The sequence below is a fragment of the Prionailurus viverrinus genome, chromosome B1 (genome assembly GCF_022837055.1).
Source record: "Prionailurus viverrinus isolate Anna chromosome B1, UM_Priviv_1.0, whole genome shotgun sequence".
NCBI lineage: Eukaryota > Metazoa > Chordata > Mammalia > Carnivora > Felidae > Prionailurus > Prionailurus viverrinus.
This window is the reverse complement of record NC_062564.1, coordinates 144795973-144940151: the sequence shown is the minus strand read 5'-3', so window position 1 is coordinate 144940151 and position 144179 is coordinate 144795973. Positions and strand designations below refer to the sequence as shown.

General features: G+C 38.7%; 1 protein-coding gene across 2 annotated transcripts; it reads left to right on the top strand.

Annotated features, from left to right (window-relative positions):
- The first annotated feature begins 32071 nt into the window (after positions 1 to 32071).
- On the top strand, positions 32072 to 127503 carry USO1 (USO1 vesicle transport factor). Of its 2 annotated transcripts, XM_047855857.1 has the most exons (25): positions 32072 to 32316; positions 58954 to 59040; positions 59118 to 59182; positions 68436 to 68512; positions 81635 to 81735; positions 82142 to 82244; positions 82401 to 82456; positions 85379 to 85499; positions 98000 to 98178; positions 101833 to 101973; positions 104087 to 104175; positions 104574 to 104728; positions 105132 to 105343; positions 106866 to 106886; positions 113090 to 113200; positions 113525 to 113643; positions 114001 to 114182; positions 114462 to 114583; positions 117181 to 117319; positions 118295 to 118458; positions 119146 to 119235; positions 122986 to 123084; positions 125110 to 125217; positions 126189 to 126404; positions 127134 to 127503. In XM_047855857.1, the coding sequence occupies exons 1-25, from the start codon at positions 32251 to 32253 to the stop codon at positions 127221 to 127223; spliced, it is 2913 nt and encodes a 970-aa protein (XP_047711813.1). In that variant the 5' UTR covers positions 32072 to 32250; the 3' UTR covers positions 127224 to 127503. The 2 variants fall into 2 exon arrangements, with proteins under 2 accessions (XP_047711813.1, XP_047711814.1); XM_047855858.1 differs by lacking the exon at positions 106866 to 106886.
- Positions 127504 to 144179: the final 16676 nt, after the last annotated feature.

The following is a 144179-nucleotide window of genomic DNA, read 5'->3' as shown; positions in this document are numbered from 1 at the left end:
ATAAAAAGATCCCAGAAAAAAAATCCCAGAAAGACAGACCTAGATAAGGAAGTCAATCTCTCATGCTTGTTCAATGTTACTAAATATTTAAATTTATTCAGTTCAGGGGCACCTGGCTGGCTCAGTCAGTAGAGCATGCTACTCTTGATCTCAGGATTGTGAGTTCAAGTCCCAAGTTGGATACAGAGATGACTTAAAAATAAAACCTTAAGGGGCACCTGGGTGGCTCGGTCGGTTAGGCGTCCGACTTCGGCTCAGGTCATGATCTCGTGGTCCATGAGTTCGAGCCCTGCATCGGGCTCTGGGCTGACAGCTCAGAGCCTGGAAGCCTGCTTCGGATTCTGTGTCTCCCTCTCTCTGTGCCCCTCCCCTACTCGTGCTCGCTCTCTCTCTCACTCTCTCAAAAATAAATAAAAATATTTAAAATAAGTAAATAAATAAAATAAAACCTTAAAAAATTTTTTCTTTTTTTTATTCAGTTCAAATTTAATGACTTGGCCAACTAGCTCTGCAATACCGAGATGCTATCATTTGCCATCAACAATGTCAGTCTTCTGAATGAAAATTCCCAAACAAATCCTTCAGATACAGATTATTTTCATACTGACCTAAGGGAGGTGGCTTGTTCAATAAACCATGTGAAGAATATTTTGAAGTCTCAATAAATCTTTCCAGGTCATTTGTTCTGAAGGAAATTAGGTGAATTTAACATCAAAAGATTGTCATGGCTACATGCAATAATATGGGTGACTCTCACATACATAATGTTGAGTAGAAGAAGGCAGACACAAAAAGGGATGGACATATTCTGTAAATCCACTGGTACAAATTTTAAGAAAGGTGAAACTAATCTGTGGTTGTAGAAGGCAGAAGAAGAGTGGTTACCCCCCTGAAGGAGGGAGGCATACAGGAAGGTTCCAATCTTTTTTTTTTTTAATTAAAAAATTTTTTTTAATGTTTATTCATTTTTGAGACAGAGAGAAAGAGAGCAAGACAGAGCATAGGCAGGGGATGGGTCAGAGAGAGGGAGACACAGAATCGGAAGTAGGCTCCAGGCTCCGAGCTGTCAGCACAGAGCCCAACTGGGGCTTGAACTCACAAGCTGTGAAACTCTGAAAAATTTTATTGAGCTGTATACTACGGTTTATGCTTTTTGTCCTATACGTAAGTAAAAAAATAAATAAAAATAACAAACATCATCATGGGTCCTGCATCAATGAAGCACCTGGGTTAAAAACCAACACTTGAGGGGCATCTGGGCGGCTCAGTCAGTAAAGCATTCGACTCTTGATTTCAACTCAAGTCATGATCTCACAGTTGTGAGACTGAGTCCCACATCTCTCTCTCTCTCCTCCTCTCCCAGGCTCATGTGCACTTCCGCTCTCTCTCTCCGAAAAAAAAAAAAAAAAAAAAAAAAAGAAAGAAAAGAAAAAAGGAATAACAACCCCAAAACCTCAACATTTGAATCCAGAACAGAAAAATCTTTAGAAAAGGAAAGTAGATTAGTGGTTGCTTAGGGCTGGCAGTTAATGGCTAAAGGGGACAGAGTTTCTTTTTGAGGTGATGAAAACATTCTAAAAATGACTCTGGTGATGGTAGCACAACTCTGTGAATATAGTAAAAAGCACTGAATTGTACACTTTTAAAAAACAATAACAAAACCAATATTTGGAGAACTCTTACTAGTTTTTTAAAGATTTTAAGTAGCCTCTATACCCAACGTGGGGCTTGAACTCACACCCCCGAGCTCAAGGGTCCATGCTCCACCAACTGAGTCAGCCAGGCACCCTGAAGAACTGTATTTTATACTCTTCATTGCTTAGTTCCACTGACAACTCCCTATGTATTCCTAGACTTCCAGACTGGGCTATCTGGTTGTGGAATGAGTACAAATATATATTTCCACTTTAAGAAACAGCTAATTAAAATAACACTACTTGAGGGGCGCCTGGGTGGCGCAGTCGGTTAAGCGTCCGACTTCAGCCAGGTCACGATCTCGCGGTCCGTGAGTTCGAGCCCCGCGTCAGGCTCTGGGCTGATGGCTCAGAGCCTGGAGCCTGTTTCAGATTCTGTGTCTGCCTCTCTCTCTGCCCCTCCCCCGTTCATGCTCTGTCTCTCTCTGTCCCAAAAATAAATAAACGTTGAAAAAAAAAATTAAAAAAAAATAATAATAAAATAACACTACTTGAGTTCCACTGGCCTCCCTGACATCTACCTGTTTATTATTCACTGCTTCCCTTCCCTCTGTGAGCAATGCTCAACAGGGGTCAATATTGTAGGAAAGACTCAGTGGTTCTCAACCTTGGCTGCACATCACTATCACCTGAGTCCCATCCCAAGAGATTCTATATAAGTGGGTGGGGTGCCACCAGGCATCTGAATTTTGTTGAATGTTTTATTTATTTTTGAGAGAGAGAGAGAGAGAGAGAGAGAGAGAGAGAGAGAATGAGCGGGGGAGGAGCAGAGAAAGAGGGAAACAGAGGACCCGAAGCAGGCTCTGCACTGATAGCAGTGGGCCCGATGTGGGGCTCAAACTCACAAACCTTGAGATCATGAAATGAGCTGAAGTCAATGCTCACCAGACTGAGCCACCCAAGTGCCCCAGCATCTGAATTCTTTTAAAGCTCTCCAGGGATCAAAATCTGGACACACTGATACATTGCCCACTAAACATCCACCCATGTGTGAGCATGCGCACCCACGCGCGCGTGCACACACACACACACACACACACACACACACACACACACACACATGCACAAACACTTCCTCCCCAGGGGATTCTAATATACAGCCAATATTGAATTGAAAACCACCGGTTTAGTGGTTTCCACAAAGAATGGGAAATCCAAATTCTCACTGTGCCGTTTATTAACTATATGGCACGAATGAACTATCTGATCTCTCCAAACTTCAGGTACGACTTCGGGACATACCCACCTAGCACACAGTAGGTTTTCAAAAAATGGTAGTTGCAGGGGGCCTGGCTGTTTCAGTGTGTGGAGGACGTCTCTTGATCTCAGGGTCAGTGAGTTCAAGCCCCATGTTGGGCGCAGAGCTTACTTTAAAAATGTTAGTTGCCTTTACCTTTTTTTTTTTTAGTAAACTCTATGCCCAACATGGGGCTTGAACTCACTGACCCCGAGAGCAAGAGTTGTGTGCTCCACCAACTGAACCAGCCAGGTGCCTCTGTCCTTCCTTTTTTTTTCTCTTTCCCTTCAAAAGCTAGAGAATTCTAGTAAAAAACAGAATTTTTAAAAAAGAAATGGAGAAAAAAAAAGCAAAAAAAACCTAAAGAAGTCTATTGAAAAAAAAATGTTGTGACTATTATCAACTTCTATGCGATGTTCTGTGTCCTATGCCTAGTACTTGCTCAGGGTCCTTAACCCAAGTTACTGAACCTCTTGTCCTCTGGCTCCCTGTTAGATGGACTTGTGGATTGGGAACCTGATCCTTGCCTTGGCTGGCCTGGCAGGATTTGGTATCTAGACCACCTGTCAACCCATTTCTGATTTTGGCTTCCCCTGTTTGCTCTGTCTTTATTGCCGCTGAAAAGCCAAGCATGCCACATAGTAATCTTTGAGTTTGATCTTAAGGATCAGGCAAGAGTTAGGATTTGGATCAATGGAGAATGGGGTTGGGCAGTCCAGATAATGCAATGTGAAGAACAAAAAGAAGAGCCATGAAGGCGCAAAGTATCAGGGAACACGGAAGGGCTTTGAGGGGTTTCTGGAGAGCAGAGATTGCAAACAGGGAGACTGCAGGCCAAATCGGGCTCGCAGTTGTTCTGCTTAGCCCTCACAGTGTTTAAAAGTTTTTTTAATTGATTGCTCACATTTAAAGTCGGAAGATTTCACATCAAAATTCAGATGTCCAGCGTCTCTTGAAAAAGACGATGATTCGTGGCTCAGTCGGTTGAGCGTCCGACTTCGGCTCAGGTCATGATCTCACGGTTCTGGGTTCAAGCCCCGCGTCGGGCTCTGTGCTGACAGCTCAGAGCCTGGAGCATGCTTCGGATCCTGTGTCTCCCTCTCTCTCTGCCCCTCCCCCACTCACACACACTCTCTCTCTCTCTCTCTCTCTCTCTCTCCCTCCTCTTCAAAAATAAATAAACATTTAAAAAAATTTTTTTAAAAGAAAAAGATGATGATTGGACACCACTGGACACACGATCCACATGTGGACAGCGGGAAGATCAGTAGCTGCCACTCCCTCGGTGTGGGGCCTCCTCTCTCCAGTTTTCTGCAGCCTTCACCACAACCTGCTTCACCCTTCACTTAGGGCTTGCCTCTCTTAAGTGTTCAATAATTAATTAATCAATTCGAATGGGAGAGAGAAAGAGGAAGAAGAGAAAGAAAGAGAGTCCCCCTATTCGTACTGAAGAGTTACATCAAATTCTCACACTGTACACCTGAAGCTTACACAACGTTATGTGTCTATTATATCTCAATAAATCTGGGGTGGGGGGAGAAAAAATAATAATAATAAAGACAGTAACTGGGGAAGACTCAAAGAGCACACCAATTTAAGGGTGGACTATGGCCTGGGGTGAAAGTTACCTGAAGGCATTTTCCCACGCAGCAACGTGATCAAGGTGAGGGCTTGAAAATATTTTACATACAACTTTAGCTAGCACATATGTCAAAGGAGTGCCTGCCTGAATTTATGGGACACTAGTAAAATCAGGCCCTCCAACCTTACACATGATACACAGTTGAAATTAAATAATGAAAAGAATGCTAATAATTATTGATTTAAAAAATCTACTTCCGGGGCACCTGCTAGTCGGTTCAGCGCCTGACTTCAGCTCGGGTCATGATATGTGGTTCATGAGTTCGAGCCCCCACGTCAGGCTCTGCGCTGACAGCTCAAAGCCTGGAGCCTGCTTAGGATTCTGTGTCTCCCTCTCTCTCTGCCCCTCCCCCACTCATGCTCTGTCTCTCTTTCTCTCAAAAATAAACATTAAGAAATTTTTTTTTAATCTACTTCCAAGTATGTATGTATATATGTATATATACACACACGTACGTATATATATATATACAGATATATACACATATATATACATATCTGTATATATACATACGTGTATATATACACATAGGTGTATATACATACAGATATACACATATATACACACATATATATACACATACATACACATGTACACATATATGTGTATATATATATAAATGTTTTATTTATTTTTATGAGAGAGCACAAGCAGGGGAGGGGCAGACAGCAAGGGAGACTGAATCCTAAGTAGGCTCCAGGCTCTGAGCTGTTAGCACAGAGCTCGACGCAGGGCTCAAATTCATAAACTATGAGATCATGACCTGAGCCAAAGTCAGACACTCAACCAACTGAGCCACCCAGGTGCCCTCCGAGGTAAGTATATTTTTATATTTCACCAAGTTCCAGGAAGGATTTAAGACAGCACTAGAAGGCAGGAGGCTCCACCTCCAGAAACAACAGTTGGGGGGATTTTCAGTAATTTTGAGCATGAAGTAATTAAGGCATGAAGGAAATGGGGGCAGGAGGACACAGAAGGGGTAATGGTCAAGACCTAGTGAATGTCCAGGAAAATGGCCCTGTGACTCAAGGCCCAACAGTTCACAGAAGAGTCTGACAGTGAAGGTGGGAAACACAGCACTACTGGGACTGGGGAAAAATAAAACAAAACAGGATATGATTATTTGGGAAGGGACTGGTGAAACTAATAAACACTTCAGGGCCTCCGCAAAACAGGTCTCACACTACAGGGAGTACAAAGTTCTTGGTTGGGCAAGACAAGCATCATTCAGGTCTCCAAGAGGGAAGGTTGTATGACCACAGACCCTCGCAGGGGGCCACCGGCTCCATTCAGGCTCACCTGATATATAAAGCAATCAGACTCAATTCCAAGTTCGCCAGATTGTGATCCTTTAGTTCCTGCCATGGTGTCTCCTGAACTGGGTGGGTCTGAGCCTAGGGGAATGGGTACCGGTGTGCACCCCTATAGTTCAAGGCAGGACTGAGATGTCTCGGACATCCCTAGAAATTAGCCAGAAATGTGTGTCAGGAGTTCAGGAAAGAAGGCTGGAAATAGAGATTTGGGGGCAAGAGAAGTCAGTGCTAAGAGAGAAGCACATCAGCCTAAAAAGCATCCACATCTAAGGGATGAAGGGATAGGAAGCAACCACCATAGGAGTCAAAGATTCACACAGAAATACCTGCATAGAACAGAATCATTTAGCATCACAAGCTAAGAGAGCAAGGAGTTTAAAAACAGGGGGGCTCTTAACAGTCACTTCCTAAAGAAAGGACACACAAGACAGAGACTGAAATAATGTCCAGGCTCTCACTGGCCAACCTTCGAAAGAAGAGTTTCCACAGAAATGGGTGGAAACTGGGTTGCAAGGGGTTAAGAGTAGGAAATTAGTGGGTGCCAACCAATCCGTTGGTATTTATGGCAGTAAGGTCTGAGCTGTGTTTGTTTTGGCTGTGGAGTTGCTAGGCTATGACAAGTGCACACTGCACTCCAGCCAGGCCACCCCCTTTTCTGTCTGGAAAGTAAGAAGAAATCACGTAGATCATCTATGCTTACTGAGTCCTGTACTTGTTATATTTCTTCTTTTTCAAAATGGAAGCCAACAGCTCTCCAGTTACATCTGTGGTTGCCAACAGTCCATTACAGTCTGGGCTGTGTTAAACGAAAGACCATGGAGCTCATCTCTCTGGGAACATGGAGGGGTCACGCAGCAAACGGACTATGACGGAGGAAATATGTTCTTCCCTTCGTTTTGCATATTTGTCTTTACTTCCACATAGTGCCCCGTGGCCTTGGCAAAACAAAAACAAAAACATTTAAACGTGTAAATGATGCAGGCACAACAGACAATTGCCAACAGTTGTTCCCAATCATCAGTGTCGTCACGGAAAGAAGACTAAATCAGGAGTGCAGACATCAATGGGCAGCCTGCTAATTTTATAATTGTAATCCTTTTTATACAGTTCCCTGTTCACATGCACGCAAGGGTAACAAAATTAAATTCACAGCATTTTCCACATGGTAGGTGCTCAAATATACTTGTTTAAACAGCCAGAAAATGGTCATTGCTAATAAGAACAATTTAAAGGAAATAAATTGTTTAAGTTTAAGGAAACTTCCTTAAAAGGCACAAAAACTTGGGGCGCCTGGGTGGCTCAGTTGGTTGAGCGTCTGACTTTGGCTCAGGTCATGATCTCACAGTCTATGAGTTCGAGCCCCAGGTCGGGTTCTGTGCTGATAGCTCGGAGCCTAGAGCCTGCTTCGGATTCTGTGTCTCCCTTTCTCTCTGCCCCTCCCCTGCTCATGCTCTGTCTCTCTCTCTGTTAAAAGTAAACATTAAAAAAAAAAATTTTTTTTAACTTTTTAAAAAAAGGCACCAAAACTTATATTCAGAGTTTATTTTCCACCCCCTTTAAAAAGACAAGTGAATTGGGCTTTCTTCTACATGGCACCAAAACCAGAAACCTTAGAGAAAATAATTTAGGAAAATTTAAATCATGAAATTAATGGATTTTGCTGACATATTTATGGATGAGATATATGATGTCTGGGATTTGTCTCAAAATGATAAATAATTTAGGGGATGTGGGTAAGGGTACATATAGATAAAATAAGAATAGCCTTAAATCAATATTTAAACTTGGCGATGAATATATAGAGATTTAATACAGTATTCCCTCCATTTTGTTTGACATTTTCCACTATATAAAGTTTTAAAATGGTACTGTATTTTTGTAAATTGGATAGTATCTTGTAAACAAAATTGAAAGGCAAGCAATAAACAAGGGGGGGAAATATGCAAAATGTTGTATTATTAGGATTTATATCCTTAAGTGATAAAGAGTTCTTACAAATGGATTAGAAGACTAATAGCTAATAGAAAAAAAAAATGTCAAGAATGAAAAATTCACAAAAGAAATACAAAAAGCTAATAATCATATGAAAACATATTCAACTTTACTAATTATGGGAGACAGAATAATGGTCCCCCCAAGGATGCCCATGTCCTAATCTGCAGACCTGTGAATGTTACTTTACATAGCAAAAAGGGACTTTGCAGATGTTGATTAAGGATCTGGGGATGGGGAGATTATCCTGGATTATCCCAATAGACCCAAAGTAACCACATAGGTCCTTCCCAGGAGGCAAGAGGCTCAAAGTTGGAGAGAAGGTGACCTGAGGAAAGAAGCAGAATGTGTGAAGGAGACTGACAGACGCCAAGTTGCTGGCTTTGAAGATGTAGGAGGGACCATGAGCCAGGAAGTGCAGGTGGCCTCTAGAAACTGGCAAAGGCAAGGAAACCGATTCTCCCCTGGAGCTGCCAGAAGGAAACAGCCCTGCTGACACCTTGTCTTTAGCCCAGTCACTGTGCCTGGAGGAAAACACACAAGGTTGCCTTCTGGTCTCACTTCAAATTCTTGCCTACAGACTTCCAGTAGCCCTACGTCTGCCACCACTGCAATGGCGCAATACTTCTTATCAATTTACTCTCCTAGGTAACTGTGTCACAGCTTTTCTGCTCTCCTCAAGTTTCCAGACAACTTCTCCCCATTTACCCTCTCAATGTGTCTCCTTTGTCCGTGCATTTTGCTGCAGTGAGGGGCTTAATCACGTGCCCACAACACAGCGCGGCAATCAGGGCACCTTCACGTGTTCTCTGCGTCTGCACCCATCACTCTTCCGTCCTACTTGTTGCTTTCCCTATGCTGTGCTCCTATAGGTCAAGCCTCCCCTGCCGCCTACTCAGGAACATCCCTCCTGCACTTATCCATCATCACCAGTTTTTCCCTCTCCACTGGATCATTCCCATCAGCATATAAACATGCTTTAAAACAGCCCAGCTGAAAAACAGTAACAAACTTCCCCGCTAGCTACACCCCACTTCTCTGCTTTTCCAGAGTAAAACTCAGGAGTTGTCTATACTTGCTGTCTCTAATTTTTCTTCTATCCTTTTTGAACCCACTCCAATTGGCTGTTAATCCATCCTCAGCAAAGATCAGCACAGTGGGAATCATTATTTTCCATTTACAGAAGAGGAAATGGAGTCTCAGACAAGTGGGGCAAATTGTTCAAAACACCAGTAGGCAGCTGACTCTAACTAGTCACTGCTTCAGCCTGGCTTGCCAACTTTCTTATTTTCTCCTGTAAATTGGACCACCCGGCAGCCTCCTGTAACACTGGCTGTGTTTACGTCTTATAGAGCATTTATAAGATGTGATTCTAATTAGTTTATGTACTACAACCTAATATGTAATATTTCAGATTTTATGTGTGTGTCATGGCTTCTAGTGAGATGTTTTCTCTTGCAGTTATTGCTTTTAGGAAAGATCTCATGAATATTTCCGTAAGCCATGAGGCTACATTAGTATAATCTATACTGTATCATTTTATTCATGTTTATCATTTTAACTAATATATGCTCAGTATGGAAATGTAGAAAACGGGAAGAAAAATAGATGTGCCACAATTACATGACCAAATACAAACGCTGTGAGCACTTTTATTTCCTTCTAAATTTCCATGTGTTTTTTTTCTAGTTATAATCATGGCAAATGTGGAAGAACAATCTTGTGTTATCTATTAAAATATGCAAAGAATTCAACATAAATAACAACACATATACTTAAGAATATGAAATGAATGTTTAATTTAGCATAGAATAAAACAGGAAATAAATGTTCAATAAATAGCAGTTATACAATTTGTTTCCTCCTCTGTAAAGTTGACATTATACTAGTTACTTTGTTGCAGTGTTAGAAGAATTAAATTAGATAATATATGGAAAGCATATAGTGTATAAATAAGAGATAACTGCTCAGAGAACATGTTTTTTTTACCCCAGCTTATCTCCTCAACCCTGTATTCTCTACATTTAGCTGTTTCTAGCTCAGGTCAAAGTTTTCCAACCTGGCCCCACAATTCCAGAAAGTCTCATTACTCTTTCAGTGTTTTGGCTCCAACAAGATGAGGTTATTCTGCCAAACCCAACAGATACTGAGGAAACTGCCTCCTCTGTTCCATTTCTCACAAAGATAGGTTCTGCTGCACTGTTTTGTAGGGATTCAGTAGGTCTCTTTGCTGGACCTAAATCCAACTTCTGCCACAAATGACCAACTCTAAGGAATTAGGGTTGCTTGGCCTACACACCTAGTTTTGCCCTGACTCTTTTGATGGCTACTTGGCAAGAGTTTTCATTCACTTATTCTCCCTTGGGACAGTAAGCACTCTGTCTTTTTAATCCTGTTTTTATCTTTCTTACCCATTTTTGGTATATCACAAAATCAGGCCTAAAATAAAACTCCTAGGGGCGCCTGGGTGGCGCAGTCGGTTAAGCGTCCAACTTCAGCCAGGTCACGATCTCGCGGTCCGGGAGTTCGAGCCCCGTGTCGGGCTCTGGGCTGATGGCTCAGAGCCTGGAGCCTGTTTCCGATTCTGTGTCTGCCTCTCTCTCTGCCCCTCCCCCGTTCATGCTCTGTCTCTCTCTGTCCCAAAAATAAATAAACGTTGAAAAAAAAAAAAATTTAAAATAAAACTCCTAGCAAATAAAATGGTGCTGGTACAGTAAGGATTTTTTGAATGAATGAATGACTTTTTCTAAGTAATCTCTATACCTAACGTGGGCCTCGAGCTCATGACTCCGAGATAAGGAGTTGGATACTCTCAGCCAGGTGCCCCAAGATTATTTCTTTTTATTGTAAAAAAAAAAAAAAAAAAAAGCATGCTGACAATATGCTATTAGAGTTTATCAAATACCACCCTTAAAAAAGGGGGAAAAGATTAAATAAAATTGGACTAATAATTTTAAACCATTTGGTTTGAATAAAATATTTTTCTTCAACGTTTATTTATTTTTGGGACAGAGAGAGACAGAGCATGAACAGGGGAGGGGCAGAGAGAGAGGGAGACACAGAATCGGAAACAGGCTCCAGGCTCCGAGCCATCAGCCCAGAGCCTGACGCGGGGCTCGAACTCCCGGACCGCGAGATCGTGACCTGGCTGAAGTCGGACGCTTAACCGACTGCGCCACCCAGGCGCCCCTAAAATATTTTTCTTATGCCTCACCCCTTTTAAAAAATATTTATTTTGAGAGAGAGAGAGATCAAACATGAGCCAAAGCTGGGGAGGGACACAGAGAGAGAGACAGGGAGAGAGAATCCGAAGCAGGCTCTGTGCTGACAGCACAGAGCCGGACTCGGGGCTGGATCTCATGAACTGCGAGATCATGACCTGAGCCGAAAAACAAGATTTGGACACTTAACCGACTTAGCCACTCAGGTTTTCCTTATGCCTCTTAATTTGCTAAATCTTGTTGAGTAAGCAATATTTTAAACTTGAACAACAGTATCATCTGGATCCAGTAAATAATAGCTAGTCATTGTATTTGTTTATATTTCTTTTTTTTAAATTTTTTTTTTAACGTTTATTTATTTTTGAGACAGAGAGAGACAGAGCATGAACGGGGGAGGGTCAGAGAGAGGGAGACACAGAATCCGAAACAGGCTCCAGGCTCTGAGCTGTCAGCACAGAGCCCGACGCGGGGCTTGAACTCACGGTCCTCGAGATCATGACCTGAGCCGAAGTCGGCAGCTTAACCGACTGAGCCACCCAGGCGCCCCTGTTTATATTTCTTTTATATTCTAGCCAGTTAGACAGTTTTTTGGGGGCTCAAATTCAAAGTCTGATATAATTTTGGAAAACAATTTTATCCAATTATCTTCTACCCACTAAAATACTCCAGAGGAAAAAAAAATTGACCATGAAGGGGTCCAGAATATGCCACTGTGGCATAAAAATTATTTGAGCAGAAGCTATTTGAGTTCCTGAAATCCTTTATATGCCTAAAAGCAGAGCTTCCCAAAAGAACTCAAAAGAACCCAAATTGTCATAGATCAACCAGGTTAGACTGATTCTTATCATCAGAGACTTTGAGAAATCTCCAAACCACACCTAAAACTACCCTTTCTCCCATCTGCACTCCTAGGAGCCCATTAACTTTCCAAAAATTTCATGCATTTTCCCATAATGTCTTTTCTCCCCATCTCCTTCCCTCATTAAGAAGTATTTTGTTCTAGGGGCGCCTGAGTGGCTCAGTTGGTTAAGCGTCAGACTTCGGCTGAGGTCATGATCTAGAGGTTCATTAGTTGGTAAGTTTGAGCCACAAGCTCTGTGCTGACAGCTGGAGCCTGGAGCCTGCTTCAGATTCTGTGTCTCCCTCTCTCTAAGCCCCTCCCCTGCTTGAGGCTCTGTCTCTGTCTCTCTCTCTGAAAAATAAACATTAAAAAAAAAAAGAAGTCTTGTTTTCCAGTAAGTGCCCTTCCCCCTATACTCTTTCCCCATTAAGATGGTATAGTACAACCCCCAAATTCTAATTGCCCCTCTGAGACACATTAATAAAAACATGTGATTAAATTTTGTCTTTTTCTTGACAATTTCTCTTGTTAGTTTTTTTTTAAAGATTTCTTTAAGTGTACTTAAGCAATCTCATACCCAACATGAGGCTCGAACGAACAACCCCAAGAATAAGAGCCACATGCTCCACTGACTGAGTCAGCCAAACACCCGTCTTTTGTTAGTTTAACTCAAAGGCTCCCAACAACCGAACCTTAGTAGAAAATTTTTTTCTCCCTGACAACCTTATGATTTATCATTTCCAGTATTTCTTTGCAAATGCTGAATTTTATTTTATGTATTCTTTTAAATTTATTCATTTACTTTTGAGAGAGACAGAGAGAGTAATCCCAAGCAGGCTTGGAGCCCGATGTGGGGTTTGAACTCATGAACTGTGAGACCATGACCTGAGTCGAAATCAAGAGTCAGCTGCTTAACTGACTGAGTCACCGAGACACCCTCTGACAAATGCTGAATTTTAAATCTTCCTATGTGCTATATCATAAGAGAAAGCATTATGTATGGACTCATTAGCAGGACTATGTATAGAAGCTGCAGCAGGGTAATTATTGCCCTGGATGTCCCTGCACACCCGCCCACCCTGGAATTTGGAAATGAGATTCACATCAGACAGAGCAGAGATAAAGCAAATGATCTGGAAGAGACTTCCAAATTATTCCACGGGATCAACCTGGACCATAACCAGAATGAATATACAAAACTGATCTACAGATGAAGGAGTCGGTGAAAAGGGTGGTTGGTCATCTCTAAAATCACTCACATTCTTTTGTTCCAATAGAAGTGGAAGGAAGTAAGGAAGAGAGGAAGGGAGTAGGGAGGAAGGTCCCACGTGCAACCTGCTGATTTTAATATGGATTCCCTGTAGCTTCCTATAGGGTGAGAAATTGTTGGCAGGGAGTCTCTTCCTCCTGACAGTATTTCTTCTTACACATTAACAAATGAGCAAACCTGAGGGCGGTGCAAGGTTCGGCTGGCAGAAGCCGGTTTCCCAGCGTTTCAAGCAATTTGCGGATCAGTTATGAGGGCCAGGCTCTGACAGCAGTTAGGTGTGAGGAAACAGCCAGCAGCCCACCAGACTCCATCTCTCAGCCCTCCATCTACAGCACTTCCCAGTTAGGCAACTGCCACCAGTTTCCTCTGCCCCCAATCCTTTCATTCAACATCTACTTACTAAATGTCCAGAAGGGCCAAACACTGAACTGTGTGTAGACCCGTGAAACAGACAAAACAGGGTTCTTGGCCTCATGAAGACTGAGTCCTCTTGAAGTCTGCTTAACTGCGTGTAGCAAACAGGTGTCACGCCCTGGGGGTAAGATCTAGGGAAGCACCAGATTCAGTGGGTGGGGGAGGTGTCTTCTAAATTGAAAACTGAAGGACAAGTAGGAGCCAATTTTGTGGATGGGAAGTGGTCCCGAGGGAGGGTAAGCACAGGGAGACTTCTGGAGGTAAGAACATTTAGGAAGTGAAAGCACTTTAGTCTAGAAACCAGAGTTTACAAGGGGCATTGGAGAGGAGCAGAGGACTGGGGGTGGGGAGGGACAAGGCAACTTTTGAAGGCTGAGGGGCCATAATAAATCAAACATTCTGGATTTTATCCTGAGCACAATGCAGGGGGGCAGGGGGAGTGGGAACTGAGGTGTGTTAGCCCAGAGAGAAACCAGATGAAGAGTCTTCTTAAATATATCACAGGCCAGGGGCGCCTGAATGGCTCAAATTGGTTAAGCATCTGGACTTAAGCTCAGATCATGATCTCACAGCTCCTGAGTTCGAGCCCCTCCTCGGGCTCACTGATGTCAATGCAGAGCCCGCTTTGGATCCTCTGTCCCCCTCTCTTTCTGCCCCTTCCCCACTCATGCTTTCTCTCAAAAATGAATAAACATTTTAAAAAATATATCACAGGCCACAGCAAGAAGAAAGGAGGCGTCAGGAGGAAGACAGAAGGCAGGGAGACCCTTTAACGACTAGCTGGCATAGTATCTTACCTTTAATTCAAAATTTCTTCCCCTCTTCTGCTATTCATTGGATTCATAAGATGTTCTCAAGGTCATTTCATTTTCTTCTGAGTTTTAAAGATAATTTTCACCTAAATATAACTTCATTTGTTGGCAACATCTCTCATCCATCTCAGAGTAAATGTTTCTCTTAATAAATTGTGGATCTTGGGCAAAATGCATACACCTCTATAACTTAACAACTATTTTGCTTATTTATTTTAATCTCTAGCCCTACATTGAGATCTCCTAAACTCTGCAAAACTGGAAGAGGAAGTGCCCAGAGGGGTTAATCCTCAGGGAGGGCCGGGTTTTGAGTAGTACATTTAAATGCCTGATGACCCCACTTGGAGTTCTTCTGAGATGCAAATTGCCCACTTGGGAAACAACACCCCCGAAATCCTGTGCTGCACCTTCAGGCTACCTGGGAGGTAGAGGCCCACCCAGAGAAAGCCAGAAGCCAAAGCCTGATACAAATCTTTCCATTCTCCCAGGGAAAACAGAAAGACTGAGCTCCACAGGTATTCTATGGCCTGGGGGAGAGGGGTCCCGAGAAGAGTGGAGGGCACGAAAGGCTGGCTGGGAAGAAGGGAGTGTGAGCACGGGGGAGGTCCCCAGACTAAGGACCCGAAAGCCCCTAGAAAGTTTCTTCTACCACCACTTAGGGGAGCTCCTAAATGAGCACTGGCAGGGTCCTTAAAAGGGAAGTGGATGAGCCCAGTGGAAGAGGGCTATGAAGAGGGGATGAGCATAAAGGCTTCTCCACATCTACAGATCATTAGATGTCAGGAAGTTCTGCTGTCCTTAAAACTCATGGATAATAGCAGTAATAGCTATCATTTATCAAGCACAGGAATGGTGCTTAAAATAATGAACAGGCACTGTGTAGGGTGCACATGTGTGTACACATGTAAGAAAACACAGAAATTTATCACACACACATATACACTTACATACACATAATAGAAACACATCTCACCCCTTGAATCTTCACAGCAGTCCTATCAGGCCAGTTCTGTTATTTCCATTTTACGGATGAGGAAATGGTCTCCAAGAGGTTATATATGCAGCAAAATATAATTCACAGGTGAGTACTTTGGAAATTCTATGAAGATCCTACTTACTCTTAAGCTATTCTAATAAACCTGGATATTAGGCAGTATTGTATATTCTATAGTGTTATAAGCTCTGGAGCTGGGCTGGTTTGAATCCCAAGCTCTGCCTCTTGGTAGTTGTAGGACTTTGGACAAATGGTCAGAGAATAGGAATAATAATAGTGCCTTCTCTATAGAGTGCTTATGAGGATTATATTGGCTAATATGCACAAAGTTCTGGGAACAATGCCTGGAACACAGTAAGTGCTCAATAAAAGTTGTCCATGGCTAACAAGTCTATATTAGATCACAAGTAGCAAATTAAGAGTGGAAGGACTATTACACATAGTAGTGGAAACCGAAAGCTAATAAATAACCTTAACAGCCACAGGGAAATGTGAAAACAAATACCCAAGTACATAAGTGGAATTGTTTGATGGGAGAAGAGTATAATAAAAGACAGGTGTGTATACAACAAATGACCCTCTGGTTCCCAGATAAAATTACACATTCATAATCAGGTTAGGGTGAAGGAATGGACCTCAGACAATAATATTTGAAAATATATCCAGAACATTTAAGACAATTACCAGATTGATGAATGAGGATGCATTATTTCTTCAATAAAGCATCATTATTGGTTAGCTTAATTCCTTTTTTTTTTTAATGTTTATTTACTTTTGAGAGAGAGAGACAAGAGTGGGAGCAGGAGAGGAGCAGAGAAAGAGATGGAGACAGAATCTGAAGCAGGCAGGCTCCAGGCTCCGAGCTGTCAGCACAGATCCAACATGGGACTCGAACCACAAGATCGTGACCTGAGCTGAAGTCGACACTCAATGCACTGAGCCACCCAAAAACCCCGGTTAGCTTAATTCTAATCCTATGGTTTAACAAATCAATATAGAAAAAAACATTGATTGGACCTTAGTCTTGTCAAATATAAATTTTATAAAATTAAAATCAACTTCTATTTTTCAAGCTTTATGGCATTTGTTTAGAGTGGAATTGGATTTTATGAAGGTAGACTCTATTATTTAATACTAAATATTGAAATCTTGAGAACAAAAATGTAGACATAATCCTAAATGAATGAATTTGCTAATTGGTTTTCTTAGCTACGGTTACTATTAATAGCTGCTTTCTGGCCAAGGTGTACCTAAAATAGAAATTATTTCATAGTGAAGGCAAAGTATATGTAACAAACGGGACCCTCTATTATTGAGAAAGGGTAGCGACAATTAAGTTAGGTCTATGCCACATGCTAGGTGTTGTCTGAAGAGAAGTATACTTAATTCCAAACCAAAAAATTAGGCACTGTGAGGGTGAGTCTAAGGAAGGCCGTCAGGACTTCTCCCATGCTCAGGCCTGGTCTTGAGGACTTTAGGGGACTGTCCCTCTTTCCCACTAAGCTTGGCTCTGAGAAGAGACCTTGCAATTTTGTCCTAGCACCAAGCCCAATAAAGGATTCCTGGATATTGGGAGTAAGGAACACCAATAGTCCAAAAGCCAGGAATTCAGGACCCCCAGTGAGCTGTGAGCTGAGGATCAATAAACTCTCCTAATAACCAGTTTACCTGATTGGCATTACTCTACTCCATCTGTTTCCCTGTGGCAGCTTCTAGCAGACAGAACCCAGCTGTAGTTAGGTTCTGCTGTATACTTGATTCACGGCTGCTGGCCCCCGGCCTTGGAGGGGAAACAGTGCCTCCTAGAGGCCAACATGTTGGTGGCAGCAGTAATGTGAAAGGGACCTAAGATACATCTTGGGGAACCGAATGATTATGGTCCAGCTGATCCCCTCCATTGTGATCTTTAAAGTTTTTTATTTAAAAAGTGTCTTAAAAAACATTTTGCGGGGGGGGGGGGGGGCGCCGCCTGGTGGCTCAGTCAGTTAAGTGTCCCAACTTCAGCTGAGGTCATGATCTCAGCTGAGTTGGAGCCCAGGTGAGTTCCTGAGTTTGAGCCCAGCCTGTTTCAGATCATCTGTCTCCCTCCCTCTCTATCCCTCCCCCCTCTGTCTCAAAAATAAACATTTATTTATTTTTTTAACAGAATCATCTATTCCAAAGGTTGCTAGCCTATAATCATGATTCCCTTCACTAACTAACTTGGTGCTAAAGTCTCAGTATTTGTGTCACAAATATTCATATATTGAAATCCTAACCTCCAATGTGATTCTATAGATGAGGCCTTTGGGAGGTTATCAGGCCATGAGGGCTCCAAGTGGGATTAGTATCCTTACCAAGGAGTCCCAAGAAAGCTCCTTTGTTCCTTCTGCCATGTGAGGACACAGTAAGAAGCCAGCCATCAATGAACCAGGAAGTGAGTGGGTCCTTACCAGTCATGAATCTGCCAGCACTTTGATCTTGGACTTCCAAGTCTCCAGGACTGTAAGAAATAAATTTCTGTTGGTTTTAAACCACCCCATCTATGGTATTCTGTTATAGCCACTCAAATGGAAAAAGACACCAACTCTGATGACCCTTGGCTTCGATTTTATGAGAAGACATAATCTAAAGTTGGCTGGTTCGGTTTACTGGCAGGGAGAACACTTATTGGTTATCCATCCCACCATATACCAGGTACTGTGCCAGGGCTAAGCCCTGAAGTATTATTGAACATTAGCAACAGCTTATATAAATGACAAAGTGTAGTGTCCATTTGGAGGGCTGCTAGAGTTGGTGGATGGCTCCACATGAGAAACAGAGCAGTCTCACCTGGTCTCCATATTTCCGGCAAGAGCAGTGCTTTGTCACAGACTGGAAACAACTAGGAAACAATGTTACTGGATGGACTTCTGTAACCCACTGATTAGTGTACCCCTTATCACAAATTATCTACTTCCCCAGAGTGAGACAGAGTAGTCTGGGGAAATAAGTACCAGGGTTAAGCTATGGCAATTGCCAAGAACAACCAATGAAGTGATTAGAGACTGATGTGGGAGAGCAGGAGAGGACTCAGCCTCCGCAGTAGGAAATCTCAGATCAAATCCCAGTCACTGGGCTACTTTAGCTCCCTCCTTCAAGTGTCCTCTTGCATAAAGGGGATAAAAGTAGTGATATTAAGACAGTTAATGGAGACAGTATACACAGTGGTTACCGCAAGGACTTGTTGGTACTAACTGTTGTTGTCAGGAAATAATACCAACTACCACACTTGGGTAACCGAAGATCAATGGTTCTTAACAGGATACACTAAATCTTCCATCCTCCCACCCCACCTATACTCTGTAAGCCAAGATAAAGGGAAACACAGGTAATAATAATGAAACATTTCTTAAACACGGGTCCTACTTGGGCCAGGAAAAAGCCAGGGTTGGGGCCATGGCATTCGTGCAAGCCTAACATAATGGCAGCAGATGGGTCATGAATCAGCAGAGAAAGCAAGTCTTAGAAAGGAGGGAGTAGAACAGATTCACGGAAAGAAAGCACAGAAAGGAGACTATCAAGCTTGACTGACATGCACCAAACACACACACACACACACACACACACACACACACACTCCACGCATAGTACCTGTATGTTGACTCTAGTTCTCATGGGGGCTGGGCTGTACTTCCTGAATATTTCCTTTCAGATTCCCCTATATCCTTACATCTTCTTTGACCTGAATTATTTTACAAGACTTTCTGTTTCTTTAAACAGGAGGGGCCCTAGGCTTGACAGAACTCAGAACCTCTTTACAACTTTACAATGTATAATTTCAGAATAATAGGAACAGAGGCAACACTGTGGAAGAGATGAAGGGTGAACCGGAGGGAGGATATAGAGATGCAAGTATAAATGACAGCAGAATGTTGGCATCTACATACTTTAAATTTTATTAGTGAACTTTCATTTAAAAATGTGAGCAAGAGACAAGCTACTAATAAGCACAAGGCTGGTATTTGTACCTCAGTGGGACTGTTATTCTATTTTTTTTTTAACTTTACTTATTTTGAGAGAGAGAGCAAACAGGGGAGGGGCAGAGAGAGAGGGAGAGAGAGACCCACAAGCAGGCTCTGCACTAACAACACAGCCTGAGGCAGGGCTCAAACTCACAAACCTGTGAGATGACCTGAGCCAAGACCAATAGTCAGAAGCTTAACCAACTGAGCTACCCAGGGGCCACTTTTTATTATTTTTTTGAGTTCATTTATTTTGAGAAAGGGAGAGAGAGTATGGGGAAGGAGTAGAGAGAAGGAGAGAGAGAATCCCAAGTAAGCTCTGCACTGTCATCGCAGAGCCCAATGCAGGGCTCAATCTTATGAACCATAGGATCATGACCTGAGCCTAAATCAAGTGTCAGAGGCTTAACCTACTAAGCCACCCAAGTGCCCCACTTTTTATTTATTTAGACTTTATACATTTTGTGGGGGAGATGGTACACTCTAGTAGGAGTATTTGAGAATGAGAAGGATTTGGGAAGGCCACAGATATATCTCTCTATATTCTGGAATCTGGAATCTCCAGGTTATAAGGCACTCTCAAAAAGACTTGGCTGCAAAGAGAAGGAAGAAGGGTAGTACCTAAATATGGGAAGCCTTTTAGATCTTCCCCCCAAACAAACTAATGTGTTAAGAGTAAAATTTGTTCCCAGAATCCTAACATTGTTCTTTAATCCTCTTTCTTGCCCTTCCTCAGTCACCTGTTGCCAGAGGACACTCTTACTGCCTAGTCTGAAACCCACTCAATATTCCTGAATATTATCCAATGGTCCTCTCTTCAATTAAAATGTTTATTCTTGCAAAGCATGGCTCTCATTTAGCATTTAAGGTATATGATAGAATTAATTTATGCTAATATATAAAGACCAGTGTAGTCTAATGATGATATACTCTTTCCACAGACATCTGCACTTAAATTTTTTTTTTTATGTTTATTCATGTTTGAAAGACAGAGAGAGACAGAGCACAAGCAGGGGTGGGGTGGAGAGAGAGGGGGACACAGAATCGGAAACAGGCTCCAGGCTCTGAGCTGTCAGCACAGAGCCCGACACGGGGCTCGAACTCACGAACCGCGAGATCATGACCTGAGCCGAAGTCGGACGCTCAACTGACCGAGCCACCCAGGCGCCCCTGGACATCTGCACTTTAAAAGAAGAGATTTGTTGATCCAAAAAGCTAAGTCCTTCATACCATACTTTACACATTGTAATCATCAGCTTGGGCAGATATTTTTTGATCCAGGGGTCTTTCCAGGGCCTCTTAACTGACATAGTCTTCTCCTAGTAGAATATACATTGCACAAAGGCAGACATCTTTTTTAACTTTGTTTTTAAAGTTTATTTATTTTGAAATTTTTTTTTTTTTTTTCAACGTTTATTTATTTTTGGGACAGAGAGAGACAGAGCATGAACGGGGGAGGGGCAGCGAGAGAGGGAGTCACAGAATCGGAAACAGGCTCCAGGCTCTGAGCCATCAGCCCAGAGCCCGACGCGGGGCTCGAACTCACGGACCGCGAGATCGTGACCTGGCTGAAGTCGGACGCTTAACCGACTGCGCCACCCAGGCGCCCCAAAAGTTTATTTATTTTGAAAGAGAGAGAGAGAGAGAGAGATATCAGAGCAGGAGCAATGAGAGAGGGAGAGAATCCCAAGCAGGCTCCGTGCTGTCAGCACAGAGCCTGACATGGGGCTTGATCTCACAAACCGTGTGATCAGGACCTGAGCTGACACCAAGAGTTGGACGCTTAACTGACTGAGCCACCCAGGCGCCCCATTTTTGTTTGTTTTTAATTATTGGTGAATCCTCGGTGCCCAAGATAGTAGGCGACACAGTAGCTGCTCAAATAATGTTTGTTGAACAAATAAATGGTGATGTCAGGATTCAAATCCAAATCTGTCTGGTTTTAAGGTATACTGTTCATTTTACTATATAAAATTGGTCTTCTTATAATTAATCTTTTAACCTACCATATAGTAAGAGGAAAAGAGATGAGAAATAAAGGAAAAGAAAAATGGAAGGGAACAGAAGGGATGGTATCAAAGTAGATGAAATAAAATTCAGGCTCAGGCATCAGCTGCAACATGGGGGCCCTTGGGCTTCTTCTCCCAAGCAAACCGTGTTTTCAGGGTTCCAGATGTTTCTCTTCCAAAACTATTTCTATTTAGTATCTTTTCTAAGTTACTTATTATTTGTGATTATTTTTTAAAAGCATCCTTGTTTAAAAAAAAGTATCCATTGGAAATTATGGAACAGGTGAAAGAAGAAAGCATTATCTAGGATCTTCCCACTAAAATATAACCTCTCTAAATTCACACCTTACTGCATTTCCTTCTAGGCTTCTTCCTATGTTTATATTTTAAACTTAGCTATGATCATTCAGTATATATAATTTGTATCTTGATGTATTACTTTTCTACCATCATTTTTTATTTTTGACCTGTACTGATATTATAATTCCCTCATGTTCAGTGTAAAATTCTCAGTTAAATGAAGTGAGACTCTGCAGCCAATTGGTATTAAATTTTCATGCTCTTACATACTGATTCTGTGACAAGGGAATTTTAAAATTCCAATTCTTTTCACGGGCAGAAGCGGAAAGAGTTTTACAGTTCCCTCTCTCTGTTAAATATTTTAAAAACTGCAAAGAATCAATAAAACATACAGTTGTGTTTATTTATAAGGCTGAGAAAATGCCACTATTCTCTAACCATTTTCCCTGCCCAGGTCTTTCCAAAGTATGATCCCTGGGGGGAATAAATAGCCATTTGCCCCAAAAAAGAACAAATGTCTTAGACTATCAGGAGGTGAACATGCTGAAATATAAATAAATTTGAATCAAGTTCTTATATAATACCCATGTAATGCTGTCTTAGTAAAAGGTCCTAGAACCAACCATTCTGCAAGCAGTTGTGTAGATTAACACAGCATAGAGGTAGTTTTGGTTGTATAGCTGAAGAGATGCCAAAAGATTTAAGAAAATATAGAATTTCTAAACATGAAAGGAAACTAAGGTGCAGTGACTATCATCTGTTCTGTTTATTGCCTCTGTGACTACAGTGATCAAATAAATAAATAAATACCTGTCCCCACAAATTGGGCAGGGGTAGTTTTTTAATTAATTAATTTATTTTGATGGGGGGGGGGGCAGACTAGGTCATGAGAGAGAGAGAATCCCAAGCAGGCTCTGCACCTTCAGCACAGAGCCTGATGTAGGGCTTGATCCCATGAACGGTGAGATCATGACCTGAGCTGAAACCAAGAGCCGGACACCCAACTGACTGGGCTACCCAGGCGCACCAAGGGAGGGGTATTTTTAAGAATCAACCGCTTCTTGGTAAACGTTTTACGAACATTATTTAATTTGGTCTTTACAATGATGCTACTAGGTTAGCAAATTGCTGACTTAGTGTTTATTCTCTCTTCTTTAAGAATCTTTTCTCTTTTTTGGCCATTCACCCTTGCCCTTCTTCCTTTCAGAATAAGGATGCAATGCTGGAGATGAAGCAGCTAGCTTGTAGCCACAAGGAGAAAAGCCTCAAGCCAAGGATGGCTGAGCAGAAAGATTCTAGCTTAGATCCCAGATGACATCTTAGAGCCTCTGTGTCAGTCCTGTACTTCCTACCTCCTAATTTAAGATACTCTTTGATTTCCTGTCGTTGCAGCACATGGTCATTGCAACTGATACAGCAAAGGAATTTGCCCAAGGCTACGCTGTCCGAAACTGGCAAGACTAGAATGAAAACCGAGGTCTGTCTAGTTTGGCAAACAAAAACTTGCCTTTCTGGTCTATGCCATGCTGAAGCCCAGGCTTCTTTCTTTGTGAAACAGGCATAAGGATTTCTCACATTCCAGAGTGATATACACACAGGAGAGTACCTAGAGCAGGGCCTGTCTCTGAGGACAGAGGCTCAAATGTTTGCTGAATCAGTAGTTCAAGAAACCAAGCACAACTGTTTTCAGCATTCTGCTATACCGAGCTATTTTAAGTACTGAGAAACAACAACAACAACAACAACAACAGTATTTATGTGGGTGTAATACTCTAGCTGCAGATAATTAGTCAGCAGTTTCATTCAGTTTCTCAATTCTCTTGCCACTCTATTGCCTTCCTCTTCTTTGCCCCCTGTCTCCTTCATAGAAGCCCTTCTAATCGTCCCTTCCCTTCCTCAGGTCCTGCAACCCCACCTCCACACCCCATTCCACCCCCCAGAAAAGAGGGAGGGGGCATATGGATTCCAAAAGAAAGGTTCTATGAACAAAGTGGCTTATTCTGCTGGGGAAGATAGGAGTTGGCCCACAGAAAGGACCATCCTTCCTGGACTGGCAGGGAAAAAGCAAATATGGGGAGCCCTAGACTCTGGTTAGAGCTGAGCAGCAATCCAGAGGACCAGATTCTAAAAGCTCCAGGCAGAAGAGCTAAAGCTCAAGACATGCAAAGACACAGCTGAGCTTGGAATCACTAATTTCTGTGAAAATGAAATGTGTTAAATACGTAGTTTCATTGATTTGTTTTAAAAGACATGAATCATGAACTTTTAAAGAACAAAGATCTTAAAACTTACTATACCATGAAATAAATACCACAATACTAGTATAGCCGTTTTGCTCTGACCCAGATACTAGAACCAGACCTAGATAGCAGGGCCCCCACAGGAAGGAGACTGGTTGCAGCAATGACCTATTGGGACCTCGGACTCTGAGCTATTTAGGAGTCACTATTCACATAGCTGGGAGAGAGGGAACAGTTTTAGGACTTGAGTCTGGGTCGCTTAGGTCTCACAGGCTGTGGTCCTGCCCTGTAAAAGCCACGTGTGTGGGGGAGTATTGGAGGTAGGGAGCAGACAGTGGAGACGGCAAAGTCAGTTCTCCCAGCTCTTCATACTACCTCCAACTGATGTGGTGTTTAGGAGGCCCCAGTAAGGCAGCATCAGGAAATGGGCAGGCCAAAGAGAAGACTTCTCTTTTTTCCCCTCTCTGTGCTCATGACCTTCTAATCTTCCATTTCTCTGCAGTGGACGCCTGACCTGCTGGCAGAGAATTACATCCTCACGCACCTCCTTCTTTTCTCAAACCATCTGTCTATTCCAGTTCTGAACCCTTCACCTAATTATCTGCAAGTTACTGAGCCCACCCCAATTATCTGTGTATTTACTGACCACAGGACATTGGCACCTTATAGTCAACTTCATTAAAGGGCTGAAATTGGGGAGAGATGGACTTTAGAGGTATAGACTGGCTTTGAAAAGTGGTCTAGGTCAGCTAACTATCCTGCTGTCCTGGAGGCCCCATCTACCTTGTCAGACTGTACCCTAATCTCAAGAAGATCTACAGAGTCCCCTGACACCCCATCCCCCCACACTTGGGCCAGAGACTCAGGCAAATGAAATAGATCAGCTGCAACTTGCTCTAGGGTCATGGATTGCTGCTAGAGGTAGCAGTGACTCCATAATAAACCATCTTAAGCTTCCATGGAATCTTGGTATCAGCCAGTAATGTGAACTTCAAAGGATTTAGTCTAACTATGGAATGGGACAATAAAAACTTCATCCTGGCTATTTAAGACCTGCTTGTTCAGCTAGCTGGAAGAAAGGGGGAAGATCGTGGGTATGGTGGAGAGCTGACTGCAAATTCTCCACAGCAGGCAAGAGTGCCAGGGCCTGGATCTGATAAATCTGTCCCTCAATAGATAGTTTTATAAAAAGCCCTTTGGAACTGAAAACGGGAGTTCCCAATTTAGATGTTTCATAAGTAAGCAACTCTGTTTACTATGTTTTCTTAAATATGAACACACACCAGGACCATAGTTTTTTTTTTTAAAAAAAGAGTAAAGATACAGCTGTGCTTGTAAACATAAACACAATGCAATGTGAAATTACTTTTATTACATAATGCAGCATGATCTTTTGAACCTTTTGCAGAACAACAGAACTGAGGCTAGCAATATGTTAGTGGCACTGCTGAAAAAATATTTTCCAAAAACAACTGGCAAGTGGTCAAGTCCATTAGGGCATACAGTGAGCATCTATTGTTTTTTCTATCCTGATAAACTTTCCCCTGGCACGTATTCTAGATTTCCTGTGAAGAAAGTCCCTGCTCCCCTATTCTTATGCTTTATGCTTTCAGATGAGCTGAGGACTCTGACTGCTGGCTTTAGAGGTGGTCACGTGAATCAAGGCCAATTAGTGCATTTCACACTTTGGACTACAGGGTTTGGCCCAACGCATGGGCACATGACTCAACCAGATATAGTAAATCATGAGGAGAGGTTACGAGTCTTCCTTGATGAACTTAGACCTGGGAGATTGTAGGGACTGACAGCCATCTTGCCCCTGAGTGGAGCCAGAGAAAAAAACCAATAAAAAGCAGAGTCCAGAAACAGTGAAAGTCCAGAACCTGGGGACATTGTCTTGAAACCCTAGATCAAGCCCAATCTGACTGAAGTAACAGACTTTTCAGTAACATGAGCCAATAAAGTTTCAGTTAAGTACGATTATAGGGTAATATCTTTAAATGTTAATTTTTTAAGAAATTCATTATACATACCAAAGGCGATCTGGGTCTCCACTCTAACCTTTATGGAGTACTTACTATGTCTCAGATATTAACGTATTAAGCATGTTAAAGATAATATCTAATAAAATCCTAACACCTTTATTTCCTTTCTAAATAGGTAGAGTAGGAATTTGAACCCTGAACTCTAGAGCACGTGAGACTACTTCACTATTACAAGTCCATACCTTGCTCACGTTTCACACTAAGAGAGGTGGCTGTCCAAAATTCTAGCTTCTTAATCTTTTTGTTCAAATTAAATAGGCAATGTAAATAAATGAAATCAATTGAATGGAACAGGATGGGGGCCCAGAACCTTCTTTCTTGCACTCTCCTCTCCTAAGGAATTCCTAGGACTTTATTCTTGTTTTTAATGTTTTTTAATTTTATTTTTGAGACACAGAGAGACAGGGAGGGGCAGAGAGAGGGGGAGACAGAGGATCCGAAGCAGGATCCTCGGTGTCAGCACAGAGCCCGATGAAGGGCTCAAACTCACCTAAGCCGAAACCAAGCGTCAGATGCTTAACCAAATGAGACACCCAGGTACCCCAGGAATTCCTAGGACTTAAAAAAAATATGTTGAAAAGCACTTCATGGGACACAATAAGAAAGGATGAAGAAGATATATACACCCTCTACATACTCACATGGAACCATCTCCAAGGTATACTAAATGTAAAAAGGTATAGAACAGTATGTACAACGTGCTTTATTTGTGTTATTTTAAAAAAAGAGAGAGAAAGACAGAGGGATCAAATATACACATTTGTATATCTGGAAGGATAAACAAGAATTGTTTGATTGCCTTGGGGGCCAAGGAATATATAGTAGGGGAACTTTTTATCCCTTCGCACTTTTTATTTTAACCATGTGAATGTATTACCTGTTTTAGAACAAGAAGGAGGAGGAAAGAAAAAGAGGAGGAGGAGGAGGAAAAGAAGAGAGAGGAGAAGATGAAAACCATTTCATCAGTGTGAATCCTCAAGCAAGGTAAGCTGGCCACTGGGAGGTTGAGATGGTTCTCCCAGTGGCCTGAGATCTAGTCCTGAAAATATAAATTCTTTCTCCAACAAAACATTTATATTTACATATGACTAAATGTTAATTATTGTTAGTCATTAAAGGCCAACAAAATATTCAAAAACTAAAATTAGCAGGTTAATAAAATTTTCTGAGAACCCCAACGCAGACTCTATTGAGGAGGTCAGGCTGCCATGCAGTGCTTAGCAACGCTGCAGAATTTCTACTCCCATGCACACAGGCTGAAAGCAGGAATTTCCTCATCTGAGGAATTCATTCATCCATTAGAGTTACCAAGTGTCAGATTGGTACACTTACTATGTGTCAGATACTGTGCTAAGCACTGAGGATAGAACATTTCACAAAGGGACTAAAATCACTGCCTTTATGGGCTCACATTCTGCTGGTCATGAGGATACATAGACAATAAACAAGGTAAAGATGTAAAATATTTACTATATTCCCTTGGTCCTACAATGAACATTTTTTTTCACATTTTATGAAACCTAAAATTGAGATGCATCTTTTGGTAGATGCATATGACAACTGGCAGGGTTTAATTTTTTTCTTCTTTCTCTGAAGGACACTTAACAGTGTCTTAGATCTGATGAAATACCGGAAAAGAATATATATGGGGAAATAATGTATCAGATTGACAAGAGCTACAGAGAGAAATAAGCAGAGGAGAGGGAGGATTACGGGGAAATTGCAACTTAGAATAGCCAGGAGAGACCTAGTAACTATTTATGTATGTATGTATGTATGTATGTATGTATTTACTTATTTATTTATGAAGAGCAAGAGAGAGAGAATCCCAAGCAGGCTCCCCACCACCTGCAGAGCCTGACGCAGGGCTTGAACTCGTGAACCACAAGATTATGACCAGAGCCAAAGTCAGGTGCTTAACAGATGCTTAACAGACTGAGCCACCCAAGCGCCCTAACCTTTGAGCAGACTTAATTAAAAACAGGAAGGAGTAAGCCATTCCTCTATATAGGTGAAGTAGCAATCATCCCCAATACAGGAAAAGAACAAGGGGACAGAGGAGAGAGGGGAGAGTAAGTCAGAAACAAACGATGCCAGCGTAGCTGGAGTAGAGGGAATGTAGTGGGAGGGATAACAGAAGGGCCAGATTATATAAGGACTTGCAAGCCATATTTCTACCTAGTGCATAATCCTTGCCTTGAGTGTAGAAGAGGCTGTATAACATAGTACCTAAGAGCACAGGCTTTGGAGCCAGATCCCAGGTTTATGTCCCAGGTTTAGGTCACTTCCTAGCTGTATGACATCAGGCAAATCACTCTCTGCCTGTTTTGCCATCTGTAAAATAGGGCTACTAACACTACCCACCTCATAAGGTTGTTGTGAGGATTAAGTAAATTATTTTATGTAAAGCACTTTGAATACACAGAGCCCCGCAAATAAGGAACACCACCTATGTGTTTGATATTGTTAATATTGATTGGTTATGAATTTCAATTGCTGCTTCATCATTAGTAATTTATTTTTCTGATGTTGTTTGATTAATGGATAGTATTACATAATGGTATCAACGATGTTTTGGGGGGCACCTGGCTGGCTTAGTCGGTAGAGCATGTGACTCTTGAGTTTGAGCCCCATGTCGTGCATAGGCTTTACTTAAAAAAAAAACAAAAAAACAAAAAAACCCCAAAACAATATTTTTGGACACTGATTTTTCAGTAATTAGTCTTTAAAGACCTGTCTATGGTATATTTCAACTACAAATTAGCATCTCATCCTTCTGAGCAGGTATAGACAATACTCCACCACCACACCATCACTCCTACCAGAAAACAATGCTGTGCAATTATATTTCATTGTTTTGCTGAACTTGCCACTAGAAAGAAAGGAAGGATGGGAAAGGGGGCCACTGAAGAGAGACTGAAGTAGGGGATCATTAGGAAGCAATTTAAAAAATGAATTTCAAACCAATTAATTTGTTACTTTTATTAGCTTTGGTTTAAATGTTTATTTATTTATTTATTTATTTATTTATTTATTTATTTTTTTTAGAGGGAGAGTGTGAGCACGGGAGGGGCAGAGAGCGAGGGGATCAGAGGATCTGAAGCGGGCTCTACGTTGACAGCGAGCCCCATGTGGGCTCAAATCCACGAACTGAGAGATCATGACCTGAGCCAAAATCGGACACTCAACTGACTGAGCCACCAAGGTGCCCCGGGTTTGGTTTAAAGAAAAATCACTTCTTTCATCCAAGTTAAAATTTTTGATTATGTGTATTTTAATGATTTGGAGCATACTTCTCCCGAATGTTTAGATTTACGAAAGTCAGAAATATAATGGCATAAGTCAGGCATCACAATTTTTCATGTTTTCGCTTCCTTTATTTAAGAAACAGTTCTTGAACATCTATCATATTAAAGGAATTATGCTAAGTGATTAAAGGGTACAAATAGAAACAAGACATTGTCCTTGGCTTTTCTCTATAAAATTAGTGGAAGTACATTCACATGTAACCCCCTTTCTCTTGTATAAGGAGTCCATTTCATGGCTGCTCCGTAGTCATGATGGCACTGCTCCCCTTTCCGACCCCAAGTGGGGGACAAATTAGCCATTGTATCCTCTCTGCCTCCTCTTGAGACTGGAAGTGGTGAGCAGCTCCACCCTTTTCCAGACACCAGGACAGAGGCAAGATTGCGAGGTCAAGGGGGAGAATGAGGGCTCCACCCTCACATCCTCTGGACTCACTGTCCATCCCTCCTGCCCTCAGTCTTTTCTGCTCAGGGGATGCTGTCAGGGAAGAAAACAGGTCAACTGGAGGGAAAACTCATAGTACGAGGTTACTGACCTACTATACTCACCAGTTTAAAACAAACCAGGGCACTTTGACAAGGTTGGTGCCTTAAAAGAACTTAGCTAAAATGTCAAGGCACTGTTTTTGTTGTTTTTTTTTTAACTGCAAAAGAATACACATAGTAGATACCCATGAGTCCCACTCCAGAAGATGGAGTGGAGGGAGGCACAGGAAGAAGGCGAAGAGTGGTTCAGGGAGGGGTGGGGCTTAGAGACTGGGTAAGGTTCTTTGCACACATTACTTGGTAGTAACAATGCTGAGCATTTATTGGTCACTTTTTTTAGGCTGCAACAAAATTCCCCCATGGAAAATGTCTGAAGCAATTGTCAAGCATCTAGTTTTAAAGCGGAGGACAATGCTTAATGCATCCCATTTTGTGCAGTATCAGCCCAACCATTCTCCATTCACCATAGCCTTTGCGATATGTGTTATCTACGATTTTACCTCACCCTCCTCCTCAGCATAATATTCATTTATCCATAATGTCTTCTTCATTTATCCATTAATATCACCTTTTATGACAGTGCTAACCTATGGAGATACAAAAGTGAAGAACATAGTCCCACCCTTAACAGTTTGGCTTCACAAGCATTTATTGAGTGCTTTCCACATATTAACAACTGCAAACTGCTAGCATATACATATGTATCTGGGTATCAGGGAAAGCTTTCAGAGGATGCCAGAGTTAAGTCTTAAGGAACTAGTAGGAGTCTCCTTGATGAGGAGGTGGGAGGGGAAGAGCATATCCAGGCATAATTCCAGAGTATGTGGGGGAGGCAGGAGCTGGAGAGATAGAAGCCAGAACATAACAGGCTTGTATACCAAGCTACAGAGACTGGATTTTATTATGGAGCAGATGGACAACCACCGGCAGATCTTAAGAAGAGGACCAACATGGACAGATGTTTTCTTGTTGTTAGGCTCACCCAAAGGTGGAGCGGAGACTGGACTGGATGGAAGCCAGGGCTTGAATGCAGACAAACTAGTTAGGAAGCTACTGCTATAATCTTGGTGAGAAATGATGAGAACATAAACTATGTCAGAGGCAGAGAAGATGAAGAGCAGAGGACCTGTCTGAGAAATAGTCTATAAATAGAAATGAAAGGACTTGAATATTGGACTCGTGGAGGTAAAATCCAGAATATAAGATTCCACCCAGCATCCTTCTTCTGGCTTAGGCAATTTGGCTAGTGGTACTGTTGCGCGTGGCAGGGCACAAAGAAGCATACTGATTTTTTTTTCCCCTTTAATGGAGGCTGGGGAAGATGATGAGTTCAATTTTAAATGCTGAATTTGAGACCTGTGGGGCATCCAAGCAGAGGGGTGTATGAATCAGTAAGCTAACTAGACCCTGCGCTTTTTTGCCTCAAGAAATTTACAAGACTACTCCAGAAGCATGTGTACCTACCTGGGCAATTTCATTTCGAAGGGGTCAGGGCATACCATTTTGAAAAAAATGACATTTTTCATGTTAAAAAAAAAAACCGCTGAAAATGCAGACGCTGAGTTAGTAACAAAATGTTATGCTACTAGCTGCCAAACTGACACTACAGACCAATGTATTTTGTCTAACAAGCTAAATGCAGGGTTCAATCGGTTTGCACCTCACACTACTTGAAAATAGCGGCGTACCTGGTGTTAAGATCTAGGAATTCCTTTTAGAACAGGTTTGAAGAGCAAGAACTGAGAAATGCGCCCTCCAGTGGCAGTGGAATGAGGGGGCTCTACTACCCTTTTTACCACTAAACAAAGCCCTGTAAAGAAATGCAATTGGCGAGGATCAGAAGGCCACACGGCTCGTACTGCTAAAACACAAAACCAAACGAACCCTCCCAGGGGCCGGGACCCCTTACCTGTCACGTCGGCCGAAGTAAAATTTCACTTTCGACTCAACAAAATACGACCCCAGATTCGATAGCTTGCAGTAAGTCCCCCTCGGCGACAACTAAACACCCGCAAGCCAAAACACGTACACTACTGGTGTCCTCTCCAGCCGGCAGGGCCGGGCTTCTACCACGTGGGTGGTTGGGGCCAGCAGTAGCGACCCGAGAAGGGCGGGAGTAGGAGGCGTGTCCCTGCCGAGGGAGGTGGGACCTGCGCAGTGGGCGGGGCTTGGGCGGATCCGAGCTACCGGCCTCCTTTCTCCTACTTTTCCCCTTTGCCTTCGCCCTTGGAGCTGCCACGTAATGCCACGTCCCCGCGCATGCGCATCTTGACTGGTGGCGGCGGCTGTTTCCGGGCTTAGCGGGGGCTGGAGCGGCCGCCGAGTAGGAGGCGGTGGTGGCAGCGGCCACAGAGTGCAGAGTGCGGGCTTGGGGGCCAGGCCCTGCCGAGGGCAGGGAAAGTTACCTTTTCTTTCCCGAAGGTGCCGATAGAGCCGGTGGCTGAGCGACAAGATGAATTTCCTCCGCGGGGTGATGGGGGGTCAGAGTGCCGGACCCCAGCACACAGAAGCCGAGACGGTGAGAGGAGCGCGACGGGTCCGGGACTTGGGAAGGGTTCGGGCAGGAACGGGACGGAGGACTCGGGGGCCTGGAGGTGACTTCCCGCGCGCCACTGTGGGCCGGGGGTCCACATGCCGCCTCTCCCTTTGCTTCCCTTTCTCTCCTGAAACCCCCGAGTTATTCCCTTACGCCCCAGCGCAGCCCCCACCGCGGCGTTTCGGCCCGGCTGACAGCAGCCGCGCCCCGAAGCTCTGCAGGCCTGGCGTGAAGGGTGGTCCTCGTGTGATGCCGCCCCGTCAGGGCTCGATCCTGGGCACAGGGGGCCGACTTGTCTTGTACACCCCTCGGGGCCGTGGGCCCTTGACTCCTTTCCCCGGACCGAGAGGAACCTGAAGTCCTGCTTCCTCCAGCGCAGCCTGGAATGGGGCATGGGGGAAAACTGCAAGAAGGTTTAAAACCCAGCTGTTGACGAGAGCAAGTGGCTAAGAATAAAACGATAGTTTGGGGGCACAAAGCCACCTGCTCCTGTCCCTTCAACTGGAGGAAGGTCGTTCTGCCAGGTGTTATTAGTTCAGACCTCGTTTTTCGGGTTCCTTCAACTATATGCCATTTGGGAAATACTCGATTGGACGTACAGGGATGTTTCGCGCTCAAACCGCTTTGGGACACATCCCCCGGCTTTCCCTTACACTCTCCCCATTCAGAAGTCTGAACCCTTGGTAGCACGATTTGCAGCGTCACTTTACAGAATTGTTAGCCACTGAAAACAGTATTTGCTAGTTGGTTAAGTTTAGGGTCAGCTTACTTTGAAGTTTGGTTGGTGTTATTAGAAGAGAGTGTGTGTGACACTTTTAAAATAAACTATGTGAGGGTAATTTTAGATCTGCAGAAAAGTGACAAAGGATGACATTTTAAAGGTAAACTTTGGATAGTATTCATGAACATAACTGGAATATCTGTGAACGTAGGTCCTATGTTCTGTGTTACTGGGATCTTGAAGGATAATAATAGCTTTGATTTGTCAAGCTCTTACCTTGAGGTAGAGGCTTACCTTGAGGCTGAGCTCTTTATAGTCCATATTCTCCTTCACTCTAACCACGCTGCAAGATAGATGATAGTATTTTCGCTTTACAAATGAAGAAATGAGGTTTAGAGAGGTAAAGTAACTTGACCAAGGTCACACGGCTGGTAGTAGTAGAGCCAGGATTCAACCATGGTTTGCGTTAGTTCCTAGCCTAGGTTTTCTTGCTGATGCCCATATTTTATTTTTTTTATTTTTTTAAGTTTATTTATTTTGAGAGAGAGAAAGAGCATGAGCAGGGGAGGAGCAGAGAGAGAAAGGGAGAGAGAATCCCAAGCAGGCTGTGAGGTGTCAGTACAGAGCTGGGTGTTGGGCTTGATCTCACCAACAGTGAGATCATGACCTGAGCCCAAATCAAGAGTCCAAGGCTTAACCAGCTGAGCCACCCAGGTGCCCATCCATATTTTAATACTTTCTTGGGAATTTTGGAAATTTATGTAATATTATTGAAATCAACCTCATAGATCTGGATTAGAGCTGTTTGAAGCAGAAGTTGAAAGCTAGTGAGTCTGGTTTTTTTTTTTTTTTTTTTTTTTCATTTGAAAATCAGGAGATTTTGTACAATATTAGTGTCCACACACACATCCCTGATTTTGGCTTCTTTGTCTGCTCGCATGGCTACAAGGTCCCCAGGCTGCCCCGTTTATAAGACCATGCTCCCTCCAGATTACCAGAGTCACAGCCTACCTGTTGAGCTTTTGTTCATTTATTTTATGTCTGACATGTTTTGTTTGAGGCACCAAGTATGGCTTATTAGAGCTTGCTTCGGCATCAGAGCTTGATTTGAATCCTTGCCTTCCACCCCTAATTTTATTGGACCAGGCAAGAATTGGAGGATACCCTGTGTAACGGAAGGGAACCACCTGCCTGCTCTTATTGGTGTAAATGAGGATTAAATGAAATAGGAAATAGAGCCTGGCACTTAGTATAGTTTTTATTGCATGTTTTTTTTTAACATTTATTTATTATTGAGAGACAGAGAGAGACAGAGCATGAGTGGGGGGAGGGGCAGAGAGAGAGAGGGAGACACAGAATCCGAAGCAGGCTCCAGGCTCTGAGCTGTCAGCACAGAGCCCGACTCGGGACTTGAACTCATGAACTGTGAGATCATGACCTGAACCGAAGTTGGACGCTTAACCGACTGAGCCACCCAGGTGGCCCAATTGCATGTTTTTTTTTTTAGAGGAAGACTGTTTTTTCTTTTTCTTTTTCTTTTTTTTTAATAGTTGGTCTTGTCACAATGACTTCTGTAGAAAAGGTGGTGTACAATTGAGTATAGAATTTTAAAGCTGGAAGGCCCTTTGCAGATCATCCAGCTTAAACACCCTCATTTTACAAGTTAGGAAACTGAAGCACAGAGCATTAAAGCAAGTTGTACAGTATGAGACTAGAACTCTGATCTTGCCAGTGAATGGAACAATATAATTTTTACATCATGATTTCAAATGAAGCTTGAGTATCACTTGTGTATGTTGTTTATGTAAACTGAAAGGAAAGTGAGAGCCCTTGTTCTTGCCTAACTTTGAGTATGCATACTCAAAATTGGAAAAGTAATTTATCTTATGAAGAGAATTAATAGCTTATTCCAAGTTACACAGTGAATAAAATTTGTTTACCATCTCATTCAACAGATAAAGGGGGTCATGGGTCACTAGTTTTGAAGGTGTTTGTAGGGGCTCCTGGGTGGCTTAGTCTGTTAAGCGTCCGACTTTGGCTCAGGTCATGAGCTCGTGGTTTGTGGGTTCAAGCCCTGTGTCCGGCTCTATGCTGACAGCTCAGAGCCTGGAGCCTGCTTCAGGTTCTGTCTCCCTCTCTCTCCTCTCCTGCTCATGCTCTCTCAAAAATAATAAATGTTAAAAAAATTAAAAAAAAAACGTATTTGTAGAGCATCATAGAGTGAGTGGTACAATATTAAATATTTTAATTGGCGATTTGATCTGCCCTGGATATTTGAGTTGCCAGAGTTGGGAACCTCTAACTTCTACATAATTGTTTAATATTTTGTAATTTTTTCCATTTCTCTAAAATTAAGTTGTTTTCATTGTGGTTTTCCATCTTTTGTGCTTTTCTCCTCTTTTTCCCAGCAGAAAACCTCTTTTCTTTGTCTCAAGTCTACCTGTCCTTTATTTTAATTAATTTTATTATCTTGTTTTTTTATATTTTTTAATTTATTTTTAAAGAAGATTTAAACAGATTTTAATCTCTGCACCCAACGTGGGGCTCAGACTTACAACCCTGAGATCAAGAGTTGGATGCTCTACCAACTGAGCCAGTTAGACACCCCTAAAGTCTACCTGTCCTTTAAATCCACCCCTTTTCCCCCACCAAGCTGCAAATAATCTCTTTCCCCTCTCAACAATCTTCATATTTTAACTAGATTGTGCATTTCTTATGCTTTCTACCTTTCCCTACCATTTGTATATGTTTCACTCTTCTGGACTCTTAAAAATCTTTCGGGCAGAGTTCATACGTATTTTAATCTTTGTTTTTTCATAGTAGTAGATACTCAGTAAGTATTTGTTAAATGAATGAATTATAGTGTTATATGAAAGAAATCCCAGATCTATAATCATAGCAGCTTATGAAATGCTAGGTGGTAAAACAATACTTTTTAAAGACTGCTGGAATCAAAGTTCTGGAATGATTGATGTTCATTTTGTCAAACTTTTTACTTAAGGGATTTTTCAAATTTACTGTGCCTTTAGTGCTTTCCTGCTTTCTCTTAACTGAATTTAAATATCTTCTAAATGTGTTAGAGTTACATTATTGATTTAAAAAATTTTTTTTAAGGTTTGTTTATTTATTTTGAGAGAGAGAGAAAGTACAAGCAGGGGAAGGCCAGAGAAAGAGGGAGACAGAGAATCCCAAGCAGGCTCCCCACTGACAGCGTGGAGCCGAATGCCGGGCTGGAACTCACACCTGATCTGAGACCAAGAGCCGGATGCTTAACCAACTGAGCCACCCAGGCACCCCATATTATTGATTTTTTTTAAGATTTTATTTTTAGGTAATCTCTACACCCTACATGGGGCTTAAACTTACAACCCCAAGATCAAAAGTCGCATGCTTTATGACTGAGCCAGCCCAATGCCCCATTACTGATTTATAATACCTAATTCTTCATCCTCTCAGTTAAGAGTAACTTTTTTTTTTAAATAATCCCCAAGATATTATCCCAACTTTTCAAAGGGACTTTTTAAAAAAAATTTATTTATTTATTTATTTGGACAGAGGTGGGGGAAGGGACAGAGAGAGAAGGAGGGAGATTATCCCAAGCAGGCTCTGCTGTCAGCACAGAGCCCGATTGCAAGGCTCCATCTCACAGACTGAGATCATGAACTGAGCTGAAATCAAGAGCCCATAGCCCAACCCACTGAGCCACCCAAGTGCCCCAAGAGTAACTTTTGATTGGTGTTAAGATGCTTTCTAGAGACATAGTGTTGTATCATAGGATAGTCAATAATTCTATAAAATTCTAAAAAATATTTTAAGTGTAGAATTTCATCCACATTAAACCTTTCATATTTTAGAGTCAAATACTTTTAAATTTGATTTCTCTTTTTTTTTTTTTTTTTACTTTAGAGACAGGCACTGATTTCTGGTGATTGAAGCCTCCTCAGTCTTGACATACTTTGCAGGGTACAAATAAACACTAATTATAGTAAAAGTCCTACTTATTTTTTTTTGAATGCTAACACATTTAATTTTCCATCTACTTTTCATGTAATAGCTTTTTTTGTTTTAAAGCTAGTTTCTTGAAAATCCCAAGAGAAATATTAACTGCATTTGATGATAAATCATAGGGGATTGTCTTTTCTCAAGTTGTATCCCAAGGCATAAAGGTTGCTTAAGTCCAGAAGAAGTATGTGGAATTACTGTACTGGTAAAGTCATCTCTTTTTGTTTTTAATGTTTATTTATTTTGAGGGATGGGGGGAGGGTCAGAGACACAGGGAGAGAGAGAGAGAGAATCCCAAGCCAGGCTTCATGCTGTCAGCCTGAGCCTGACACAGGGTTTGATCTCACCAACTATGAGATCATGACCTGAGCCGGAATCAAGAGTTGTGTGCTCAACTGACTGAACCACCTATGTGCCCCAGGTCATCTCCTTTTAGATCAGATGTTGATCAGCTGGCTTAAAAAGCAAAAGGGCTAACAATATAGAGACAGCTGTAGTTTCTTGTAATAAAAATTGTTGTTAAGGAATGTGTGTTTAAATTTAGACATAGTTTTGGTTTGGTCAAACATGTTTTATACCGCGTTACTATAAATGTATAGTCTAAAACTCCTGTTTGGGTTCAAGTTTCATATTAATAACGAAGTCAGTGTCATCACTGATACGTGTTTTCTCTCTTGGTTCTCTTGCAATAACAATGTCAAAGAAAACCATAATAATGATTTGTGTTTTGATCACTTCTATCCAACCAAAGATGTCTCATATTCTTTTTAAGTAGTGTCTGTTGAAAACTATATGGATTTTTTTAAAGGTTATTATGTAGATTATTAAGGGAAATTAAAAAGAAAAACTAGAATTGTTTAAATATTACACACCCTACCAGTAGCAAGGTATGTTTCAAAAAACATGAGTAGATGTACTTAAATTTGTTATCAAGAAGTATGTTGGGTGATGATCAGAAACAAAACAAAAAGCCTAATATTGATGCAAGGTTTATTAATAAGCAGTTTTCAAATATATTCAACATGTAGATGTAAAGTAAGTTGTGTTTATGAATTTTATTAGACCAGATCCTTTTTTCCTCTGGAAACCTTATAGATCTGAGTGTTCTGAAGAACATACTTTGGGAAAACTTGTCCTAGAGGATATATTTTTAAAAAGAATACTGCATTTTAAGGGGTGCCTAGGTGGTTCAGTCGGTTAAGTATCTGACTTCGGCTCAGGTCATGATCTCACGGTTCATGGGTTCGAGCCCTGCGTTGGACTGTGTGCTGACAGCTCAGAGCCTGGAGCCTGCTTCAGATTCTGTCTCCCTCCCTCTCTGCCCCTCCCCCACTCACACTCTGTCCCTCTCTCTGAAAAGTAAACATTAACCAAAAAAAAATTTTTTAAGTCTTTTACTATTGTCAGTTTTATGCAGCTCATGAAGTGTTGCCAATTTAAATACCTAAAAGATTGGGGTGCTTGGGTAGCGTAGTCAGTTAAAGCATCGGACTTTGGCTCAGGTCATGATCTCGTGTTTCATGGGTTCGAGCCCCACGTTGGCTCTGCTGACAGCTGAGAACCTGTATCCTGCTTCAGATTCTGTGTCTCCCTCTCTCTCTCTGCCCCTTCCCGGCTCATGCTATCTCTCTCTCTTTCTCTCTCAAAAATAAACAGACATTAATAAATAAATAAAAGATAAAATAAGTCCTGGTGCTTTGTGGTTTGAGAACTAATTGTAATCACTCTTGAATCTGATTATCGTTTAGGAGAGAATTTAAAATTTTCTTATGTAAATTTGCTGATAGCAAATACCATTTTGCTTTCTTTATGTATTCACATTTTATTTATACTGCATGGGTTTTTTTTTTGTCTGTTGTGGATATCCTAGAAAAGGCCTGCTTATATTTTTATACCTCAGGCAGAAATGCTATAAACATTTTTGTATAAAAAATTACCTTTAATTTGAAAGCTGGTGGTGTTAAGACTTTGAGATGCTAACATTTGTGATAGGTTAATTGGTAGACAAGTTTCATAATGATGCCTTGCTTGGAAAAAATGTTCTTTTGGAAAGTATTGTTCTTTTCTTAGAGAAAACATGGAGAATAAATGAAGCAGTATATTAGCTTGGCTGACTTACTGGTAATTGTAATGGAAATTGATTGTATTAGATTCATTGGATTTATTTGCGAAGAGACTGGTGTTTGACTTTGTAATGTTCCTACATCTTTTTTTAGATCATAATAATTTAGGTCATCTGAAGATAGGACTGACCTTTGCTTTTTTTTTTTTTTTTTTTTCCTTCGTAAAACCTCTTAGTTGTAGAGTTCAATTTAAAATAAATTTCTGGTTCTTGGGGCACTTGGGTGGCTCAGTTGGTTGGGCATCCAACTTCGGCTCAGGTCATGATCTCATGGTTTGTGAGTTCGAGCCCTGCATCGGGCTCTGTGCTGACAGCTCAGAGCCTGAAGCCTGCTTCGGATTCTGTGTCTCCTCCTGCTCTCTCTGTCCCTCCCCTGCTTACACTCTTTCACTCTTTCTCCCTCTTTCTCTCTCCAGAAATAAATAAACAATAAAAAATATTTAAAATAAATTTCTGGTTCTTTTTTGTTCTGAAACACTAATTTTTTTTAATTTTTAAAATTCTTTATTTTTGAGAGAGAGAGAGACACAGAGTGTGAGAGGGGGAGGGTCAGAGAGAGGGAGACACAGAATCGGAAGCAGGCTCCAGGCTCTGAGCTGTCAGCACAGAGCCCAACACTGGGCTTGAACTTGTGAACCACAAGATCATGACCTGAGCTGAAGTAGGACGCTTAACCAGCTGAGCCAGCCAGGCACCCCGAAACACTAGTATTTTTTGTTTGTTTGTTTGATTAAAACACTGTAAATGAATTGATTATTGGTTAACATGAATTATTTTAGTCCTGCAGTAAATAGTCACGGTTAGGGAAGTTCTCTCCAGGGAAGCTATAACTACGTTTTAAACTTCTTGGAGGCAGTTATATGATCAAATAAGTTGGTATTAGATGTTTGATAAATATTTATTGAATAACTGGTTGAATGAGATTTTTTATTTTATTATTATTATTTTTTTTAATGTTTATTTTTGAGAGAGAGAGAGCACAAGCTGGGGATGGGCAGAAAGAGAGGGGGACAGAGGATCCGAAGGGGGCTCCGCACTGACAGCAGCGAGCCTGATGCGCAGCCGGAACCACAGCCAGAACCATGAGATCATGACCTGAGGCAAAGTCAGACACTTAACTGACTGAGCTATCTGTGCTTCCCTGAATTAGATTTTTTAAATTGGCATTCCTGTCCTTCATATTTGTATGTCAGTTAAATAGTTACTGAATACTAAAAAAATATATGGGTTTCTACTAGGAATTGTCAGAAAATACTGCAAACTGCATTAGGGCAGTGTCTTTAAATTGTACTTTCAGCATGCTGGGTTTTTTTTTTTTAAGTTTATTTATTTTGAGAGAGAGCATACTACACACCATTGTGCACAAGTCGGGGAGGGGCAGAGAGAGAGAGAGGGAGAGAGAATCCTAATCAGGCTTGAGCTATCAGTACAGAGCCCAACAGGGGGCTCCATCTCGTGAAATGTGAGATCATGACCTGAGCTGAAATCAGGAGTCAGATGCTTATCCGTCTGAGCCATCCAGGCACCCCAGCATGCTAGTTTTATGCCACTTGCCTTTTTCCCCTTTTACTTTTCAGTGGCTTTTCATTTTCACGTTTCTCATCTCACTTTCTTCTTTCCTAGTCACTCCCATCACATTGCTGCTTTTTTGGTCTCCTTTGTTTATCTCTGAATATAAGTAAATGGCACTATTGGTTAGCAAAGTAAACAAATATTAAATTCAGATTATTAGGTTATCATTCTGATTATGCTCAATTTACCAATTGTTAGTGGGATTATTTGCCCTTTTCAGTTTTGTCTTGGTAAGTGGAATTGTGAATCTCAGTTGACAATTACTAAAAATGATGAAGAGTTCTGATACATAATCACCTGCTTGAGTTACATTATCTTACGCATACTCTCTTTTTCATTAGCTTTTTAATTTTTTATTACACAAAATGGCAAACAATACTAGTAAAGTTTAAGGCCTGCTTGACTACCATCTCCAATTTCGTACTCTTTCCAGAAATAACCATGATTCTTAATGTGATATAAATCCTTCCAGAGTTTTATGAATAGTTATACATTTATACAATATAAAATTATATATTGTATGATCATATTTATCCTTTTTTTCATGAATGATATACCATTTATAGTGTTTTGCAGCTTACATTTTTAATTGGTTGATAGGTCTTAGAGATCTTTGCATGTTAAAACATAAAGCTACTTTATTAGAATTATTTAAAATACCAGATTTCCAGTTACTTTGTTAACTACACTATACTGAGGCTATAAAAGCATCTTGATAACAGGATACATGCCCATTTATTTTGAGAGAGAGAGAGAGAGAGAAAGGGAGAGTGCATGCAAGCAGGGACGGGACAGAGAGAGGGAGAGAGAATCTCAATCAAGCTCTGTGCTGTCAGTGCAAAGCCTGACTTGGGGCTCCGTCTCGCGAGCCATGAGATCATGACCTGAGCAAAGCCAAGAGTCAGATGCTTAACCAATTGAGCCACCCAGGTGCCAGGATACATGTCTAGTTCATCACTGTATTTATCGCTCAGAGCACCTAATACTTAGCATAATATAAATTGAAGAACTATTGTCTTTTGAGTTTTTCCTTATTACCCCTTTCCGGTCTTTCTAAATAAAACTAACTCTGGGTTAAATTTTATCCAATATACATCCAATATGTGTATATATATATATGTATATACATGTATATGTATGTGTATATATATGTATATACATGTATATGTATGTATATATATGTATATATGTATATATGTATATATGTACATATACATATGTAAACATATATATACATATATGTGTACATATACATATGTGTATACGTACATATATATATATACATGTATATATATATATATTTTTTTTTTAGAACTGTTTTTTGTTAATATATAGTATTCTGTTGTTTAATACAAGAGTCACAAACTCAAATCCCAATAGTGTCAGTTGGGTAACATCACTGTTCATTCCAGCAGGTCAGGTTAAAGGAGAGCAGAGGTCTGGCTGAAACTGGAGCCTGTGTATCCTGACTTGAGAGCATAGATAGTGCTCAACCCCAGCCAGTTGGTGCCTCCAGAAATGCAGGCTCAGAGAGCCAATTTAATGTAATGGTTAAGCACTCAAACTGCTTCACTTTGAATCCTGTCCAACTCCTTACTAGTTTTCTGAACTTGGATTTACCCACCGTACGTCAGTTTCCTCATCTCTAAAGTGTGGATAATAATAGTGCCTGTTGTATAGCGTTTTTATGTAGATTAAATGAATTTTAAATACATAGATCTTTAGCAAAGACTGGCACATACTAAATGCTGTACATTGCCATATAATAACAATTCTGAGATGCACATTAGCATGCAAACATCTCTGAAATCACCTTGCATCATGTAATTATAATTGGCAATATTTCTCTTTGCTTGGTGTTACATTAAAAAATGGTGGATCTTGTGGCCCAGTTGCTAGAATATGCAACTCTTGATCTGGGGGGTCATGAGTTTGAGCCCCACATTGAGCATAGAGATTACTTTCAAAAATGGTGGATCTTATAATTGATGGCTTCTTAGATTGTGTGAAATACAGTATTAGCTATCATTAGCCATCAGGCTGATTTTCCTCCAGAAAAGGTGGAAATATGGATTTCTATATAAAATCTTTCAATTTTTAGATACTAGCTTAAAACTTACCTTAAATACTGTGTAGGCCAAATAGATCTTTCAGATAGTATACAAAACAAATGTGTTATTACTTACTATGAAAGGTTAAGTATTTTTAACTTACTCTTTTATTTTTATTTTTTTCAATGTTTATTTTTGAGAGAGAAAGACATAGAGTGCGAGCAGGAGAGGGGCAGAGAGAGAGGGAAATACAGAATCTGAAGCAGGCTCTAGGCTCTGAGCGGTCAGCACAGAGCCTGACGCAGGGCTCGAACTCACAAACAGTAAGCTCAGGACTCGAGCCAAAGTCAGACGCTTAACCAACCTGAGTCACCCAGGCGCCCTGAGTATTTTTAACTTATTCTAAGTGTTGAGTATTAAGTAGCCTTAGAGTTTATCCTTTATTCTTCCATCTTGCAGATGATGAACCTGACTTAGATTATATTTAAGGTACAGTCAATCCTTGTTATTCATCTATTCCATATTTGCAAATTCATCTATGCTAAGATTTCTTTGTAACTCCAATATCAGTACATCTAGTCCTTGCAGGTTGTTTGTGGACATGTGCAGGGTAGTGAAAAATTTGAGTCACCTGATCTGTGTGTCCCCAGTTGAGGTCAAACAAGGAGATACTCTGCCTTCTTGTTTCAACTCTCATATTAAACCAGTGTCCTTTTCACAGCCTATTTAGTGTCATGTTTTTTGCATTTTTGTGCTTCTTGCTGGTGATTTTGCTGTTAAAAATGACCCCACATGTAGTGCTAAAGTGCTGTCTAGTGTTCCTAAAGCACAAAAAGGCTGTGGTGTTTTCACAGAGAAAATATGTGTGTTATAAAAGCTTCCTTCAGGCATGAGTAATAGTGCCGGTGACTGTGAGTTAAGTGTTAATGAATCAAGGACATGTATTGAAAAAGATATCTTTAAAGAAATACACATAAAACAAGGTTATGTATTGGATTGATTGGGGAAAATGTGACCACAGGCTCACAGGAACCTAGCACTGTATTTCTCTTAGATGCAAAGGTTCAGTATCTGCTAATTCATTGTCTGTGGTCACTTACAGAACATAACTGCTGCGGCTAACAAGAATCAACTGTATTCAGAAAGTAGATAAACAGTGAGTCAGTCAGGTGCTATGTTAGAGCACATAAGAGAATAAAAGCAAGGTCTAATAAATTCTGGAAATTCCTTCAAATTTTTCTGGTTAGTTATTGAAGCAATAGTGAAAACATGCTTATTGTAAATAATTCATATCACTATGTAGTCTAAAATTTCCCCTTTCTTCTTCCTGTCACAATCTCATTTCCCATTGCCAAGGGTAATTGCTAATGAAGTTTGGCATACATCCTTCCAGAATATTTTCTTTGCAGTTACCAATATGTTTATGATACAAATGAGGTTTTTTTTTTTTTTTTTTTTTTATAAGAGTGGCATATGGGGTACCTGGTGACTCAGTTAAGCATCTGGCTCTTGACTTCAACTCAGGTCATGATCTCATGGTTCGTGAGTTCGAACCCTGCATTAGGCTTGTGCTGACAGTGCAGAGCCTGCTTGGGATTCTCTCTCTCCCTCTCTCTCTTCCCCTCCATTGTCATAGCTTTCTTTCTCAAAATAAATAAACCAAAAAAAAAAAAAAAAAAAAAAAAAGAGTGGCAGAGTTAATTAAAAATTTAATAGTAGATGAGGCACCTGGGTGGCTTAGTTGGTTGAGCATCCAACTTTGAGTCAGGTCATGATCTCATGGTTCGTGAGTTTGAGCCCCACATCAGGCTCATTGCTGTCAGCACAGAACCCATTTTGGATCCCCTTTACCCCCCTTCCCTCTGCCCCTCCGCCACTTGCACTCTCTCAGAAATAAACATTAAAAATATATATATTAGAAAATTTAATAGTAAACATAGATTCCCATAGAGTTTAAAAAATATTTACAGGGGCGCCTGGGTGGCTCACTCAGTTAAGCGGCCGACTTCAGCTCAGGTCATGATCTCACAGTTCATGAGTTCGAGCCTTGTGTTGGGCTCTGTGCTGACAGCTCAGAGCCTGGAGCCTGCTTCTGATTCTGTGTCTCCCTCTCTCTCTGTTCCTCCCCCGTTCACAGTCTGTCTCTCTCTCAAAAATAAATTAAGATGAAAAAAAAGTAAAAAATAAATAAAATAAAAAATATTTACAAATTTCTTTGTTTCAGGCAAATAGGCTGAAGTATCTTCTTTTGTTGTTACCAGTTTTCCATTCTGTAACCTTACATGTCTTGTCTGTATTTATATTTCTCTTTATTCAGGCAGTGAAATTCTGGGAAGGTTACTTGTTTCAAGGGTACAGAATGGTTGTCTGAAATGTGCTTTATAGTCTACTGAGATAATGACTGTTTTGGTAAAAAGTCTAGGTATAAACATTTCTGACTTTTTAACAAAGTAGACTTGATTACCTTCTTCTGTATTAGATCAATAATGGCAGCAAAATGTTAATTAAGGAGAAAATGGTGTTAAAATATGTGGGATTTAAACCTTTCACTCCCTTTCCAACTCTCCCATCATGTTGATGAGAGTGTTGAAGATTCAGACAAGAGTTTGTGACTTTAAATACCCAGTATAATTATGAATTTTGCTTTAAAATTTTTTTAGATTTATTTATTTTGAGACAGAGACAGAGAGAGAGATCGCAATGTTGGGGCAGAGAGAGAGAGAGAGAGAGAGAGAGAGAGAGAGAAAATCCCAAGCAGGCTCTGCACTGTCTGCACTGAGCCTGACGTGGGGTTTGAACTCACGTACTGTGAGATCATGGCCTGAGCTGAAACCAAGAGTTGGACGCTCAACCAACTGAGCCACCCAGGCACCCCTTACGACTTTTGCTTTAAACAAGTTGGCTTCCTTGTTTGGTTTCTGAGATAGTGAGTGAGTTGCTAGTAACAAAGTCTCTCACCTCAGGATCCCATTTGGGACACTGAATACATTTATCCTTTAAAACACTGCCTTTTTCTTTATGGTAATATGCTCATTCACTCCGCTTCCCTACTTTTCCACCTGCTTTGTTGTTGTTACTCATTACCCACACTTCTGGCTATATCCAAACCAGTGCTTAACTTGGGGCCCTCTGACCAACTAGGCTATGTAAAGTCGTACTCTCCACCTAATCACTATCTCATTTCCCTAATTATTCCCCTTGTCATACTTATCACTTTCTCTCTTTATCTTAATTATTTTTAATTTGTGGTCTCCTTGCCATTATCATTTCATTAGAATAGGTACCTTGTACAGTGGCTCACTGCTATTCCCCCAGAATAAAATTTTGCAGTGCTTTGCAAAATGTTAAGCACTTTACTAATATTTCTCTAACTGTCTGTGGTGAAAGACCAGTTGCTTTAGTTTTATTTTTTTAATTTCCAATTAATCACAGACCAACACCTCTATAAAATACAATAAAAATGAGTTGCTGGGAAGATGGAGTGAGAGTACACATAGACACACTCGTGTGCGTAAAAATGTTAAGCCCTATTTTTTTTTATATAGCCGTACAGTTATCCAGTTGTAGAAGTTTCTAAATGTGTGATCCCAGTTTCAGAACTTACCTTGTCACAGACCACTGCTTTCTGGTTGCACTGATCACAGCCCCCATGGGGGTAGCAGCACTCTGATATTTGTTGAATGAATGGATGAACCACCACTTAGGATTATGGTACTGAATTCTTCAGATATATTGCTCCTTTGACCTTTATCCTTGCCAAAACCCAGAGTGTTTGCTGAGATATAGAAGAATGATTGCTGGTTCATGATTTCAAACTTCAACTAGCTTTATTTATTTATTTATTTATTTATTTATTTATGTATTTATTTATTTATTTACTTATTTAAAAAATTTTTTTAACTTTTTGTTTTGTTTTGTTTTTTTGAGACAGAGAGAGACAGAGCATGAATGGGGGAGGGTCAGAGAGAGAGGGAGACACAGAATTGGAAGCAGGCTCCAGGCTCTGAGCCATCAGCCCAGAGCCCGACGCGGGGCTCGAACTCACGGACTGCGAGATCGTGACCTGAGCTGAAGTCGGCCACTTAACCGACTGAGCCACCCAGGCGCCCCAGACTTCAGCTAGCTTTAATCACTGCTGCTTTTTTGATTTTTTAATTGTATCTTTTAAAAAACAATATTTGACCATATGTTTGTTTAAGGAAAAGCTGTAGAAGTTGAATCCCAAACAGTGGTTGTCCCAGACATTTTATTCTTCAGAGCCCCCAGCCTCTTAAATTCAGTTCTTTCAATTATTCTTTTGCCTTGTTTATCCCTTCAGCCCTTGGCCCATTACCACCACCCTAATACATTTTTTTCTTAACCTTATTCCTTGTCTATTATAATGAGCTGACATATTTTTTTTTCTCTCTCTCTTTTTCCACTCCAGTTTGTCCTTATCTCAGCCAGGTTAATTCTGAAAGAGTGAGTATATTAATTTTTGTAGTTTTTCTGAAGTACTTATACGGTACTGATTTTTTTTTTTTTAACTTGGTAGCTGCTACCTTCCCCCCCCCCCCCCCCCCCGCATAGCTTCTGATTATAGCTTTCCCAAAGTAAAGAGTAAAGCTCAAACTCCCTTAGAACAAGGGACAACCCTGGCCGACCAGTTAAGTCAAAGGCTTCTCAGGGTCCTTTAGTGAGCTATAGTGCAAGTAAAACCTATTCATAGAAACTGTATTTCAGTCTCCCCCTATAAAGTCCTGCAGTCCATGTAGTTTGCAACAGTAACTCAGATTCACATTTTTCTGCATAGGATGCAATATAAGCTATGAGAGGGTGGGCTTTGGAGTGAGACATCTACAGTTTGGGTAGAAAGAATCTGGACTGTGCCACCAAACTGCCAGTGTATTTTGAGATGTATTGTTTTGTTTCTGAGCCTTAGTTTCTTCTGTAAAATAAATACTAAGAATGCATGGGCCAGAATATAGTCACTGTCTATGCCTGGATGCAAGGAAGACTTAGAAAGTAGTCTATGTAGATAGACATCTATGTGCCCAGCTAAAACACAGAGGATTCTAACAACTGAAAGGAGGAAATGGAAAGTGAGGCAGTTATGCTGCATTGAATTGGTTTTTCAAGTAAGGAATAAATGGCATAATGGTCTGTGAGATCTACAATTTCTGAATATAACTTAAACATTCTTGTGCTACAAAATTTTTGCTTCGTAACTATCAACTGAAAAATATAGACAGTGTTTGGCCTAAAACATGGCTAAATCTTTTTAAGGTTTGGAACACATATATTTTCCTTTCATTTGGTTTCAGTGGTCGGTAAAGAGTAGCAATGTAGCACTTTATTATAGAGAGATCACTTATTCAGAAACTTCAACCATCTGGAATATTATCAGGAGGTAATAGGCTTTCCTATAGCAAAAGTGGAAGTTGCAAGGTCCGTGTACTCAATCTTGATCTTAAGCCTGAATGATTTTTTGTTATAGAAAAATTGTATTTGGGCACCTGAGTGGCTTGATCGGTTAAGGTGTCCGACTTCGACTCAGGTCATGATCTCCTGGTTGGTGGGTTCGAGCCCCTCATCAGGCTCTGTGCTGGCAGCTCAGAGCCTGCAGCTTGCTTTGGATTCTTTGTCTCCCCCTCTTTCTGCCCCCCCCCATTGGCTCTCTGTCTCTCTCAAAAATAAATAAACATATAAAAAAATTTTTAAGAAAAATTGTACTAGTATCTAACTTAATTATCAAATTTCTCAGTTGCAAATTAAAATCTGCAAAATTGAATGGTCTGTTAAAAACATATATGATGGAAGTGACAGCCAAAAGCCTGATAGGATAGAAGAATACAAAAAAAGTCATAAGCTTGGTAACAATAAAGTTTGTTAATAATATTTATTGAATATTTGTAGGTGCCAGGTACTAGGCAAAACCTTTTATGTTCATTACTTTATTTAAAACCTAAGATGGGGGCGCCTGGGTGGTGCAGTCGGTTAAGCGTCCGACTTCAGCCAGGTCACGATCTCGCAGTCTGTGAGTTCGAGCCCCGCGTCGGGCTCTGGGCTGATGGCTCGGAGCCTGGAGCCTGTTTCCGATTCTGTGTCTCCCTCTCTCTCTGCCCCTCCCCCGTTCATGCTCTGTCTCTCTCTGTCCCAAAAATAAATAAACGTTGAAAAAAAAAATTTAAAACCTAAGATGTTGGTCTTACGTATATCTTGGAGAGGACTTAGGTTTAAAAGCTAAGAAAGCTTATAATTATGTGTGTTGTTTAAGAAGACAGAGAAGCTGGTAATTAATTTTAGATTACTATCAGAAAAAGCTAAAATGAAAAGACCAGTTTGGTCCCTGACAGAAGGTATCGGAAATAACTCAGTCTAATGCTTCTAAATAAGTTGTTCTTATATTCACGTTGATTCTCATTGGCTTGCACTATGGTTGACTGCTTTGAGTTCATCTTTAAGTTGCTAGAGAGAAAGTTCTGATTAAAATCCCCAATTTGGAAGAATATGTACTTGCTGTAAAAATCCAGGTTTAATCAGTCAGAAGCATGCTTATATTGTTAAAAATAGTCTTGATAGAGGGGCGCCTGGGTGGCTCAGTCGGTTAAGTGTCTGACTTCATCTCAGGTCATGATCTCACAGTTCGTGAGTTTGAGCCCTGTGTTGGGCTCTGAGCTGACAGCTCGGAGCCTGGAGCCTACTTCAGACTGTGTCTCCCTCTCTGTCTCTCTCTGCCCCTCCCCTGCTCACACTCTGTCTCTCTTTCTCTCAAAAATAAACAAACATTAAAAAAAAATAGTCTTGATAGATTATTTACCCAAACTCAAGAAAGAATGGATTTTATTTCTATAAGTATAATAGTGATTAATTTTAATATTTGAAAAGGTACATTTTTCAACTAAAAATAGTAAGTTGCTCATTAATCAGTTTATTGAAGCAGATACTTTGAACTTACTAGAAAAGAAATATGTTTTTAGCTAACATTTTAATCTTATATATTCTTATTTTTCCCGTGTTATTTTAGATCAGCCATCATTCCCAGAGATACAAATTATTGTAAAAGGGGAAATTTTCTAATTTTAGAAAGTCTCCTTTGGTGTATTATTTTACTAGAACAAGTATGTGTGTGTGTGTGTGTGTGTGTGTGTGTGTGTGTGAGAGAGAGAGAGAGAGAGAGAGAGAGAGAGATGAAAATTACGTTTTTTGGTTCATAGATGTATACAATTTAAAAACTCAAATTAGACCAATTTTGGGGGGTGTTTTTATTATACAATGGGGACAGGACCCATGGGCAGAAAGAACTGCCTAGACCAATTTTACTGTGAATATGAAATGCTCTTTTATACATTAAATATGTGCAAACAATTACAAGGAAATAATTTTCAGTGCCTGAAATTCCTTCATATTGTCTGATGAACTACTTATCCTTTTTTTTTTTGTAATGTTTATTTGGGGGATGGAGGGGCAAGTGGGGGAGGGGCACAGAGAGAGGGAGACACAGAATCCACAGCAGGCTCCAGGCCATCAGTGCAGAGCCTGTCATGGGGCCTGACCCCATGAACCTCAAGATCATGACCTGAGCTGAAGTCAGATGTTCAACCAACTGAGCCACGCAGGCACCCCTGAACTACTTACTTATCCTTTAATTCTTGACTCAAGAATGGCATCCTTAATTATACCATTCTTTTTTTTTCTATTAAAATTTTTATTTTATTTAATTTTTTTAATTTACGTCCAAGGTAGTTAGCATACTAACTACACTGTACTGAGGCTATAAAAGCATCTTGATAACAGGATACATGTCCATTTATTTTGAGAGAGAGAAAGGGAGAGCGCATGCAAGCAGGGATGGGACAGAGAGAGGTAGAGAGAATCTCAATCAAGCTCTGTGCTGTCAGTGCAAAGCCTGACTTGGGGCTCCATCTCGCAAGCCGTGAGATCATGACCTGAGCAAAGCCAAGAGTCAGATGCTTAACCAATTGAGCCACCCAGGCGCCTCTAAGGGGTAGATTCCTTAGTGCCCCTTACCCATTTAGCCTATCTCCCCTCCCACAACCCCTCTAGTAACCCTCAGTTTGTTCTCCATATTTATGAGTCTCTTCTGTTTTGTCCCCCTCCCTGTTTTTATATTATTTTCATTTCCCTTCCCTTATGTTCATCTGTTTTGTCTCTTAAAGTCCTCATATGAGTGAAGTCATATGATTTTTGTCTTTCTCTGACTGACTAATTTCACTTAGCATAATACCCTCCAGTTCCATCCACGTAGTTGCAACAGGCAAGATTTCATTCTTTTTGATTGGAGTAATTGGAGTAATACTCCATTGTATATGTATACACCACATCTTCTTTATCCATTCATCCATCGATGGACATGTGGACTCTTTCCGTACTTTGGCTATTGTTGATAGTATTGCTATAAACATGGGGGTGCATGTGTCCCTTCGAAACAGCACACCTGTATCCCATGGATAAATGTCTAGTAGTGCAATTGCTAGGTCATAGGGTGGTTCTATTTTTAGTTTTTTGAGGAACCTCCATACTGTTTTCCAGAGTGGCTGCACCAGCTTGCATTCCCAGAGTAATACTCCGTTGTGTGTGTATATATATGTGTGTGTATGTATATATATATATATATATATATATATATATATCCCACATCTTTTTTTATCCATTCATCCATCGATGGACATTTGGGTTCTTTCCATACTTTGGCTATTGTTGATAGTGCTGCTATAAACATTGGGGTGCATGTGTCCCTTTGAAACAGCACACCTGTATCCCTTGGATAAATACCTAGTAGTGCAATTGCTAGGTCGTAGGGTAGTTCTAGTTTTAACTTTTTGAGGAACCTCCATACTGCTTTCCAGAGTGGCTGCACCAGTTTGCATTCCCACCAACAGTGCAAAAGAGATCCTCTTTCTCTGCATCTTTGCCAACATCTAGTGTTGCCTGAGTTAAATATACCATTCTTAAACAGTATCTGTCTTAATCTATTTGGGCTGCTACAACAGAAATATAATCTGGGTGTGGCTTAAACAACACACATTTATTTCTCACACTTCTGGAATGTGGGAGGTCCAAAATCAAGGCACTGGTAGATTCTGTGTCTGCTGAGGGCCTGCATTCTGGTTCCTCCATATATCTACTCACTGTGTCCTACTTGGCAGGAAGGGAGACGGAGCTTTCTGGAGTCTCTCTTATAAGGGCACTGATTCCATTCATGAGGACTCTATCTTCATTCCCTAATCACTTCCCCAAAGCCCCATCTCCTCATACCATCACATTAGGGGTTAGGATTTCTAAATTTGCATTGTGGGTGGCGGCCTGGGGAGGGGTGGGGGGAGGACATAAACATTCAGTCTGTAGCAGTTTCACTTTCACATAGAATTGACTGTTTTCTTTTGTGCCCCAGCTTTACTCAGCACTTACTTATATACCTTTAACTTGTTATTATTCTATATTTATGTGACTGTCTTCCTGTGCAAGTTCCGTGTGGTTAGAGACCATATCTTATTTTGGTTAGTACAAGAACAAATACATGTGTCCTCAATGTGTGTATATTAACTGAGCAATGACTGCATTCTAGTTAAAAAAATTTGGACTTTATAGGCAACAGGGGGCCAATTGAGGATATTTTTATTATGGTAGTTTATTTTTTTATCAATTAAGAGCTTATTTCATACTATTAATTTTTTAAGTCTATTAGAGAGGGCATGAGCAGGGGAGGGGCAGGGAGAGAGAGAGAATCCCAAGCAGGCTCCACAGTCAGCTCTGAGCCCAGTGCAGGGGCTTGATCTCACGACCACAAGATCATGACCTGAGCTGAAATCAAGAGGCAGATGCTTTACCAACTGAGCCACTCAGGCACCTCTGATTTCATATTATTTTGATCAGAGAGATGATAGCATTTGAAAAGATGTGTTCAGTCAGTCATGAAAATATCCTAGAAATTCCAATAAAACATAAACCATTTTGCTTTACTCCATTATTGCTCTTTTTTGTTTATAAAGGTAATTCCTATTTTATCAAAATTCAAACATGAGAAATAATGTAAAAAATGAACATTTCCAGCAACCTACCAAATCTGGTACATCGTCTTAATATTTTCTATACATATTCACATTGTTTATTAATAGTATCATATTAAACCAAAATGAACTAATGCCAAACATACGGCTTATAATTTTTGTCCACTTTTTTTCTATTAAAAAAATGGCTCTGATTCATTCATTTGATCAACTGCATAGTTTCTGTGTACCATATGTTAATTACTCTCTGATCGATAGATGAACCTTTAGATTCCCCTCCACCTTTTTTTTTTTTTTTTTTTTTTTCCAATTAACAGAAATTGCTCAAAGTTGTGAAGGCTGGAAGTCTGAGTTCTGGAGTGCCAGTTGCAGACTTCTTATTATATTCTTATGTGGCGGGAACTGGATTTCCTTTTTAGCTATTAAAGGTATTGCTACAAAAAACATCCTAGTATAAAACGTTATGTAACTGTGGGGGTGTTTTTAAAGAGTAAATTCCTAGAAGTAGGAATGCCTGGCTAAAAAAAGGGTATGAATATTTTAGGTTGTAATTGTTTTTGCCAAATTGCCACTTTTTTAGGTTAGTTTCCCTTTGGTAGAATATAAGCAAGTTAATTAATATATCTTTGCCTATCCTAGATATTTCTATTTTTTTTTAATGTATGAAATTTATTGTCAAATTGGTTTCCATACAACACCCAGTGCTCATCCCAAAAGGTGCCCTCCTCAATACCCATCACCCACCCTCTCCTCCCTCCCACCCCCCATCAACCCTCAGTTTGTTCTCAGTTTTTAACAGTCTCTTATGCTTTGGCTCTCTCCCACTCTAACCTCTTTTTTTTTTTTTTTTTCCTTCCCCTCCCCCATGGGTTCCTGTTAAGTTTCTCAGGATCCACATAAGAGTGAAACCATATGGTATCTGTCTTTCTCTGTATGGCTTATTTCACTTAGCATCACACTCTCCAGTTCCATCCACGTTGCTACAAAAGGCCATATTTCATTTTTTCTCATTGCCACATAGTATTCCATTGTGTATATAAACCACAATTTCTTTATCCATTCATCAGTTGATGGACATTTAGGCTCTTTCCATAATTTGGCTATTGTTGAAAGTGCTGCTATAAACATTGGGGTACAAGTGGCCCTATGCATCAGTACTCCTGTATCCCTTGGATAAATTCCTAGCAGTGCTATTGCTGGGTCATAGGGTAGGTCTATTTTTAATTTTCTGAGGAACCTCCATAGATATTTCTATTTTTAAAAATTTATTGGGGTGCCTGGCGAACTTAGTCGGTAGAGTGTGCAACTCTTGATCTCAGGGTTGTGAGTTCGAACCCCATGTTGGGTGTGGAGATTGCTTAAAAATAAAATATTTTAAAAATAATTAAAAATCATTTTATTAATTTTTTTTTCAACGTTTATTTATTTTTGGGACAGAGAGAGACAGAGCATGAACGGGCGAGGGGCAGAGAGGGAGACACAGAATCTGAAACAGGCTCCAGGCTCTGAGCCATCAGCCCAGAGCCCGACGCGGGGCTCGAACTCACGGACCACGAGATCGTGACCTGGCTGAAGTCGGACGCTTAACCGACTGCGCCACCCAGGCGCCCCTAAAAATCATTTTATTAAATGTATTAAAGTATGTAGAAAAGTATGCATGTCAAATATGTAAACCTCACAACCTGAACACACCTATGTAATCAGCACCCAGATCAAGGAACAGAACATTATCAAGACCCAAAAAGTCCCCTTTGTATTCCCGGTCACTGCCTCTCTCCATGAGTAACCACTATCCTGACTTCTGCTAACACAGATTAATGTTACTTGTTTTTTTATTTTATAGAAATGATATCATAGAATATTTGGTACTATTATTTTAATTTTAATCTTAGTGAGTCTGATAGGTAAAAATAACCTCATTGCTATTTTAGGTTGTATTTATCTTCATAACAACTGAGATTATCTTTGTGTATATCTCAAAGCTTTGTAAAAAAAAAATTGACAACACTCAAATATTAGCATATTTAGAGCACAAAATAAAAGACGGAAAATAAAAACAAAGCAGACCCCCAAACTCTAGGATTATGATCATCTCCAAAATTCCTAAAGCTGAGTTTCTCCTTCAGTATCAAGTAGCCTTCAAGTGTTCACATTCAACAAATAATTGAAGAGTTTCTAGACACAGAAGGTCATATTTTGACACAGGGCTTTCTATATACTAACTATAGAGGATTCTGAGGCTGAAGCTCGAGTTCAAGCCCTGCATGGTACTAGAACTCAGTACTCCATGAGAGTTGGGAATCCGAGGTCTAGGACTGGTGCTAAGGTCTAGGGCTCGTAAAAAGCAGAAAATGCCTATAAATGATTTCAATTCCTAGTATCAGTTATAAATGACCTAGAAAAAAATTAACAAAAGATGTACAAGACCCAAGTAAAGGAAATTATAGTCATACTTAGGAAAACTATTTTTGGACTAAGAAATTCTTTAAGCTGAAAGTAGCAAGCTTCATGTTTTCAAGAGATAGTTATGTAGTTTTTCTAATGGTAAAAAACAAATTGTGGTAGAAAAAGTCAATCAGTTATTTAATAAAGAGAAAGTTGTATTTATTTAATGAAGAGAAAGTTGTATTATTTGTGTTTTGGAAAGTCAATGTAATTATTACAAAGGTAAATATAGTTTAAGGTAGAAATAATTTTTAAATGTGAGCAGTTAGAATGAATAAAATCAAAGAGTAAGGCTATGCTTGGTTATCATACTCTGTCTGCAGTATGAAGAAATGCAAATCAGCATAGTAAAGACTTTTAGAAATCCTGCAGTGCAGAAACCTATTTAATTTTGTATAACCTTGTGTTTCCTGCTGGTTCTGCGATCATAAGAAATCTATTAATATCTTCTGGGACACTAGAAGTCTGCAGAACATAATTTGGAAAACAGTGTATGTATTTAAACACCACTAATTCAGATACATAGGATACAAAAGTGTGAGTGATATGCCATAATATTTATAGAATCTTAGTAACAGTCATTAAAATAGTAACTGTTAGAACTTAACAGGAGCCAAGTATCATGGTTTTAAGAACTATTCTTTATCAGATATTTTCAAATATTTTCATCCAGTTGGTGGTTTATTTTTTCATTCTCTTGAGAGTGTCTTTTGAAGAACAGAAGTGATGAGGTCCAGTTTATTTAGTTTTTCTTTATGGATTGTGCTCTTAGTATGTATGAGAAGTTTTTGCCTTATTAAAGGCTACTAGGATTTTCTCTTATGCTCTCTTCTAGAAGTTTTATAGTTTTAAGTTTCCAATTTTTTTTAATGCAATTTTACATGCACAGTTTAGTACTTTTGCTTCAGTGGGCTCATAATTTACATGTAGTTTTACAACTTGCTTTTCTTTTTTCCCCACTGTTTATTAAATCATTGTATTTTCATATCAGTACAATTAATTTTGTACTAATTTTGAGTAGCTGCATAGTATTCTACCAAAGAATGTATAATTTATTTTCTTCTTTAAAAAAAATTTTTTTTAATGTTATATTTATTTTTGAGACAGAGACAGAACATGAGCAGGGGAGGGGCAGAGAGAGAGGGAGACACAGAATCTGAAGCAGGCTGCAGGCTCTCTGAGCTGTCAGCACAGAGCCCGACACGGGGCTTGAACTCATGAACCGCGAGATCATGACCTGAGTGGAAGTCAGATGCTCAACTGACTGAGCCACCCAGGCGCCCCTAGTTTTTCTTCTCTTGAGGGACAGCTGTCTCCAATTTTTTTCCCATTGTAAATTAAATACCCAAAGGTTTTATTTTATTTTATTTTATTTTATTAAGTTTATTTATTTTGAGAAGAGTGCACAAGCAGGGGAGGAGCAGAGAGAGAGGGAGAGAGAGAATCCCAAGCAGGCTCTGCAGTCTTAGTGATATCAAGAACCGTAAGATCATGACCCAAGCCAAAATCAAGAGTTGGATGCTTAACCAGCTGAACCACCCTGGCTACCCCTGGAAGGTTTATTTTATTTTATTTTATTTTATTTTATTTTATTTTATTTTATTTTATTTTATTTTATTTTATTTATTATTATTATTTTTTTTATGAAATTTATTGACAAATTGGTTTCCATACAACACCCAGTGCTCATCCCAAAAGGTGCCCTCCTCAATACCCATCACCCACCCTCTCCTCCCTCCCACCCCCCATCAACCCTCAGTTTGTTCTCAGTTTTTAACAGTCTCTTATGCTTTGGCTCTCTCCCATTCTAACCTCTTTTTTTTTTTTTTTTCCTTCCCCTCCCCCATGGGTTCCTGTTAAGTTTCTCAGGATCCACATAAGAGTGAAACCATATGGTATCTGTCTTTCTCTGTATGGCTTATTTCACTTAGTATCACACTCTCCAGTTCCATCCACGTTGCTACAAAAGGCCATATTTCATTTTTTCTCATTGCCACGTAATATTCCATTGTGTATATACACCACAATTTCTTTATCCATTCATCAGTTGATGGACATTTAGGCTCTTTCCATAATTTGGCTATTGTTGAGAGTGCTGCTATGAACATTGGGGTACAAGTGGCCCTATGCATCAGTACTCCTGTATCCCTTGGATAAATTCCTAGCAGTGCTATTGCTGGGTCATAGGGTAGGTCTATTTTTAATTTTCTGAGGAACCTCCACACTGCTTTCCAGAGCGGCTGCACCAATTTGCATTCCCACCAACAGTGCAAGAGGGTTCCCGTTTCTCCACATCGTCTCCAGCATCTATAGTCTCCTGATTTGTTCATTTTGGCCACTCTGACTGGCGTGAGGTGATACCTGAGTGTGGTTTTGATTTGTATTTCCCTGATAAGGGGCGACGCTGAACATCTTTTCATGTGCCTGTTGGCCATCCGGATGTCTTCTTTAGAGAAGTGTCTATTCATGTTTTCTGCCCATTTCTTCACTGGGTTATTTGTTTTTCGGGTGTGGAGTTTGGTGAGCTCTTTATAGATTTTGGATACTAGCCCTTTGTCCGATATGTCATTTGCGAATATCTTTTCCCATTCCGTTGGTTGCCGTTTAGTTTTGTTGGTTGTTTCCTTTGCTGTACAGAAGCTTTTTATCTTCATAAGGTCCCAGTAATTCACTTTTGCTTTTAATTCCCTTGCCTTTGGGGATGTGTCAAGTAAGAGATTGCTACGGCTGAGGTCAGAGAGGTCTTTTCCTGCTTTCTCCTCTAAGGTTTTGATGGTTTCCTGTCTCACATTTAGGTCCTTTATCCATTTTGAGTTTATTTTTGTGAATGGTGTGAGAAAGTGGTCTAGTTTCAACCTTCTGCATGTTGCTGTCCAGTTCTCCCAGCACCATTTGTTAAAGAGGCTGTCTTTTTTCCATTGGATGTTCTTTCCTGCTTTGTCAAAGATGAGTTGGCCATACGTTTGTGGGTCTAGTTCTGGGGTTTCTATTCTATTCCATTGGTCTGTGTGTCTGTTTTTGTGCCATGGAAGGTTTATTTTAAAATGCAACTTGAACTTTAATACCCAAATTTATTAAAAATTTTTATAATGGAAACATTTCATCTCTATAGATTTTGAGGCACAGTTAAAACTTAAAATTTTAAGTTTTTATTTATTTATTTAAGTAATCTCTACACTCAATGTGGGGCTCAAACTCCTGACCCTGAGATGAACAGTTGCATTCTCTTCTGACTGAGCCAGCTAGGCACCCAAAAACTTAATATTTTTGGTATATAATTCCGTCTTTTCTTCTTCAAATACTTAGTGGAAATATTAGGGTGAAGTTATAAACAATTATTATTTCAAAAAAATTTTTAAATAAGTTCCTGTCTTCTACCATAACCCTGCTTTCCTCTTGGCTCAAACAGTTGTAAGCTGCATGTTTACAAAGTTCTGATTATACTAATGATTTCTCTTAATTCCTCAACTTATATGACTTATTTCATTTAACTTTTCTTTCACCACTTCTGTTTTTCAAGTCTCTGTGAGAAATCTGTTTGTCTGTAATGAGATTATAAAAGCACCTAATTCCCATGACATCCCATTTGTTGATTTTTGTTTTCGAAAGTAGATGGTATAAATTTAGGGGGGGAACTTCATGTTTCTTTTTTGCTTTTTTAAGTTCTGTTTATGCTATTTCATTTTTTAATGACAGATTCAAAAGCTTTGTGACAGAGTTGCTTCATCTACTTTGCTGGATGACCGAAGAAATGCTGTTCGTGCTCTCAAATCATTATCTAAGGTTTGTAATGCTTTATCACCTACTAATTTTATTAAGTTGGATATTAGTTACTTTAACAACATTTTTCTTTTGTGCAGAAATACCGCTTGGAAGTAGGTATACAAGCTATGGAACATCTTATCCATGTTTTACAAACAGATCGGTAAGTCTGTTTTCAATGATTTTTCTCCCTAATTTTCTTGCAATTTTAATTCATTTGTTTTAGAGTCACTGTTTTAGAAATGAAATGATTAACTTATTAAGGTTTTTACGTTTTTATTTTCACTTGTTTCAATAAATACTAATTGGATACTAGGTGCAAACCACTGTGCTAACCATTAAGACAGAATCTCAGGGGTTGATATCTTTCCATTATGTGAAAATGGAATGACATCTCATTAAAAGCTGAAGATTTGTGGTTTGAATTGGTCAGTTGGATGTTTTGATATTCAATTAGATATACTGTAATATACTGTTCTATAACATAAAATACATATTATGGTATATCACTTATCTAGACTTGTCTTTATGGAGAAAGAAACTGGACTAATAGAGTGAAGTGTTAAATCTGAGCATGTCGTAAGAGAAAGATCACTAGCCTATTTTTATCACTTCCAATTTCTCTTTAAGAGATTTTATTTGCATCTTTGGTTTTAATTAACAACTATGCATGAATAGCTTTCAAAAATCTTATATCTAGTTAAATATATGTTACAACCTCTAACTGCTCAATGTACATTTCTACCATATCAAGATCTCTCATCAATATCTCAAGTTCAGAATGTTCAAGAGTTAATTTATCTGCTCCTAATTGTGGCCTTCCACCATCTCCTTCAACTGCCTTTGACCCAGGTCAACCTAGGTGGTAATACTGTTCCATTCAAGCAAGAAACTGTAGGATTCATGCTGAACTCATCCCTCTCCTTAACCCATTATGCTCCTGCAGACCAAAATCCATACATTTCTTTCTATTTCCTTTGTTGATTTTTAGTCCTAGCTCAGTATCAATCAATGAATCAATTTTCAGAGCCTCTGTGTGTGTGTGTGTGTGTGTGTGTGTGTGTGTGTGTGTGTATTTTTTTGTTTGTTTTTAATGTTTATTTATTTTGAGAGACAGAGTGTGGGCAAGGGAGGGGCAGAGAGATTGGGAGAGAGAGAATCTCAAGTAGGCTCCGCACTGTGAGCACAGAGCCTGACATGGGGCTCAGTCTCACAAACTGGGAGGTCATGACCTGAGCCAAAATCAAGAGTCCGGATGCTCAACTGACTAAGCCACCCAGGCACCCTTGTATTAGTTATCTTTATTATTATTATTACTTTTGCTGTATAACAAATTACCTCAAAACTTAGTGGCTCAAAATAATAAATATTTATTATCTCACACTTTCTGTGGATGAGAAATTCAGAAGTGTCTTAGCTAAGTGGTTCTGGCTCAGGGTCTCTCATGAGGTTGCAACCAAGATGTCAGCCAGGATGGTAGTCATCTGAAGGCTTGATTGGGAAGATGTGATTCCAAAATGGCTCACTTACTTTGCTGATGGCAGGAGGCTTCACTACCTCACCATGTTGCTCTCTCTATAGGACTGCTTGAGCATTTTTATGATATGGTAACTGGCTTCTCCCAGAACAAACACTTTTAGAGAGAAAGCAAAGAGAAAGCTAAAATGCCTTTTGGGACCTAGTCTCAGAAGTTGCATACCATCAATTCTACCGCTCTCTGTTTGTTAGAAGCAAGTTAATAAATACAGCATACACTTAAGAGGAGGAAGATTAGGTTCCATCTTTTGAAGGGATCTGTACCAAGGAATTTTTGGACATAGTTTTAAACAACTACTACCTCCAGACTGTATTCTTTGCCTCTGATCTTTTTGTCCCTCCATTCAATCTGTGCATTATAAGAATTACCTATCTGATATATAAATCTTTTTTCACTTCATGCATTTCACCAGCTCAGTGCAGTGTGAAGTCTAAGTTCTTTCTTTTTTTTAATATTTATTTATTTTTGAGAGAGAGAGAGAGAGAGAGAGAGCGCAAGTGCAAGCATGGTTGGGGAGGTGCAGAGAGAGGGAGGACAGAGGATCCGAAACGAGCTCTGCACTGACAGAATTCAAAATCATGAACCGTGGGATCATGACCTGAGTTGAAGTCGGACACTTAACTGAGCCACCCAGGCGCCCCTAATCTAAGTTCTTAAACAAGCAAAGCATATAAACTTTTTGAAGGTTTTGGTATTGCCTGTCTAACCTCATAGCCTCTTATTTCAGTTATATTTTAGCAATGCCTAGCTGCTTATTCATACCAGTTAGATTCTTCCCTCCTGTCAGTGGGTACAACCCACATTGGCTATCTTTTCAAAGCCAACTAATTCTAATGCATTTGAATAAATACACTGGATGTGTCAGGACTCTCTGGCCTTTGTTTTTTTGTTTGTTTTAAGTTTTATTCTGAGAGAGAGAGAGACAGCACAAGTGGGATAGGGGCAGAAAGAGGGGAAAGAGAGAATCCCAAGCAAGCTCCATGTTGCCAGCACAAAGCCCAATGTGGGGCATTAACTCACGAAACTGTGAGATCATGACCTGAGCTGAAACCAAGAGTCGGATGCTTAACCAACCGAGCTACCCAGGCACCCCAGGACTGTTTTTTTGTTTGTTTGTTCTTAAGTAGGCTCCACATCCAGTGTGGAACCCAGTGTGGGGCTTGAACTCACCACCCTGAGATCAAGACCTGAGCTGGAATTAAGAGTCGGACACTTAACCGACTGAGCCACCCAGGTGTTCCTGGACTGTTTTATTAACAGCATAGTGAGTAACTATAGTAGACAGAATAATAGACCCCCTAAGGATGTTCACATCCTAATTACCACCACCTCTGGATGTTACCTTACACGACCGAAGGGACTTTGCAGATGTGATTAAATTAAGGACTTTGAGATGGGGAGATTATCCTAGGTTATCCTGGTGGGCCCAGTGTAATCCCAACGTTTCTTAAAAGTGGAACAGGAACGCAAAAGAGAAGGTCAGAATGAGGTGATAGGATAAGATCTTGATGTGTGGTTGCTGGCTTCAAAGGTAGAGGAACTGGGCCTCTAGAACTGCAAAAGGCATGGAAACAGATTTTCCCTTAGAGCCTATAGAAGGGAAGGCAGCCCTGCTGAGACCTTGATTTTGGCCCATTGAGACCCATTTCAGACTTCTGAACAGTAAGGTGATATATTTGTATTGCTTAAGTTTGTGGTAACTTGTTATAGCGTTAGTGGAAAACTATAAATAAAGTAATCTAAAGTTAGTTACCTGCTTTAAATAATATTCCAAGTTAGAGAAAATGGAGCCTAGATCAAAAAAACTTTAGTGTGATGACTATGCATACATACAATCTGTAATTTTTCTTTTATATTATTCCATGTGTCTTTATTCCATGTGCACATTTTCTCATTGATGTTACAAAGTTAGTAATGAATGACTAACATCTCAGTATGGAAAATAGAATGTTACCTCTTATGTAAAGTGGCTTTTATTGTCATTTTAAGCACACAGCAGAAAATAAATGTGTAGATATTAGAAATTCTTGATATAAAGGTTAAGAAGTTGAGTTTTTAAAACATTTACTGCACATTTACTATGTGCCAGGCACCATGCTTAGAAGAAGGGTGTACCATTAGCCTGTGAATGTATGAACTCATAATTGTATCATGTTAGAGACTGCTTGTTTTATTCTGCCTTTTAAACAGAAACAAAGCTAAATTTCTATGAGCCTTCTTGTGTTTCACTCCGTTTCTTGTGTCAAAATAAATTCCCTTTCCATTTGCCTCTGATACCTGTCAATTGCCTTCTGTTTCCAAAGTGTTTTGGGTTATTTTTTTTTTTAAGCGTTTATTTATTATTGAGAAACAGAGAGAGACAGAGCATGAACATGGAAGGGCCAGAGAGAAGGGGAGACACAGAATCCAAAGCAGGCCCCAGGCTCCGAGCCGTCAGCACAGAGCCTGACACGGGGCTCGAACTCACAAACTGCGAGATCATGACCTGAGTGGAAGTTGGATGCTCAACCGACTGAGCCACCCAGGCGCCCCTTGGGTTATTTTTTTTAACTTCATGGAAAGAAAAGGCCATCTCTTTCCACATCTCATCTTCATTACTGTTGTTTTTTGTGGGGTTTGTTCGTTTGTTTTTTTAATAAACTCTACACCCAACTTGGGGCTTGAACTCACAACCCTTGAGATCAAATGAGTCATGCATGCTCTATGGACTGAAGCAGCCATGCATCCCTCTTCATTACTATTTTATGCTTCTTCTCCTGGCCTTTCCAACTAACACTCTGAAAATTCTTCCCCTGAATGCTCTTCATCCTTGGCTGCATCACAGAGAGCTCTGTTCCCTTTCTTGATGTGGCTTGAAACTCTGCATCTGTCTGTGGTTCTGCTTTTCTTAACAACCATATTGAGGAGAGACTGCTCATTCTCCAAAGTCCTACACTCAGAGCCTGAAAGTTTTCTAATTTCTCACTGTTTCCAAACCATGATGCCTAGATAGTAATTTTAAAAATTGAGATGCAATTTTTTTTTACCATAAAGTTCACCTTTTTGAAGTATACATTTCAGTGGGTTTAGTATATTCACAGAGTTGTGTGACCATCACCACTCTCTAAATCCATAACATTTTCTTTTTTTTTTTTTGGGTAAAGATTTTACTTTTTTTTTTTTTTTTTAAATTTTTTTTCAACGTTTATTTATTTTTGGGACAGAGAGAGACAGAGCATGAACAGGGGAGGGGCAGAGAGAGAGGGAGACACAGAATCGGAAACAGGCTCCAGGTTCTGAGCCATCGGCCCAGAGCCCGACGCGGGGCTCGAACTCACGGACCGCGAGATCGTGACCTGGCTGAAGTCGGACGCTTAACCGACTGCGCCACCCAGGCGCCCCAAGATTTTACTTTTAAGTAATCACTACACCCAACATGAAGCTCGAACTCACAACCTGAGATAAGAATTGCACGTTCCACTGACTCAGCCATCCAGGCACCTCAAAATCCAGAACATTTTCATCACATCAGAAGAAATCCTGTTTCCATTAGCCATCATTCCCCATACCCTCCTCTCCCCAGTGCCTGGCCACTAATCTACTTTCTGTGTCTATAGATTTGACTGTTTGGGACATTTCATGTAAATGGAATCATACAATATGTTACTTTCGTGTCTGACTTCTTTCACTTAGCGTATTTCAAGGATCATTCATGTTGTAACATATATTAGTATTTTATTCCCTTTTTACAGCTGCATACTAGTCCATTGTAGGGATATATCTCATTTTGTTTACCCAGTTTGTCAGTTGATGGATGTTTGGGCTATTTTCATTTATTAGCTGTTATGAATAATGCTGCTATGAATTTTTATTTGCTAGATTTTGTGTGAACGTGTGTTTTATCTATAAGCATGCAAATGTCAGGGCATGTGGTTAACTCTGAGGAATTGGCAAACTCTTCTATATTTCCACCAGCAGTACATGAAGGTTTAGTTGTTCCTCACCAACAAATTTGTTGTTGTCCTTTTTTTTTTTTCCCTTCTTAACAGCCATTCTTGTGAGTGCAACTTGGTATCTCATTTTGGTTTTGATTTGCATTTCCTTAATGACTAATTATTTTGAACATCTTTTCATGTGCTTATTGACCATTTAAATGCTTTTTTTTGGAGAAATGTGTATTCAAATCTTTGCCTATTTTTAATTGGGTTACTTGTCTTTTTATTGTTGGATTGTATATATATTCTGGTTATAAGTCCCTTATCAGATACTTGATTTGGATATACTTTCTCACATTCTTTGGGTTGTCTTTTTACTCTTTTTTAAAAATTTTTTTAAATTTTTTAATGTTTATTTTTGAGAGAGAGAGTGACAGAGACAGAGTACGAGAAGGGGAGGGGCAGAGAGAGAGGGAGACACAATCTGAAGCAGGCTCCAGGCTCTGAGCTGTCAGCCCAGAGCCCAACGTGGGCCTCGAACCCACAAACTGTGAGATCATGACCTGAGCTGAAGTCAGACACTTAACTGACTGAGCCACCCAGGTGCCCCTTTACTTTCTTGATAGTGTCCTTTGAAGCACAGAAGTTTTTAATTTTGACAAAGTCCAGTTTATCTGTTTTGTCTTTCCTTGCTTATGCTTTTGGTGTCATATCTAAGTAACCATTGCCTAATCCAAAGTTTTGAGGATTTATGCCTATGATTCTTCTAAGGGTTTTATAACTTTAGCTCTTACATTTAGGTCTTTGATCCCTTTTGAGGTGATTTTTGTATATCGTATGAAGTAGGGGTCCAACTTCATTCTTTTGCATGTGAATACTTAGCTGTCTTAGCACAAATTGTTGAAGAAATTGTTCTTTTCCCATTGAATGCTCTTTTCATTCTTGCCAAAAATCAGTTAAAATGAATGTTAGGCTTTATTTCTAGACTCTTTATTCTGTTGATCTATAGTCTATCTTTTATGCCAGCGCCACAGTCTTATTTACTGCCATTTTGTGATATGTATTAAAATCAGGAAATATGAGTTCTTCCACTTTGCTCTTCTTTTTGAAGATAGGTTTAGATATATTCTGGATCCTGTACATTCCCATACAGATTTTATGATCAGCTTGTCCATTTCTGCAAAGATGGCAGCTAGCATTTTTATAGTGATTGTGTGAATCTATAAATCAAGTTGGGATATATTACCATCTTAATAATATTCCTTTTCTATCCATGAACACAGAATGTCTTTTGAAGTATTTGAGTCTTGGGTAATTTATTTCAATAATGTGTTATAGTTTCCAGTGTACAATTCTTGTACAATTTTAGTAAAATTTATTCCAAAGTATTTTAATCTTTTTGTTACTTAAACTGAATTGTTTTCTTAATTTCTAATTATGTTTACTCATTGTTCATTGCTGGTATATAGAAATGCCATTTCTATAAATTGATTTTTTTATATTGAGCTTGTATTCTTCAATTTTGCTGAATTTATTAGTTCTGATACTTTTTTTTTAAATTTACATCCAAGTTAGTTAACATATAGTGTAATAATGATTTCAGGAATAGAATTTAGTGATTCATCCCCTACGTATAACACCCAGTGCTCATCCCAGCAAGTGTCCTCCTTAATGCTCCTTACCCATTTAGTCCATCCCCCCACCCAACTCCCCTCCAGCAACCCTCACTCATTTTGTTCTCTGTATTTTAAAAAAATTTTTCTTCAACGTTTATTTATTTTTTTGGGACAGAGAGAGACAGAGCATGAACGGGGGAGGGGCAGAGAGAGAGGGAGACACAGAATCGGAAACAGGCTCCAGGCTCTGAGCCATCAGCCCAGAGCCCGACGCGGGGCTCGAACTCCCGGACCGCGAGATCGTGACCTGGCTGAAGTCGGACGCGTAACCGACTACGCCACCCAGGCGCCCCTGTTCTCTGTATTTAAGAATCTCATGGTTTGTCTGCCTCCCTGCTTTTATATTATTTTTGGTTACCTTTCCCTGTGTTCATCTGTTTTGTATCTTAAAATCCACAAATGAGTGAAGTCATATGACACTTATCTTTCTCTGATTGACTTATTTGGCTTAGTATTATACACTGTAGTTGCATCCACGTTGTTGCAAATGGTCAAGATTTCATTCTTTTTGATTGCCGAGTAAAATTCATTGTGTGTGTATATACTGCATCTTCTTTATCCATTCATAGTTCTGATACTTTTTAGTGGATTCCTTAAGATTGTATACAAGATCATGTCATCTGTGAATATGTGTAGTTTTACTTCTTCCTTTCCAAATCTGTATACCTTTCATTTCCTTTTCTTGCTCAATTGCTCTAGCTAGAACTTCCATTTCAGTGTTGGATAGAGGTGGCTAGAGGGAACATCATGATCTTGTTCCTGATCTTAGGTTGAAAGCATTCAGTTTTATACCATTACATATGATGATCTGGGAGTTTCATAGATTCTCTTTTATTATCTTGAGGAAATTTCTTTCTGTTCTCAGTTCCTTAATACTTTCTTAAAAGATGCTCCTCAAGATTTCTCAAACGCAAAATGGTGAATAATAATTTTTTTATAAATAATAATTTTTAAAACTTCATTTGAAATTTACATCCTCTGGTTGTGATCCCCTTTGTCCCTCATCTTAGCTTTCATTTATCATTCGTAATTACTTCTTCATATTTATTGAATCTTTGTGACCTATATTTCACTCTTTCTTTCCACACTAAATGCCTTCATCGTCCATCATGTTTTCAAAATTTGTCTATCAACAACTATAATCTTATACTCCCTGATTTTATAAATAGTATTATGTTTACCATAAGACTTTTGTTTTTTTGTGTGTGCTTGTTTTTAGGTAATAAAGTATAGAGCAATGAAACAAACTCTAGTAGTACAACTAAGGATCACAGTATTAAATATATATATCATGAAACATATATATAAACATAAACACATACCCATAAAATTACCTGGTTTGTATTAATTTTTCTAGTATGCATGCATGCAAGTTGGGGAAGGCCAGAGAGAGGAGAGTGAATCCCAAGCTGGTTCTAAGCTGTCACCATGGAGCCCAAGATGGGGCTCAAATTCACCCACTGTGAGATCATGACCTGAGCAGAAATCAAGAGTCGGACGCTTAACCGACTGAACCACGCAGGCACCCCTATCAAGGGTGTTTTAATTGCCATGTCATTAAACATTCTTTAAAAATACTTTTTTGGGGGCACCTGGGTGGCTCAGTCGGTTGAGCATCTGACTTCGGCTCAGGTCATGATCTCGTGGTCCGTGAGTTCGAGCCCCGCATCGGGCTCTGTGCTGACAGCTCAGAACCTGGAGCCTGTTTCGGATTCTGTGTCTCCCTCTCTCTCTGACCCTCCCCTGTTCATGCTGTGTCTCTCTCTGTCTCAAAAATAAATAAATGTTAAAAAAAAAATAAAAAAAAAATAAAAATACTTTTTTTGCTTTAAAAATACTTTCATTGCTGCTGTATGTGTCTATTTTTTATTATTATACATTTAGGTTGCTTCTGTCTTCCACTATTACAAATAAACCTTTATACATTCTTTACGCTTGCACTCTGATATTTTCTTAGGGTAGCTTTTTTAATTTTACTTTTTTGTTATTTATTTATTTTGAGAGCGAGCGAGTATGATGGAGGTAGGGACAGAGAGAGAGGGAGAGAGAGAGAACCCCAAGCAGTCCACACCATCCAGGGCTGACACAGGGCTCAGCCTCATGATTGTCAGATCATGACCTGAGCTGAAACCAAGAGTAGGATGCTTAACCAACTGAGCCACCCAGGCCCCCCTCTTAGGGTAGTTTTAGATTAATGTTTTACACAGTCTTGCTAAATAACTGTCTAAAAATGATCATTAACAGTTTACACGTTAGCAGTGTATAAGTGTAATAATTTCTTTTTTCCAGTTCGGATTCTGAAATAATAGGTTATGCTTTGGACACACTGTATAATATAATATCTAATGATGAAGAAGAAGAAGTAGGTAAGTTTCTTTTATTGTGTTTTCTCTACATAAAATAACATATGCTATATATCCTGGAGTTGTGCCAATTTTTCTGGTTTTGAAGGTGAATTTATAAATTTATTTATAAGGGTTTGTTTTCTTTTTTAACTAATAAAGGAAAGACATAAGCTTAGTCCCAGAAAAGTGTCTTTAAAATGATTACGTTGTATGTTATTTGGAGATGAAATTGGATTCTTCTTTTTTATAAATTTTGCCCTCCTTTTGTATTTGTTTTAGTTAAGTAGTATGAATATTAGCAGTTTCTGGATTAAACATCATTTTTGGCTATTGAAAAAAGCTATTTCATTTATATGTTATTATCTGGTGAACAATATGAAATTACAGAGTTTTTCCTTTTAACATGGGACTTTTGTTAATTTATAAGGAGCAACATCTTACTGAATTTAGAATTTCCTTTATATTGTCTGTCTGGTGTGAAATGATACAAATCAGTTCAAAATTCACACACTTTTTTGGTACATCTTTCCTTTTTCTTTTGTTTCAAATTACTTGCATACTTAAAATAAGGTAGTCTGTCATTTTACTTCATTTTGTTGTCAGTATGCGAAATACTTAAAGAGAAGTCCATATACATTTTGTTCTGTGTATTGTAAAAAATGTGCATTGAGTAACATGTGACTGTGCTGTTGAAGAATGCATTCTTCACATCAGATTACCTGTTGCAGGAGGACAGTCGGTGTTTCATTATTCTAGACAGCCAGAAGGGTGGACATATTTGTGCATTTTAGAAGTCTAATTTAGATTAAAATTATAGGATCTCTTGAAATTCTGTAGACAAATGATAAAGAAATGTAGATAATTATAAGTTTGTACATATTTTATTATGATAATAACAGAGTGGAAATATATATAGATATTAACTTCACAGAATACCAGTACTAGAAACATTTGAGATTGGGTTGTGTTGAATGGTCACAATTTCTTGGACTTAAATACTCTTTTTCTTAAATTTTTATTCCTCTGTGATATCTAGCTTAAAACTTCACTTTGTTAATTTGTCAGGGGTGAAAAAATCTTTAGAAAACATGATTTGGTACCCATGGAATAAGAGGCTGTCAGTCACAGGACAACAGTTAAATACAATACACATAAGAACACACTTTGAAGAAAAAGATACTTATTTTCCTATTTATTTCTCAGATGAGAAAATTAGGTACAATACACTTGTTAGAACACATTATGATAAAAGACATTTTCTTTTTTTGTTGTTCTCTTAGTTTCAGATTAGAAATTTAGCTCTTTTTGTAGTTTACAGCAGATAATTTTTCTGTTTTAAAAAATCATGTACAGCAATATTTTTAGTTAGGTAGTTTTTCTTATAAATTTATAATATAATCATGTTTAGAGTCAGTTTTTGTTTGTCTATGTGTGTTTGGGCTCATTTTTAATTCAGCATCCAAAAATGATTCTTTGAATAAAACAACATAAACAGTTCTTCAGAGAAACAGTAGTAGAATCACTTTTTCTAGGGAAGATTAAAATAGGAACTTAAACTTTGTTCTGGAAATTAACTTATCCTGAAAGGGCCAATTAAAAATCTGGATTGAGAAATATGCCCTTTAGTTTTATTATTGATACGTTCTACTGCTTCATCAAAAGGTGATTCTTAGCTGACATAACAAACTCCATTTTAGAGTTCTTTATTTTGGGGATAGTTTAGAATCCTTAATTGATAAATCTGTCTCCTAATCTTCAATATATAGCATATGCTATATCTCTTTTAGGCTATCTCAGATATCTAATAAAGTGAATGAGTCTCTCTTTCCAAGGGATTATATTGCTCATTTGACATTTTTAAGCTCTTATTTATTTTATTGTGGATGCTGCTACATAGAAACTGTTTTCTTCACCACCCACTTTTTATTTATTTTTGTCTACCTTTTCTGATGATGTTGAAGGTAAAAGATTGCATTTACATATGCATGATGCTTTTAGGCATAATTTCTGGTAATATGAAAAGGACACTGTCAAGTGCTGTTTCTTCTGGCTGGTAGAAAACATTGAGATTTGTTTCACTATATAAGAATCCTTAATTAAAGGGAAATATTTGATAATCTTATATAGCTATTTATTTTTTCTATGGTTATTAAACCTATTTGTTGTCCAGAACACAAAATATTCTAGTGCACCTTTTAACAACATTATAGCTTTTTCTCTGGCAGGACAGTCTATTCAAATTACTTTTTGGGTATTTCTTGGAGAAAATTTTTGAGGCAGTTTATTTAAAAATAAAAATATTTGAGTATGTATACATACATATGTATACGTATTAATTTTGCATGTATTCAACAAGAACTGGAAGGTATTTCAGTTTAGAGAATACTTATATGTTGATATTGTCCCTTTAAAATAATGCATGCACAATAATGTCTGGTTAGTGACATTTTTTATGTTAATTCACAGAATTCACTGATACTTTTTCTTGTAGTCTGCTTCAAGTTCCATTTACTTTTAACATTAATATTTCTTTTCCTCATAATTAAAGTAAGCAAGTTTTATTTTATAATTTTGCTACTTTTCCTGAGATCCTTAACTTTTTTAAATGAGGAGGGGACTATCCTTATCTAAAGTAGGCTTAAAATGGTACATGACAAAGTTAACTATACTTAACAAAAACTAACAAACTAACTTGTTAAAGTGCATAGCCTTCCCTTTGTGACATTTGAACTGCTTGTTTGGAAGCAGAAAATATCAAAACATTATGCCTTTACTCTTGTGACAATAAGCTGGTTTCCTTGCTGGGTAGTAGAAATTAGTAGTTGTTTCTATTATTGTTTCATCAGTTTGTATCATTTTTGTCTTATTTGAGCCTAATAGCAGCCTGTGGGGTAGGTGGTATTTTTCTCTTTTCTGAAGACGAGAAAATAGAAGCCCAGAGATCATGTAACTTACATAGTAGCATCTAGTAAGTAGCATAACGGTATTTTTTTAAACATTTTTTTTTAAGTTTATTTATTTATCTTGAAAGAGCACAAGCTGGGGAGGGGCAGAGAGAAAGAGAGACACAATCTCAAGCAGGCTCCATGCCATCAGTGCAGAGTCTGATATGGGGCTCAGACTCGCAGACCGTGAGATCATGACCCCAGTTGAGGTCAAGCATCAGACGCTTAACCAACTGTGCCACCCAGGCACCCCAACCAGTATTTTTTATATACTTTTTTTTTGTTCATTTCCCTGTTAGTGGGGATTTTCGTTGTTTCTAGATTTTAGCTGCTACATATAAAGCTTTTGTAAACATACATGTCTTTGTGTGGATATACGTTTTCATTTCTTATGAGTAAATGCCTAGGAATAGAATGGCTAAGTGATATAATTGGTGTATGTTTAACTTTATAAGAAACTGCCAAGGGGCGCCTGGGTGGCGCAGTCGGTTAAGCGTCCGACTTCAGCCAGGTCATGATCTCGCGGTCCGGGAGTTCGAGCCCCGCGTCGGGCTCTGGGCTGATGGCTCAGAGCCTGGAGCCTGTTTCCGATTCTGTGTCTCCCTCTCTCTCTGCCCCTCCCTCGTTCATGCTCTGTCTCTCTCTGTCCCCCCCCCCAAAATAATAAACAAACAAACATTGAAAAAAAATTTAAAGAAACTGCCAAAACTGGTTTTTTTTTTCCAAAGTAGTTGTACCATTTTACATTCCCAGTGGAATGTGTATGAGAGTGAGTTCCAGTTCCTCCACATCCTTTCCAGTACTTGATATGGTCAGTCTTTTAAAAAATTTGGGCCATTCTAATAGGTATGAAATAATATCTCATGGTAATTTTTATTTGTATTTTCGTAATAATAAGCTTTTCATGTGATTTTTTTTGTCATCCATATAACTTTCATCTTTGAAGTGTTTATTCAGATCTTTTGTTCATTTTTACTGTTTTTTTTTCTTATCCTGAGTTGTAAGAATTTTTTATATATTTTAGGTGTAAGTCCTTTGCGGTGTTAATATTTTCTTCTAGTCTGTGATTTTCCTAACAATGTGTTTTGAAGAACAAAGTTTTAAGTTTTGATTAAATTCAGTTTGATTTTTTTTTTTCTTTTATAATTCAGGCTGTTTCCTATTTGTGAAATCTTTGCCAAATCTGAAATCACTAAGATGTTCTCCTATGTTCTCTTTTAAAACGTCTGTAGTTTTAATTCCTATGATCAGGTCTATGGTTTCTAGTTTTACACTTAGGTCTGTGATTCATTTTGAGCTATTTCTGGACCTTATCCTTTTCCTTACATGGTAAGGTACATGGTAAGCACACTTATCCTTTTCCTTACATGGTAGTGTCTTGATTACTATAGCCTTATAATAATCGTGAAATTATGAAGTGTTAAGTCCTCCAACTTTGTTCTTTTTCAAAATTCTCTTGGCTTTTTTAGGTTTTTTGCATTCCCATATCAGTCTAGAATCAGTTTGTCAATTTCTACTAAAACAGACTGGCTGAGATTTTGATTTGGATTCTGTTGAATCTGTTGATTGATTTGGGGAACACTGACATCTTAACATTTTTGCACCTTCTAAAATTTTTTTTAAATGTTTTTATTATTGAGGGAGAGAGAGAGAGAGAGAGAGAGAGAGAGCATGAGCAGGGGAGAGGCAGAGCGAGAGAGGGACACAAAATCCGAAACAGGTTCCAGTCTCTGAGCTGTCAACACAGAGCCTGACACAGGGCTTGAACTCACAAGCTGTGAGTTCGTGACCTGAGCCGAAGTCGGACACCCAACCAACTGAGCCATCCAGGCTCCCCAACACTTTTGCACCTTCTTTTTTTTTTTCTTCAATGTTTATTTATTTTTGAGAGAGGGAGACCCAGAATCCGAACGAAGCAGGCTCCAGGCTCTGAGCTGTCAGCACAGAGCCTGACACGGGGCTCGAACACACAAACTGTGAGATCATGACCTGAGCCGAAGTTGGACACTTAACCAACTGAGCCACCCAGGCGCCCACTTTTGTACCTTCTTATATAAGAACATAGTATATATGTTTATACAGGTCTTCCTTTAATTTCTTTCAGTACCATTTTGGAGTTTTCACAGCACAGTTCTTATAGGTCTCATCAAATTTATCCCTAAATCTTTAATAATTTTTGGTGCTGTTTTAAGTGGTATTGTTTTTTAAATTTCAATTTCTAATTGTTCATTGCCTATATATAGAAATGCAGTTAAGTATGTATATTGACCTTTTATCCCATAACTTTGCTAACCTCTCTTATTAGTTCTAATAGATTTTATAGATTTTTTATAGATTTTTATAAATTAACATAAATTTATCATCTGTAAATAGAGACAGTTGTATTTCTTCCTTTTCAGTCTGTATGCCTTGTATGTTTATTTTTCTGCCTTATGGCACTAACATCTCCAGTATAATGTTGACTAGAAGCGGTGAAAAAGGGTATTCTTTGCCTCTTTACTGATCTTAAGTGGAAACCATTCAATCTTTTACCATTAAGCAAGATGTGAGCTGGTTTTTTGGTGTGTGTGTGTATGTGTGTGTGTGTTTTAAGATTTTGTTTTTAAGTAATTTCTGCACTCAACATGGCGCTTGAACTCACAACCCCGAGATCAGGAGTTGCATGGTCTACTGACTGAGCCTGCCAGGCACCCCAGCTGGAAGTTTTTGGGTTTCTTTTGATGCTCTTTATCATTCAGTTTTGTGACTCTAAGTATCATTTATATATGTTTACCACTCTAATGCATATGTCCAACCCAAACTTCTCCACTGACATCTGTGCTTATGTTTATCCAACTGCTTGCCTTGATATCACCACTCTAATCTTTATCATGTGTCTCACACTTGACACATCCAAAATGGAACGTCTCTGTGTACTCTTAGCTTACTTCTCCACAGTGATTTTCATCTCAGTAAATGGTAAATTTTGTAAAAACTGTTACCACTAAGGTCTAAGCCATCTTTACTGCTTTCCTTGCTTGCTTCCTGTCTTCCTATTTCTCTTGTTCTCAGCACCGCAGCCAAAGCAATCCTTTTAAAACTGAAGTATTTTGTAAGTAATGTAGTTTGAGGGTTCAGAAACATTTAATTATTTTACTGACACAAGTGCTGATATATCAGAGAAATATTTCCTAGAGTTTTTGAAGGGCGAACCCAGCATATTTGGGTACTTAATCATAAGTATTGAAAACACTTCTACTTTTGCTCTCTTCCTTTTCCTACAAATAATTAGATGTGATCATCACTGTCACTGTTGGGTGGTTTTGTTTTTCCTTTCATCTGCTGGTTTCTTTCCATTTTAAAGTATATTAACATTAAAATCTCACATTAGAAAAGAACTATTTGAGGGCTCTTGACTGTCAGTTCCATTGGTTTTTAGTCACTGCCTGGAGCAATATGTAGAAAAGGATTAGTTGTGTCTGGCATAGTTGAGGGAACAGGGAGGAGTATATTTACCATGTCTAAATTGCCTGGATAGCATAGGCAGATTTTAAATGATCATTTGCTTTGGCAATTACTGCTTCAGTTTTTGGATATCTTTTACATTTTTTTGACATTGAAACAATACAGAGTTTAATCTAAAGACTGTTAAGTCTTAAGGACAATTATAGAGTCTTTTAAAGAATAAATGTAGGGGAAGATGGCGGCGTAGGACACTGGGATCACCGCATCCTGCTGATCACTTAGACTCCACCTACACCTGCCTAAATAACCCAGAAAACTATCAGAAGTCTAGCAGATCGGATTCTCCGGAGCCAAGTGCAGACGAGAGGCCCACGGAAGAGGCTAGGAAGGGCAGAGAGGCGGTGCATGCTACACGGACTGGAGGGAGGGAGCCGGGGCGGAGGGGCAGCACGCCGGCAAAGCAGAGCCCCCAAGTCTGGCTTGCAAAAGCGGAGGGGCTGGACAGAGTGTGTTCGGACAGCAAGCGGGACTTAACATCTGGAAGGTTATAAACTAACAGCTCTGCTCGGAGAGCGGGAGGGCTGGAGGACAACGGGAGGGGGAGTTGTTGAGCCCTGACGACAGAGCTCAGCTTGGCGGGGAATAAAGGCACTCGCCAGCGCCATCTCCCTTGCCCATCCCCCAGCCAAAATCCCAAAGGGAACCAGTTCCTGCCAGGGAACTTGCTTGCACCTCGCAAACACCCAACGCTGTGCTTCTGCGGATCCATCCCTCCGGTGTCGGGTATGACTCCCTCCCGGTGCCACAGGGCCCCTCCCGAAGGAGATCACCTAAGGATAAGCGAGCTGAGCCTGCCCCTTCTGCCCCCGTGCACCTTGCTGATCCACCCCAACTAATATGCCAGATCCCCAGCACCACAAGCCTGGCAGTGTGCAAGTAGCCCAGACAGGCCCCGCCACCCCACAGTGAATCCTGCCCCTAGGAGAGGGGAAGAGAAGGTGAACACCAGTCTGACTGTGGCCCCAGCGGTGGGCTGGGGGCAGACATCAGGTCTGACTGCAGCCCCGCCCACGAATGCAAATTATTCAAGACAGCACAGGGGAAGTGCCCCGCAGTTCTGCACCATTCCAGGGACTATCCAAAATGACGAAATGGAAGAATTCCCCTCAAAAAAACCTCCAGGAAATAACCCAGCTAACGAACTGATCAAAAAGGATTTAAACAATATAAGAGAAAGAGAATTTAGAATAATAGTCATAAAATTAATCGCTGGGCTTGAAAACAGTATAAAGGACAGCAGAGAATCTATTGCTACAGAGATCAAGGGACTAAGCAACAGCCAGGAGGAGCTAAAAAATGCTATTAATGAACTGCAAAATAAAATGGAGATGACCACAGCTCGGATTGAAGAGGCAGAGGAGAGAATAGGTGAACTAGAAGATAAAATTATGGAAAAAGAAGAAGCTGAGAAAAAGATAAAAAAATCCAGGAGTATGAGGGGAAAATTAGAGAACTAAGTGATGCACTAAAGAGAAATAATCTATGCATAATTGGTATTCCAGAGGAGGAAGAGAGAGGGAAAGGTGCTGAAGGTATACTTGAAGAAATAATAGCTGAGAACTTCCCTGATCTGGGGAAGGAAAAAGGCATTGAAATCCAAGAGGCACAGAGAACTCCCTTCAGACGTAACTTGAATCAATCTTCTGCATAACATATCATAGTGAAGCTGGCAAAATACAAGGATAAAGACAAAATTCTGAAAGCAGCTAGGGATAAACACACTCTAACATATAAAGGGAAACCAATAAGACTAGTGGCAGACCTACTGAAACTTGGCAGGCCAGAAAGGAATGGCAGAAAATCTTCAATGTGATGAACAGAAAAAAAATGCAGCCGAGAATACTCTATCCAGCAAATCTGTCATTTAGAATAGAAGGAGAGATAAAGGTCTTCCCAAACAAACAAAAACTGAAGGAATTCATCACCACTAAACCAGCCCTACAAGAGATCCTAAGGGGGATCCTGTGAGACAAAGTACCAGAGACATCGCTACAAGCATAAAACATACAGACATCACAATGACTCTAAGCCCATATCTTTCTATAATAACACTGAATGTAAATGAACTAAATGCGCCAACCAAAAGACAAAGGGTATCAGAACGGATAAAAAAATAAGACCCATCTATTTGCTGTCTACAAGAGATTCATTTTAGACCTGAGGACACTATCAGATTGAAAGTTAGGGGATGGAGAACTATTTATCATGCTACTGGAAGTCAAAGGAAAGCTGTAGTAGCCATACTTATATCAGACAAACTAGACTTTAAATTAAAGGCTGTAACAAGAGATAATCAAGGGCATTATATAATAATTACAGGATCTATCCATCAAGAAGAACTAACAATTATAAATGTCTATGCGCCGAATACGGGAGCCCCCAAATATATAAAACAATTACTCACAAACATAAGCAACCTTATTGACAAGAATGTGGTAATTGCAGGGGACTTTAATACCCCACTTACAGCAATGGATAGATCATCTAGACACATGATCAATAAAGAAACAAGGGCCCTGAATGATACATTGGATCAGATGGACTTGACAGATATATTTAGAACTCTGCATCCCAAAGCAACAGAATATACTTTCTTCTCGAGTGCATATGGAACATTCTCCAAGATAGATCACATACTGGGTCACAAAACAGCCCTTCATAAGTATACAAGAATTGAGATCATACCATGCATACTTTCAGACCACAATGCAATGGAGCTTGAAATCAACCACAGGAAAAAGTCTGGAAAACCTCCAAAAGCATGGAGGTTAAAGAGCATCCTACTAAATGAATGGGTCAACCAGGCAATTAGAGAAGAAATTAAAAAATATATGGAAACAAATGAAAATGAAAATACAACAATCCAAACGCTTTGGGATGCAGCGAAGGGAGTCCTGAGAGGAAAATACATTGCAATCCAGGCCTATCTCCAGAAACAGGAAAAATCCCAAATACAAAATCTAACAGCACACCTAAAAGAAATGGAAGCAGAGCAGCAAAGACACCCTAAACCCAGCAGAAGAAGAGAAATAATAAAGATCAGAGCAGAAATAAACAATATAGAATCTAAAAAAACTATAGAGCAGATCAATGAAACCAAGAGTTGGTTTTTTTAAAAAATAAACAAAATTGATAAACCTCTAGCCAGGCTTCTCAAAAAGAAAAGGGAGATGACCCAAATAGATAAAATATGAATGAAAATGGAATTATTACAACCAATCCCTTAGAAATACAAGCAATTATCAGGGAATACTATGAAAAATTATATGCCAACAAACTGGACAACCTGGAAGAAATGGACAAATTCCTAAACACCCACACACTTCCAAAACTCAGTCAGGAGGAAATAGAAAGCTTGAACAGACCCATAACCAGCGAAGAAATTGAATCAGTCATCAAAAATCTCCCAACAAATAAGAGTCCAGGACCAGATGGCTTCCCAGGGGAATTCTACCAGACGTTTAAAGCAGAGATAATACCTATCCTTCTCAAGCTATTCCAAAAAATAGAAAGGGAAGGAAAACTTCCAGACTCATTCTATGAAGCCAGTATTACTTTGATTCCTAAACCAGACAGAGACCCAGTAAAAAAAGAGAACTACAGGCCAATATCCCTGATGAATATGGATGCAAAAATTCTCAATAAGATACTAGCAAATCGAATTCAACAGCTTATAAAAAGAATTATTCACCATGACCGAGTGGGATTCATTCCTGGGGATGCAGGGCTGGTTCAACATTTGCAAAGCAATCAACGTGATACATCACATTACTAAAAGAAAAGATAAGAACCATATGATCCTGTCAATCGATGCAGAAAAAGCATTTGACAAAATTCAGCAACCTTTCTTAATAAAAACCCTCGAGAAAGTCGGGATAGAAGGAACATACTTAAACATCATAAAAGCCATTTATGAAAAGCCCACAGCTAATATCATCCTCAATGGGGAAAAACTGAGAGCTTTCCCCCTGAGATCAGGAACACGACAGGGATGTCCACTCTCACCGCTGTTGTTTAACATAGTTTTGGAAGTTCTAGCATCAGCAATCAGACAACAAAAGGAAATCAAAGGCATCAAAATTGGCAAAGATGAAGTCAAGCTTTCACTTTTTGCAGATGACGTGATATTATACATGGAGAACCCGATAGACTCCACCAAAAGTCTGCTAGAAGTGATACATCAATTCAGCAAAGTTGCAGCATACAAAATCAATGTACAGAAATCAGTTGCATTCTTATACATTAATAATGTAGCAACAGAAAGACAAATAAACTGATCCCATTGACAATTGCACCAAGAAGCATAAAATACCTAGGAATAAATCTAACCAAAGATGTACAAGATCTGTATGCTGAAAACTATAGAAAGCTTATGAAGGAAATTGAAGAAGATATAAAGAAATGGCAAAGCATTCTGTGCTCATGGGTTGGAAGAATAAATATTGTCAAAATGTCAATACTACCCAAAGCTATCTACACATTCAATGCAATCCCAATCAAAATTGCACCAGCATTCTCGAAGCTAGAATAAGTAATCCTAAAATTCATATGGAACCACAAAAGGCCCCGAATAGCCAAAGTAATTTTGAAGAAGAAGACCAAAGCAGGAGGCATCACAATCCCAGACTTTAGCCTCTACTACAAAGCTGTAATCATCAAGACAGCATGGTATTGGCACAAAAACAGACGCATAGACCAATGGAATAGAATAGAAACCCCAGAACTAGACCCACAAAAGTATGGCCAACTCATCTTTGACAAAGCAGGAAAGAATATCCAACGGAAAAAAGACAGTCTCTTTAACAAATGGTGCTGGGAGAGCTGGACAGCAGCATGCAGAAGAATGAAACTAGACCATTTTCTTACACCATTCCCCAAAATAAACTCAAAATGGATAAAGGACCTGAATGTGAGACAGGAAACCATCAAAACCCTAGAGGAGAAAACAGGAAGAGACCTCTCTGACCTCAGCCGCAGCAATTTCTTACTGGACACATCGCCAAAGGCAAGGGAATTAAAAGCAAAAATGAACCGTTGGGACCTCATGAAGATAAAAAGCTTCTGCACAGCAAAGGAAACAATCAACAAAACTAAAAGGCAATCAATGGAATGGGAAAAGATACTTGCAGATGACATATCGGACAAAGGGCTAGTATCCAAAATTTGTAAAGAGCTTACCAGACTCCACACCCAAAAAACAAATAATCCAGGGAAGAAATGGGCAGAAAACATGAATAGACACTTCTCTAAAGGAGACATCTGGATGGCCAACATGCACATGAAAAGATGCTCAACATCACTCCTGATCAGGGAAATACAAATCAAAACCACACTCAGATACCACCTCACACCAGTCAGAGTGGCCAAAATGAACAAATCAGGAGACTAAAGATGCTGGAGAGGGTGTGGAGAAACGGGAACCCTCTTGTACTGTTGGTGGGAATGCAAACTGGTGCCGCTGCTCTGGAAAACAGTGTGGAGGTTCCTCAAAAAATTAAAAATAGATCTATCCTATGACCCAGCAATAGCACTGCTAGGAATTTACCCAAGGGATACAGGAGTACTGATGCATAGGGGCACTTGTACCCCAATGTTTATAGCAGCACTCTCAACAATAGCCAAATTGTGGAAAAAGCCTAAATGTCCATCAACTGAGGAATGGATAAAGAAATTGTGGTTTATATACACAATGAAATACTACATGGCAATGAGAAAGAATGAAATATGGCCCTTTGTAGCAACGTGGATGGAACTGGAGAGTGTGATGCTAAGTGAAATAAGCCATACAGAGAAAGACAGATACCATATGTTTTCACTCTTATGTGCGTCCTGAGAAACTTAACTGAAACCCATGGGGGAGGGGAAGGAAAAAAAAATGAGGTTAGAGTGGGTAAGAGCCAAAGCATAAGAGACTCTTAAAAACTGAGAACAAAGTGAGGGTTGATGGGGGGGGGGGGGGGGGTGGTGGTGGGAGGGAGGGAAGGGTAGGTGATGGGCATTGAAGAGGGCATCTTTTGGGATGAGCACTGGGTGTTGTATGGAAACCAATTTGACAATAAATTTCATATATTAAAAAAAAATAAAGAATAAATGTAAATTTGGATGTCACATTCTGATTTTATTGCCAAATAACTTTCTTGTGTGTGTGTGCTGTGTGTGTGTGCGTGTGTGTGTATTAAATATACAGGTGATTGGTTTAATTTTGTAATTAAATTATTTAACACAGTAACCTAACAGTCAACAAGGACTGTATGTTCAATAATGTTTTGGGGAGAGAGGGGTTTTTAGGTATAATTTATACACAGTGAAATTTACTCTTTGTGGTTGTGTAGTCCTGTGTGTTTTGGCAAATGTATATAATAGTGTAGTCACTATCATATTTGAGATAGAATATTTCCACCACCCTACTAAGCTCCCTCTATCCTAATTAAAAGTTTAATCTAAAACTGTCTTTGAAAAGATGTGAAATTTTAGATATCTTTTCGTTGAATATCATATTTAAGCATTTAAAAAGTAACATTCATTTAAATGACATTGAAAGTTATTTTAAAGATAATCTTTCCAGCATAATTGTGATATCACTACCAGCCACATTGTTCCAAGAAAAGTCATTTCTGCTTAGCTCCCTCAACAAAAAGGATACTTTAAAATAACATAACATCATATTGAAGTACTTTATCTTTGAATATTACAGAAGAAAATTCCACAAGACAGAGTGAAGATTTGGGAAGCCAGTTTACAGAAATTTTCATTAAGCAGCCGGAAAATGTTACTCTCCTATTATCTTTATTGGAGGTAAATAAAGAATCTTGCTATTTTTGTCATCTTAATAAGTTTTGGGGTTTGTTGGGTTTTTTTTTTTTTTTTCCTTTTTGGGTATTATTGATGAAGCAACATATATGTACCTTTTCAAGGTTGTGAAATTTGTTGTATCATTGCAAGAGATTAATGTGCATTGTTTTAAGGACTATATAATCTATTAAAATATTGTCTGCTTATTTCTATTTTTATTTTACTGAGTCAGGAACAGTTTAATAAATTTATATTAACTATTTTCTTTTTATTGCTTTTTATTTCTTACATTGCTTTTTTAAAGTTTGCTAAACTATGTTTGTTTTTGGTACCACTGTTAGTTGAAAAAAATGTTTTTCTTGAAAATGTGAATTACATATGTTAAATATTTTAAATTCTTAAATTGCAGGAGTTTGATTTCCATGTCCGCTGGCCTGGTGTGAAGCTTCTTACTTCTCTTTTAAAACAGCTAGGGCCTCAGGTGCAGCAAATCATTTTAGTCAGTCCCATGGGTAAGTGACTCATCTTCCTTACATAATTTTGATTTAAAAGTGAGGATCGTTCCTAAAGAGGGAGACTGAAATGATGTGTTAATAAATGGTTTATAATTTCAATCACTATTTGTATTTTTGATCTGCCCGTATTTTTCACATGATTATATGTTCTAGGTGTTTCGAGATTGATGGACTTATTAGCAGATTCCAGGGAAGTTATACGTAATGACGTAAGTTAAATTCAAAAAAGAAGTCTAAGAATATGCAGCTTGTTTTCTTTTCTTTGCAAGTGAAATCTTTGTTGATCCTCTTTTAGTGTCGTAAGTTAGATTTGGAAAATTGGGGTATTGGCCAATCTTTTAGACCTTTTTAAGTTGTATACAAAACCACATTATTTCTTTGTTTCCTGCCTATCCAGTATTTTGACTTAGATGATTTTGGTATGCAAATTTATGTGTTCCACAAGTTTAGGATTTCTTTCATCCTCTTCTCAAAGGTTATATTGACACCAAACTCTGCCTCCAGAAAGAGTAAGGGAAACCTCCCTAGATATATAACTGTGTAAATTTAAAGCCTTGTGTTTGGAATCCTCACTCTCATTTGACTGAATATGCATTTCAAAGGATTTTCGTTGTAATCATCATTTAACTATAGAGCATGATTTGCTCTGGAGTTATTTTCAATTCTGATTTATTTATTTACATATATGTTTGAATATTTTGTATTGATGCAGTGTTTTTTTGTTGTTGCTGTTGCTTAAACATTTTTCAGTGGTTGTTATCTATAACTTGGTCAAGACTGTAATACTTTTTTTTTTCAAGTTTATCCATTCTCTTCTTGAGAGGGACAAAGAGAGCACAAGAGGGGGAGGAACAGAGAGAGAGAGAGAGAGAGAGAGAGAGAGAGAGAGAGAAAATCCCAGGGAGGCTCAGCACAGTCAGCACAGAGCCCAACGTGGGGCTTAAGCCCTGAAACTGTGAGACGATGACCCGAGTCAAAATCAAGAGTCGGATACTCAACTGACTGAGCCACCTAGATGCCCTTACTTTTTTTTTTTATTTTTTTAAAGACTGTAAGTAATCTCCACACCCAACATGGGGCTCACACTTACAATCCTGAGATCAGGAGCCTCATGCTCTACTGACTAAGCGAGCCAGGCACCCCAAGCTATAATACTTTAGACGGCAATTGGAAAAATCTTTTAAAATTAAAGTCTAGAGCTAGGAGAGCATATCAATCTAATTCAGTCTCCATATTGACACTGAGAAGCCCAAGACTCATGGAAACCAAATGATTTGTTATTTGTTAATAATGTCTGTTCATCTGTGTATTAGTGGTACCTGGTCTGTGCCTTTCTCATCCTAAGTGCTAGCAAATAAATACCATTTGGATTGCTCTTAGCTTCACAACCGGTTAGTGGCAAAGCAGAGACAAAAGTAAAGTGCCCTTGACTTCTAGTCCATATACACAGTGTTTTTAGCTTTGTATTTAACATTTTACATTATGTATGTCAACGCAGTATTATAAGGGCTGAAATTATGTAACTCATGAAAGGTACATTTTTAAATCTCTATTACTCTTTCAAGAATTGTCTTATTTAAATCTATACCCATCTACTTAGGAATTTGAAATGTCTTTCTTTCACTAAAATATTACTATACATCTTAAACTTGATGTTATTGTTCTATTCTTCTCTTGGCCCTCAGTATAAATATGATGATTCCATAGAAACCTTTTTAAATTTTTTTTAACGTTTATTTATTTTTAAGAGACAGCATGGGTAGGGGAGAGGCAGAGAGAGAAGGAGACACAGAATCTGAAGCAGGCTTCAGGCTCTGAGCTGTCAGCACAGAGCCTGATGCAGGGCTCAAACCCACGAACTGTGAGATCATGACCTGAGCTGAAGTCAGACACTTAACCAACTGAGCCACTCAGGCCCCTCCTCCCCACCCCTTTTTTAAAAAATATTTTGGTTTTATGTAATCTCTAGACCCAACATGGGGCTCGAGCTTACAATTCCGAGATCAAGAGTCACATGCTCCACTGACTGAGCCAGTCAGGCACCCCATCATATAAACCATTTAATAGAAATCCTCTCTTCATGGATCACTATTAATATCATTACCATTTATTTTCATTTTCAGATAGAATTTGTGTTAGCTTGCATTAGCTTGGTCCTTAAATATAAGATTTCCTTTAATTCCCTACTCTTTTTTCCTGCTTTTAGCTTTATTCTTAGTTGTTATTTATTGATTTTTAAAATTTTTTTAATGTTTATTTATTTTTGAGCAGGGGGTGGGGGTGGTGGTGGTGAGGAACAGAGAGAGGGAGACACAGAATCTGAAGCAGACTCCCGGCTCTGAGCTGTCAGCACAGAGCCTGATGCAGGGCTTGAACTCACAAACCGTGAGATCATGACCTGAGCCGAAGTCAGATGCTTAACTGACTGAGCCACCCAGGCACCCCGGTTTTTATTTGAGACAGATAAAATTCTCTGTTTATGTTGTTTTTCATTAATTTTACGATTAGGGATTAAGTTACATTTTTGTTGTAACATCTAGATTCTTGTTTTGTTTATTAAAGTTTATTTTATTCTGAGAAAGAGAACCAGTGGGGGAGGGGCAGAGAGAGAGGAAGACAGAGGATCCAAAGCAGGCTCTGCACTGACAGCACAGAGCCTGGCGCAGGGCTCAAATCACTAGTCGTGAGATGAAGACCTGGGCGGAAGTCAGATGCTTAACCAAATGAGCCACTCAGGCGCCCCTGTAAATTTATATTCTTGAATTCACAATTTCATATCATTACTATTGTGAAGCACATACAGAGATATCCCTGTGACATATAATCAAGCCCAGTTTTCTTATGCCACAATTAAAGCTAAGTAAAGATGGATGACTGTGTAAGAATTGTATATTTATATTGTGTGCAGTGAAAAGAATTAGGAATTGGTAGACATAGATTCCAGTCTAGGCTCGGTCTCTTTGAGATCTATAATCTTAGGGAGGTATCTGGCTCACCTCTGTCCTTGTTTTCCCTATCTATAAAGTGAAAGAGTTGGACTTGTGAAATTCCTGCACTTCTAAAATTCTGTGGTTTTACATGTCTTAAAAAGATTGTTCTCTACTTAACATGTTATCTTTTTTCTCCATAAGGGTGTGTTACTACTACAGGCACTAACAAGAAGCAATGGAGCCATCCAGAAAATTGTTGCTTTTGAAAATGCTTTTGAGAGACTACTGGACATTATTACAGAGGAGGGGAACAGTGATGGAGGTATATTATGAGAAGATTGATTTAAAGAGATTCCTTTTGTGCTCACAAAATTGTTAACTTCTAGGGAATGCAATTAGAGGGAAAAATGAGAACTCATACTTTATATTCTTTCTTTCATTATGGTTTGTTGAGTATGGATTTCTTCCTATTTCTATTTGATATTTGTTAGGCTTCTGGAATCTAGGTGATATCTTTCATCATTTCAAATTTCAGCTATCTCTCTCTTCAAAACATGCTCTATTTTCTCCTATCTTTCTAAACTCAGAATCAATTCTCTGTCATCTGATTTGGCTTTCACTTTATCTGTCTTACTTTCTCTTTTGTGTTTTCCATCTTTTTGTCTTTCCAATCTTTATTCTGTATTATTTCTTCTTAAAAAAAAATTTTTTTTTTAATGTCTATTTATTTTTGAAAGAGAGAGAAACAGAACACAAGTGGGGGAAGGGCAGAGAGAGAGGGAGACACAGAATCTGAAGCAGACTCCAAGCCCTGAGCTGTCAGCATGAGCCCGACATGGGGCTTGAACCCCCAAACTGTGAGATCATGACCTGAGCTGAAGTCAGATGCTTAACCAACTGAGCCACCCAGGCGCCCCCCCAGATTATTTCTTCTGACCTGTTTTCTGTTTCATCAATACTCTCTTCACCTATATTTATTTATTTATTTTTAAGTTTTTATTTAAATTCTAGTTAATGTACAGTTGAATATTAGTTTCAGGTGTACAGTTTAGTGATTCAGACACTTCCATACAACACCTGGTGCTTATCACAAGTGCACACCTTCATACCCATCACCTGTTTCACCCACTCCCTCCACCCACCTTCCTTCTGGTGACCAGTTTGTTCTCTATAGTTAAGAGTCCATTTCATGGTTTGCCTCTCTGTTTTTTTCCTGTGCTCATTTGTTTTGTTTCTTAAATTCCACAATTGAGTGTAGTCCTATGATATTTGTCTTTCTCTAACTTATTGCGCTTAGCATAATACTGTCTGCTTCCATCCACATTGTTGCAAATGGCAAGATTTCATTCTTTTTGATGGCTTAGTAATACTCCATCGTGCACGTATATATGTGTGTGTATACACATACACACACATATATACATACATGTATACATGCATACCATATCTCCTTTATCCATTCATCAGTTGATAGACACTTTGACTGTTTCTATAGTTTCACTGTTGTAGTAGATAAAGCTGCTGTAAACTTTGGGGTATGTGTGTCCTTTTGAATTAGTATTTTTGTATTCTTTGGGTAAATACCTAGGAGTGCAATTGCTGGGTTGTAAGATAGTTCTGTTTTTAACTTTTTTGAGGAACTTCCGTATTATTTTCCAGAGAGTCTGCACTACTATTCATTCCCACCAACAGTGTAGGAGGATTCCCCTTTTCCTGTATCCTCACCAACACCTATTGTTTCTTGTGTTGTTTTTAGCTATTCTGACAGGTGTGAGTTAATATCTCATTGTAGTTTTAATTTGTATTTCCTTGGTGGTGAATGATGTTGAGCATCTTTTCATGTGTCTGTTAGCCATCTGTATGTCTTTGGAAAAATGCCTATTCCTGTCTTCTCTTTTTTTAATTGGATTATTCATTTTTTTGGGTATTGAGTTTTATAAGTTCTTTATTTTGGATACTGACCCCTTATCGGATATGTCATTTGCAAATATCTTCTCCCATTCAGCAGGTTGCCTTTTAGTTTTGTTGATTGTTTCTTTCACTATGCAGAAGCTTTTTATTTTGATGACAAAAGCAAAAATAAACAATTGGGACTTTTATCTTCACTTGTATTTAATCTGCTGTTAAACATGTCTATTGAGAGATTTTCCCTCCCATTTTTATTGAAACATAGTTACCTACAACACTGTTATCAGTTTAAGGTGTACAGCATGATTTGACTTAACATACTGTGAAATATAAGATTAGTTAATATCCATCCATTGAATTTTTTTAAGATTTTATTATTTTTTTTAAGTAATCTCTACACTCAACATGGGGCTCAAACTCAACTCCAAAAGCAATAGTCACATGCTTTTGCAACAGAACCAGCCAGGCTGTTGAATTTTTAATTTCTTTTTTCTAGAGGTTCTGTTTTGTTCTTTAGCAAACTTGCTGTGTAATTTTTTTTTATAATTTCCTTTTCTTTGCAGATATTTTCAACTTACCTTTTATTTCTTTGAATGTAGGAAACCATTATTTTATAGTTTCTGTCTGATAATCCCAATATTTTTAAGTCTTTGTGGATTTGGAACTTTTGCTCTGTTTTGCTTTGGTTCTTATGCATTGTATAATATTCTCTGGGTCCATGATTATCTTTGATTATGTGTTCTGTTTTACTTAACAGAATTAATTCATAATAATTTGAAGCCTAGGATGGAGGTAATTTCTTTTAGAGAAAACATGCTCATTTCTGCCAGGCCCTGGAAGTGCAATTTATCTGGGATCACCTTAATCGAGGTTTAAGGTCTGAGAGTTCCTAGACCACTCAGGCAATTCAAACCCAGGATACAAGATCTATCTGGACTAGTTAACTTTTGGTTGTTCTCACCCTGAGGATATAGCCATTTAAAGTCTCAGCTTATTAGTGGAGAGTTTTATATTAGATTTCTTTCCCACTTTGTATGTGCTCTTCGCTTTGATTTATTTTCCCTCTGCCCTGTAAGTTTGTCACAATGAAAGTTTTATATTTTCTAAGGTCGAGAAATGTACTTCCAGTCAAAAGGTATTTATACTTGCTTACCTCACTAAGATATTCATTTTCTTATCAATGTTAGCCTGCTAAACTGTTAACTCTTCATTGCTTCTGAGGCTTTTTTTGTTTTTAATTCAGCATTTTTAGTTGTTTTTAAGGAGAGGTTGATCCAAAAACCTAGCACTAGGGTTGGAGGAGAAAATTAGTTTATTTGCATTGACTGGACTGGGATTAGCAAGTAGAGTGGTAGTGTAGTTGACAGTTGGCTATATTACCCTGGAGGGGAGGGCCAGCCTGGATATAAAGATTTGAGTGTCTAGGGCCACCTGGGGGGCTCAGCTGGTTGAGTGTCCAACTTCTCATGGTTCATGGGTTCAAGCCCCACATTGGGCTCTGTGATGACAGCCCAGAGCCTGGAGCCTGCTTCGGATTCTGTGTCTCCCTCTCTCTCTACCTCTCCCCTGCTCATACCCTGACTCTCTCTGTCTCTCAAAAATAAAAAATGTTAAAAAATTTAAAAAAGATTTGAGTGTCTAGAATATCAATGATAGATGAAACAAAGATAAATGAGATAAAAGATTAGATGAGTCAGCCAGGGTAAGGAATGAGAAGGGAAGTGCTAAAGCAGAACCTAAGTTATACTAATAGTGAAGGGATGGTAGAGGAGCAGGTATTGGCAAAAGAGACTGAGAAGAAACAGGCTGAGAAACAAGAGGAAACCCGCTGTAGAGAGGGTCTAGGGAGTGGGTAGCATTGTTAGACGCTGCTGGGTTGTCAAACAAGATAAGGGCAGAAATGTACCTTTGACATGTAGAACATGGACATCATTGATGACCTTGGGGAGAGCAGCTGTGTATAGTGGTTGCCTCAGAATCCATATTGCAGTGTCAGAATTAGAATTAGAATTAGATGTGGGAAGATAGAATAGTAGAGAAAACTCATGCAAAGAATTTGGAGAAGTCAGGGGAGAGAGGTGAAAAGGAATTGGAGGTTGACAGGGAATGTTTTTTATCCTCTTAAATTTTTTCTTGACATATGAAATATTTCAAAAATACAGAAAACAGTAAGAGATAGTGTAACAAACACTTGTACACATGTCATCCAATTCTATTAAATGTTTACATTTTGCTATACATGCTTTAGGTTATTTTTTTAAAGAAATAAAACACAAGAGATAGTTAAGTCCTTTGTATAACCATTGTTACTCTGCCTTCCTTCTCTAAGATAACAGTATTCTGATTTTGTTTTTCCATCCAGTGTGTTTTTATACTTTTAACATGTGTTTGTGTGAGTCTATACACATGCACATCGTATGTTAATATATATCATTATTTTGCATGTTCTCAAACTAGATAAAAAGTATCCTTCTGAGTATAATTTTACAACTGGCTGTTTTTATCCAACATGTTTTGAGATTTATCTATGTTGATACATGTTACTCTAGTTTATTCATTTTAAGTGCTATATATTATTCAGTAGTATAAATATTCTGTGATCTATTTTTTTAATTGAGTTGACAGATTGTATCTATCTTTGCTAATATAAACTGTTGTCACGAATGGTCTTTTGTGTCTACTTATGTATGGATTCACATTCTTGTCAATCCTTGCTTGCCAGTTTGATAGATGTGAGATGGTATCTCACTCAGATTTTCACTTTTCATTTTGTAAACTAATGAGATTAAGCATATTTTCATGGTGTATTCACCATCCATTTTTGTTGATTTGTCTTTTACCTGTCTCAATTACCTGCTTACCCGTGTTAGTATAAGATCATTTTTCCTTTTCCAGTTGATTACTGAGAGTTCTTTATGTATACTGGATACTAGTCCTTTGTTAATTATACATGTTTCAGTTATCTTCTTCTAGTCTATTTATACTATTTCTATTAAAGTTTAAATTTTTACTCACATATATTGGCTTTTTAAAAAAATGTTATTTTGGTAACCATGAGCCAGGTACTTTACATATGTTAGCTTATTTAATCTTTTTCTTTAATGTTTATTTCTGAGAGAGAGAGAGAGAGAGAGAGAGAGAGAGAACACAAGTAGGGGAGGAGCAGAGAAAGAGAGAGACACACAGAATCCAAAGCAGACTCCAGGCTCTGAGCTGTCAGCACAGAGCCCGACATGGGGCTCAAACCCACAAACTGTGAGTTCATGACCTGAGCCAAAGTTGGATGCTCAACCAGCTGAGCCAACCAGGCACCCCTAGCTTATTTAATCTTATACCACTTTGTGATGTATTATTATCATCTCTGATTTGTAGTTGAGGAAATGAAGTCTCTCACATATGGAGTCAGAATTTGATTCCACATAGGTCTGACCCCAAAGCAAGTGATCTGTGTCTTCTTATTATCTGGTCAGAATTTAATAAAACCTATTTGAATAACATTTATGAGAAGCCACCAAGATTCATCTGATTTACTTTCTGGATCTAGGATTACTTTCTCCTCTTTTTTACGTAATCGATAACTTGCCTACATTTGATCCCTTTTAGTTGTCCAAAATGTAAGTAACACAGTTAAACTAGAGTGCCCTGTTATAATAAATAAATAAATAAACAAATAAATAAATAACAATATAAATATATAAATATTTATTTATAAATAAATAAATAAATTTATATATAAATAAATATATTTATTTATTTTTGAGAGAGAGGGAGAGGGGCAGAGACAGATGGAAAGAGAGAATCCCAAGCAGGTTCCACACCCAGTGCACAGCCCGACATGGGGCTTAGTCTCACAAACCATGAGATTATGACCTGAGCCAAAATCAAGAGTTGGACACTTTACCAGCTGAACCACCCAGGTGCTCCATATTGGCTTTTAAAAATAGTTTATGCTTTTGTGTCTTGTTTAAAATTTTTCTCTCTACCTCAAGGTTGTAAAGAGCGTTTTCAACATTTTCTTCTAAAGGCTTTGCAATTTTATCTTTTGCATTTAATTAATATGGATTTTGCATTTGAAAGATGGTATGAGATTTGTAATCAAATACCTATATGTGTGAAGGTCTGCTTCTGAGTTCTCTGTTCTGTTCCATTTGTCCTTTTGTCTCACTCTATACTAAAACCACACTTTCTTAATTACTAAACCTCATAATAATCTCTTATCTATTAGAATATAGGAAAAACCTTTTATTTTGGCTCTCCTAAGCTTTCCAGATCCAATTCCAATGTTAGATACCAGCAGAGTATTTGAGAATTCAACTCAATTCTGACACTGTCTACCCAGAGATAGTATCAGATTCCACCCAGAGATAGTATCGGATTCCATAGGTTTAGGCTTTAGTCCTACAAGGCTGCCCTCCACAACCCCCTTCAGATGCCAATCATAAGCCTTAAGCTGTTTTCCTGTGCTTCCGACCCACCTCACAGAATGCAGGGAAACACTTATGTTTACTGGTTTATTTTATCTTATTTTTTTATGTTTACTGGTTTGTTAAAGGTATGAATCAACAACCATATGAAGAAATATATAGGGGGAGGTCCTAAAGAAAGGAGCTTCTGTTCTCACAAAGCTTGGAGCCCAGCTCAGTGACACATAGAAGCAACTTGTTTTCCCAAGTGTGGAGGCTCTCTGAAAAGAAGTGAAAAAACTGTGCTCTCGGATTTTTATGGAGTCTTCATTACAAATTCATAATTGACTAAGTCATTGGCCATTAGCTGATTCAACCTCCAGCCTCTCTCCCCTCCCTGGAGGTGGGGGAGTTGCCAGAGGGGGGTAGTGTACTGAAAATTCCAACCCTCTAGTCACATGGTTGTTCTTCCTGGCAACTAGTCCCTACCCTTGGGTGACATCCTCAAATCACCTTCATTAATAGCAAGATACCCATTTCACCTTTATGACCCTGAGGAGGTTTCAGGAGCTGTGGCTGAAGACCAGATATATTTGAGAAATATATTTTGGTCATCTGAATGAATTCTGAATTCTCAGAATTAGCACGCCTTTTCCTTTTGTTCTTTTATTTGAATGAGACTTGTTTGCTAGTCAAGATCTATGAAAATCCCTGTTGGAAATTTTTTCCCTTGAAGTAATCTCTATACCCAGTGTGGGGGTTGAACTCACAACCCCAAGATCAAGAGTCACATGCTCTACCAACTGAGCCATTCAGGTGCCCTCTGTCAGAATTTTGATTGGAAGTATATTGGACTTAGAGATTAAGGAGAATTTTCATCTCTACTGAATTGACTTTTCCCATTCATGAACCCAGGTCTATCTCTTAATTTGTAAAGATCTTCTTTTATGTCTTTGAGTCATGTTTTATAATTTTGAGCAAAAGGATGTTACACCTTTTCTTTTTTTGTTTTTTTAGATTCATTTCTAGGCATCTTACTTACAGTTTTTCTTAACCATATGCATGGGATGTTTTTCTACTACATTCTCAAACTGATCACTACTTGATTTTTCTTTGTTGATCTTGTGTCTAACCACCTTATTAAGCCAGTAGTTGTAATTGGGCTTTCTGTGCAGATGATCCTATTTTCTACTAATAACAGTAATTGTTTTTCTTCCTTTTCAGTTCTTGCACTACCTTTCTTTTTTGTCTTGCACTAGTTAGAATCTTTAGTACAGTTGAATGTTGCTGACTTTAATGAGAATGCTGATGTCTCACCATTAAGTTTGATTTTTGCTAAGAGTTTTTTTTTTATCATGAATGAATCTTAAACTGTAGTGAATTTTTTTTATTTCTATGGAGATTATCATATTATTCTTCTTTAATCTATGAGGGTATTTTCTTGAAAAAGAGAGGCTACAACCAACATAAGCAAGTAGAAAAGAGGGAGGATCAGGAGAGAGAGAGGATGATCAGTGGTACACAATACCAAAAAAAAAGAAGAAGAAGAAGAAAAAGGAATGGAATCCAGAGCAAGGGCAGGAATTGGCTTTTAAGATAGGAGAAGCACATCTTCCATCATAATGGGGAAGGCACAGGTGGAGATATAGCTCCTTTTTCAAACTTGAAGAAGTAAAGATGGGGAGGGGGGTAGGGTGTTGAGTTGAAGACAGAGTCATATGCTAAGAGTGAAAGAGGAGGACACAGTTGAGAATTATGGAGAAGGTTAAAAAGTCTTTTGGAAAATAGGAGAGCTAGTTGAATGTTGAAATTAGGAAGATTTCCAGTCAGGGATAAAGGTCCCATTAAGGATTTTCACTGGGATTTTATAGCACTGCAGACTGCTTGATTATGTGATTGCATCCCCCCACTCCCTTCCAGTACTCAGCTGCCGAGTTGCAAGATAGAGAAAAAGCCAAGCAGTTAGTTTTTCACAGGGTTGTGTCTTTTCCAGGAAGGTGCTATGAAAAGATAGTAAGGCAAGAGAACTTAGTATATTACCTATAGAGTGTAAGAAAGGAAGATCTATATAATCTAAGCTAGATAGGGAAGGAAGTAAAGATGGGGTTTCTAAAATGGGAGTTTCAAAAACTTATTGATGGGTTGAAAGTCTCAGGGAAGTCATAGAACAGATATGTTGAGAATATTGAGCTGGAAAGATGGGAGGTTTTAGTAATGGAATGAGAATTCTCTCTGAAGATGAGGACAAGGAACCTAGAAGTCCAGGTATTAGATGGATTGTCTTTGGAATCAAGAGTGACAGCAGTAAGTAGAGAAAGAAGATTTGGAGCAAGATGCTGGCGATGTTTTCAGTGAACAAAGAGTAGCGACCATGTTTTTTTTTACTTAAATGCAATTAGGAATGGTAAGAGATGGATAGTATAGGCAGGTGGCCTGATCCTCAAAGGAACGGGAGATTTTGTGAGAGAGTAGAGGAACTTTGGTCTCTGGAAAGTACACTGGGCCAGTAGGATCACAGAATCCATATCCTGACTCTGAGGTACATGGGATTGAGAGCATGATCTGCTTTCACTTCAGAATGTTACAACATAAGGTAGCTTCTTTAAAGAAAAAAGCATTTCATGAAGTGATTGAGGGTTTTGTTAACTAATATTTGGGAGTTGGAGGTAACATATAAAAGAGTTTGAAAGGAGATTAAGTAGAGGAAAAGAAAGTATTTTAAAATGAGAACATAAAAGAGCATAGGTGATTAGCAAGGTGCATATTTTCAGAGATGACCAAGGAAAACAGGGATTTTAAGGCAACATAGAATTAGCTTGTCTTTAGGATTGCTAAGATAAGTTCCAGTGGCTCCTTGTAACTGATGGTGGCCTTCACACAGTGGAGGGAAGGCTGCCAGTTATAGTGAGGGCTTTGACATTCTGTTTCCTCCAGAGCGTTCAGATGCTTCTGGTGGCAGATCTTACTTAATGGAGATTTATGGTCCTTCGTAAGAGATACAGTGGTTCCTCTCCAGGAGGTGAGGATCCACATGGTTCAGCAGTATGAGGTGAGGAAGCCTCTAATTTGGAGAGATCAGGATTGGTTAAATCAGAGATTTTTAAAAGGACTTAAAATATGCACATTAAACATTTTATTTCAAGTTCAATGTAATACATTTTTTTCTAACATGCATTGCTATACTGATCTTTTGAGTTAGGGCCAAAACCTTTTCTTTGAATATGGGTCCACTCATTGGAGTTTTTCCATCTTTCTGCATGTTTCATATATCATATCTATAATACATCATGTAGGATTTGCTTTTTTATTTCTTTACAGTGGAATGCAAGATCTTTCTGGGTTTTTACAGTTACTTTTCTTGCTTTTTAGACTTGTGTTGCCCATATATAACAACAGCTGTTCTTAATGACTTGCTTTCATTAAGTTTTGCCAAAGACTTAAACTTAGTTTTTATAAAAATAGCTGTGTTATTATATAGTCCCCTCGTATGTATAGGGAATACATTCCTGGACGCCCACTGGATGCCTGAAACCACAGATAGTGCCACATCTTATGTATACTATGTTTTCTGCTATGCATACATACCTATGATAATGTTTAATTTATAAATCAGGTACAATAAGAGATCAACAACAACTAATAATAAAATAGAACAATTGTAACAATATGCTGTAATTAAAGTTACGTGAATAATAGTTAATAACTAGTACAAATGGCATGGTGGATTTGTAAATTACGTAAGTAATTTACTTTTAGATACAATACCAAAGGCATGATCCATGAAAGAGAAAATTGATAAGTGGGGCTTCATTGATGTTGAAAATTTCTCTGGAAAATTTCTCTGGAAGAAAATATTGGCATATCTCAGAAGGAAGTTGTATCCCAAATACTCAAAGGACTCTTAAAATTCAACAATAAATAAACAATGGGCAAAAACATCACCAAAGAAGATATATAGATGGCAGATAGCATCTGAAAAGATGCTCAACATCATATGTCATTAGGGAAATGCAAACTAAAACAGGAACTACAGATGCTTTCATTTGTTGCTGGTGGGATGCAAAATGACACTTTGGAAGGCAGTTTGGCACTTTGTTACCAGACTAAATATACTCTTACCATATGAGCCAACAATCACACTCCTTGGTATTTCTCCAAATGAGTGGAAAAATTATATCCATACAAAATCTTGCCCTCGAATGTTTATAGTAGCTCTATTTATAATTGTTAAAACTTAAAAGCAATCAAAATGTCCTTCAGTAGGTGTATGGGTAAACTGTGGTACATCCAGACAATCCAATATTATTCAACAATAAAACAGCATCAAGCCATGAAAAGACATGGAGGAACCTTAAATGCGTATTGCTCAGTGAAATAAGCCAGCCTGAAAGACTATATACTCTGTGATTCCGACTGTATAATATCTGGAAGAGACAAAACTATATACACACAGCAAAAAGATGAATGATTGCCAGGCATTTGGGGTGGGAGAAAAGAGAAATGAGTAGGTGTAACAGAGGATTTTAGAGCAGTGAAGCTATCCTATCCTGTAATGGTAGATAAATGATGTTATATGTGTGTCAAAACTAATATGCTACACCCCACACAACACAGAGTAAACCTTAATGTAAACCATGGGCTTTAATAACGTATCAGTTTTCATTCATGAGTCTAACAAATGGACCACACTAATGCTAGCTACTAATAAAAGGGGAAACGGAGGGAGAGAGTATATGGGGATTCCTTTTATTTGTTGCTCATTTTTTCTGTAAACCTAAAGCTGCTCTAAGATATAAAGTGGGGTTTTTTTTTAAGTTTTTAAATTTATTCTGAGAGAGAAAGAATCCCAAGCAGATTCCATGCTGTCAGCACAGAGCCCAATGCAGGCCTCAAACCCATGAACTGTGAGATCATGACCTAAGTCAAAATTAAGAGTCAGACAGACGCCCAGCCAACTTAGCCACCCAGGCATCCCTAAAGTTTTATTTATTTAATCTCTACACTCATTGTAGGGCTCAAACTCAAACAACCCCAACTGAGATCAAGAGTCATGTGCTCTTCTGACTGAGCCAGCCAGCTGCCGCAAAAATAAAGTCTATTTAAAAAATAAACTGGGGCGCCTGGGTGGCTCAGTCAGTTAAGCATCCGACTTCAGCGCAGGTCATGATCTCGCGGTTTGTGAGTTCAAGCCCCACATTGGGCTCTGTGCTGACAGCTCAGAGCCTGGAGTCTGCTTCAGATTCTGTGTCTCCCTCTCTCTCTGCCCTTCCCCTGCTCATGCTCTGTCTCTCTCTGTCTCAAAAATAAAACATTAAAAAAATTCAAAAAACTGATTTTTATAAACACAGACCTCTACTAGGAGTAAATGTGTGAGTGTACCTCACAGAGGAACTTACTAGCTGTGAACATCTGACATTAGTCATATTCTTTTGTTTGTTTGTTTGTTTAAATATTTATCTTTATTTTTGAGACAGAGACAGAGCATGAGCGGGAGAGAGGCAGAGAGAGAGGGAGACACAGAATCGGAAGTAGGCTCCAGGCTCTGAGCTATCAGCACAGAGCCCAACTCAGGGCTCGAACTCGTCAACTGCGAGATCATGACCTGAGCTGAAGTCAGATGCTCAACCGACTGAGCCACCCAGGCACCCCAACATTAGTCATATTCTTAACAGAGGAAACAGATCCTTGGTTAGACTAACGCATGATAGAGATCAGTTGATGAGCTTTAAGCCATGATGATAGTATATGCTGTAGTGTGGATGGAACTACCCTATAGAATAGTATGTTGTAAGCAAAGATAGAAGTAAATGGAGGAGAGGAACCAGGAAAGATAGGAAGCCTGAGGAGTGGCCAGAGATCTGTAAGGAAAATCATGAGAGAGTAGTTACTAGAAACCAAGGGAAGAGGAAGTTTCAAGGAAGAGACTCAAGACAACAATGTCCAGTGCTTCTTAGTGACTAAATAAGATATGATTTATTCATTCAACAAATATTTAATAGTGAGCTGATATGTATAGACCTGATATCTTGTTTCTGTCTCTGCTGAGGATATAGAGTAGGTCACTGTATCCTAGTAGGACATTCACATTCCTGTCTTTATGAATTATAATCTACATTATATACTACATAATAGTATACCACATGTAGTATTCTACTACATAGTAGAATTAGATACTACATAATAATAAAAGGAGCAGGTTCTTGTGAAAGCATGTGGCTGGTGATGCCAACCTAGTCATCAGGTCTTGATGTTTAATCTGGGATCTGAAGAAAAAATCTGAGTTATTGAGGTGAGGGGTAGTTGAACAGAGAGGTCAAGAGATCACTGGAAACCTAAGAAAGAGCACGCAGATTGTGGCCTGTGACCGTCAGGAGTCAGAACAGGCTTTTTGCCTTGCTGTACTGAAGAAATGCTGAGTTTGAAGTTTTGTCTTTTATTTAAGTGTTTGGGGAGTGAATTTTCCTTCAGGTTTTATCAGCCTTAACACTTCCATTTTACATTCTTTTCTCAGGCATAGTAGTGGAAGATTGTCTGATTTTGCTCCAAAACTTGTTAAAAAACAACAATTCCAATCAAAATTTTTTTAAAGAAGGCTCATATATTCAACGTATGAAACCTTGGTTTGATGTTGGCGATGAAAATTCTGGCTGGTCTGCACAGAAAGTGACTAATCTGCACGTAATGCTACAGGTACACTATAGTTAGACATAAATGTGACAAGAATTTTGACAACATTCCTTTCAAAGAAAAGAAAATTGCTTGTATTTGATAAATCTAGGATATTGAGTTGGTTTCAGATGGGCCTAAAAGAAAACCTTTTAGTATGAAGATTTACAGTTATGCTCAGAGATAGAGATCCACTGCCATTAACCCCTCCCTCCAACCCCCAGTACATATGCCCATGACTCAACTTCAATAATTATTAACATGTGGCAATTTTGTTTCATCTTTTATTCCCTTCTCTTGCCCTGCTGGATTATTTGTATTTTATTTTATTTTTTTATTTTATTTTATTTTATTTTATTTTATTTTATTTTATTTTATTTTATTTTATTTTATTTTATTTATTTTTAAGGTTTATTTATTTTGAGAGAGACAGACAGAGTGAGCAGGGGAGGGTGGGGCGGGGGGAAGAGAGAGAATCCCAAGTAGTCTCTGCTGCAGAGCCTGACTCAGGGCTCGAACTCAGGAACCGTGAAGTCCTGACCTGAGCCAAATCCAAGAGTCAGATGCCTAACTGATTGAGCCACTCAGGCACCCTGCCCTGCTGGATTATTTTAAAGCAAATCCAAACGTATAGTTTCCTGATGGGTTTTGCACCCAGAGAATAATAGGTTAGATTGTTGATTTGAATTTTTTAAATCTACTTTCTTCAGTTAAGGTTCTAATGTAAATTTTAATGTACGGAATACTGCGTTCAGCAAATAAATTCACTCAGTAGACATTTACTGAGAGCTAGGCAGTGACTGCTAGGAAATGAATGATAATGTCCCTGCCTCCAAAGATTAATAATCTGTTTTAAGTCTGATATAAGTTAAAATGACAAGTCACCTGCAATTTTATTTTAGCTTACTGGTGATGAATGGTAAAAGTGAAGACAATAGGATCCCAAATGATTTCTGCATCAGAGAAAACATGAAGTTCTTTGAAGTATTTTACTTACTTATTCCTTTATTATTCCCTCTCCAAACCCTTAAGTTTATATACTAGCTTCCCAGCTTACTGGCTCTCTGGTGATTCTTGTGGGTCTTTGAATATCTCTGAATTGTTCCTGCGTCTCTGAAATTGTTTTCCTCAAAACTAGATGGATAGTTTCTCTAGTAATTAGAGTCTGAATATCGTTGCATGCCGTGGGAGTTGCCTGTGTAGGGTTAATTGGTAATTAAGGTGACCAGATGCCCCATTTTGCCAGGCTAGTAATCGTTTTGTAATTACGAATAGTGTCCTCTTTCACTTCTAAAGTGTCCCAATCTAGATAATAAATTATAGTTACCTTATATAGAATATGCCTCAAACCTGTCAGGAAAATATTTTACAGGAGAACATGGGTAGAATATTTCTATTTTATACTCCCCACTTCATCCTTTCTACTTTCACATGTCAGTATTACACATTTCAAGACTTAGTTTTTCAACATGTTTTTTGCACCTTAGAAATAGCATTCCAAGTAGTAAGCTTGATATTTTGCCCAACACCACTTTCTTAATAAATTCCTGTAGAAAAATGCCTTTCAAAACATGATTAGACAGAGCAAAGGGATCTGGTGATGTGCAAAAGCTTATATATATCCTACCAAGCAGGGAAAATTTAAACTGCTAGAGGAGTCCACTTATGTTTTATGGTTTAGAGTACTAAGCAAAGAATCATTTTTGAAGAAAGCCGCTGTTTAAAAAGTACTACTTTACCAAAAGAAAAAAAAAATTAGACTAGGGTGCTGCATATAAACAAAAAAATACATTATTTTTACATATGTAGTAAATTGGTTAAGTTTTTTTTTTACTTTTAAAAAGTAAATAAAATCTTAAAGAATGTAAACTTCAAAATAAAGAAGCTGAGTTTAATTCACTTCAATATATTCTCCATCTCAAAGATTGAGTAGTTGATGCATTCATGACTTCGCAGGGCACAGGTTATCTTCTGCTTTTCAGCCTATTACTGTTCTGTTTCCTTATAGCTTTATTTAGGGTTGCTTGTATTTCCAGTTCTCTGTTATGCACCAAATGAAAATGCGTCAAAAATGAGGATAAACAGTCCTATTTGGGTAGATGACATCCTAACTGGAATTATTCATCATTGCATTGAAATCATGATTGATTTTAAAAATTCTATAAATTGAAATCGATGTGTTTGAGGGTATTTATTCAAATTTTACAGATTAAATTTGGGGGAAGCATCTTTTTGAAAAGTTTTTTTAGTCATAAAACACTTTAATTTTTCTTGGAATGATAGTGTTATGACTGGTTCTGCCTCCTATTCCTATAGGAATATACCCTTATATATCATTTTTTGGACAGATACTGCCAGCAGTTCCCAGAAAGCTCATTACCTTATGAGAGAATCCTTTTCATTGTTGGGTAATTCTAGCTCTTAAAAACTTCATATAATGAGTCAAAATCTGCCTTCTACAAACTTCCCCCTGTTTTGCTCTCAGGGAAAATACAAGTCCATTCCTTATGGTATTTTACATATTTAAATGTTGTTACTAAGTCTTCCCTTATGTTGTTATCCTTATAATAAATATTCCCTCTTTCTTCAATCACCTTCTCCTACTTCTCTGTCATCTAGAAGATTGGTAATTACTTTTTCTTTATATACCTCATCAATAAAGATACCCAACTGCTATTAGATGATACTAAGGAATTATTGTTGATTTTGTTAGCTACAGTAATGGCATGATGATCATGTGTTTTAAAATTCTTTTTAGTTAGAGGCATATGTAGAAATATTTATGGGAGAAGTGACAAATAGCTTGGTATTGCTTTAAATATATTTATATATATATATATTTTTTTCACATTAGGGATAAGAGGAGAATAAAACAAAAACCAAAACAAAAAGCCATGGAGGTCTAACCAGAAAGGTCTAAAGATTTGAGCCATTATGTAATTCTAAAGCTTCTCTCTAGTGACATCAATGTATTAATCAACCCTCTTAATAAAAATATTATAAAATCCCATTTGATCTTAATATACAAGGTTTTGTACACACATAGACTTGTAAGTCTAGTTTTAAAATACAAGCTATATGTGAAATTATTTTGAAGACGTAACTGCTGAACATTTGTTTGGGATGACATTTTTTATGTTTCTCAGACTTCATGTTCAAGTTCAGACTAATCATAGAACCATAAAGGTTTAATTAGCGTTAACAATCAATGAGGCCAGCCCCTCACCTAATGCATAAATTCAGGGGTTAGTTTTGGTCTCTCTTTAAGTATCTCCAGTTTAGGGGGACTTTATTACGCCCCAAGCCATTCTATTTTCAGACCTTCTCCATAATTAGGTAGTTCATCTTTACTTCGGTAAGAAATATACCACCCTGTTACTTATTCATTTATTGACTATACACTATGTTATAAATACTGGGCCTTTTCTTTGGAATACAAAAATGACCGAGGCAGTTTCTACTCTGGGAGTTCACAATCACCTGAAGGAGACAAACTGGCGTAATGTGCTATGTACTATAACAGAACTATTGCCATGAGAGCGTGAAGGAAAGAGCATCTAGATCTGGCTGAATAGGTGAGGGGAATCCTTTACATAGACGTTCTTGTTCATACAGAAATTTGCCTCAAGACTTTTCACATCTTTAAAAGACCACTTTTGCTTTCTCTTTCTTTCACAGCTGGTTCGTGTGCTGGTATCTCCCACCAACCCTCCGGGTGCTACCAGTAGCTGCCAGAAAGCTATGTTCCAGTGTGGCTTACTGCAGCAACTTTGCACTATCCTAATGGCCACTGGAGTGCCTGCTGATATCCTGACTGAGGTAAACCAAATGGAGGCAGAGGCTACTCTTGTGGAAGTTGAAATCAGGAATCCTAAGAAGAATTAGATGTCAGCTGAAGGCAAAACAGTAATAGTTAACCATTTTTATATGTTAAATTCCTTATTGATCCTACTAAAATATAATTTGCATAATGATGACAGTATTAATTCCAAAAGGTGTACTCATCCCTCAAGTTTAATAATATTAAATACTGTTCAAGCTTACAGGACTTTCATTAATTTTATTGTATTCAACAGGAGTGCACAGTATGATTTAAGTTTTTAATGTTGAGAACAGTATGACTTAGTCAAATAAGGCTTGAGACTTAAGTAGTCTTACAGAGTCCTAGAACAGTAAATTCTTTTTCCCTGATGTTTGGTGTTTTTTGTTTCCTACCTATTAAGAAAAAGAGGTTAGTTTGAAGAAAAGAAAGGTTTAGTTTATTTAAACTTTCATAAAATCTTTCTCAAATTAACACATGCACATTAAAAGAATAAGTAATAATAAAAGTTTTGTAACAAAAATAGCTAGCTATCTGCAGTCTCACTCCTCCCTTGCCTTAAGTCTTGCTTCCCCTCTGCATAACCCTCTCACTTCCTCCTGTCACCCCAGTAATTTGCATTTAAATCAATAATCAGGGTTTATAATTTTATGACTATACAAATACTGTTCCCTGCCAAGCCAGAGCCCTATATCATTTTTAAATATCTCTTTCCTAAGTTGTAATAGTATTCTCTTTTCATCTTACTGTTTTTCTGTGTAACTGCATATTAATACTATCAATATGATTAACATGTCATTTCCCATCCCAGACATTTTTTTCCTAGACATTTTTTCTTCTTTTCTAGAAGCCCCTTCCATCCTCCTGCTCCAATATGGGCTGGTCTACTTCTGTGCACATCTCTAGCCCCAGGACTTTCACCATCCTCCTAGGATCTCCCTTTACTCCTCTCTGGAGTTAAATCCCTTAGTTACCAGGATTCCATGTCTTTACTCCCCACCTTTTGACTCATTATCTTAGTTTACTTCACTTCCTAAAAAACGTAAATGGCAAGAGAACTTGTTTTTATCTTTTACATGTCATTCCTTTATTTTCAGAATTACTCTAATGTTTGGCTAGGTATAGATTCAGGGTTAGAAATCATAACACTCAACTTTCTGAACATTATTTCAGAGCTGCCGTTAAGAAATCTGAAGCCATTTTTAATCTTAATCCTTTTCATGTAACTTTTTTTCTCTAGAAACTTTTGGGATCTTCTCTTCCTTTCTGGTTTCCTGAAATATACTGATAATGTGCAGTACTACAGACTTTTTTTTTTTTTTAACCCTCCCCAATTATTGTTGACACCCATTGGACCCTTTCAAGCTGTAGACCTGTGTCCTTCAGTCCTGAGAATGTCTTTTATATTTCTTGATAATTATTTTTATGTTCTATTTCTGCAACTCCACTAATAGATTTGTTAGACTTTCTGTGTATCTAGTTTGCCTTTTTATTCTATTTTCTTGGAGGTATTTTCAACTTCATCTTTAAATTGAAGTTTTAGGGGCGCCTGGGTGGCGCAGTCGGTTAGGCGTCCGACTTCAGCCAGGTCACGATCTCGCGGTCCGTGAGTTCGAGCCCCGCATCGGGCTCTGTGCTGACAGCTCGGAGCCCAGAGCCTGTTTCCGATTCTGTGTCTCCCTCTCTCTCTGCCCCTCCCCCATTCATGCTCTGTCTCTCTCTGTCCCACAAATAAATAAACGTTGAAAAAAAAAAAAATTAAATTGAAGTTTTAATTTGTTATATTTTAAATGTGTTTGCTGATTTTATTTTGAAGCACCCTTGTTTTGTAGAAATAGATTCTGTCTTTTAGAGGATACTATTGATTTTAATTTTTTGAGACTTTTAAATCCTTATGGTCAGGTGTTATTTGTAATTAGAGCCCTATGCTTAATGTTTTAAAGCGTTATTTTGAAAAAGTGTTAACAGGATTATAATGCTGTCACTCCTTTTTTCGGTATCTGAATTTTAGCATTTAAAAGCAAACCACAGAAGGATATAACATTTTGTTTTGAAAACAGGTTTTCTACCTTGACTTACTCTCTCTCAATTTTTATTTTTCCTCCTAAATAGACCATTAATACTGTGTCAGAAGTTATTCGAGGCTACCAAGTAAACCAAGACTACTTTGCTTCTGTAAATGCACCTTCAAACCCACCAAGGTAGGAAAAGGGAAATACTGCTATTTCTCTGAGGAAGTCAGAATTTACTTTGGGTTTTTAGTATATCTCATATACACATCTTTTAAGAAGTTCAACCATATGTTTTGAAACTAGAAATTATCTGACAAGATAAACATGTTGGTGTTTTAAAAGAGTCTGTGGTCCTTGGAGCTTCGGTATTTGGGCTCAGCTATCACCCTCACACTTCCTTCGTGCCTTACGCAGACCCGATTGCTTGCTTGTCCGAGCGGCAGTTGTCTGTCCTGTGCAATGGAGGTGGAATACTTACCTCGCTGGTGTTCTGCCTATGGTGTTTCAGTCAGCAGAAACGACTAGTTACTGATCTGTGTCCTTGGGTTGCAATTTTTCTTTTGCTCTTTTCTTTCTGAATGCAACAGACCGGCAATCGTGGTACTTCTCATGTCCATGGTTAACGAAAGGCAGCCGTTTGTATTGCGCTGTGCCGTTCTCTACTGTTTCCAATGTTTCTTATATAAAAACCAAAAAGGACAAGGAGAAATTGTGTCAACGCTTCTACCTTCCACTATTGATGGTAAATAATTTAGTTCTAATTTCTGTTCTGAGAAGTACGTAGTCTTTCAAGCTTTTAATGATAAGGTATATTGTAAATGATAAAAGACCCTGGATGTAGTGGAATATTTAAAATATGGCATTTCCTTGGATTTGCTTTAGAAATGCAGTTTTTAACTAAGACAGTAATTTTCTGGAATATTATCTCATCGATTTGATGCCTGAAATGTAATTATTTCTTTGTTCTGCTACTCTTCTTCCAGGGTCATTTTGTCATCTTTCATTTTTGTCTTGAAAAGCAGACTTGTAAAAATGTAACTTAATACCCCTAATTAACAGATTTTAAAATCGTATTTCATACTATTTGTGTGTGTGTGTAAAACAACAATTAATTTTTTATCATCATCTGCCTGCCATCTTTGTAGCAACAGGTAATTCAGTCTCAGCTGGTCAGTTATTATGCGGAGGTTTATTTTCTACTGATTCACTTTCAAACTGGTGTGCTGCTGTGGCCCTTGCCCATGCTTTGCAAGAAAATGCTACCCAGAAAGAACAGTTGCTCAGGGTTCAACTTGCTACAAGTATCGGCAACCCTCCAGTTTCTTTATTGCAACAGTGCACCAACATCCTTTCACAGGTAACGTGGCTGGCGAGTGGAACTGCTCTAAGGGGGAAAAAATCTCAGCTATACGTTTTTGTGTCAGTGATACAAAGATTTAAGGGTATCCTTCGTAGATGCAGATGAAAAAGGAAAGAGGCATGGACTTACCTGCTCATTAACTCATTGTAACCTGAAACAGTGTGTAGAGAGAAAGAAATACATACTCTTACAAGAATGGTTTTGCCAAATAGTAAGATCTGCTTCATGAAACACATCTTCTGGACAGAAAGGTGTTTTGTTTCTCTTTCTGTTTCCTTTTTCTATCATCCAGTGTTCTTGCATGTCCTTTTCTCTTTCTGCTCAGTAGCCGAATTTGGGTCTGTTTATGAGAGAGAATAGAATAAAGTGGTTCATAGCTATGTACCTCCCTCTTTCTCTTCCCAGACCAGTTGATTTTCCTTTCAGAAAACAATACCAGTCCATCGCTTACTAAACATTGTACTCCTTGATGTTTGAGAGCTCTCCAACCCTCAAAACCCCAAGGCATATAATTTATCTACTAATATAGAGAAAAATGTTACTGTTTGCATTCCTCTAGACACCTAATGAGAACAACAAAGCTTCACTGAAGTGTGGATGATAAGGTCTTTATGAAGGTCACTTACAGTTGGATGATTTGTCCACATGGACTTCTGTTGCTGTTGAACAGTTCAGGTTCACTGTTTAGCAAAACTATAGTCATTAACATTCAGAGTCACTTAGAGTAAAAATATACTTAAGTCTAAAATTGTGCTGTCCCCTAGAATTTTCCTCTCTGCCTCCCTGTGATAATGTGCTGTGTCCTTCTTAATTTTTAATTTTGACACACTCATTGAATCGTTTTATTGTGAGCTTTTAAAGAGACATCAATGCCATCATCCATAGGAAGTTATAAATTATGGTTAAAAATTAGTGAAAAGGGGATCAGACATTCTCTTTATTGTTTAAAATCTGTTTATTTAAATTGAAAGCTTGTTTCATCTTTATCATTTATTTCTTAGTGATTTGAAAAAACTACCCCTAAATATTCATATCCATGTATATTTAATACTTCTCATTCTCATGTTGCTGTTTGTTGAAAATAGCTTTTCTTAAGCCAAACAGCAGTTAACGGACCACCACCACCAGAGACTTCGCTCTAACATTGTAGTCACAATTAATGCATTATGAGAAATTCTCAAGATAGTGGTGTCTTCCCCTTCACAGCACAGTGCTGTAAAATGATCCTTTCTCCTCCAAAATGCATATTAATAATATGCATAATATTATGTTACATAATAAAATATGTTACATAATATATATGTTACATAATAAATATTACATAATAAAATATTAGAACTATCCTGTTACAATAAAATATTAGATAATTATATAATGTTACATAATAAAATATTAGAACTATCCTGTCCCAAATTATTGGTGTGGGTTTGTAGAGAGACCATCTGTGAGGGATTTTTCTGGATTTAAATTTTTCTACAGCAGTAATATTTATAAATAATTTTTAATGTGTAATTTACAGGGTGATAAGATCGACAGACGGGTATGTATCGCTTGTTTAAGCTTAGGCATTTCCCTCTTACAGCAAGGCTTTTCTTTGTCTTGGGTTTTGCTGATGGTTTTTTTTAACCGCTTGTTTGAAGTTACATTCTACTCACACTTTCATGTGTCAGCAAGTTTATCTCTATCATAAGTGGCTCTCCAATTTTTCTCCATGGGTATTTTCTCCATGTAGTGGTGTTACTAAGAGCTGTGGGAATGAAAGTCTGAAGCTGTACCTGTGCTTCCTCCGGGTATGCTTGCACTTTCTGGAATAGCTTGGTTTGGGTTTTTTTGGTTGGTTTTGTGTGTCTCCTCACCTAAGCTTGCTTCTCTATCCCCCCGAAACTATTTCAAAGCTAGTAAAATTTAGGGTTAAGAAGTTTGTCTTTAGTCAGTATATGAAAGAATGTGATGACTTTTTTATTACTTAGATTATTGAAAATGTACAATAGTAAGTATAATTTTGTAATTTGAAAGATTTTTAAATTGAATATTGTGGATTATTCTGGATATAACCCATATGGTACAATTACCATTGGGGGTTAGTTTTTGATGTGTGTGGGGAGTGTGATTTGTGTTGGTTTTGATTTTTTTTGTGTGTGCAGTCTTTGGCAAAAAGGGAGTGTACCTTAATATTTACGTTCATATGTTCAATTGTGCAGTATTGCTAGTAATAACCGAGGTGCTGTTAGGAGTTATATCTTTATGTATGAGTATGATATGATACATGTTAATAACACAGATATATTCAGCAGTTTTAGCTTCCAGAATCTTTGATACTAGATATTTTAAAAGTATACATGTCAGTCATTTAAAAAGGAGTTTTTGGAGGCACCTGAGAGTAATGCATTACCGCACTAATTTTATACACAGTAAAATTCACAGACTTTAAATGTTCAATTTGATGATTTTTGATGGGTTAATATACTTCTGTAATCACCACCCAAATACAAGATATAAAACATATTCGTAATCTCAGAAAGTTCCATCATGCCCCTTTCTTATTAAATCTCTATTGCCAGAGGCCACTGCTTGAAAGTGAGTCTAATCATAACACTCTAGAACTTCATTTCAGTACTTGAAGAGTAGAAATTTAAAATGTTAGCTTGTCATATTTCTATACACAGTGTAAAATACTACACTTGAAATCCACAAAGTAGGAACAAGAGGAATTATTTAGATAGAAAATAATAAGGAAAACATAATAGTCTATCTTAAAGGTAATTCAGCTTCATTTATTTTGTTTGTGGTTCCATTCCAGCCTGTAAAATCTGTGATTTCTAGTAACTAAACCCTCAGAATGCTCTGAAATTACAATTTCAGCATCCATTTGTTTCTCCACATCTCAGTGGTTCATACACTCTGGAGTGCTAAAGAGATACATACTTTTTCTTGACTTGAACCTATAAACAATCACAAACACACATAAACATATAAACGAAGAGTTTTATGAAACTATTCTATGAAGTGGAGTGTGGACTTTTTTTCTTTCTTTCTTTTTTTTTTTTTTTTTTTAGCTATTCTTGGTGTTTATCTTCTAAAGAATCCATCAGAAGATCAGAGTGCAATGACATAGAATGTTTTGATAGCCTTTAAGGTCTAATCTCTAATTTTATTTTTTGGATGATAGAGCAGCTTCATCAGGATTTTGTTGGGTTGATCTTACTAACATTTTGTGATTGTACACTGGACAAACACTATAGCATTTTTGCACTCATTAATAGTTTAGTTTCTTTTCATTTTGGAAAGTTTAGAAAAATAAAAAAGTAGAAAGTGGGACTTCTACCCAAAAGTAACTATTGGTTAAATTTCAGTCTTTTTTCTTCTATACTATTTACTTACATAGGGGTGATCATACATTAGATTCCATTGAGTATGCTGCCTCTTTCCTTACAGATATCTTCCATGTTCTTAAACACTAAATAAATATAACTTTATATGGTTGCATAATATTTCACCAAATAAATATACCATTGGTTAGTTAACCATCTCCTTATTTTTGTATACTTATCTTCCATTTTCTTTATTATAAATCATGGTTTGATGAACATCATAATAATACAGTCTGCACAAAAAAGTATTATTACACAGTCCTCACTGTGCATGTTTCCAATAGTCATAGGTTTCTATTAACCTAGCAAAAAAGCAAGGACGACCTGTATTTCATTGAGGTTTAAAAAAAAGTTTATCCTAGCAATTTTACTGTTTTTTCCTTTTCCTAGTTCAAACTTTGTTGTGCCATCTACTTTATTTTAAAAATATTTTTTTGGGGCGCCTGGGTGGCGCAGTCGGTTAAGCGTCCGACTTCAGCCAGGTCACGATCTCACAGGTCCGTGAGTTCGAGCCCCGCGTCGGGCTCTGGGCTGATGGCTCAGAGCCTGGAGCCTGTTTCCGATTCTGTGTCTCCCTCTCTCTCTGCCCCTTGCCCGTTCATGCTCTGTCTCTCTCTGTCCCAAAAATAAATAAACGTTGAAAAAAAAAAATTAAAAAAAAAAAAAAATATTTTTTTAAATCTTTATTTTTGAGAGAGAGAGAATATGAGCAGGGGAGGGCAGAGAGAGAGAGAGAGAGGGAGACACGGAATCCTAAGCAGGCTCCAGGCTCCGAGCTGGTAGCACAGAGCCCAATGCGGGGCTCGAACCCATGAACCGTGAGATCATGACCTGAGCCACAGTCGGACGCTCAACTGACTGAGCCACCCAGGCGCCCCTGTGCCATCTATTTTAAATTTGGGGCATTATTCTACTTTTAATACAGTAGTAGGTAGCATAGAATTGTATAACTAGAAGGGATGGTTCATAGTTTATAGCACTCATGAAACACTTATTGTGTACCATGTGCTGTTCTAAGTTCTTAATGTGTATTAACCCATTTAATCCACTCCACAACTCTATGAAATGGGTATTAATTATTACTGCTATTGAAGGATAATGATAAAGTTTCAGGATGTTGAGTTTTAGAACCAAGATACAAATCCTGGTATTCAGAGCCTATCCTTGTAACTTCTGTGTTTGAGATTATTTAGTCCAAAGGCCTTGGTTCACTAAATGAGGAAATTGGGGTCCACATAGCATGTTGAACTTCCACAAGGTAGGACAATAGAAGATTTGATTCTTCTAATTCTCAACCAAATGTTTTCACTGACACCACACTGCCACTATTAGAATTAAATTTAGTCCTTTAAAAGTGTGTGTGTGTGTGTGTGTGTGTGTACACACACACATACATGCACTTTAAAATACATATATACGTATATACATGATTTAGAAATGTTATAAAAAGTATACAATAAGAAGTCATGGCCTCACCCCTGTCCTGGGTCCCTGCCTCTTATTTCTTCTGGTGTCTTTGGGTGTTTTTTATGCATATTCACTGTTCTGTTCCTTGTTTTTTCCCTACCTAATCCCATTTTGAACCACTAGCAAAGTGCGAAATAAGATTGCAGTGAGCTATATTCCCCACAGCCTCACCAACAGTGTATTAACAGACTTGTATTTTTGCCAGTCGGTTGAAAGGTGAAAAATATTATCTTAGTGAGTTTTAATTTGCATTTCTGATTCTAAAAGGTTGAATAGCTTTCTGTATATTTATACACCACTTAAAGTTTTCCCATGAATTCTCATTTTTTATATTTCATATCATCTGCCCATTTTTGTATTGGGTTAAATAATTTCTACTTTTATAGGAACTCATTTTTTATTAAGGAATTCAACCCTTATCTGTGATAAGTTACAAATACATTTTTCCTGATATGTTATTGGTCTTTTGACTTGGTGTTTTGTTTTGGGTTTTTAAAAAAATTTTTTTTAATGTTTATTTATTTTTGAGACAGAGGGAGACAGAGCATGAGTGGGGGAGGGGCAGAGAGAGAGGGAGACACAGAATCCAAAGCAGGCTCCAGGCTCTGAGCTGTCAGCACAGAGCCCGATGCAGGGCTCGAACCCATGAACCGTGAGATCATGACCTGAGCCGAAGCCAGACGTTTAACTGACTGAGCCACCCAGATGCCCCTGTTTTGGATTTTTTTAATGAGACCTTTATCACTTCTACATTTTATATCATACTTTTTAGAAAGGCCTTCCCCACTTGAAGATTTTAACAGACTTACCCATATTTTCATCTCACAGTTTCTGGTTTCATTTTTTGCATTTAAATCTTTGTTCCATTTTTCTTGATGAACAGTATGAGTTATAGATCCTTTGATCTTTTTTTAGATAGCTGCCTAGTTGTCCCAACATTTTGTAAGTCCTCCTGTATCCCACTAATGCTTATATGCTATCTTTTTCATAAACTAATTCCCATTTGTAGATGGATCATCTCTGGACTTTTCATTCTGTCTATCCCTTGATTCCTGTCTGTTTATGACCTAGTATCTCCTTGTTGCTCTTTTTCATTTTTTTTTTTTTTTTTAATTTACAGGGTCTCTAGTCATTCTTGCTTGTTTATTTCTCCATATGAACTTGAGAACCAGATTTTTTTAGTTCTGTGGAGAGAAAAACCTTTTGGTATTTTTGTTTGGATTACATTAATGTAATAAATTTTAAATAGCGTTAGTGTCTTTATGATCTTGAGTTTTTCTGTCTAAAGACATGGTGTCTTTCTATTGATTTAGATCTACTTTTGTGCTCTTTAGAAGTGTTTTTAAATTTTCCTCCTTTAGGTTTTGTAGTTTTGGTTAGGCCCATTCCTGAATACTTTATCTTCTTTTGTTGCCATAGTTTAAGTGGGATGTTCCATCTGATTCTAACTAGTTTTATTTAACTTTGCTGTTCTTATGCTTCAGTTAGACCCCAAAAGGTATATACGTTTAGAAGAGCCACATTTGAATCTAGTTCCATTTTTGCTTACTCATATATGAGCCACTGATTTGATAGGATGCCCTTATATATACAACGCAGGTATATTTGGTACGTGCAAATGGTATTCCAAATAGTAATAAATCTTTTATATATACTTAGAGGCAGTCAATGAAGTATTTTCATTTATTTACTTGAGTAATTAAAGTTCTCTGTGGCACATAGTCGATTGAGAATAACTATATATTTTTTAACTTTTAAATTTACTTGGGTAACATGAAGATACATCATGGGCATGGTAATGACAGAGCAAGGAAAGCGTAAGAATAATGCATCATGTAAAAGCCAGATTCATGCTAATTAATGCTTCTTTGGTGGCAAATCACTTTGAAGAAGTCTATTTTGAATTTGTTTAATTAAATATTAAATATACTTGAAAACAGATTATAAAAAGGCCAGGGTATTGACATCAAAGTTCATGAAATTGGAATAGTCTGAATGGTTTTTCAAAGCATAATGATTGTTACTTTAAATCTGTTCTTTGCCTAGCTTTGAATAATTGTATTTTGGATATTTTCTGAGACTATGTCAAAGTAATGCATTACTGTGCTAATTTCCACTTGTTACGAACAAGTTTTGTTTTCTTAAACAAAATTATAGGTTATATAATGTAATATGGGCAGTGGCAACATTATAAGCTAAGAGACTGTCCCACATAGGAGATACAAATGTCTTGTATAAAAATTTAGGAAACTGTAATTTTGATGGATGTGCTAGTTTTCAATATTGTCTAACTATAGTTGGCAGCAGTAATAATTAGTGGTTTGGGGCAGTTAGCTAATTTAAAGAAATCTTTTTCTTCTTCGTTATGTTTGTGATTCTCATTATTTGGCATGTTGTCAGTGAGTTTGCAACATGGTTTATTATTCTAATGGAATGTGACTAAATAATTCAGGAGATGATTTCTTTTTATTTTTCCTAATATTTTTGAAGAAGGTAGAAATTGTCCTCTCATCAGAAACTTGTTTCTAAAATTCTAATTGGAACATCATAAATTTGCCTGGCAAGTTTATGTTATTATAAAGTGTTTCAGACTGATAAATTTTTTCAAACATTCACATTATGCATCTTCCTTAGCAGACCAGGTTTTTCCACTGATAGTATTTTGGATAACCTGGTATATGTTTATGAACCTGAATCAATTCTAATTTCTGCCTTCTGTTCATTTTGAGAAATATGACCCATAAAGGACAAAAGAATGAATTCTCTTGTTCGGTTTTTTATGTCTAGATTCCTAATACATCTTTTATAAGATGGTAAAGATCTTTTAATGCAAGTGGAGGGGGTCTTAGGGCAACATTAAGTTTAAAAGAAGTAAATGAGATTTCTGCCAACTTGTCTATTGCAGGGAAGCAAAATACAGACAAGAGTTGGGTTACTAATGTTGCTTTGTACCTGGTTAAGCAACTGCCCCATTGCTGTAACGCATTTTCTTCACAATTCAGCCAATGTTCCATTTGTATCCTTTATATTTTAGTAAGATACATGTAAGTATGCTTATTTCTTCCTCTGCGTTAGAGGTAGCTCTGTGTTCTAAATATTTGAATTCTCTTCAGCTGTGTCGCAGCTTTTCAAACTGTTATGGTCGTAATGATGCTTGCTTACGCTGTGTGTCTGTGTGTGTGTGTGTGTGTGTCTGTGTGCCATTGTTTGTTTTATGCTTGCCTAGACTATACATAGAATTTTTGTAGAAATTCTTACATGAAATGTATGTCAAATTCAAACTGTAAAATAAAATACGCTAGATATTATGAACCATTAGTTTCCTTAACAAAAATTTCAGCTTACGGGACAAATTGCAGAAAATCTTGGCGAGGAAGAGCAGTTGGTACAAGGCTTATGTGCCCTTCTGTTGGGCATTTCGATTTACTTCAATGATAACTCACTTGAGAGCTACATGAAGTAAGTGGGGGGAAGATGCCAGGGGAAAATGACTGCTAATGCATCAAGTGATAATGATACATTTTTTTCTGCCAAAACATAATGTAGACCAAGCTTTTGTGTTTTGTTATGACTTTTTAAAAAATGTTTATTTATTTATTTATTTTGAGAGAGTGTGTGTGTGTGTGTGTGTGTGCACAGGTGTGCAAGGGAGAGGCAGAGAGAGAATCCCGAGCCACATGGGGCTCAGTCTCATAAACCGTGAGATCATGACCTGAGCTGAAATCAAGAGTCGGATGCTATACGTACGACTGAGCCACTCAGGCGCCCCTTGTTATGACTTTTTTTAAAAGCATCTCAATGTCCTTGTCTCTGTAGAGAGAAACTAAAACAACTAATAGAGAAGAGGATTGGCAAAGAAAACTTCATAGAGAAACTAGGATTTATTAGCAAACATGAATTGTATTCCAGAGCATCTCAGAAACCGCAGCCAAACTTCCCCAGTCCAGAATACATGATATTTGATCATGAGTTTACGAAGCTGGTAAAAGAACTTGAAGGTAAGACAAAGTTTATATTGATTTTCATTAGAAAGTGCCTATGATTATTTTGTATACGTATATTCTGGACACATGTAGATTACATGGTAAGCCTAAAAGTAGGGGCTTCTTCCGAGCTCTTGGTCTATAGTTCATTGAAGGACTTTTGGCATTCAGTAAGATTGGAAAGACTATATCTTCTCTGTCATGCATTTAGGCTGTATGTTTTTACTGATTAAGTCTTAATAAAATAACATTTTAAATTTTTAAAATATGTTTTTAATAAGCTTTCTTTTATAGGTGTGATAACTAAGGCTATTTATAAGTCCAGTGAAGAGGATAAAAAAGAAGAAGAAGTGAAGAAAACATTAGAACAGCATGACAGTATTGTGACTCACTACAAAAACATGATTCGAGAGCAAGTATGTATTGACAGATTGTAAACACTTTCTAGGGCACTGATACTTTTCTACTTTGAGGAAGAGTTTTTCCTGGCATTTCATATACAAGAAGGTACAGAAAGTAGAGCTCATTATTTTCCTAAATAATCCAGAACTACCTGAGTATTCAACAAACTGAGAGCTCATGTTAAGATTGTGCAGGATGTTGTGGATGAAGGCATGAATCAGGCACGTTCCCCTATCACAGTCTCATGGGGAGAGAAAACTATAAATAGGTTTTTGTGACACACATAACGTATTAAGTCTAGTGATACAGATAATTGAAGGTATGTGGCAGCACTGAGAGGCACCTCATTTAGCTAGGTGAGAGCAGGGCCTTGGAGAAAACAGAACATGAGTCCTAAAAGCATAACTAGGAATAAGCTGGGCAAAAGGAGAAATAGGGGAGAGGGGCAGGACGTGTTATTGTATGTACTTGGGACACTTGGTGGCTGCACCAAGTAGAAACTTGAAAGGCAAAGTTGGAGGGAGGGAGGTGGTATGGCAGGTATTGGGGAGGATATTGGGGCATTGATGGTGCCAGTGATGATAATGGCTGCTGTTTTTTGTTTATTGTGTTTTGGGTGCTCACAAAGCACATTTTAAACACTGTTCTGCTTAATTTTCATGTCGTCCCTACAACATAATTAATACCTTCATATAAAAATCAATGAGGAATCTAACACTTACAGAATTTAAACTTCTCCAGGGTCACTCAGTGATTGGTGGAACAGAATTCAAAAACATGTGTGTTACTGGGACCCTAAAACTCATGCTATGTAGTGTAGAGGGGGCAGATCTGAGAAATGTGGTGACCAAAGCAGATGAAACTAGCAGGACCTGGTACTGACTGGATGTATGTGTAGGGAGCATAAAGGGTCGGATACAATCCTTAGAGCTCTGTCTTTCACATCTGAATAGATGATGCTGAAAATAGCAGAAGGAGTTGATTGAGAGTGGAGAGTGATGATGAAAGTCAAAACTGCATTCTCAGAATCATCAGCTGACATTTTTCTCTTCAGAACACCAGAGAATTCCACTCTTGCATTATCTTGAGCACCTTAAACTTTCTATTACATTTCTTCAGAGTGTATTTCTTGTTTCTTTCTCTCATTTAATTCCTCATCATGGTATATACCTTGATTGGAATCCTAAACAGTGCTGCAGTATTACCTGGAAGATGACAGTACTGATGTTATTAAAATGCCAGTGTCATTTAGAAACAATATACTGGTGACAGTCCAGTGAAGCAGGTTGCGCCCTCTGCCCTGCACTGCCCTCCACCCCCTGCTGATTGTACACAGTTTGAGGCCCGTGTGGCAAGTGCAAGCTTGGGTAGAGCCCTCTAAACGAGAACCGCTGTGTGTTCTTCCCCACAGTCTATATTGTTGAGATTGGAATTCTGAGAAAGAATAAAAATATAGTGGTATATTTAGCACTCAGTCTGAGCTTTTCAGTTTATAAGCAATCAGTAAATTAGAATCTTCTTTGGATGATTCAAACTTAAATCATTAACCCACCCATGGTTATTAGGGTTTCTCATCTATATTTTAGTACAAATATGGAGTCACTTCCAGATGGTAAGATGTAATATCTTTAGAGCAATGGAAAATAAATACTTGGAATGTGATGTTACAGCCTACACTTGGGGCTGATAAATATGGTTAATTTGGAAGAAGAAAAGAGTGATTTGACACAATTACTATAATGACTGTGCTTTAGAAATGTTAATTTTAAATATTCTCATCATTTAAAATGCCATTTGAAAATTAGGCAATAAGCATTAAGAGCTATAAAATATTTATATAAACTGAATGACATTTGAGAATCCATCCTAAGGAAATTCTTCAGAATACAGGGAAATGAAAATATGACTATGATATTTATTGTAATGATAATTATTATCTAGAAAAATGGAAAGCATCCTCGGTGTTGCTTTTGAATATAAATTATATTGCATCTGCTGATATTGAGTAAACATTAAAAGTTATGATTGCAAAAAACTAGTAATATGGGGAACTTATAATTGAATAGTAAGTAAAAGCTACAGAATGACATATGGACTGAGTGTGACAAGTTTAAAACACTTGGATTGGAAAAAAATTAGAAGAAAATAAAGAAACAGATCATGGTGAGAGTTGGAAGTTCTTTTTTTTTTTTTTTTTTGGTTTTCTAAATGTTCTATTCTAGAAATTATCTTTTACGTTAAAAGTAATATAGATGCATGTATACATATACCGAGTTTCTTAAATAGTTTGGTATGAATTTCTTAAATGGTTTGATGGACCATAGAATGGAATTTTTAAAATTGACCATTCCCCACCCCAGTAATTGCAGTGAGATTGCAGGCTGTGCTATTGTGCTTATTATTAATGGGGCCTTACTGGAAATTTTATGGTTCTGCTACATGTTAGTTGACCTTTGTGCATACATTAATGTATTACTAATGGTTGAGTGATTCTGGAATTGTTGAGTACTTTAACATCATGACCCAGAATGATCTCTGATTTTTAGTTTGCTCATCTTCTTAATGCTAATTAGTATAAATTTAAACACTTAAATTATGTTTTGTTTTACAGGATCTGCAGCTTGAGGAATTAAAGCAGCAAATTTCTACGTTAAAATGTCAAAATGAACAGCTCCAGACAGCAGTCACACAGCAAGTATCTCAGATTCAGCAACACAAAGATCAGTATAATCTTCTTAAAGTACAGCTAGGTAGGTATAACTGGTTGTAACTGTTGTAGTGTCCTCAAAAGCTGGACTGAATCTAACAGGTTATTCTTGCGGACTAGTCTTTCTCTAACCTTAATCACTATAACAAATGTGTAAATCAGAGTTTATAGCACAGGTTTCTTGGTACCTATTTCAGTATCTTTTCCGTTGATTGTCAGCCTTGGCTGCACATTAGAATATCCTGAGATATTTTTTTTCTTTTTTTAATACCACCAATACTGAGACCCCACTCAAATGTTTGATTTTAATTAGTTGGGTTGGAGCCAAGCATTAATAATTATTACAGGCTTCTGGGTGATTCTGATATATAGCCAACTGAGCATGACTGCTCTAATCTTTCTGTTTCCTCATCTGCACGATGGAACTGATAATAGCATCTGTGTCATCTGAGAATCAAATGAATTAATATATAGAATTCTAGTTCAGTGCCTGGCACAGGTAAGTCAAATGCTTATAAATAGCATCATCCTGTAGTGCCTATGATTGGAATGCTAGCTATTTAGAAATACAGTTTGTTTTATTTATATGAAGGTGACTAAAATTTTCAGAAAAAATTACCTCTTACTTCCTTTATTTATAACAATAATCGGTCAGTTATTGTAGTCCACATAGAATACTATTCCTTTGCGAAGATTTTAAAAGGGATTTTGTTTTCTTATATTAATTGACCAAATTGGATTTGAAACTACTGTAATTCTTAATTGTAGATCACCAAACCATGCAGTTTAGTCTTAATAAGACTATGCTGTGTTTCTCCCCAGAAACCTGAAAATATCATCACTTCACTATTTTTATCAGTACACTGTTCTGCAAAAATGAAATGTGCTTATTACAAAAGTGCCACCAAAGTAATTGAATTAAGGAAATTTTATATTTTTATATTTAAATCTTCTCATTCAAGAAATGAAAAACCTAAGTTTCATGCTGCCTTTTCAAACTTTATTCCTGTTTTAATAGGAAAAGATAATCCGCATCAGGGTTCTTACAGTGATGCGACTCAGATGAATGGCATTCAGCCAGAAGAAGTTGGGAGGTTACGAGAAGAGATAGAAGAATTAAAAAGTAATCAGGAGCTTTTACAAAGCCAGCTGGCTGAAAAGGACTCTCTGATTGAAAATTTGGTGAGTAAATGTTAAAAAAATTTTAAGAGGTCAAGAGCAATTCTCATTATCCTGTTTGTTTATTTTTCTGGATCCTTTAAGCCAAAATATCATCATAAGGCTTTAGAATATGAGCTTTGGGCGGGGGGGCGGTGGGGGGGGTTCCTGGCTGGCTCAGTTGGTAGAACATGCTCTCAGAGCCATGAGTTTGAGCCCCACATTCAGCATAGAGTTTACGTTTAAAAAATTAGATTATGAGCTTTGGTGTCAAACTGTCTAAAGCTTCAGCACTCCCCAGCTCATTGAATTTAAGCAACTTAGTTAACCTCTTTAAACTTTTTTACTGATCTGTAAATTGGTAGTGGTCATATCTGTTTTGGTGTTGAGAGAATTAAATGAGCTACTGTGTATAAAGCTCTTTTAATACATGGAAATCACTTAATAAATACTTGTGTTTATGCTCTTTCTCCATATAACTTCAGATAAGTGCTTAGATTTAATAATTACTTGGTATAAGTATAAATTTATTAGCTATTGTAGACAGCGTGTGCTATGTTGAAATTTTATCTTGGATATAAAAACTAAAATGTTGATGTGAAATTTTTGGTAAGCCTCTGTAAGGCATCGCTTATATGTGTATAGTTCTGTTTTGTTTCCTATCTCTTTAGAATAAATTTATTTCATAGTTTATTTCTATGGTATTTGTAGAAATCTTCCCAAGCATCACCTGGCACAAATGAACAGTCTTCAGCAACAGCTTCTGCTCAAGATTCTGAACAAATTGCAGAATTAAAACAGGTAATTTTCTGGCTTGATCCAAGTTCTATTTTGTGTTGGTTTAATTATAATAGAGTAACAGCTCTGTAGTTTCACTAATCTAGAACTACTTTTGCTAATGTAAGCAAAATTTGATAGTGAAGATAGTTATTTGAAAGTCCAAGAGCTTTTTAAAAATTTTTTTTTCAACGTTTATTTTATTTTTGGGACAGAGAGAGACAGAGCATGAACGGGGGAGGGGCAGAGAGAGAGGGAGACACAGAATCGGAAACAGGCTCCAGGCTCCGAGCCATCAGCCCAGAGCCTGACGCAGGGCTCGAACTCACGGACCGCGAGATCGTGACCTGGCTGAAGTCGGACGCTTAACCGACTGCGCCACCCAGGCGCCCCTCCAAGAGCTTTTTAAATTATATGGTAATTGGGGGCACCTGGGTGGCTGAGTCAAGCATCTAAGTCTTGATTTCAGCTTGATTTCTCACAGTTCGTGAGATCATGAGATCAAGCTCCGTGTCAGGCTCTGCGCTGATAGCATGGAGCCTGCTTAGGATTCTCTGTCTCCCTCTCTCTCTCTGCCCCTCCCCAGCTCTTTCTGTCTCAAAATAAATAAATAAACGTAAAAAACATTGTATGGTAATGGTATTTTGCTTTTTGTTAAGTGTTTTTATTTTTTAATTGTGTTCTTTTTAACAGATCTGAATATCTCACCCCGGTTATTTGTAGATTATCAGTGACCTAACAATTAAGGAAAATTTAAGTGTATTTATAAGCTGCAAATATGAAGATATAAAATCTTATGCCCAATTTTCATTTACTATTGACCATGACAATTGCATACTTGAATGTATTCAGTGTTTAGACCATTTTCTCCAGAAAAATGTTGGTTTTTAGAGTTGGAAAGGGAATAAACTTGTGTATATCTCAGATGACTAGCTAAAAAAAGAAAAACAAAAATTTTCTGCTAGAGTAATTTATAATATCTAGAAAAGCAAATTAAACTTTTTCCTACTTGGTTATCGTAATATTTATAATTCTAGTATAGGGGCACCTGGGTGGCTCAGTTGGTTAAGCATCTAATTCTTGATTTTGGCTTAGGTCCTGATCTCATGGTTCGTGAGATCGAGCCTGTTTTTGGGCTCCAGCCAGGAGCCTGCTAGGGATTCTCTCTCTCCCTCTTTCTCTGCCCCTCCCCTACTTGTGCACACACACTCTCTCTCAAAATAAATAAACTTAAAAAAAAAAATGAAAGTAGGTATGCAGATCTAACTTTATTAATAGAATATAGAATATTAAATATATTTGTTTAATAAGACCTAGAAAAGGGAGAAAGGAATTACTTATGTATAGAATTAAATATTGGAAGAAAAGTCTAGAAAAGTATCAGATTGCTCCTTAATATACTATCCCTAAACAAGTTGAGTTTTTCCCTTTTAAATTTTTCTTTCTTTCCTCTTTTTTATTCTATCCTACCCTTCTTCCTTCCTTTCTTATAAAAAGAATGTATGTTTCTTTTGTTTCTTTTAAAAAACAAAAAGTAGGGGCGCCTGGGTGGCGCAGTCGGTTAAACGTCCGACTTCAGCCAGGTCACGATCTCGCGGTCCGTGAGTTCGAGCCCCGCGTCAGGCTCTGGGCTGATGGCTCAGAGCCTGGAGCCTGCTTCCGATTCTGTGTCTCCCTCTCTCTCTGCCCCTCCCCCGTTCATGCTCTGTCTCTCTTTGTCCCAAAAATAAATAAACGTTGAAAAAAAAATTTTTTTTTAAATAAAAAATAAAAAACAAAAAGTAATTCTAAAGGAAGAAGTCAGCGGCCCAGACAACCTAAATTCACTTCCTTCTCCTCTACTAGTCATCTGGTCCTAGCCCACTGACATGGCTGATCCAAGAGAGGAGTGACCGTACACAGAGAAACTGTGTCATATTTTGATAATATCCATGTACCCCAGAGTAGATTCTACAGTCAGGCTTTAAAAATAATAATAATAATTTGTCATTAAGGATTTACAATATTTACAATATTTGTCCACAGTGTTTTATTCTTGTGAGGAAAATTAATATACTGTTTGGGTTTTATTAAGTCTACCTACACTAGAGCTATATTAAAATTAAAGGGAATTAGTTATTAATAAATGATCTTAGTTTATAAATCCCAAGTAAAAATTTTTACTCTTTGTGTTTCCCAGTGAAACTTTAGCTAGATATTTTTGTGTGTTGTTGGCACAGAGCCTGACGTGGGGTTCAATTTCACGAACCATGAGACCATGACCTGAGCCAAAATCAAGAGTTGGACACTTAACCGACTGAGCCACCCAGGCACCCCCTTTCTGCAATTTATTTTCTTTTTCAATTTTACATTGTTAAAAAGGATACATATTTTTAAAAGATATATTTTAAATTACAGTTTTGTTTCTTTTTTTGACAGTTTTGTTTCTTACATAGTAAAATACTGTATAAAAAGAAAACCAAAATTGTCCATAATCTTAGTGTGTATGTAACTCATTTATTTAACTGAAAAAAAAAAAAATCCAAGGAAAGCCACATATGTACATGATAGAAAGGTTTAAGAGAATAAATTAGCTTTTTACATGACAGCATCCCACCACTTACCCAACGTCTACAGATGTTGCCAAATATTGTGAGGGGGATTCCCTTCTTTGAGAACCATGGTTAAATCGCCTTTCTTTCCCTGTGCATTTCTGGTGGGGAGAGGGCAAGAAAGTTGGGAATTTCATTATTAATGACATGTAAACTTTGAATTAATTCCCTCCTTTTCACTACAGTACTGACTTCTTTCATCTATCTTTTGTGGTCCGGAGTCTAAAAATATCCTATTTTCCCTTTGCAAATAATAAACCCCTAGTCTTTGGCCAAGAGAAGAACAGTTGCTTGATACATGAGATTGGGACAGGGATCTGGTGGTCTTCCTAAGCAGACTTTGAACCAGTCCCGCTGTTTGGTTTTTGGTTTTTTGTTTTTTGTTTTGTTTGTTTTTAATGTCCATTCATTTTTTGAGAGAGAGAGAGCACAGGGGAGGGGCGGAGAGAGAGGGAGACACTGAATCTGAAGCAGGCTTCAGGCTCCTATGCTCTATGTCAGCATATGCTCCTATGCTCTATGTCAGCATAGAACCCGACGCGGGGCTCGAACTCCAGAACCTCTATGTCACGACCTGAGCCAAAGTTGGACACTCAACCAAAGTGAGCCACCCAGGCACGCCTCAACCAGCCCTGCTGGTTTTGACCCCATTTTTACCCACACTTCCAGAGATATCTGATGGTACCAGTTCCCAAGCCTTTAACAGTTGTGCCTTGTAAGTCAGGTAGCAGCTGGGCTTTCTCAAGTGTCAGTTAAGTTGTCTTTCTCAGGTGTGCTGCGTCAGTTACCACTGTCATTTGTTTACTGAAATTCCTCAATTTTATTGCTCTTTTTTCTTTCATTCTCTTTCACCTTGTGCGTTTCTCCCTCCCTCTCTCTCTTCCTTTTATCCATCCTTCCTCCCTCCCTTCCTTCCTCTTTCCCTTCATCCCCTACTTTGTGATTTTTTACATGGACTCTCAGGAGAAGTCAGAGGTGAATATGTATCACACACTTGCTTAATTCTCTAGCTTGACGCCAAAGTTCAAGAATGGTTTTTTAGAATTAGATTTTCAAACTTGGAAGTTGTGATTTTAGAAAGGTCAAGAAAGGAAATAATTTTAAATTTCTTCCTGTAACTAGATATTTCCTTGATGCAATTAATGCTATTTAATGTTACAACTCAACTATTTTTGTCTCTTAGGAACTGGCAACATTAAAGTCTCAGTTAAACTCACAATCTGTGGAGATCACCAAACTGCAGACAGAAAAGCAGGAGCTGTTACAGAAAACAGAAACATTTGTGAGTTAATTATTACTTTTTTTTTTTTTTCCCCTGAAAAATAGTTAACACAAGGTTAGGATGTTATTTCTCAGCCACTATGTAAAAGAAGCAAATGTGTCAGACTGCACCTTCCCTTTTAGGTTGCTTACTAGCCAGAGTTCTGGTCACATAGGCTTCTTGGCCATGGTGACAGCCACATTAGAGTCAGACTCACCAGATCAGTATAATCCATTATTTGATGGTTCATTTTGCTGGTATTTTATATTTTATCCCATCTGTGTCCCCTTCAGTCCAAGCTGACAGGTTTTCTGCTGGCATAAAATTATTAAAAACCCCATGCAATACACAGGGATCCAAGCCATTGGATAAGAAGGCCCTCCGGATCCTTCCTAGATAATCGCATCTCTATTTCAGCTTCTGCTCAAATGGTTGATTGGGTCCATGAGTCACAAAAGTAACTTCTTTACAAATGGGAGTCCAGCCACATCCTTGATATTTCAGCACAACACACTTTGTCATTTATTGCAATAGGGATAGGCTATTGTCTAAATCTTCATGTTCTGATCCCTTTTGCTTAACAGTTCCTTCTGAAATGTATCTCTCTCGGGGAGCCTGGGTGGCTTAGTCAATTGACTCTTGATTTTGGCTCAGACCATGATCCCAGAGTTGTGGGATCGAGCCCCATGTCAGGCTCATTATCTCCCTCTCTCTCTCTCTCTCTCTCCCTCCCTCCCTCCCTCCCTCTCCACCCCCCCACCCCGCCCCACCCCACTGCCCCTCTCCCCTGCTTGCATATTCTTTAAGATTAAAAAAAAAAAAATGTATCTCCTGTCACATTTTACTGTAAGCAGCAAGGAGAAACCAGGCCATGCCTTTCTTTAACACTTTGCTTAGAAATCCCCATGAAATATCCAAGTTCATCACTTACAAATTCTACTTTCTACAAAGCACTAAAACATAATTCAGCCAGTTTCTTTGCCACTTTATAACAAGGATCTCTTTCTTCTACTTTCCAGTAACATGTTCTTCATTTCCATCTCAGGCAAACAACCTTTCTATCCGTATTTCTACCAATATTCTATTCACGGTGATGTTTTCTCCAAGGCCATAGAAGCTTTCTCTCTAGTTCCCCTTTCTTTCTGAGCCCTCACCAGAATTGCCCTTAATGTCCATATTTCTAGTGACAGTCTCTTTGGGGCAGTTTAGGCTTTGTCTGACATGTATCTCAAAACTCTTCTAGCTGCTACCAGTTCTGAAGACCCTTCCACATTTTTCAGGTATTTGTTACATCAGCACCCTCCTTCCCAGTACTTTAAAAGAAAAAAAAAAAAAAAGGTGGCAAAAGATTAGAAAACTATCATTTAATGGGGCACCTGGGTGGCTCAGTTGGTTAAGCATCCGACTCTTGATTTAGGCTCAGGTCATGAGTCATGATCTCATGGTTCGTGGGTGAGAGCCCCGTGTCAGGCTTTGCACCGACAGCACAGAGCCTGCTTGGGATTCTCTGTCTGCCCCGACCCCTGCTCTACCTCTCAAAAATAAATAAATAAACACTAAAAAAAAAAAAAAAAACACTATGATTTAAGAATATTTCCTATTAGCACTTAAGAAAATCTTAGCATTTTACCAATTTATGTCATCTAGCTCTCTTTCCTCACCTGTCTCTCTGAGAAGATAATGTGGACTTAACTTCTAGAAATTTCCTGAGGAAAGGGCTTTGAAAATTTTTCTCTGCCTATTAAATGCTATGTTATAACTATAGTCTGACCTTGAGGCTGCTTAACCCAGCTCTCCTCATGCTCCATGGAGGTCCAGTGCTGCACCCGATCCTGACCCAGCCTCCTGCTCTGCTGTAGGGACTGCTGGTCTTCCCGGGGAGAGCGCTTCAGTGCGTGTCAGTATACATAAGGAATTCTACAGTTCTGCAGTACAGGAATTGTATTTCTGCTATTGGGCATAGTTTCAAAATAGCAAGAAAATTAAATAACCTTTGGAATTGCCTGTGTTCCCCCTCCCCCACCCCCCGCCAATTTCTACTTTCAGGCAAAACCAGCCCCTGTACCAGGAGAGAGTGAAGCTGTAGCAGCTGCAAAGACGACGGACGTGGAAGGAAGACTATCAGCATTATTACAGGAAACGAAAGAATTAAAGGTTGCTTTTTGGTGAAACTCTTATTTGTTGCGTATTCTAGGAAATGACTCCAGGAAATTTGATTGTATTTCATTTAACGTCCCCAATTCTTCGATTTATGAGGAAAGCTAATGGGGTATAATTTTATCTCACAGCATGGCCATTGCTATTTGGATGAGTAAAGATGGCACAAGTGAAGCCTTTTTAAATGCCATTTCAAATGATGACATCATATATATAAAGTAAGACTGTATATGATGTACTTTGAAAGTGGAAATCATTTAAAGTTTAGTTTTCTTGTCAATGTCTAATCACAATAAGAAATAAAGAGCACAGCTTGGGCTAAAACCCAAGCCACATGTGGGCTTCCCTTCAAGCTAAGGACACGGGCACATTAAATCCTGCCAGCCTATTTAGTGTGACAGAGAAATCAGAATAAATAACATAAAGAGAGGAATGAGGTAGAAATAATAAAACTAAAAGGGAATTTTTTATTCATATAAAAAAATGCAAAAGGGAAGGTAATGTGTGATTGTGCCTTTTGGATAGTGATCAAATTTATCTTTAAGCTATAGATTGTATGCATGAAGTTGGGCTAAAAAAATTTTTAACCTGAGTTCTAATTTCTGATGCTGATCAGGCCTCTGCTGTAAAATGTTTTGTGTCTTTATTCTTACAATTATCTGAAATGGTATTATCTCTTAGGATTTTTGAAAAACAGCTCATTAAAACTAGTTTTTGGATATTAAACTGTATCTTTTCATAATAACCATCTTTGATGTATATAGCCTAACAAATTCTCTTGTTACTGGATGAGTGTGTGTGTGTGTGTGTGTGTGTGTTCTATTCCTAAAATCTCCACCGCCAAACTCCTCAGATCATCACAGAAAGAATGAACCTAAAAAAAGAAAAAGAATGAGCCTATTTGTTAAAAATCCTGTGAGAATGAATGCTAATCTTAGATCAGTTGATTTTCACCTTTCTTTTCCCAGAATGAAATTAAAGCTTTGTCTGAGGAAAGAGCTGCTATTAAAGAGCAGCTGGATGCATCTAACAGCACCATTGCCATTTTACAAAATGAGAAAAACAAACTTGAGGTGGATGTTACAGATTCTAAAAAAGAGCAAGATGATCTGTTGGTGCTGTTGGCTGATCAGGATCAGAAAATATTTTCATTAAAGAATAAACTCAAGGAACTTGGTCACCCGGTAAGATTGAAATCTTTCCAAAAATTATATCTGTACATGCATATGTATATATGTATGTATTTTTTTAAGTTTATTTATTCTGAGAGAGAGAGAGAGACCATGTACAAGCAGGGGAAGGGCAGAGAGGAGAGATAGAATCCCCAAGCAGGCTCCGCACTATCAGCACAGAGCCTGATGCAAGGCTTGAACTCACAAACTGTGAGATCATGACCTGAACCAAAATCAATAGTCAGATGCTTAACTGTGCCACCTAGGTGCCCCTATAATATATTTTTAAAAATTGTACTGTAGCATGGAAGTGTTGTGCCTAGATATCCATTATTACAGGCGTAAATATGTAGGTACATGAATGAGGTGTCATCTGCATTGCTTTCCTGGTGTTCAGTGAATTGATGTAAACCATACAGGCACAGTTTCCAGTATTTGTTAACTGGCTCTCTTTTGGGCTTTGAGCCTAGTAATGAATTGATTTGGTCCTGTGGTCATAAGACTCTCATTATCCAGATGTGCCATTCTCTTTTGTCATGTTTGGTCCAGATTTGTGTGTAGACAGGTATGACCTGTTAAGCTGTATATCTCCTCTCATATCATCATCATCAAGGAAATCAGATGGCTTGTAATCTGCTACAGTTACTGGAATAAAGAATTTATCAAGTGGTACGTGTCATTACATGTTGAAAATGAAGTGAACAAATCTTAACAGTGTTCAAATGTACATATTCCCTTTAGGTTGAAGAAGAGGATGAACTTGAATCCGGAGACCAAGATGATGAGGAAGACGAAGATGAAGATAATGGCAAGGACCAGGGTCCTATCTAGCTTTAAATCTCTAGGAATGGTAGAGACTATATTGTAACTTTGAAGATGGAGTCTTAAGACAGTGCTTTGGTTTGCCTCCACAGAAAATAAAGATTTAGAAACCCAAATGGAAAATACTCACTAATAAGACTATTGATGTATTTTTTAATGATGCCACCCATATTGAACACCCTAAAACTAACTTCCTGCAGAACACATCTTTTATTGAAATTCATCTGAATTGTTCCGAATGATAATTTGCGAAGAGTTTCAGACACTAAAAATACACCATTTTAAAGCATGTGGTGGCAGTGCTATTTGCCTTAGTTTATTGGTTGTTTACCTATGTTCTGTATTAGTCTATTATTTTCACTTTTCAGAATACGTGACTTTAAGTACTAACACATTCGATTTAATGTGTATTGGAATCATTGTTTCTAAATTCAGCATTGGGCTTCTTAGCTAATGATTTCCCTTTAAAGAAATGGATTTACTGAAAGGCAAGATAGCATGGGCTGGGGCATAATATAGATCGTCAGCCCTCCATCCAATGTGACTCCTAAGATGGGCAGGATAGGACAGTTTAGAATGAGTGCCTTGACACCTGATATGGCTGCACTCTGTATTGTTTTTCAGGGAAGACCCGGAAGGATACTGACACTCACAGATGAGGAGGGTGTTTCTCAGAATGTTTTGCAACAGTGTATTAGCATGCTGTTGGGTTGGGTTGGGTTGGGTTTTATTTTAAGCTAAACTTTAAAACATTACAAAATAACAGTTCATACAACTCAGATTTAGTATTGTTGTCTGATTATCATAAAACATAGTATGGTCCTAGTTTTAAAAAGACCCAAACTATGATTTATATAATTTATTGGCATTTTTGCTGAATAGGTTTAAGTCAGATAATAGATTTTTAAAAAGCAAATGAAGCAATGTGTCAAAATTTAATGTTTCATAATAAAAATAGATACTATGTTCACTTAATCCCTGGTCATGGTTCCCTTTTTTAGATTTTGAGGAAAGTATTTTATTCTTAATAAAAGTTGAAGCAGGTAGAAGTGGTAAGAGGAATTCTCTTACTAAAAGTACGTTATAACTGAGGAGTCTTACTGTTCAGAACTAATGAGGATTCTGTAAGACTGGAGGTACTAATTGAAGCAGAAGCAGAAGAGGTTGGAGAAGGGTTTGGATATTTCTAAATTGACACTGGATTTCTTTGCAATGATTTCCATTTAAAGAAGGAGGTTTACTTAAAGGCAAGACGGCAGGAGTTGGGGGATAACGTGATTCATCTGCCTCCTGACCTCAGGAATAGTTTGAGCAGTACACTAAGGGGCACAGACTTTTGAAAGAGGAGAAGTGTCTTCCTGTGTCCTGAAAAGGGAGTTGGCTGTGTGATACAGAGCACCTGAGAGGGCCCCACTGTGCTTCTTACCCCTTGCCATCCGAGAGCCACATGACTATTACTGGACCATAAAATCTTCCTAAAGTTGACACCACGAAAGGAACAAATGGTTAATGACTGTATTTCACGCTTTTGTTACAAGGATAAAGAAAAATAGGTCAGGAGTATGAATAAGACTTCTATAGATAACAATACCAAAGATCTTCAAAAAGAAACCTCTGCAAAATCAGTGATCGTTTACCAAAATTCAGTCATTCAGGCAGGCCCGGAGTAGAGAAGATGTGTGGAGGCTTCGTAGCAGTTTAGACTGGAGCCCAAAGGGATATCTTCCTAACTGTAGCCACAGTTTTTTTTGCCTGGATTGCTTCTAGAGCCTCCTAAAGTGTCTGCCTCCAGGCTGGTTGTTGCCTCTCTACCCCTCACTCCCGCCATCCTCTCTTTTACACTTTCCAAAATGGAGAAAAGACCACAGTTGTCTACTGTCACAGCCCTTTGCCAGGTGGATAAGCCCCTCTGTACTATGCTGCTCGCTAAATTTCCCTTTGAGTATATTTTACAATCACACAAAGATATTTGCTGCTTTTTCATTTCTAAGTGTGCTTTTGCACATGTTCTCTCCCCGGCCCATGTGCGAGCCCACTCAGTAAAGGCAGTTTCCATGTACAGAGAGCTACAGTAGTGGAGCATTTGTCATAAAGTGCAACACACATTTGTCCTGATGGCTTGAAATTTTATTCAAGTGTGGCGTATACCTCTAGCGCCTCTGAAAGAAAAGAATAATCACCCAAAGTTACTATAAGAGATAAAGTAACTACTCACATTTGACAGGTTTAAGTTACTAGTCTGAAATTCTGCTGAGAGAATATCAAAGCCTTAAGTTTCAAAGTTTTGTTGCGGCCAGGTAAGGGCTGCATAATGCTCATTAAAACCAAAAATCTGTACCATTAGAGCAAAATTCATTGACTCACTCAATGAATTTGAGTGTGTAACGTGCTGGGTACCTCTGCAGGCACCGGGGATATAGCAGTGAATAAGGCGAAGTCCCTTTCCCATATAACTTACATTATGGAGGAGTCAACAGCAGTAAACAAGTACCTAAGACAGTGTCAAGTGCTGTGTAGCTTCCTGAAAGGAGTTTGCATTTTCTTCTGAGTTTGATGGGAAGCCAGAGGAGTGATCAGGTCTGACTTCTGGTTCGTAGATTACGCTCTGTCGCAAACTGCCTGTGGGAGGAGACCGTTGCCCCTGTCTAAGCAAGAGCAGATGTAGTTCAGGCTACATGGTAGGAGTGGAGGTATCTAAAGCGGTAGGATTCGGCATATGTTTTACAGGTAGGGCTGAGAGGACTTGTTGAATTGCATGTGTGGGGAGCAGGGGCGTAAGAGAAGTCAAGAGTAACCCTCAGATAAAGGTGGTGGCTCTTGCTGAGCTCAAGAACACTGGAGGAGCCAGTTCCGAGTGCTGATCCAGAATTGTGTTCTGAGGCTTGCTAAATCTGAGACACACAAGTAGATAGATTTATACAAGTAGGTGGGTTGTATCAGATGGATAGAGAAATTTGGAGTTCATTAGGACTGCAAAAATAGCATATGGATGATATTTAAGTCCATCCAGCAGGATAAGTTCTTGGAGGGGATGAGTGTAGAGAGAAGGCAGCCAAGAGCTGAGGCTTTGGGCCACTCAGTCTTTAGTGGTAAGGAAGGAATCTTTAATGTTCAGTGCACTGTGTGGTAATCTTAACCCAGAGCAAATTTGAGCCTTGGAACTAAAAGGAAAACTGAGAAAGCTGTGAGCTTTAAATTGATTTCCTACTGTCTTTTGGAAAATAAAAACTTAATTCATTTCAGAACTGCTTTGAGATATTCTGTTGATGCAGAAATCTGCCCTGCTAACCAAATAGAAGATAAGTATCCGAAAATATTTCTTTAATTGCATATCATTTGAAAGGTGCGTGTTTGTTTTTTTAATGCACGTTATTTTATCAGATTGCCCCCTTAGTAGATTATTGACTTGCCTCCCTACCAGAAACCCCGAAGAGAAGTGATAGTTCCAATTTTTCTGTCTACAACTCAGAAACTTTAGGATTTTCTGTAATCTTTCAAAATGTAAATTAAGCCAGAGGGAAAACATTAAGGTGTGACACATATATCTATCTTAAGATGTGGTTTCCCTTCCTGCAAATTAACTAATTTTGTCTAGACAGAGGTTTTCTCCATACACACCGTAAGCAATTGTGACCAGTTGTTTTAGCTTGAAAAAAACTTTTATACTCTGACCTTGGTACAATTACATACTACTTTTGATTTCACTCACTGCAACACAAGACCACTCTGTAATTACATTTTTCCACCTATGAGGGTGTAAACACATGAATTTCTAATACCGGATTTACTACTCATTTTCCAGTTCTGGCTTTTAATTCTAGATTTACTCAAATAAATATATTAAATAAATAAGTACACTTATATACAAATTTATTCTCTAAATCTAGAGAAATACGTATAGTGGTGAAGCTTGCCATTTTGTGGCTCCTCGCTTAAAGTTTTTTCACTTTCTCTGTGACATTTCATGCTTCTCCTGCCCCTGTCAAACAGCTTGTTTCCTCATCACAGAGACAGTGAGACAGATGCCAGTTAGTTGCTGTGGTGGCCTTTGGGTGCACTTTCTGTCAGCATGTTTAAAAGTAGGATGCGCTGAATAAAAGCTTAAGTATTACTTAGGTTTCTGTACCACATTACAAATTACCACAAATTTAGCAACTTAAAAACCACACACATCATCTCACAGTCTTTGGGTCAAGAGTCTGGACATAGCTTAACAGGGTCCTCTGCTCTGGATCACAAGGCTGCGATCAGGGTTCTGCCAGGCTGTGTTCTCATCCGCAGGCTCCTCTGGGGGTGGGGAGAACCGGCTTCCAAAGCTCATTCACATTGATGGTAGAATTCATGTCTTTATAGCTATAGAACTGATGGCTTCAGTTTCTTGCTGGGCAGTTGGCTAGAGTCTTCCCTCAGCAACTAATGGTCACCTGTAGTTCCTTGCCTCATGGGATCCTTCAGCATGCTCACTTAACTTTATCAGACCAGCAAGGAGAATCTGTAGCTCCAGTCAGGTGGCCAGGCTGAATCTTAATACAAAATACTGTAATCACAGAGCAGCATCCATTACTTTGCCATATTCTATTGGCTAAAAGCAAGTCAGGTCCTGCCCATGTGGGAAGGAATTAAACAAAGGAATGAATGGGAGGTGGAGCTTATGGGATGCCACATACTTTTACCTTCTTGAACCTTAATTCTTAATCTGTCAGATATTCTCAGAATAAGGTGGGAAGGGGGCTACCTTTGGAAGGGGGTAGTAAATTTGATAGCAGATGTTTGTATTAAACCCTATCTTATTTAATTCCAGGCTGGGATCTTTGCAAATGGACAATAAAATAGATCAGAGTAACGATCACATTGGTCAATGATTTAACAGTATGAAGCTACCAACCACAGTTCAGATGTTTGTATCACGTATGTGTGTCTTCAGGCCAATTCTCTTCTCTGGGCTTTACTGTCTTTGATTGGTATTACAAGGGCACCTCAAACCCAACATATTAAAAGCCAAATCCACGTTCCTCCTTTCCCCAAATCTGGTCTTCTTGTAGGCTCATCCCAGGTGAACAGCACCATCCTTTGACCTGATTGTACAAATGAAATTTCAGACTCATCCTTAGTACCTGCCTCTCAATTTTGGTTTTAATGCCTAAAAAGTTCTCATTTCTGTCCATTTTCTTCCATTTTGCCATTATTCAGTCCTTGGCTCTTCTCAAGTGTTTGCTCTATTCAAGTTTGGCTGTGTTTGTTTAATCTGTTTAATCATATTTGAAGGTTATTCCATCCATTGCTATTTCAGTGGATTTCTCATTGAAGGACTCTTTCTCCCAATTTAATAATCTTGAGTCATAGTAACTACCATTATTCAATGGAAAAATAATTTACTGAGTGTATGAAGTTATAATATTTAAGGTGGCTTGGGTTACAAGTAATAGGAAACTCAATTCAGAAAAGACTAGAAGAGTTGGAGACAACAGACCTAGAAAACTCTTGGGAAGTATTGATAACAATGGGCAGTAGAGAAATGGGCCATAGCTGCACTAGGGTTTAGGATCAAGTGAGAGAGACTTTTTAAAATAGAAAATACTAAAGGCTGTATGCTGATGGAAGTAACCAGGGAACGGGAGGGTTTACAGTTGCTACAGTGATGTCCTTGAATGGATGAGTGGGGACAGAGTCTGAAGCATAAGTGGAGGGGGTGGCCTTGCAGTGGAGTGTGGACAATATTTCCATTGTAAGAAGAGGGGAGGTGGACGATGGGTGGGTAAAAAAAAAAAGTAATGTTTGGTAGGTGCTGGGGATGTGTAAAAGTTCTCTTCTGATTGCTTCTGTCTTCTCAGTTAAATAGGAAGCAAGAAATCAATTGGAAATAACAGTGGAAGAGGTTTGAGTAAAGTGGAGGAATTGGGAAAAGAGATGTCTTAGAGTGGAGCTTGGGAAACTAAATGGACCAGGAAAATGGAGTTCTGAGCATCAACTTCAGACACAAAAATGCCCAAAGGAATAAGACTTTATCTTCTTCTGTGTCCCTTAATAGCCTGGAAACCTTTCCTTTGAAGCCTCCATGCAATGTCCTGTAAGGGTCTGGGTCTCAGAACTGATTTAAGCCTACCTGGGAGAGTGACCTTGGATCTGCCTTCTCAGCACTATTTCCTTCACAACTACCAAGTTAAGCTAGAGAGCAATGCTCTGTGCTGGCTGCTGGCTGCCTTGTTTGCTATGAAATCCCAATCTGCAGAACTGTACCTGCACAGGACGAGCGGTAAATTGGGACCCAGATAATCAGTCAAGTGAACCTATGCACCTTGAACTTCCTTAGCAGTTGTATACGAGTAGCTGAACACTTGGATAGTCCCTGAGCCTTACTGTGCAGTTGTCTTCCTGTTTGTATCCCTCTGTAAAGTCAAAAAATGAAGTATTAGAATAAAGCCTAAGGTAACTTATGAGTTTGACAGTCGAAACCTATGACAATGACTGATGTGGAGCAGAATGGCATTTAAAGCAGAATTGGTATTCAAATCCTTAATTCAGTTTGTATCTTCCTGTCTCATGGCCAGAATTGGCTGGCAGACCCATTTACTGGCAAACCAGTTAGCATCAAAGGAAAAAAGGCCACAGAGATTGTCCTTAGCTAATCGCAAAATTTGCCCCTAGGGTATGGTGAGTGACTGGGTAGCACCTCTTAGAGCACACAGCTTTGTGGGGGCACACAATACTTAGACAAAATTAAAGTTATGAGTTAAGAAGGAAGGCTCGGGGCCGGGACTAGCAGTGAAAGGATATTGGGTTGTATCTTCTGTGTGCATATGCACAGGATAAAATAGAATCTTCTCTCAGGTCTCAGTAGCTGTTTGCTGAGACAGGGATTGATATCAGAAAGTCCTACTTAGAAGTTGACTTCCATGTTAGACATGAATTATATATCACCAGATATGTAACCAAGAACTAAACTCAACTTTCATTTTTCTAATTTTCATACTTCTATGAAATTGTTTAAATAATTTAAAAATTTTTTTAATTTTTATTTATTTTTGAGAGAGAGAGAGAGACAGCATGAGCAGGAGAGGGGCAGAGAGAGAGAGAGAGAGAGACAGACAGAATCTGAAGCAGGCTCCAGGCTCTGAGCCATCAGCACAGAACCTGACACGGGGCTCGAACCCACGAGCTGTGAGATCGTGACCTGAGCCAAAGTCAGACGATCAACCAACTGAGCCACCCAGGCACCCCAAAATAATTTTTGTTTAATATATTTTTGGTGATTACCTACCATGTGTAAAGCACTGTAACAGTACCAATGTCTGAAGATTGGTAAAAAAAAAAAACTCATTACATCAGTGTCTTCCTAAACAACTTACTTTTTATTCATTGGTTCTTTCTTAACAAGCATTTGTTCACCTGCAGACTGAGCTCATTAGAAACATTGTGTTCCCCAACTGGTGATGTTAAGTTGTTCTCCCATTTACCCTATACATTTAATATAGATACTTGTAGTAGAAAGGATAGGCAGACCTAAACCCAAACCCTTGCTCCTACACTTTTTTTTTTTTTAATTTTTTTTTCAACGTTTATTTTATTTTTGGGACAGAGAGAGACAGAGCATGAACGTGGGAGGGGCAGAGAGAGAGGGAGACACAGAATCGGAAACTGGCTCCAGGCTCTGAGCCATCAGCCCAGAGCCTGACGCGGGGCTCGAACTCACGGACCGCGAGATGGTGACCTGGCTGAAGTCGGACGCTTAACCGACTGCGCCACCCAGGCGCCCCTACACTTTTTAATTTCAATGCGTTTTAATCAGCTCAGGCTACCATAACAATCCCAGAGACTAAATGGCTTAAGCAATAGACTTTTTTTTAAATTTCTCATTTCTGGAAACAGGGAAATCAGACAAAGTTGCAGGAGAGGTAGGTTTCCTTCTGAGGCCTCCTCTTGGCTTCTAGGAAGCTGCCATCTTGCTGTGTGCTCATAATGACCTCTTCTGCACCTGGAGGGGGAGAGAGAGAAGCTCTCTGGTGTCTCTTTTAAGGGCACTCATTCCATCAGTGGGTCCCCCCATCGTGACTGCATCCAACGCTAATTACCTCCCAGAGTCTAGATTTTGGAGACAGACTGCCTGAGTTTGAATCCGGACTCTGCCACTTTCCAGTTCTGTGGCCCTGGGCAAGTTATTTATCCTCTGTGCCTCCATTTCTTCTACTGTAAAATGGGAATAATAACAGCATCTAGGCCATAGAGCTGTGGATTACACTCCTTAATGTATGTAACTTGTTTAGAACAGTGCATGGCACATCATAAGTCCTCCATAACTTTAACTTATTGCTGCTGCTGTTGTTATTGAAAGAAACCTGGCTTGAAGTCAAAAGACACGTGAAGTGCTCATTTTGGAAGCATGTATTTATTTATTTTTAATGTTTATTTATTTCTGAGACAGCATGAGTCAGGGAGGGGCAGAGAGAGAGGGAGACACAGAATCAGAAACAGGCTCCAGGCTCTGAGCTGTCAGCACAGAGCCCGACACGGGGCTCGAACTCACAGACGGCGAGATCATGACCTGAGCCGAAGTCGGACGCTCAACTGACTGAGCCACCCAGGCACCCCTGGAAGCATTGATTTAAAATCTCCACTCATTCTATTAGTAACATTGAGAAAGTCACTTGATTTTTCAGTATTATTTCCTCATCTGTAAAATTGGAATAACACTTATTTCTAGAGAATCTGTGTAAGACAGTGATTAAAAGAATAGACTCCAGGGGTGCCTGGCTGGCTCAGTCAGTAGAGCATGCAACTCTTGAGCTTGGCGTCATGAGTTCAAGCCCCATGTTGGGTGTAGAGATTACTTAAAAAAAAAAAAAAAAACAAAACACACAGCATAGATTCTGGAGTTAACTCCTTGGGATCAGATTCTAACGGCACCACATTCAAGCTATGTGACCTGGTGCAAATTACTTAACCCCTGTGTGCCTCAGCTTCATTACCTATAAAATAGGGATAATAACTGTACCTTATGTTCATAAGAATGTTGCAGGAATTAAATTAATTCCTAGGTAATATATGTGAAGGTGTCAGAACAGTGTCTGACACTTAGTACATACATGCTGAATAATTGCATGGCACATATAGGAAGTGCCTAATAAGTTTTAGCTAACATTCTTTTCTCGCAGGGTTTTGAGGATTGGCTGTATGAGTAGGCATGAAACCGCTTTATAGAAATTACTGGTTGGGGTGCCCGGGTGGCTCGGTCAATCGCCCGACTTCGGCTCAGGTCACGATCTCACGATTCATGGGCTCAAGCCCCACATCGGGCTCTGTGCTGACAGCTGGGAGGCTGGAGCCTGCTTCCGATTCTGTGTCTCCCTCTCTCTCTGCCCCTTCCCCCGCTCATGGTCTGCCTCTTCAAAATGAATAAACATTAAAAAAAAAAATTTTTTTTAAAGAAATTACTGGTCAAATGTGAAGACCCAGGAGTCTGCAGTGTAGATTCCTACGGCTATGTAATTAGGCTTAACCAGGATTAGCATGTTCAGGCAGCAGTGACCATTTTGGAATTTTGTCCAGTTCAGAGCAACCCACTTAACTGCCTCCTTTAGGTGGGGATGGGTCCTGGTTACTATGTTTGCAGCTTGTGAATTGTAGAAGCAAAAGCAAAAGTCGAAGCTGCTTCCAGTATTACTGAGCACTTCACGTATGAAATTCAGGACAAAGCTTTGCACCCTGAGATAAACCAAAAGGATTGGAGTCACCCTAACTCGCTCTGATCTCCGAAATAATAAAGCCTTGAAGATTTCCTGTAAACCTGGACTTCCTAACCAAAATAACATTCCCTCTGTTTATGCTGGTATCTAAAGACATATCATGACCTTTGAGAAAATTATAATCATGTGGGAAAGTCGCTGTTTCCTCACCATGAGCAGACTAATATAATTGTCATAACCTTGGTACTTTGAGGGTTTTTTTTTTTCCTTTAAATACTTGTGTGGGATTTTTGTTCGTTTTTGTTTTAATTTGGGAAGCCTGTTCTGAAGCCTGTTCTCTTGCACTCTTTGTAAATAAACTTTATCTTTCCTTTTCTAAATGTTTCTGTCTTGGCTTTAGTTGATTGGACTAGAGCTTGCAACCCTGACCCAAGATGGGCCAAATTCTCCCATCCAGGAAGTTGTGTTTATATTCTTTTTCAGCTTCTTAAAGCAGGAAGGTGTGAACTAAAGGACTGTGGAGCAGGGACCTTCACCAGATAGGCATCAGGGAAGTGAAGTTCATCTGCAGAGTAGAATGAGGTAGAGGCAGGGGTGGGGGTGGAGGGAGAGTGGGAACATGGCAGGGATTGGAGGGCAGCCCTGACATCCATCACCTTGACAGCCTCCAACCTATCAGGCTGTTTTATTCACCTCACAACACTAACCATCGTCTACACATGTGTGCTGCTGACTTTATAAGAATCAGTGTTAAGCGCTATGAAGACAAGAAAATGGTCTTCATCATTGAGTCCCAACGCCTAGATCAATGCTTGGCATATAGTGGGTACTCCATAAATACTGACTGGATAAGTGAATTCTGTTTACTGGTTCATAATCAAATTAGAATTTGGAGAATTTGTGTGCCATTGTTTCAAAGATCGTGTTGTCTGCTTTGTGTTAGTACAAATGAAATTGACCAAATAATTTCATGTGATTAACTTTAAAACCTGAGACTTTAAAATGATAAGAGCCTCCCTTCATTCCATGGAATGAGTTGCGTTATAGCGTCACTTCGAGAGGGCAAAGCATCATGGATCATCATGTAGAGGGATCTGGGATGATTCCTCTCAGCCATCCTGGGGTTACAACAATAGCCCTTATGAAAAGGAGAGGGGGCAGCCATCTCGTGGTCCTGTTCACTGTGAGATCCTAGAACCTATAATTGCTTGGTTCTATGTGTGACTTACATGGAACATTAATTATCCAAAGGAAGTTTGCTTAAAATTGCCATTTTCTTCTAAAATGTTCAAAGGAATGTCCTTCATAAGTAGCTTATTAACATGGTTATTATTAGTACAAACTAAAATTTTTCTCACTATCCACAAAACGCTTGTTCATAATAATGAATGGTTTGGCCATAATGAGTATTTTTCTCATTGGGTATTTAATCTATGTTAATACGGATCTGAAAACCTTCCTGTCTCAGTTAAGGAGTAATACGGATTTGTATAGTTCATTTTTGTTTGCTGTCCACGGACTTTGTTGACCTTCCTGAATCAAAATTTTTTCTATGGGCTGAAATGCCGTTTCATAAGCTTAAGTACTCCTTGAATTTTTAAAAATTAAAGTATTTATGATGTCCATCTGTTCCCAGAGTTTCCTTCTTTTTGGGTCTTTAAGTTTCCTCTCCAGCGTGTGCAGGTGTGTGTGATCAGATAAAGCCAGTTGGGAAGGAGCTATTGTTTTTTTAGAGAAGTCACTTTCAAATGATGTGGCAGGATCTTTGACAAGGTTTTGTAAGCTTTTCTTATTACATTTAGATTTCCAGAGGATTTATTTATAATGATGGCACAGAGCATAGGGTAACTGCGGCTTGTTCCCGTCTTCACTGCAAAACCAAAGATCTGTGGTCCAACTGCTCCATGTTATGTTTATTTGGGCAAAGAAACATTCCCTGTAAGTCCCACCTGCATGACCACTCGGCTGAATTGTGCTCTCCGAACATTTTCTTCATTCTTTCTGATTCTCATCTGCTTTATGTTATGCGATAATGCCTAAAATCCTGTGATAATTTCACGTTTTCTTTTTCTTGTCTTCTTTAAGAAAAAAGGCAACTTTTGTTCAAACTCTTTTTTTTTTTAAGAAGGCTTCATGCCCAACGTGGGTCTTGAACTCAAGACCCTGAGATCAAGAATCTCACACTCCACCCAGTGAGCCAGCCAGGTACCCTCTGTTCACATTGAATTGAAAGCATTCTTAGGGGTGATTTGCAGGACGTTGGATGAAAATGGACCCAGAGTCAGTCACTGTCTTTGACAGTTTACTACTATCTGTTACCTAACAATTGAGTTCTTGTGCAACTAACCTGATTCTGCATCATTCTCTACATATTAAACAATCTGCAAAGTTCTGGGCTTTGGTCTCTAGTTTCTATCCTTCTTACTCTGTATAATGGAAATAGCCCGAACTGATTAAGTTAAATATAATCAAATTGTAAGGAAAGACTAAGTGAGCATGAATAACAAGTTGTACACCTCGTCAAAAGGATATTCAAATAGAGAATGACGTTGGAAGACTGTTGTGTCACTCAGAACTCTATCCCTGTTATTTAGGAATTACCGGGACGGTTCATCTATTCAGCATTTGTCACTGCAGCAGCCTCTCCAGTTGTCTCTTGACTATGTCTAAATGATGGTAATTTTTCTAAAGTCTTGAAATGTAAATGATTCCTGTCGGGCACAAGCCCAGAGACCGAGCCTACTGTTAATGGCCTGCTCATCCAATTGCCTTTAATGGAGATACAATAGCCACTAAGATCTTTACCAAGCCCTTGGGTATTAGAGGACAGTTTTGGCAATTAGTGCAGCAGCAGCTATTGGTTTTGAACTCTCTGCAGCCATGAGTTTGACTTTAAGCAGGTGATTATTTCCTCCAGTGGTAGACAAGTGGACTTTTGTGTGTTCCTTTTATAACCACATGAAACTTTTTGTTTTTATTTTTTTTTGCAATCTTCATTTTTTTTTAATGTTTTTATTTATTTTTGAGACAGAGAGAGGCAGAGCATGAGCAGGGGAGGGGCAGAGAGAGAGGGAGACACAGAATCCGAAGCAGGCTCCAGGCTCCGAGCTGTCAGCACAGAGCCCGACGCGGGGCTCGAACCCATGGACTGTGAGATCACGACCTGAGCCGAAGCCGGACGCTTAACCGACTGAGCCACCCAGGCGCCCCTGCAATCTTCATTTATTAAAGGTCTTTTTGATGACCTGACTTAGCCACGAGTGGCTACTAGGTTGCACCATATATGACAGTTGCTGTACCGAGTTGAGGTCATGACACCACATTTTGCTCAGTGGGACAACATTATTCTCTTCAATTAGTCATGTGGCAGCACAAAAAAAGAATGGATATGTTCTGTATTTTTTAAATTCTTTTAAAATTTTAATTCCAGTTCAGTTAAAATAGAGTACCATATTAGTTTCAGGTGTACAAGATAGTGATTCAACAATTCTACACATTACTCTGTGCTCATCATGAGAAGTGTTCTCTTTAATCCCTCCCCTTTACCTGTATCACCTCCCCTCCCACCCACCCCCCCTCTGGTAACCATCAGTTTGTTCTCTATAGTTAAGAGTCTGTTTCTTGGTTTGTCTCTTGTTTTTCCTTTGTTCATTTGTTTTATTTCTTAAATTCCACATATGAATGAAATCATATGGTATTTTTCTTTGACTTATTTCACTTAGCATTATACTCTCCGGATCCATCCATGTTGTTGTAAATGGCAAGATTTCAATTCTTTGTTATGGTTGAATAATATTCCATTTTACATATATACCACATCTTCCTTTTCCATTTACCAATCAATGGACACTTGGGCTGCTTCCATGATTTGGCTGTTGTAAATCACGCTGCAATAAACATAGGGGTGCATATATTCTTTCAAATTAGTGTTTTTGTATTCATTGGGTAAATACTAGTAGAATTACGGGATCATATGGTAATTCTATTTTTTTAAGTTTATTTATTTATTTTGAGAGAGAGACAGAGAATCCTACACAGGCTTCGTGCTGTCACTGCAGAGCCCGACTCAGGGCTCAGTCTCACGAATGGTGCGATCATGACCTGAGCGGGAATCAAGAGTCAGATACTTAATCGACTGAGCTGCACAGGTACCTATGGTAATTCTATTTTTAATTTTTTGAGCAACCTCCATACTGTTTTCCATAGTGGCTGTACAAGTTTGCATTCCCATACACGGTGCATGGGAGTTCCTTTTTGTCCACATCCTTGCCAACACTGTTGTTTCTTGTGTTTTTGATTTTACCCATTCTGACAGTTGTGAGGTGACATCTCATGGTGGTTTTGATTCGCAAGAATGGATATTTTTGATGGGCTATGCATCTGCCACCATGTAGGAACAGTAAAATCTTTAGGCAAGCTTTGAAAGCCACTAAGATACTTTCTTATGTCCAGTAAGAACACTTTCCCTCTACCCTTTTAGGTTTAATGAATGGGATCCTGTGAATTTAACTAACAAAAGACAGATGAACAGAAAAGGAATACAAACTTATTTAAGTGTATAGGAGTTGAAAGAAAAGTGAAACTAGAAAGGGCTCGACTTGGGGTTGGATTTGGGGTTCACAGACAATAAATTATGGGGAACTAGGAAGTAGAGGGACTAATGGAAGATAGGGTTATTTTAGTTAAGTTTGTTTATGCAAACTCATGTCAGTGTTGACTCTCCGTCTCTGATGATAAGAATGTTCTTCTCTTCCTGGTACGGTTGGGGGGCACACCTTCACAAAGGGAGATTTATGCCCTTCTTTCAGGCAGATAAGGAAAAGGTAGGGAGCTACTCCTGGAGCTGTTAATTCTCAATTGCCTTCAGCTCAAAATTAACCTATACCAAAATGGCATATTTGGGGTGACATATCCTAATCCCCTTCAAATGCTAACCCATTTTTCAGAGTAGAAGATTGCAGTGTAAGAAAAAAATTGAAAGAAATTTGTGTCCCCAACTCCTCCTTTTCCTATGATTTTGAAAATGCTTTCTTCTGTCACATTTCCCTTCAAAGTCAGCAGGTCTATAACGCAAGAGAGTAAACTTATATTTCTAAATTTCATTCCTTGCTACAAGAGCTTTTGTGATGTCTAAGACTCTGAAGTATAGAGATTATTCCAAACCAGAGAAGGACCACATTAAGTCTCTCAGGCTGCTCTGTTTTTGCCCAACTGCATGGTTTTCTTCCTTTTCTCCTATTTCTTCATCCCACGCTAGCACATGCTGTGGCAACGATAGCCCCATCTGTTCGAGTATTTCCTTCTCCTTTCTTCTGGATTCTTTATTAATACACACATTTTCCCTCATGAAGTACAATATAAAAAAGTCCCAGTGGTACCATACAATTGTTATCACTAGGATTTCGATTTCTCTTTCCATTTTACAACTTTTCTTAATGTTTCTGTGTTATGTCTAGGAATATAAGATACTATATAAATATGAGAGAACTGTAAGATACTCATTCGGATACTGCAAGGTTCCCTTGTGTCTGCTTCTTATTACCTTCTGATTTCATCTTCATGACTAGTGGCGTGCTGGAACTGTGTGTTAAATCTTTAGGGATTTTGTGAGCTGCTTTTTACACATGGCCCTTATTAATATTGAATTATAGGGGCGTGTGAGGGCTCAGTCCGTTAAGCGTCTGAGTCTTTTTTTAATTCTTTTTTAAATGTTTATTTATTTATTTATTTATTTTTAATTTTTTTTTCAACATTTATTTATTTTTGGGACAGAGAGAGACAGAGCATGAACGGGGGAGGGGCAGAGAGAGAGGGAGACACAGAATTGGAAACAGGCTCCAGGCTCTGAACCATCAGCCCAGAGCCCGACGCGGGGCTCGAACTCACGGACCGCGAGATCGTGACCTGGCTGAAGTCGGGCGCTTAACCGACTGCGCCACCCAGGCGCCCCAATGTTTATTTATTTTTGACAGAGAGAGACAGAGCATGAATGGAGGAGGGGCAGAGAGAGAGAGAGGGAGACACAGAATCCAAAATTAGGCTCCAGGCTCTAAGCTGTCAGCACAGAGCCCAGTGCGGGGCTCAAACTCAGGGACCGCGAGATCATGATCTGAGCCAAAGTCGGACACAACCGACTGAGCCACCCGGGTGCCCCATGCGTCTGAGTCTTGATCTCAGCTCAGGTCATGATCTCAGGGTTCATGGGATCAAGCCCCACATTGGGCTCTGTGATGTCAGCATGGAGCCTGCTTGGGATTCTCTCTTCACTCTCTGCTCCTCACCCCACCCCCTGCCCATGCTCTGTGTCTCTCAAAAAAAAATTTTTTTTTTAATTTAAGTTTGAATTATATACATATATGATTAAATAAACTATATTAAAAACAAAAGTAATAAGTACTCTAAACTCATCAGTCCCTAATTATTTACTATATGTTATCATATTATTATCTATGCTCTTGAGGCTATTCATGCCATCATATCACCCTGTATGGAGGAAACACTGCATATGGCATCACACCTGCACACGTCCTCACAATTCCATTAGTGCCACATGGCCAAACGCTACACGTCGGCTCTTCATCCCCCCAGAGAGCCAGTTGTTAATCACGTGCCAGCACACCCCTGCTCTAAGCCCACAAAATGTTGCTCGTACGAAGCTTTCACAGCCGAATCCTCACTTTCGTATCATTCTTTTTCCTTCCAATTTCAAGATTCACGCAGACGGTTCATAGAAATGTTCCTATCAAGCCACATGTTCTGCCCTTTCAGCCGTGTCTAAATAGGATGGCTTCAGCTTTAAGGTTAGCTGAATTTGTCTGTCAAATCCGTTAGCTTCTTCCTTTTGAGCCAGCTCTAAGTTCCTGGTTTCATGTGCTGCACACAGGACGCCACTAACAGCTCTGAGTGAATCTCAGGTGCACCACCATCAGATCGGGTGGTTGTGAAGCTGTTCGGTAACAGTCGCCTGCCTGGTTGGCTGTGGTATTAGTTTCTCATGTGTGCTCAGTGTTCCGTTATCATTCCCACCAACTCACTCTCTGAAGACATTTTGTCAGTGCAGCTACTTCTGCTTGGAGGAGAATCTGATTTAACTGAGAAGAAAACTGGCGTATTTTTAAAAATCTCCTACTAGAACAGTTCCTTTCTGAGCTTTTTCCTTTAAGAATTATCCAATGAGATGGGGCGCCTGGGTGGCTCAGTCGGTTAAGCGTCTGACTTAGGCTCAGGTCATGATCTCACAGTCCGTGAGTTCGAGCCCTGTGTCGGGCTCTGTGCTGACAACTCA

Bases quoted from the DNA above. Each gene is read 5' to 3' on its own strand.
- USO1 (XM_047855857.1), top strand. From the start codon at position 32,251: ATGAATTTCCTCCGCGGGGTGATGGGGGGTCAGAGTGCCGGACCCCAG. The intron at 59,183-68,435 runs GTAAGTCTGTTT...TCTTTTTTCCAG, and splicing joins CATGTTTTACAAACAGATCG to TTCGGATTCTGAAATAATAG. The intron at 104,729-105,131 runs GTAAATAATTTA...CCATCTTTGTAG, and splicing joins TCTACCTTCCACTATTGATG to CAACAGGTAATTCAGTCTCA.